The sequence below is a fragment of the Macaca fascicularis genome, chromosome 11 (genome assembly GCF_037993035.2).
Source record: "Macaca fascicularis isolate 582-1 chromosome 11, T2T-MFA8v1.1".
Lineage (NCBI taxonomy): Eukaryota > Metazoa > Chordata > Mammalia > Primates > Cercopithecidae > Macaca > Macaca fascicularis.
In genome coordinates, this window is record NC_088385.1 from 121,286,204 (window position 1) to 121,394,383 (window position 108,180).

Below are 108,180 nucleotides of genomic sequence, written 5' to 3' on the forward strand. Positions count from 1 at the left end.
GACACTGAGACCCAGAGAAGTTAAATATCTTGACTGGGTTCACAGAGCTAATCAGAAGTGTTGGGTAGGATTAGGACTTGGACTTCTCTAAATTCCAAAACTGGTGGGGTGTGGTGGCTCACACCTGTAATCCCAGCACTTTGGGAGGCTGAGGCTGGTGCATCACTGGAGGTCAGGAGTTTGAGACCAGCCTGGCCAACATGGCAAAAACCCGTCTCTACTAAAAACAGAAAAAATTAGCCAGGCATGGTGGCAGGCACCTATCATCCCAGCTACTTGGGAGACTGAGGCAGGAGAATCGCTTGAACCAGGAAGGCAGAGGTTGCAGTGAGTCGAGATCGCACCACTGCACCACTCCAGCCTGGGTGACGAAGCGAGAATCTGCCTCAAAAAAATGAAAATAAAAATAAAATAAATTCCAAAGCTGACTTCTGGCCTCTAACAAGGATATTTCTTGCATCTCCTCTGTGATGAGAAATCATGCCGTGAATGATTGCTCTGAAGTGATGTTTACAAAGATCATTGGCTTGACCAGACTTTTAGTCGGTTTCTGAATCTTTTCCTGGGCCCATCTGTGTACTTCCTTGTAAAATCCAACCTTAGCAAGAGCCCTGCTAAGTCAGGTTAGCCTGTATCTTCAAACTCCATATCTGATCACTCTCCATATCTGATCCTGCTCCATTTGTGACCAGGTTCGTCACCCTCCACCACTCCCCAGGCGATGTCTGACCACCCTGGCCTGTCTTCAGCAAGACTCCTGTTAGGTCAGTTTAGCCAGAATTGCCCTGAGCCCTAATGCTTCCTTTCAGTAATATTCTATCCACTGACCCCCAACCCCGCTTCCTGGCTATAAATTCCCACTTGCTTGTGCTTTATTCAGAGTTGAGCCCAATCTCTCTCCCCCACTGCAAAATTCCATCTCACTGGTCCCTGCACCTATTGTGACCATTCCCCCACCTTGAACAGGCTGCCTTGCCATCTTGAACAATCATCATGAATGATTTTTTTAAATTTCAACTTCTGTTTTAGATATGGGGTACATGTTCAAGATTGTTACATGAGAATATTGCATGATGCTGATGGTACGGATCCCGTCACACAGGTAGTAAGCACAGCACCCAGTAGGTAGTTTTTCAACCCATGCTTCCCTCCCTCCTTCCCTCCCCTCTCTAGTAGTCCACTGTGCCTATTATTCCCATGTTTATATCCATGTATGCTCAATGTTTAGCCCCCTCTTAAAAGTTAGACATGTGGTATTTGGTTTTCTGTTGCTGTATTAATTCATTTGGGATTATGGCCCCCAACAGCATCCATGTTACTGCAAAGGACATGATTTTATTCTTTTCATGGCTGCATAGTATTCCATGGTGTATATGCACTGCATTTTCTTGATCCTATCTACCACTGATGGACACCTGGGTTAATACCATGTCTTTGCTATGGTGAATAGCTCTGTGATGAAAATGAGTGCAGGAGTCTTTTGGTAAAATGATTTATTTTCCTTTAGGTATTTACCCAGTAATGGCATTGCTGGGTCAAATGGTAACTCTATTTTAAGCTCTTTGAGAAATCTCCAGACAGCTTTCCACAGTGGCTGGACTAATCTACATTCCCACCAACAGTGTATAAGCGTTCCCTTTTTCCACAGCCTCATCAGCATCTGTTGCTTTTTGACTTTTTAATAGTAGCTATTCTGACTGGTGTGAGATAGTATCTCATTGTGGTTTTGACTTTCATTCCTCTGATGATGAGAGATGATGAGCATGTTTTCATATGTTTGCTGGCCGTGTGTATGTCTTCTTTTGAGAAGTGTCTGTTCATGTCCTTTGCCCATTTTTTAATGGGGTCGTTTTTTGCTTATTGATTTAAGTTTCTTATAGATTCTGGATATTAGGCCTTTGTCAGATGCATACTTTGTGAATATTTTCTCCCATTCTGTAGGCTATCTGTGTGCTCTATTGATAGTTTCTTTTGCTGTGCAGAAGCTCTTTAGTTTAATGAGGTCCTATTTGTCAATTTTTGTTTCTACTGCAATTGCTTTTGGAGGACATGGCCAAAAATTACTGGCCAAGGTCAGTGTCAAGAAGAGCATTTCCTAGGTTGTCTTCTGGGATTTTTATAGTTTGAGGTCTTACCTTCAAATCTTTAATCCATCATGAGTTAATTTTTGTATACAGTGAAAGGTAGTGGTCCAGCTTCAATCTTCTGCACGTGGGTAGCCAGTTATCCCAGCACCATTTATTGAATAAGAAGTCCTTTTTCCATTGCTCGTTTTTTTGCTTTTTTCTTTGTTTGTTTGTTTTATTTTTTTTGAGATGGAGTCTTGCTCTGTCACCCAGGCTGGAGTATAGTGGCAGGATCTGAGCTCACTGCAACCTCCACCTCCCAGGTTCAAGCAATTCTCCTGCCTCAGCCTCCTGAGTAACTGAGATTACAGGTGCCCACCACCGCACCTGGCTAATTTTTGTATTTTTAGTAGAGAGGGGATTTTGCCATGTTGGCCAGGATAGTCTCGAACTCCTGAACTTAGGTGATTTGCCCACCTTGGCCTCCCAAAGTGCTGGGATTACAGGTATGAGCCACTGCACCCAGCCCCATTGCTTGTTTTTTTTGTTGTTGTTTTTGTTGTTGTTGTTGTTGTTGTTTTGCCTTGTCAAAGATCAAATGGCTGTAGGTATGCCACTTTATTTCTGGGTTTCCTCTTCTATTCCATTGATGAATGATTTTTTTCTTTAATGACGTTTAGCCATTCATTCTTTATTCATTCAACAAACATTGCTTGCAAATCACCTTTGTGACAGGCTCTTCTCTGAGTACAGGTGATAAAGGCCTGGACTCAATTGCTGATCAATTTCTATTAATGCTCGCCTAGATTAAAAGACCTGCAGGCCAGGCGTGGTGGCTCACACCTATAATCCCAACACTTCAGGAGGCCGAGGTGGGTAGATCATGAGGTCAGGAATCGAGACCATCCTGGCCAACACGGTAAGACCCTGTCTCTACTAAAAATACAAAAAATTAGCTGGGCATGGCAGCACATGCCTGTAATCCCACCTACTCAGGAGGCTGAGGCAGGAGAATTGCTTGAACCTGGGAGGTGGAGGTTGCAGTGAGCTGAGATCATGCAGCTGAACTCCAGCCTGGCTGTAGAGCTAGACTCCATTAAAAAAAAAACAACCCCTGCGGAAAGAGCAGAAAACCAAATACCAAATACCACATGCTGTTCCTTATAAGTGGGAGCTAAAAGATGAGAACTCATGGCCACAAAGAGGGGAACAACAGACACTGGGGCAGTGGAAGGTAGAAGGAGAAGGAGAGGAGAAGAAAAAAATAACTATTGGACACTAAGAGCTTGGTACCTGGGTGACAAAATAATCTGTACAACAAAGCCCCATGATACGAGTTTACCTATATAACAAACTTGTACATGTGCCCCTAAACCTAAAAGTTAAAAATTAATTTTAAAAATGTTTTAATCAATAAAAATAATTTAAGCCTTATAAAAAAGACCTGCAGAGACCTTGTATATTAATCAGGGTTCTCTAGAGAGACCAAACTAATAGGATAGATGTAAATATGAAAAGGAGTTTATTAAGGAGTACTGACTCACATGATCACAAGGTGAAGTCCCACAATAGGCCATCTGCAAGCTGAGGAACAAGAAAGCCAGCCCAAGTCACAAAACCTGAAAAGCAGGGAAGCCAACAGTGTAGCCTTCAGTTTGTGGCCAAAGGCCCAAGAGCTCCTGGCAAACCACTGGTGTAAGTCCAAGAGTCCAAAAGCTGAGGAACTCAGAGTCTGATGTTCAAGGGCAGGAAGCGTCCAGCACGGGAGAAAGATGAAGATCAGAAGACTTAGCCAGTCTAGTCTCTCCACGTTCCTCTGCCTCCTTTCATCCTAGCCACATGGGCAGCTGATTAGATGGTGCCCACCCAGATTGAGGTTCGGCTTACCCCTCCCAGTACACTGTCTCAAATGTCAGTCTCCTTTGGCAACACCTCACAGACACACCCAGGAACAAAACTTTGCATTCTTCAATCCAATCAAGTTGACATTCAGTATTAACCATCACACCTTGATAGCCAGCCCTTATCATTTTGTCCTCCAAAACACTACATGTCCCCAAATTCTGTCTTGGGATTTTGTAGCACATCTAGGGAACCCAGGAGAAACAGTCCTATAATATTTGCCATTGGGTTTACCATGATGGTGTCATGAAGAACATCATCAAAAAATTATGCAGCACTGCAACATCTTTACAAGAACCCAAGGGAGACCTTGCTCCTGGTTTTTTGCAAACATCTCAATTTGTTTGTCTTTTACGAACTCACGAGCTCTTATAGCTGACTATAATTCTCAACTTGTTTTGGCAGCTAGGAAGCTCAGAGCCAAATATATTTCTGTTAACTACACAGAATGTTCCAGTTCTGAAGGCTAAGAAGTAAAATACCCTAAAACTTCGTGGTGTAAAATGACCATTTATTATGCCTTTGGATTCTGAGGTTGGCGATTTAGACAGGGCATAGCAGGGGCTACTTGTCTCTGGACCATGATGCTGAGAGTTGAGGGTGGAATAATCGGAAGGCTTTTCACTCACATGGCTGATGGTGGATGCTGGGTTTAGGCTGGGGGTTTCAAATCCTTGCCACGTAGGCCTCTCCTGTGGTCTCTCCCTGTGGGCTAGTTTGGGCTTCCTCATAGCATGGTGGCTGGGTTTCCAAGAGCAAGTGTTCCAATGGGGGAAATTAGGTGGAAGTTGTACCACCTTTTTATGACTTAGCTTCAGAAGGGTTGCAGACTGAGGAGGTAACCCCCATTTTCCCCAACCTAGTGCCTGGTCTATTTTTATCTCAGTTCTTAGTGCTGGGTAACATTAACCCCCTGGTACATCCTATCTGTCAGAAGTAAGCTGCTGGATCCAACCCATAATAAAGTGAAGAATCACATTCCACCCCTTGATAGACACATCGAGGTTCTGAAGGAGAAGGAGTGTAAAAATATTGCTGTGGCCCTTTTGAAAAATAATGCCACACAAGACCAAATGGAACTCAGTGATAGGTGCTCGTTACTCTTGGCTTTATCACTATTTTGTACATTGTTGTCTTTGTGGGTGGCATGTAGTTTTGCAAGCAGCCTCAAATTCTTTATGGAAACAGGCAAAAGGTAGACAACAGCTGTGACCAGTGCCATTTTCTGAGTATTTGTAATGTGCTTGGCACTGAACAAATAGTTCCTTCCTGGTGCCTTCACTCATTTAATTCACAAACAGCCTCTTATCACTATTTTGCAAGTGAAGAAAGTGGAGCACAGGAAATTGAAGTTTACCAGATCTGACATCACTGAATAGTGGCAGAGGTGGGGTTCAATTCCAGGCCGTCTGATTAGCTCTGCCCAGGTAGTCACCTCATACACCTTCATTCTTATCCTTTGAGCCTTACTTCACACCAAGGGCCTGACCTGGTGTTGTAACATGAAGGCTACTCCAGATTTGCCCCTCTCCTCTGCAGAACATCTCCCCTGACCACCAAGTGTTCTGAAACGCCACTTTTGCCAGAAAATAAAAGAGTATTCAGCAACCCCTTCATATTCATCAAAATTAGCATTCTCTCCAACTTAGATCAGCCAGCCTGAGAGAAACGAGGCAGAACGTTTCTGAGCACCCACTTCTGGCCCAGCACTGAGCTAATGCTCATGAATGCAAGAACAAAGCAGTCCATGTCACACTGGACTGAGATCTCCTCGAGGGCAGGGATTGGGGTTGTTTGGCTTTGTAGTTCGGCACATTACAAAATGCACCTAGCATGGTGGATGAAGAAAGTGGAAGTGTTTGTCTATCCCAGGAATGAGACCTTAGGTAAGTGACAACCCTCTAAGCTTCCATTTCCTCATCCATAAAACAGGGATAAGAATATTTTCCTGCACACCTCACGGGGCTATATTGGGAATCCTTTAACTCAGTAGGTCTCCCTTCTGGCTCTGACTTCCAAAAAGCTCAAGGGCAATTTTGAGACCTATGCATGATAATCTTATAAAATGCTTAGCACGTAATCAGCCCGCAATAAACAGGGCTTTGGGAGCACTCTGGGTCTTCTGCTCTGCACCCCATTGTAGTTGATGGCAAAGGGAAGGAAAGATTGAATGAAGTCATTGGTCTTCTCCCTTCCCCACCTCTGAAAGGGGCAGCCTCAGTGCAATGGGATGGAAACTCGGGCTTTGGTGTTTCAAGAACTAATGGAAATCTCCTAAAAACCTATTTTTGTAAGGCTTTGATCCTTCAAGCCAAGATCTTTGGGCCAAATGTCTGAGTTAGTAGATCTAACCAAATACAGTCAATGATGCCCAGAGGTTTCAGCCTCTTTGGGGTGTGCCTAGTGGAGGGGTGTTGAGTGAGCAGGTGGGAGTAGCAACCTGTTTGCAGAACACAAGAAGTTAGCTCCAATGGCCAGGTCTTGCTTTGTCTCTCTTGGCCCAATTAGCACTGACTGCTATTTTTATTTTTGATGTAGGATGTGGCTGGTGAGTCAGGAAGAAAAGGGTGCCTCATTATTTGTTCCTTGCTTGCTCTTGGAAATATCAAGAATACTTGGCCCTCAAGACAAACCCCAGCTCTGGGCCTGAAAGCTAAGTCCAGATATGTTATATATTTATTCAAGGCAGCAATTGGCCAGGAAACGACTATAAAACACACATTTTGAATAAAAGAGGGAGATTTATGGTGCAATGGCGAATCTGAGTCATATCTCTCTGCCTCCCCCAGGCCAGGATCCCTTAATCACTAACATACCCCCAGCTTGTACACTTGGTGGGCACAGAATTGCTTCCTTCTGGTCCTGTCCCTGCTAAAGATGTGATGGGGATTGTGCTACTTTATCTGACAGTCAGTAAATGAATTGCCAATTCATTCTGAGCTTAGATGGGGGCTGGTTTTTTCCTTGGGAAGAAAAAAAAAGTGGGGTTCTTTCATATGTATCTTTGATCAGTCGGGACTTGACAAATTATTTTCCTAGGAATTTCTCTATCCGTAATGCCGCTGGGAAAAAATGGATTTGCTCTAGAAGAATAGCTTTTATGTTTCAGAAATTAGAGCAATGTAAAAGCTTTCATTGAGTTCCTTTATCTCTCTCTCTCTCTTTTCTCTCTTCAATTGTATTTTTCTCTAGAGCAAGGAGGCAGGTAGCAGAAAGAGCTAGAAAAGTCCACTGATAATAGATAGGTTTCTGGCTGCTTATTTCAAGTGTATAAAAGTAGCAAGAAAATAAGTCTCAACTCCATTATACAATTGGTATTGAGAAAGCAAAGTCAAGTCTTCTACCCCAATTTTTCCTTGCAATAACTGAATTTTTCTCATTAGAACTCTTGTTTTAGGGACAAACTTTCACCTGTAGAATACCTGAATTGTATTTCAGCAGGATGCAACCACGCCACAACTATCTCATGCCCATGGCTTAGACATCAACTTACAAAAGGCAGAGCGCTGGGACAGAAGATCTTGAAGTTATTTTCATATCAAAGTTTTTATCAGCTGTAGTACAACCTGAAAGAAAAAAATGTATTGAAAATATCATCACACAGAACCACACGAACAGTTGGGTGAGTTGTGAACTGCATAACTCCAAGAGGCACCATTGAGATGGAGTATCAATGTGAGTGACTTACCCTTAGGATTGTGCTGTGCACAAGCTGTAAAACTGTGAATGGAAGATTTGAAAGGAAACTCAAAGATAATCATAATAAAGGGCAATCTTGGGGATCTGGATCAAAGGAACTAAAAAGAGTTTTGTTAGGGACTAAATGAGCACCAGTAGTTTTGGTCTGTTTATTTCTCCACTCAAGATTCTCTCTCTGGGAAAGAAAGTCTATAAGTGTCCATGAGTCAACTACTCCCAGCCCCTTGTCTAAGAAGGAGAAAGCTCTTTGGTTAACAGCTTTACTTTCTTAGTAAAGCATACCCTGAGATAAGGATTTGGATGCAGCATTTTATTTGGGTAAGGTGGGTAGGAAACAAGACGAGGAAGGGAAGGGAGCCAATGTGTTAAAGTAGTAATGTGCTAATGCGTAGGTCACCTCTGTGGGCAACTGGGGCTTGCTGGCAACTGATCCCTGCTGGAGATCCTCTGAAAGCGTGTGGAACATGCTCAAAATTGTCCCACCAAGGAGACAGAAGACTTGGATATTTACATACCAACCCCCATCTCTCATTGCTTAGGGGACATTCTAGGAGGCCTTAATTCCCTGGCACTTATAGCTTGACCCACACACAGGCCAACTACACATCTGTGGCCAGAGAAAGACCTCAGGCAGAGAGATACAGATGCGGGAGGTAGGAAGTTGTTGGCCTACATGAGAACTACACACCGAAGCTGCAGGCGACCTGGAGGATGGGCCCAGGAGATAGGGCCAGGCACTGACAACATCTGCATACTTGCCAAGATCAGTCATAAAGAGAGAAAGATAAATGCCTCCCACCAAAAACAATTGGGGTGGCATCTCCAAAAGAAGAAGAAATGGATTCAGGGAGGTCACAAGTCACCTAATGGCAGTCACACAAGGGTTCCAGAACAAGTACAATTTTGCCCAGGATTTTGCCCCATCTCTGCCACTAAACAGCCCTATGACCTTGAGCAAGTCACTGACTCCACTTTGGAGATACTCAGGCTTCAGGTTCCCCTTCTCAAAACTCTGTAGAAGAATAATATCTGACATTTTCAGGGGCCTCAGACCTCGGGGATAAAAACAGGGGCTCCTCTCCCAGTGGTTTCAGAGTTGTAACATAAAGCAAAGGCTAAGTGAATTGTTCTCCAGCATGAGATGTCCACTAAGTGTCTGCCCCACTTCATCAGATGGGGGTTGAGAGTTCACATCACAGCTGAGCTCAGAATTTGCCTGCAACAGGAAGGACCTTAGATGGGAGAGTTTGTGTGGGGTCTTAAAAAGCAGAGCTGAGGCTTCCTTAAAGAGAAAGAAGACATTCTGCCTGTGGACAGCAGCTTCAACCATAACTGAGAATCACAGCCTGCCAGTTACAGAGTGAATTTTGCCCAGCCCCCACTGCCAAAAATTCATATGTTGAAGCCCCAACCCTCAATACGACTGTAGTAGAAGATGGAGCCTTAAGGAGGTAATAAAGGTCAAGTGAGTTCATAAGGGGGTTTCCTAGTCTTATAGAAAGAGGGAGAGACACCAGATCTCTCTCTCTCTCTTTCTCTCTGTCTCTCTCTCCTTCCCACCCTCATGTGCCCACAGAGAAAAGACCATGTGAGGAGACAGCCAGAAGGTACATGTACACCATGGAATACTACTCAGTGATTTTTTAAAAAAGAATGAACTATTAATACACCCAATGCCTTGGATGAATCTAAAGGGAAGTATGCTGAATGAAAAAAAGCCAACTGCCCAAAGCTTATATACTGTATAGTTCTATTTATATAATATTCTTGAAATAGTCCTATTTATATAACCTTCTTGTCATTTATATAACATTCTGTATAGTTCTATTTATATAACATTCTTGGATAAAATTATAGAAATGAAGAACAGATTAATTAGTGGTTGTCTGGGGTTAGAAAAAGGGTTGCAGGGGTTATATGTGGTTATAAAAGAGTAACACGAGAGATCCTTGTGGTGATGGAAATGTTCTGTGTTTTGACTGTGGTAGAAGATACTACATGCATGCTAAAATTGCATGGCACTAAATACACACACCCACAAGTGAGTACAAATAAACTGGAGAAATCTGCATAATATTGGTGGTTGTACCAGCATTAATGTCCTCATTGTGCTATTGTGCTAAAGTGTTGCAAGGTATTAGGATATATGGGTAAAGGGTATAGGGGATTTCTCTGTGTTTTCTTACAACTGCATGTGAATCTACACTTATTTCAAGATAAAAAGTTTGAGAGGCTGGGCACAGTGGCTCACACCTGTAATCCCACCACTTTGGAAGGCAGAGGCAGGTGGATCACTTGAGGCTAGGAGTTTGAGACCAGCCTGGGCAACATGGTGAAATGCCGTCTCTACTAAAAATACCAGAAAAATCAGCCAGGCATGGTGGCGTGTACCTGTAATCCCAGCTACTTGGGAGGCTGAAGCATGAGAATCGCTTGAACCTGGGAGGCAGGGGTTGCAGTGAGCCAGGATAGTGCCACTGCACTCCAGGTTGGGTAACAGAATGAGACTCTGTCTCAGAAAAAAAAAAAAAAAATTTAAGAGTTTAAGAAAAAGGGAGAGAATACAATGAGTCTGGAGAAGGAAGGCCTAGCAAGAGCCGGTCAGGCCCTGACTTAGTTTGGGCTCACCCCAAGGGCAGGATTTGGGAGGATTTGGAAGGTGATCCCAGGGAGGAAGAAGGATGAAAGGAGAAAAAGCCAAGTGATTGACTTATTGAGCTGATTACCGCTGTGGGCAACCAGAGTGCAGGCCTCTGAGGACCCTCTGAGGAATTGTGTAGAATGTACCTCCAAATTGTCCCTCCAAAGGATAGGAGGCTGGGGCCTCCTTCCACCAACTCCCCACCCACTCTACAGAGAGTGTTCCCAGAGTCATTATTTCTGGGTTGTGCCTGCATTCAGGCCAAGGGAGCCTCAGCTTTAGAGACAGTCCTGCTGCAGAAAAGCAGATTTGTGGTGGAGCTCAAGGTGGGATGCTGTCAGCATACACCGAACCTCTGCCCTTAGTATGTCTGAAATTAGAGGTGGGCAGAGAGGATGCAAGACATAGCACAGGAATCCTCTGCTACAGCAACCTGGACAGGTAGAACCCTGTCCTCCAATGAGCACATCTGGTGAATCATTCTTAATCCATTTATTCAGATCATAGTGAACACCTTCCAGGGTGAAAATACAAGCAATTAAGACTGGAGCAATCCTGCCTCTGTGAAGCTCTCTTGGTCCCAGGAAAAAATCTACAGTTAGAGAAACGAGAAGATCCCAGTGCTTTGAGAGGCCGAGGTGGGAGGATCACTTGAGCTCACGAGTTCAAGACCAGAGTGGGCAAAATGATGATACTCCTTCTCTACAAAAAAAAGAAAGGAAGGAAGGAAGGAAGGAAGGAAGGAAGGAAGGAAGGAAGGAAGGAAGGAAGGAAGGAAGGAAGGAAGGAAGGAAGGAAGGAAGGAAGGAAGGTTAACTGTGATTCATCTTTTTAAAAAAAAAAAAGAAAGAGAAGATTCTCCTAACTCGTTATGTTATGAGGTTGTGTCATGAGGACGGCAAAGTCCTCCTGAGGGAAGTTATGGTTTTTGAGGCTCTGTTATTAAATGTGTAGAGAGGGCCAGATGCCCTGCTGATTGCTTTACATGAACTCTCTCCCTTTATCACTACCTCAGGTCTGCAAAATAGATCTTATCACTTCCACTTTGCAGAGATGGAAACCGAGGCTTGGGGCAAGTTAATAATTTGCTCACACGCTAGAGGGCTAGCTGGGCTTCCAAGACCAGGAGGCCAGTCTTTAGCTACAAGATTACAAATCCTCCTTTACTTGTCCTGAGGTTGACATCTCCAAGGACATGCCACCCAAAAGCACTGCTCTGTCACACTCCAGCCACCATCTCCCTCTGTCCCTCCCTCTCTTCTTTTAGGCACATGGGAAAGGAGAGCGATGACATGAATCATTCCATCCCCTAAAGGAGTCTGGACAGCGTGGAGTGGAAGACAAGCCACCACGAGCTGGGGAACACTGGACATTCACCATGTTGCTTGGTATAGGGACTAGCACACGGTACATAAATGAAAGCTATTATTGCTATTGCCACTACTATTATCAACACTGGAGGGACATCAGTCAAATATCAAAACTCTGCCAGGAACAACCTTCAACTTGCAGACCAGGCTGTCTCCTCCACCCCAACACTCACAGTTCTAGGAACTGGAACCAAGTATGCCTAAACCAACATATTCACTAGGATTAACACGCATGACTTCTTTCTAAGTGGAATCAAAATGAATTCTGGCCAGGTGAGTGGGCTTCTGCCTGTAATCACAGTGACTCAGGAGGCTGAGGCAGGAAGACTGCTTGAGGCCAGGAGATGAAGACCAGCCTAGGCAACATAGTGAGAACTCATCTCTTAAAAAAAAAAAAAGCCAGGTATGGTAGTGTGCACCTATAGTCTCAGCTACACAAGAGGCTAAAGCGAGAGGATCACTTGAGCCCAGGAGGTTGAGGCTGCGGTGAGTTGGCACTGCACTGCAGCAGCATGGACAACAAAGAAAGATCCCATCTCTTAAAAAAAAAAAAAAAAAGAAAAAGAAAAAGAAAAAAGCGTTCTGAAGTCAGAAAAGAAAAGGTGAGGTGCTGATAATCAGTCTTTAGAGGTATAAAAACTACTCTTCCTTCTTTGTTGCCACAAAGGTCCAAAGTCGACAGTCACTTACAAAACCAGCTATTTATTTTATTATATTATTTTTAGAGAGAAACAGTCTCCCTCTGTCACTCAGGCTGGAGTGCAGTGGCTCAATCATGGCTCCCTGGAACTTCCAACTCTTGGACTCAAGCAATCCTCCTGCCTCAGCCTTCCAAATAGCTAGGACTACAGGTGCATTCCACCATGCCTGGCTAATTTTAAAAATTTTTATAGAGATGAGGTTTCACTATGTTGCCCAGGCTGGCCTTGAACTCCTGGCCTCAAAGCTATCCTCTTGCCTCAGCCTCCCAAAGTGCAGAGATTATAGGTGTGAGCCATTAGCCACTGCACCCGGCCCAAAGTCAGATATTTAAATAAGATTTAAGATGATGCCTGTGGGAAAGCTGTGTTTTAATTATTGTTGAAAGTGATGATACTGATGACGGTAGTGGTGGTGGCAGTGGTGGTAAGGATGATGATAGTGATGTTTTCTAACCTCTGCTGAGCTTAGGTCTATTATAAAAATAGTCGAAGATTATAGGGGCAAATTTTCCAACAAGAGAAGGAAGAGGAGAAAGACAAGAAGAAGCAGCATTAATAATTATAAATCCAGCCGGGCGTGGTAGCTCATGCCTGTAATCCCAGGATTTTGAGAGGCCAAGGCTGGTGGATCACCTGAATTCGGGAGTTCGAGACCAGCCTGACCAACATGGAGAAACTCCATCTCTACTAAAAAGACAAAATTAACTGGGCATGGTGGCACATGCCTATAATCCCAACTACTCGGGAGGCTGAGGCAGGAGAATCGCTTGAACATGGGAGGCGGAGGTTTTGGTGAGCCGAGATCGCACCATTGCACTCCAGCCTGGGCAAGAAGAGCAAAACTCCATCTCAAAAAAAAAAAAAAAATTATAAATCCTAGTTAATCTTTTCATGAGCTAACAGCTATTGAGCATTTTCTCTATACCAGGTGATATGGTTTGGCTGTGTCCCCACCCAAATCTCATCTTAAATTGTAGCTCCCATAATCCCCACGTGTCCTGGGAGGGACCTGGTGGGAGATAATTGAATCATGGGGGCGGGTCTTTCCCGTGCTGTTCTCGTGGTAGTGAATAAGTCTCACAAGATCTGATGGTTTTATAAAGGGCAGTTCCCCTACACAAGCTCTCTTGCCTGTCACCATGTAAGACGTGCTTTTGCTCCTCCTTTGTCTTCCACCATAATTGTGAGGCCTCCCCAGCCATGTGGAACTGTGAGTCCATCAAACCTCTTTTTCTTTACACATTACCCAGTCTTGGGTATGTCTTTATTAGCAGCTGAGAACAGACTAATACACCAGGCTCTGTGCTAAGCATTTTATGCTCATTGTCTCATTGAATCCTCAGACAAACGAGGAATCTCTGGGATAAATACTCATAGTAACCCCATTTCACATATGATCAAATGGAAGGTTAAAGAGGTTCAGTGACTTGCCCAAGGTCACAAAGGCAGTAAGTGACAGAGTGAATTTTATAACCCAGTTCAATTAGAGAACAAAGGTGAGATAAATGAGTACCTGATTCGACATGTGTGTTGTGTTTATTAAAAGGGAATAATAGCTCATCCCACGCCATAGTCTAACCTCCCAAGAGGACCAAGAAAGCACACAAATAGCACCCTCAGAAAGGGAAGACAAAGAGAAATATCCAGGTGTCACCTTGTCTTTTAGTTGAATACATTGGAACATTCCATGATGAGCAGTCGGCTGGTCGGTACCAGTACCCAGCTCTGTCACTGATGGGGCCAGTGGCTCTCATTATGGAAGCTTTATCCCTTCCTCCTCAAGGTAGACAGGAGTGTCCCATCTTCCTCACAGACTCATTTCAATGAACAAACAAGCTAGATTTTATTTACTAATTCTACTTCTAGTTACAAAGATAATTCATCTCCATCACGAGGAAAACTGGGACATCCCCAAAAGAACAAAGAAAATTTGAACACCCAGAGTCCCACCACTGTTATTGTTATATATCCTAAGAGTGCTTTTGTTTCAAGTGTGAATGTGTGCTGGTGTGTTTAATAAAATTGGAAGCTGCTGTGCAAGCTACTTGAAGCTTCTTTTGCTTGCAGTGAATCTTAAACATCTCCACAAATGTGTTTCTTTTCTTTTCTTTTCTTTTCTTTTTTTTTTTTTTTGAGACGGAGTCTCTCTCTCTTTCATCCCAGCTGGACTGTAGTAGCGCCATCTCGGCTCACTGCAACCTCTGCCTCCCAGGTTCAAGTGATTCTCCTGCATCAGCCTCCCGAGTAGCTGGAATTACATGCATGCACCACCAGGCCCAGCTAATTATTGTGTTTTTAGTAGAGATGGAGTTTTACCATGTTGGCCAGGCTGGTCTTGGACTCCTGACCTCAGGTGATCTGTCTTGGCCTTGCAAAGTGCTGGGATTGCAGGCGTGAGCCACCACACCTGGCCCACAAATGTGTTTCTTAATGGCCATGTGGTATTTCATCATGCACTAATTTATTTAACCAACTCCATATTATTGGATATTAAGGCTGTTTCCTATTTTGCATGATTTTAAAAAATCATGATAGACTTCCTAGAAAATAAATTTTATATACATCTCTGATTATTTCCTTCAGACCAATTCCTCAAAGCGGAATTATCAGATTAAATGATTTGCACATTAAGACTTTTGATACATTTTGCAAACTCTTCTTGCAAAGGTTTATCTAATTTGTATTCCCAACCATTAGTTTATGCGATTTCCTACTTTCTCATTAGCGATTGGTAATATTATTTTTTAAATATACATTTGCCAAGTCAATGATTTAAAAAATTATATTTAACTTGCATTTCATTGATTAAAGTCTTTCAAGCATTTGTTGAACATCTACTTGTTAAATACTTCACTGGAAACTTTCACAGATATTATCTCACTTAAATGCACAACAGTTTTTTGAAGCATGTAGAATATCTTCTTTTTTTTTTTTTTTTTTTTTTTTTTTGTAGAGACAGAGGTCTTGCTATATTGCTCAGACTTATTCCTGGGCTTAAGCAATCCTCCATCCTTGGCCTCCCAAAGTGTTGAAATCACAGGCATGAGCTACCAAATCCAGCCAATTATCTCCTTTTTATAGAGGAGGAAACTTAAGGCTTGGGCTAACTTAGGTTTCACGGTAAACCCTGCCACACACCAGCTGTGTAATCTGGGGGGAATTTTCAACCTCTCTGAGCTCAAGAATACTAACGAGCTGACCCTCTTGAAAGTTCTTGTGTTTCTTCTACCCTATAAGCTTGGGTCCCAAACTGTAGAGGACCAGAAGCCAGGCAGATGCTGTAATACTCCTCTCCTGAACGCAAAAAAAAAAAACCCTACCATCTCACATATCCAGAGTCTGTCCTCTGCGACTTTAGAAATTACCTGGAAAAGAGCCTATCACAATTAGTAGGTCCTGTATGAGTAAAGATATCGACCGCACATAGTGGAATGTTCCTACATGTTACTGAATGAAGGAATGTGAACTCGGTGATCGACAAACCTACATGTCATTCCTCCATCACAATTTCTGCCTCAGGACATTTGCACACGTTATTCCCTCTGTCTGCAATCCTTTTCCTCCCAACCTTTTACCTGATTAATTCCTACTCATCACTAGGGCTATGCTCAAGAGTCACCTCCCCCAGATGGCGTTAGGACCCCTTGCCTTATCCCTTTATGCCATCGTGCAGTCTGTCTTTGTAGTAATTTCCACTGCCGCAATCCACTGAGGATGCACATAATTTCCTAAAGGCTGTTTCTCTCACTAAATGGTAAGTTCCAAAGGAGACAGCCCCTCTCTTTTTGTTCACTGCTGTGTCCCCGGTACTTACCACACGTCCAGTCTAAAGCAAGCACCCACCAAATATATTATCGGAATGTAACAATGTGCGTTGTGCCTTACCATGGTTTTATCAACACCATGATGAAACGACATTAACTCTTGGACATTGTATCCTTAATCCTACTGATTCAGTGAAAAGATCCACTATAACAATCGTTTGGAACCCAAAGAGGTTAACCTGTATTGGTTATGAAACGACAGTGTCCCTTGTCTGATTTGTGAAACTTGCTGTGAACATGTTTTTAACGATTTTCCAATGGTGGCAATTGTTTGAGCTGTGGGGTGGGGACGCTGATTCCTAATTTGGATGATGTTCCTCTGAAAGGATAAGACTGACTGTCGTATAGAGTTGATAAAATTAGTTTCAAAGGCAATTTTTTCAAAGGCAACTCTTTAAAAAAAAAAAAAAAAACTGAACCCATCAGAATAAATATCTATTTGGAGCACAGTCAGAACCTGTTCAGTGGAACTTTACTAATGCAGTCCTTTGGGGGAACAGGAAAGCCACTGACCTAGTTTCTCCATTGCACTTGAAATAAGCTGAATTGTCATTTCTTTATAATTAATTCACACTTCTCAGGGCTTCTTTGCCTGGGAAAGGTCCCAGGAGACCTGATTAAATGAATAATTTGTAATCAACAAGCCAATTGTTTCTTTTTCAAGGGGATGTGGCATATTTGATAGCTCTTGATAATTTGAGGGGTGTGGGCATCAAAATTACAAAAACAGAACAAATCTGCAGCACAAATGTACTCACCAATTTGCTGCTCTCTTCTGTCCCATATGTGTTCTAGAGGTCAAGTTCACAAAGCCTAGATCCATGGATTTAAGATAAATATCGGATTCACTAACGGTTCATAAAGTTATTTGCAGTGGAACCTCCAAAATGCCTGGCTCCAACAATTAATTCAGAGAAAGAGACTCTTGAAAAACCCAAACATTAGGTGTTACATATAGTATGACCGACACCGTTTTAAATCAGTCGGAATTCCTAAAGACTTTTCTTCTCCAATGCCTACACAAATTCCATTAAAACAAACAACCTCATTCCAGGGATATAAACCAGTGGGTACATATGTTCAGCTTCATCACACTCAAGGACAATGGATCCCAAATTCCCCTGAGATGGGCATGAGAAATCACGTGGGGTGAGAAATTCACATGCAAGGCAACCCCTTCCTGTTTCCTCCACTTCCTATCCCCTCTATTCAGTCGGTAGAAAGAATATGAAAAAAAAAAAATGGGTGTTCAAGTTCCTTGTACTTGTTTAAGCACATGGTATTTATTAGGCATTAATTGGCACACAAATATAAGGCACGAGTACTTAGTCCTCACCCTCCCCCCTTAGCAACATTAAAAGACATAATCGCATAGGGACACTCACTTACAAACGCACTCGCACTCTCTCACGTACTTAAACACACTCAGCCTCACATCTTACCCTGTTCTGTTTATTAGGGTCTGTTTTTAAAAAAGGAAAAAAACTTCTTTTTAATCAAAAAAAGCAAAGCACATTCGAAAGAGGAAAAAAACAAAAAAACACAAACTTGGTTTTGAGTATCAATAAAATTAAAAGCTCTTGGCCAGCTCGTATGCTGGGTTTCATTTCATGTTATTACTTAATTAGAATTCCTATTTATAAATAAATAGTACCAGTAAAATATTACATCTGAAGAACCCTACCATAACGCTTTACTTACACACTTTTTTTTAATACTGTTTTCGGCTTTCAGTAAACACAGTTTTGGGTCGGCATTGGTGTGGGCGTGGTATCTTTGGAGAGACATCATCGGTGACCGTGTCTTGCCTCTTCTGTAGGAATTATGCATTTTGCTTCACATCCAGTTTGGATTGTTGGTGATGGAGGTTTGGAAGGTTGGGCTGGTCTTGGTTTTTTTTTTCAATTTTTTTTTTTTTAATCAGGAAGAATATTTATTTTGGCTTTCTGTCCACAACTCTTGTCAACACAGACCTTGCACTGTTATCACAGTCCTGCCTGCATGTAAACCGGGGCTTTTTAAGTTTTTCAAAGCAAGCTTTCCGGAAGGGAAGCTATAGGCCGTTTTAGCGACAGACAGCTGGAAAGACAGAGCTGGCAAGACGGTAGGGCTGAATAAGACAGGATGCCAGGGGGCGTCAGCGTTATCCTGACTCCATGGGTAAGTAAAGGCAAAACTGAGCATGTGATACTGGAGAAGGCAGGACAAAACCAAAGCAAATGGGGACATAGGGAGGCTTTTCAGAAACATCGCATGGCAGAGGTAGGTGCTTTTCTTAGTCAAGGGGAAGGGTGAATTTAGGTTTCAGGGGTGGTTTACTTGAAGGGAATCCCGCAAGTACACATTTTGATATATACTTGCCTCAGACCTCCCCCCAAATAAGGGACTGGGTCCCATTAAGAAAATTGAAAGAAAAAAATATATTATCATTTATTATATAACAATGTCAACATTAACACCAAGACAAGGAAAGACTCCAGCTATGCACTAGGGAAAAACACTCAACGAGGCAAGACTTTCTAGAGCCCAGAAGAAGGAATGGGGGAAGAGATCTGGGGAGTAGTGTGAATGTGGCTGGTTGATGAGTGTGGTGGTCGTGGGGGGTGGGACTCAGCTTTTTGTGTTTGTCTTTTTAAGTTTTGAGACAAAACAAGAAAGTCACATTTTTAAAATTGTGGTTTCAAGCTACTGATTAGATCAGCATCCAGCGACCTTGAGTGCAGATGTGAACATTGGGTGAAATGAAAAATCTTGTCCGTGGGGTTCTCTTGGCTACTGTCTCTCTCCTTCTCTCTCTTTCTCCTCTCTCTCTCTCTCTCTCTGTCTCTCTCTAGGAAATGTCTGTTGTGAAGCAGGCCTCGCTTTAGCTATTGTCGCTCCACTCTGGCACCATGCCAACTCCATGCACAGAGTGGTACTGATGTGGGGACAGAGTCCTTGGCATGCCATGCGAGTAGAGGAACTCGGGGGGCTGAAGGGTGCCAGGGGACTGCAGGCCAGTCTGAGGCCCACACTGCCTGACCACAGGCTGGTGGGCCACGGAGGTCTGGTGCTGGAACATTCCCTCTCCCAGCTGTGGGGAGCCATGGTTGGCCATGCCTGCCAGCCGGGGGACCAGGGGCCCCGAGGTGAAGTGAGCAGAGAAGTGCTGGTAGGGTAGCCTGTCCATGGGCTGCACGGTGGTGACAGTGCAGCTGCTGTAGGAAGGCATGCTTGGCCACGTGTTGCAGCTGATGTCCTCCAGGCTGGGCACAGGCTCACTGGGGGGCGCAGAGCTGGCATACATGCAGGCCTGCCGCTGTGCCGACTCTGTCCTGTAGGAGGCACCCAGGCCCTGCTGCTGTGGGTAGCCTGAGCGGTAGAAGGAATCTTCTTCACTGGGTGATGTCTCCATGTAGGGCTTCTTATAGGGATGGTCTGTGGTGGAACATTCTTCCTCTGTGAAGACAGGAGAGACAGCAGTGAGGCCAGGAGCAGGCACCAAGCAGCTAAAAGTGGAGACAGTTATTTGGCCAAAGTACTGAAGAATAAAGCCTGAGAGATGGTTAGCCCTAACTACCATTCTGAAAACAAAAGAAGGGGGTGGACTGTAATGGTTAAGACCTTAGGCTATGGAGTTCTATGCAAATAGTTTCACCTTTCTGGGTTCAGCTTCTTCATCTACAAGATGGAAAGGGTAATAATAGCATTTCCTACAAAGGGCAGTGTTAAGAATTAAAGGGAAAATACATGAAGCACTTAGTCCAGAGCCCAGAAACACTCAATAAATAGCAACTAACCAGGTGCAGCGGTGCATGCCCATAGTTCCAGCTGCTTGGGAGGCCAAGAAAAGAGGATCACTTGAGCCCAGGAGTTTGAGACCAGCCTGGGCAACATAGTGAGAACTTCCATCTCAAAAATAAATAAATAGCAATTATTATTATCTTTCCTCTTCTCCAGCATGTAAATTTCACAAAAGCAGGACATTGTCTGCCTTATCCGTCACTTTATTCCCAGAACCTGGTAAATACCTACTATTAACAAGAGCATCAACAATAAGTCAAGACAAACACATATAGTGTGTACTCTGCGTAGCACGATTCTAAGCACTCTCCATAAAGTAACACATTTAATCCTCACAACAACCCTACCAGGTGGGTTTTATTATTATCCTTATCTTACAGATGAGAAAAAAAAAAGGACTCATGGAGGTTAAGAAACTTGCCCAAGGTTTTACATGGCTGATAAACAGTAGATCCAGGATTAGAATCCAAGTAGTCTGACTACAAAGTCCTTGTTTTCCACTGTCTTGATACATAGAGAAGGCATGCAATAAATATTTGTATGATGGATGGATGGATGGATGGATGCATGGATGAGTGGGAGGGAGCTTGAATGAATGTTCAAATGCTTTCCTGATTCTTTATGTGAGCAGGTGCCTAGTTAATACTTGTTAAGTTGGTACAAGTTAATGTGTTGCTGTTTCCTGCTGAGCAAGTCACTTCCCTTCCCTGTGCACTAGTTATTTCCTAGTGTAGGGCAGTGGAGATAGTTGTGTCTCTGAAAGGGGGTCTCGTTTCACCACTTTGGGGCCACTGGCCCCTTTGAAAACAAGCAAAAGTGCTGGGCTCTTTCCTAGAAAACTACATTGAAACACAGTGTTTTGAAAACTGCATGTGCATACAAGGTTTTGCATACAATTTCAGGGAGTTCAAAAACTCCCTAAAACGCAGACGCCAGGTTAAGAAGCCTAGACGTGTCTGGATTTGAATCAGGCTCCTTTACTTAATAACTGTGTGATACTAGCAGGGCATCTATCATCTCATCTCTGAATCAAAGTGAGTAATACTTACCTTACTGGGTAGCTAAGAACTAAGTAAGATTGAACATATAAGTCTCCTGATTTCTGTCAACATGAACAGCTCTTGTTGCAGGGGTAACACCACCAGTCAAGCTCATGGCAAACATAATTCACAATAATACCCTCAAGGTATTCCCTTCAGGGGAAGCAATGCTTGGGGATATCTACCAAGGTGTAAACCTCAACACAGACTCATTACTTATCTGAAATTTTACCTTCCAAACTGAAAATTCTCTTTCCTCATCTTTCTGTCTCTTTCTAGTCAATAAATGTTAAGGAGTTATGTCTGTCTTTGGAGAAGTGAAGAAAAATGAAACACTGGGGCATCCATGCAACTCACTGTGATGGCTGATGGCCATGAAAACAGAATGCTGAACTAAATAACAAGAGGAAATGATCAGAGCTATTATTTATTGAGTACCTACTATGTGACCTTACTCTTCATCTCACAGTAATTCCTCAATTACAGTGTCTGCTGTAATGCCTGTCTCATAAAGGAAGAACTAAGGCTCAGAGAAGTGACTTGCCCAAGGTCACATGGCTGAGAAGGAACAGAGGCTGGAATCCAAGCCAGGTTGGATTGACCTTGCCTACACGCCTTGCTTCCAACTCTCTAGATTTCTAATATCCAGTGCCACTCATGCAATCATATAACAGATAATTACCGAGCTGCTCCAAAGTGCTAGGTATTGTGCCAGGTGCTGGAGATAGAGTGGTGAACAGGGTAGACATGATCCTGTTTTTGGTGCATGTCCTCAATCCCAGTCCATCCTACCATGAGCAGTAAGTGAGGGAGGCTGACACTCTGTGACTGAGAGGTGGTCCTCAGATATAAAGACACTAGTAAGCCATTGACTCAAGAGTAAATCCTTTGACTTTGGACTGGCTTGTAAAACAGTTCCCCAACCCAGGTACAGTAGATTGCGTTTGGGTTCCACCAACCAGCTCCATTTGTATCAATGTCCAAGTGACACCCACAGATAAGCCAAAAGTGTCCACAAACAAAACATATCTGTGTTAGGGTTGTGCCCACTTAACGGCAAGCAAACTTATTTTCAGCTAGACTCCTTCTGGGCCACATCTGGGATCTATAGGATGCCCAAAAAGTTTGTACCAAAAAAAAACTATGAAAAACACATTCTTCCAGGTGTTCTATCTACATCATGCCAATCATGCAGATGTTTGAAAACATCCAGATGAGTGAACGGCCACATTTTTCACATTTTAACTGTGCGGTTGTGTGTGTGTCTGTGTGTGTGTGTGTGTGTGTGTGTGTGTGTGTGTGTGTTTGGAGTCTTGAAGACATTGCTATACTCAGCTTCGTTTTGTCCTCACCACCTCCTCCCTTGATTCCTTTCCTTCCATTCTTCCTTCCAACCCCCAGATTCATAAACCTGAGTGTTTCCATTGTTGCTGGAATCATAACTTTTGGGCTTTCCATTTAACCAGGCTGTTCCCCTTTTCAATAATAGAAAGTACAGCTGCAGGGCATCCTTGGCAAGAGAAAAAAAAAAACAAGGCAAACTAACTATTCTCAAGTTTCTGATCCCCTTCCAGATTTGTTACAAGTAAAAAAGGAAGAATAATAAGAAAACGGCCGGAACACATTTTGGAAAATCGTAAAATTATACATTCCAGTCTTTAATACCCCAAAGATCTAATGCAGAGCACTAAGAAAAACTCAATCTTGGTTTATTGATAAAAGCAAGTACTGAATATTCTCAAATTCCTCTCAGGCCTCATCACATTGTGAAGAAATTCCAACTCAAGGATCCACATTTCAGGTCAGTCATGATAAATGCTCTGGATGTAATCTCTGTGTTTATTTTGGTTATGGCTCAGTTTGTTTCCGTTTTTCTTTTTTCTTTTTGAGAGCCCAGTAACTGTTCAACAGCAAAGACCTATCTCCAGCCAAGTCATGATTAGCTTTCAGGGTTGGTAAATGGGCTAGAGTTAAGTATCAAGTCTTCTGATGAGATGAGTCCACAACTCGGCTTCAGAAAGTTGCATATTAAGAGTGGTCAATTACATTGCAACTATCCTAAACCCAAATGAGTCTCTTAGGTAACAGTAAAGTTCCTCCTGATTCTGACCATTCATGACATCATGGTGCTGTAGAAAACCCTAGTACTTTGGACTTTTCTAGATGTTTTTGATTCTAGATAAAGTGACTTTAGTATTGTATCCAGGGCACACATATTAAGGCACAGAGTTATGGCTCCAGTGCTCACTGGCCATGTGACTGTGGATGAATCACTCGGTCATTCCAATCTTAGTTCTTGATTGTAAGTGGAGATAATACCTGAGCTTTTTATGACATTTAATTTGAGGTAATACTAAGTGCAGTGGAGTTTTTATCTTCCTTGCACATAAGGCATTCAAATCTTGTCTGTCCAAATGACCTGGGTCCATTCTCTTTTCCCTCTTTCTCTTTTGGAAGACTGGACAGATAGCATTCTGAAAGCTGTCCCATACTTAGAAATATTTGGGTAGATTACAGAGCTGGAAAGCTCACAGAGTGCTTTCAAATACTAATCCTATTGAGTAAATATTGTCACTATTCTCAAATGGGTCATTTCTCTTGCCAATTCAGTTCATTCAGGTGAAGAACCATTGTCGAGTCTTCCCAGACAGAGACCCTGAAACTCAGAGTAGTAATCTTTCTAGCTGAGTGACCTTCAGCAAGTTGGGAAGGTGGCTATAATTCAGGCCTTCTGACTCACAAAGCGGTGCTCATTCTGACAGATGGTCCCTGGCTTTCTATTTCATGCAACCCTACATGCTCAGCCAACATGAAAAGGTAGCAAACCTTGACTCTTATGGATGAGTAGATAGATGGATGGGTGGGTGAATGCATGGGTAGATGTATGGGTGGGTGGATGGGGGGATGGATGAATTAGTGAGAGGATCGATGGATGAGTGGGTGGATGAGTGAGTGGATGAGTGGGTGGATGGATGGGTGGTTGGATGGGTGAATGGATGCGTGGATGGGTGGGTGGGTAGATGGGTGAATGGATAGATGGGTGAATGGATGAGTGAGTGGATGGATGAGTGGGTGGATGGGTAGGTAGACAGATGGGTTGATAGATGGGTGGGGGGATGGATAAGTGGGTGGATAGGTGAGTGGATGGGTTGGGGGATGGGTGGATGGATGAGTGGGTGGATGGATGAGTGAGTGGATGGATGAGTGGGTGGATGGATGAGTGAGTGGATAGATAGATGATTGATGAATGGGTGGATGGAGGAATGAGTGAGTGGGTGGATGGGTGGGTGGACGCGTGAATGGTGGGTGGATGGATGGGTGGGTGGGCGGATGAGTGGGTGGATGACTGGTTTTTTGTTTTTGTTGTTGTTATTTGTTTTTGATGTCCCCATGCTCTTAGCTCTTAGCATAAAGTAGGAAGAGTTGGAATGGTATTGTGGGAAGATTCTCAACTAGAAATCAAAAGAGTCAGTTCCAAATATCAGCTAGTCACTACCTGAAATCATTATATTTACTTACTGGCTTATTATATGTCCCATCCAGTAAGAATACAAGTTTCTTGAGGGCAGGAGCCTTTTCCACCGTGTCCTCCACTTATCCCAAGCACCTAGCACAGTGTCCATTATACATTAAGTGCTCAATAAATGAAGATTAACCTGATGCATCCATCCCAGTTCTGCCACTCATCAGCCACATAAGCTTAGAATCTAACCCTGTCTCTTGGTTCTCCATTAGACCCCTGCAAAATAGAGATGGGTGGCATCTCCCCTGGTTCAAAGACTGCTGCAGGGAGCTGGAGAATCAGCAAAGGAATGGATGTGAAATCTCATTTTAAAACACACAGCACTGAGAAAATGCACCCTGCAAAGCCCTTTTCCATATCTAATTCCCCGTCCCCTCTCAATCTCTAACTTTCCTTTGAATATCTGATTCAGTTCCTGGCTATGCTAGAATCTTTATTTGGGTTGCTTTTGCTTTATAATGTGAGTTGGGGTGAGAGTCAGGGGTGGGAGGGAGAAAGACAGACAAGTGCTCTCCCAGGCCCTGGGGACCTGGATTTGATTGAGTGGCATTGATAAAAGACCTTCCCAGCTTTTTTGGCTCAATCCATTGGGAGAGATAGTTTGGAGACAGCCGGTTCCAAACACAAGGAGCCCTCTGGCCTGCCTGCCTGAGCCTGACTCCTGGGCTCATTGGAAAGGAGACAGACAATGAGGGGAAGTCAGATAGTGGGGCAGGCAGGGGCCGGGGGAAAACCACCCATGGAGTTATCACTTAACGAGAATCCCAACTGGAAGGAAACCTCAGCTGATTCCTTATCACTTTACAATGTGGAGGCTGATGATGAATTGCTATTTGTTGTCTCCTAGGCAGGACAGAGAGCCCTTGGCTGGAATGTTCCCTGTCACTGGGAGCTCCCTTTTGGGGGTGGAGGGAGGTGAGAAGGGCAGAGGTTTCTGGAAAGGTGAAAGGATTTCTCCAGGGTGCACACCCCATTCACCCCAAGCCCACAGGCCTCAGTGTACATCTCAAGCCAGGCCACTCATGAGCTGGGTGACTTTGGGTAAGTTCCCCAATGTTGGTTTCCAAATCCACAAAGAAGGGGCAATTCTTCACCTTGTTATCGCCAACCCGCCACTAAGACCTGATTCCACCCACATCTCCAGCTTCTCCCCACACCCTGGTCGGAGCCACCATCTCCTGTTTCAGACCGCATGACGGCCTTTCAATGGGTCTCTGGTGCCAACTAAATAGTCCTGTGCTATCATAGCAAAGTGACGGCTTCCAAATAAAGAACTTAGGCATGTTACTCACAAATCTAAATCCCTCCAATGGATGTGCACTGGTGGTAGGATAAAATTGGACGTCCTTCATTAAAATGGCTTATACAGGTTGCCATCTCGCTGGTCCCTGCCTTTCTCTCTAGCCCTCATCCCCCACCACTTTGCCCTCGCCCTGAGTGCCAACATCCCAGCCTTCTGTTCAGTCCCAGGGGGCGGGCTCTCCCTCAGCCAAGGGGCTTCATGCATGCTTTCCTCTATGTGTGGATACCCTCACACCTCCCACTTCTCCTATCCAACACTCACTCTCCTCCGATCTCAGTCTCAATGCTTCCCTGATCTCCCACCCTAGACTGACATTCCAGTTTGATATTCCTTAACACTTTGCATATCTTCTTTATAGCATTCAATCATTTATTTTATTTTATTTTTTTCTTTGAGACAGGGTCTCACTATGTCACCCAAGTTGGAGTGCAGTGGTGCAATCACAGCTCACTGCAGCCTCGAACTCCTGGGCTCAAGTAATCCTCCCATCTCAGCCTCCTGGGTTAGCTAGTACCACAGGCATGTGCCAACACACCAGGCTAATTTTTTATTTTTTGTAGAGATGGAGTCTCACTATGTTGCCCAGGCTAGTCTCAACTCTTGGGCTCAAGCAATCCTCCAACCTTAGCCTCTCAAAATGCTGAGATTACAGGTGGGAGTCACATGCCAGGCTTCACAATTTCAATTAAGCAATTTATAATTACTTGTGTAATGTCTGACCTGCTTGCAACAGTGTGAGCTTCATAAGGGCAGGCCTGAGGCAAGCACGTGTTTATTGAGCACTCACAGGTGCCAGGCACTGTTCTAGGTGCTTTCTGTGGATGATCTCATGTCCTCTCATCACAACCACATCAAACAGGTGCTATTGTTATTCTCACTTTGCACAAAAGATAGTTGAGGCCCAGGAAGGTAAAACAACTCGCCCATGGGCACACAGCTGCAAAGTGTCGGCAACTGTGAGTATTTCTACAATGGATCAGCCCCCAACTCCATCTCCCGCAGTGGCCCCTCCAAGTTGACTTTAAGTTCATCCGAGGATCCATTAAACGCTCCAAGAAAGTCAAGTCATAACCTAAGAGGTTTGTGAACCTTGCATTCAAAGCCTCCCCGCCGCATCCTTCAGGAATGCATTTATAAGGATGCTGCTGTAAATATTGAACCTAAAAAGCACCATGATCCTTTTTAACTTCTTCCTGCCCGTCTTTTGGTCTGGCATTAATTTAATCGATTAGAGCTCCCTAATTCAAACCTGGTGAGCTCTTAATCAGCATGTCTGACCCAGTCTCAAAGACAGATCTTCAGTGGAAAATGAAATTTTGAGATTGTAGCAGATGAGCAAAGGTAACCAAGACAGTATAGAGTGGTGGTGAAACGCACAGGTTTAGAATCTGCAGACCAGGCTGGGGTTCAAGAACCACTGGCAGTTTTTGTTTGGAACCTTTCTGAGCCTCAGTTTCCCCATTGGTAAAGTGGGCTAATAATAGCATCTACTCCATAGTGTTGTCGAAAAAGCTTGATCTGGGACTTAGGAAGGGCACCCTTAAATATAATGTAAAATAGAATCTCTATTCAGGGACCTGTAACCCATGGGACATTCTTAACCTCCTGCTCGTGCCTAAAGAGGCAGACATATTTGCAGGCATCTGGTCTCCAGTCCATCTGGCAGCAGATGTGCCGGGAGTCATGCCAGGGGGCCTGTTGGAGTGATATTGCTCAGGCCTTTGAGATTCAAGGAGTTTGGACTGGCTTCAGGTAAGTCTGGAAGTTAGGCCTCACCCAGGTCAGCTCCCAGCCCCATGTAAATACCAATGACAGCTCTTCCCTCCTTTAAAACACAAGATTGGTAAGTGTCAAATAGTCAAACTGTGTTACTTTCCTCATGTAACCCCAGCTCCAGAAAAAGCTACCAAAGCATCCATTCCCATTGGTTGTTAGCGAGTTGTTTTCTCCTAAAGGTCTAGGCACTGGGCACTGGATTCACAAAGGCTTGTGTTGACCACTGAGGCTGTGAGATTCAACAGGCCACTTTGTAGATTAACATTGGTGTCGTTTAGAGCAAAACAGTTACTACTTTCTGAGTCAACCCTGAGATAACATATGATGTGTATGATTTTTTGACATCTTTGCACCAAGCCTATGAGATGAGTCGTACCCTGAGGCCAAATTTACAGATTTTTTTTTTAAATGAGTCTTGGAAAGGTTAAGTAACTTGTCACTATTTATAAAAATTTTTAAATTGCAAAGGTGAACTTCATCCTGATTTATTCTGCAGACCATAAATGTAAGCTTTAGCCTACACCATCCCCTCTGCATCTGTCTTCCCAAGCTTTCACCTAGAGAGGCAGTCTTCTCTGGGCAGACTGATTAAATCAATGCCAGACCAAAAGACAAGAGGCAGATTCCTCCTGGGAATCACCTTCTGGAGTGATACCTGCCACATACCCAATCATAGCTACCACCTACTGGGTACTTGCTAACTATCAGATGCTTTAGGGAACATCATCATTTACAAAGTGAGAAACCAAGGCTAGGAGAGGCTAGACCTGAGTGAGGTCACACAAGAAGCAGGGAACAGAGATGAGATTTGAACCCCCATCTCTCTGTCCCCAAAGCCTGCAGTCTCCCCACCATGCCATCTACAGCTCACGCCAAGCAATGGTTCTAGCGAGCTGAACTCCACCACACCACCTGTGCCACACACTTCTATTCTGGCTCACAAGAAGGGCCACCAGGAAATTATTTCTTTAGCATAGCCCCTTTAGATTTGAATGACTTAGGAAAAAAAGCCATTCATTTCTCATGTGGCAAAAAAAAAAAAAAAAAAAAAAAAAAAAAAAAAAAAAAAAAAACCAACCACGGAATGCCTCAGCTTAGTAGATTTAAATGGGGGATGAGATGGGAAAATCATTTGTGATTTGTGTGTGTGTGTGTGTGTGTGTGTGTGTGTGTGTGTGTTGGTTTTTATCAGAAAAAAAAAGAGTTCAAAATCCACTTGGGAGAAACACTGACACATATGCCAGAGAAACATTCACAGTCACAAGGGGTTTTCCTACATCATGTCTTGTAATACAATCAGGGACCACTCAAGCAACCTCCCTGCCTACCAGAGGGGGTTGCAAAATAAACTCCGTTTTCAGCTTTCCAGTCAATTCTTCCTCCTTAGTGGTTAAAAATAAAATGATGCAGTCTAGGTTCATAAAAAGATATCCAAAACACATTCTAAAGTTTCAAAGGAAAAAAAAAAAGCAAGTTGCAAAATACATACAGTGTGATTTCATCCATATTAAAAGGTTTTTTAAGTGTTGGGTGTGGTGGCTTATGCTTGTAATCCCAGTACTTTGGGAAGCAAAGGCAGGTGGTCACTTGAGCCCAGGAGGTTGAGACCAGTCTGAGCAACATAGTGAGACCCTGTCTCTACAATAACAAAAAGAAATTTAGTAGAGTATGTGATTGCATGCCTGTAGTCCCAGCTACTAGGGAGGCTGATGTGAAAGGATCACTTAAGCCCAGGTGGCTGAGGCTGCAGTGAGCCATGATTGCACCACTGCACTCCAGCCTGGGTGATAGAGTGAGACTCTGTCTCAAAAAAAAAAAAAAAGTAAAAATAAATCTAGTTCAGTCTCTGCACTCTCCATGTGTGTGTGTGTGTGTGTGTGTGTGTGTGTGTGTGTGTGTGTGCATGTGTGTATAAATGAATACAATAGGCCTGAATATTTCAAATAAGTTTTCTCCAAAGAAGGGGCTGGAACTGGAGGTAGGAACATGTCAAGGGAACTTTTAGTTTTAGCTGTATGGTTTAAATTTCTTATCTCCATGTATTTTTGTGTTGTTTACATTTTTAAATAAATAAAGTAAATAAATGCATACTCCTTCCCCCGAACCCCAACCCAAGGAAAGGAAAAGGTAAGAAAGCAAGCAAATTGACCAGGGGTGATCACACTCACCTTTCCTCTTGGTGCAATGGTAAATTTGGCTATGCTCCTGGGGCAGTGGGTATGGGTTGGGTGGAGGCAGGAGGTCCTGGGAGGGGCCAGAAACACCATTCTCACACTGGTATTGGGACCCCAAATTGGATGAGGTGGAGAGAGCTCGAGACTCGCTGCTGAAAGGACTGTGGTTGGAGGCCACTTTTTGCCTCACGGTGCTCCTGGGGACCACGGGATATTCTTTACTGAAAGAGAAAAGATGGGAGATAATGCTTATCAGTGCCCTGATACAGATTTCCTGAGTGGCTGAACCAGGCATGAGAGAATCACCAGAAAAGTCACAGAATAAGGGAAAAAAGGGGTCTTTAATGAATAAAATGATCCAGTTATATTCATGTCCATCACATTTCACAAATGTATATTTGGGTACTAATTTTTCATGCCTTATACATCAAGCAAGTAGATTTACCAACAGTTCTATACCTAAGCAGAAAAGTAAATAAACACCCCCAGTTAAGAACCGCTTTGAACAATCAATAAACACACATGGTATTTTGAAATATGTCAATTTAGTCTACGTATGTCTTTAAATTCTCTAATTTGAAAGCTAGTTAATCTGAGTATTTATTTAGACTTAAACTGTGGGTGTCCATCTTTAAGGTGGGGCTCAGGTCATTGCCCAAAGTTAGTAAAAACTGGTAGTTGACCACCTAGGAAGGTCAGGTATAATCCTAGGTTACTCTCATCTGGATAGATTGCTGCTAGTGTCTTAGAATTTCCTGCTGAGTTTCTGTCCTTGTGACCACTGATGAACTTAACTTCTCCACACCTTAGTTTTCCCATCTATAAAGCAGGGATAATGAATGTCCCCAGTTGAAAGGGCTGTTGATAGAAGAAATGGGTTAACGAGTTAATCATGAAAAGACTCAGAAAGGTACATGGCACACAGTAAATGCTCAACAAATGGCAACCATCATCATTACTGTTATTCTTTTGGGCAGAGAGAATAGAGGGAGGGAAAGAAAATGAGAAAGAAGGAGGAACAAGGACATAGAAGATTAAAAAATAAAAAGAGAAAAACAGCATGGGATCTAAGATTACGCAGCTCCCAATTCAGGCCCCATCCCTATCCCTTACGGGCTGTGTGTCCATCTGACTCGCAACCCTCCCCTGAGCTTCAGGGCCCACACAGGCAAAGTGAGCATAATAAAAATTCCATGACATCATAGGTATAGCCTCCCTCAATGTGCTCAAAATCTGACCCCTCACACTCTTAGGATTGGTCCTCCACATTCCCTTACCTTCAGATTTCATACCAGGTGTTCCCATTTCTTTTCCTTAGAAGGACTCAGTAGAAACCTCTCCTGGGAAGAGGGAAAGTCGTGCTGTGCAGCACGAGGAGGCTCAAAGGAAATGAGAGAGGTGGGGAATGGATCAGATGTGGGAGGTTGCAGAGGAGTAGAGAGAAGTGGGGGCGGGGGGGTGCTTCAAGATAAAAGGGACAAAGAGAGAAATAGCCAAGTATGTGAAACAAGAAGAGCTTGACCCCTAACATCCCATATCCAGCATTTAGGATGGGGATAGGGAATCTTGGGCATGGCATTTACAAACTGCATATATTGCTATACAGCATTTATAAAATATTTTGGTAACTATATTTCAAACATAACTGGCTTCCCTTGTAACCTATGTATTCTATTTCATGCATTTAATCATATTATTCTTAGAGATGATTCATAGACTTCAACACACTGCCAGAGAAACCCATGGCATCAAACAGGTTAAGAACCCTAGAAGGAGCATGTGTCAGTAAATTCCAAACTTCAGTCGGACACAATATTCACCATGACATAGAACCATCCATTCTTTAACTTATGACATTTTAAAAATTAACCATTTATCCAAATAAGTTAAGCTTCACTATAAGTGATCATATCTGTGAAATTACAGGCTTGTGGTGCTAATTATAGTTCTTTTAATGCAATTAAGACAAATGTTTATGTGCCTATGGTCATAGCAACTCAGGAGGCTGAGGCAAGAGGATTACCTGAATCCAGTAATTTGAGGCTGCAGGGTGCTATGACTGCACCATTGCACTCCAGCCTGGGTGACAGAGCGAGACCCTGTCTCAATCAATCGATCAATCAATCAATCAATGCTTGACTATTAAAATTAAAGAGTATACCTGGAATAATCTCATGTGCAAAGAGCTACACATAATGCATTTTGAAGGATCTTGAATTTGTCCATTTCATCCTTTCTGTGACTCTATGTGGTAGGTATTATTTTTGATCCCATTTTACAGACAAGGAAGTTGAGGCCCAGGGAGATGAAGCAACTTGTTCAAGATCACAGAGTTAGAAAGAGACACAACTAGAATTCTAATCCAATCATTTCCTCATAACTTTTGCATTGTCTTGCAATGACGTCTTTCAATTTTTACAACACAATATGCTTTTAGGGGAGCAGGGTTTTGGGGCACAAGACTCTTTCCACTTCTACCCCCTCAAGTGTGTGAACATCTCCACCCTATATCCCTGCCTTTGTTTGTCATGTGAAAGTACACCAGAGTGGCCAGGCAGGGACACCGAGCATCTGCCAAGTTTCCATGAGGCTATAGACACCCTCAGGACACCCAGGGGTCTCCTAGCCCAGCTTCCCTGTGCCATCTCAGAACCAAAGCTGGAGCCATCTGAGTGGCCGCACCAGTCAGAATCACCCCCTGGGGCCAGGAGGCTGAAGGGAATGGGATTAGATTTATGGCTCTTGCTTTGTGGTTCGAGCTACGTAATGGAAAAAAAAAAGAAAGAAAGAAAGAAAGAAAGAAAAAGAAAAAGAAAAAGAAAAATTATAATAACAATAAAACATTATAAAAGTTGTCAAAACTCACTGGCAACTCTATTTAGATCTATTTAGTTCCAATATTTCGCTGTCAGAGCTCCAAGAGGAAGGGGGAAATCTCTTTTGGTTTTATATTTTTAATAGGAAAGGTTTTGCTTTTTAATTAAAGAAAATAACCTCCAAAAAATGTTGGCTGAGAGAATTTACAAGAAAATATATCAATGGACTCCGTGGAATTCTCTGTTCCAGTACAGCCAAATTGCAAAATTGCTCTCTGGAAAGGCCAAGTCCTGCTTTTGATTACCAACACAGAAGTTGGAAAAGCAATATTATCCCAATAACCACTTGTCCCTCACAGCTTGTTTCCCTCTAAGGAGCCTGAAACATCATCTCTATCACCGATCATGAACATCTCTGTTAATGCCTGAAGTACAATGTCCCCAAACCCCTCTGACAGGTGTCAAAATACGGGTGTGGAAAGGGGAAGTAACTTCTCAATCATTATACAATTACACAGGCAAAGGAAAGAAAACGTTAGAATCAAACAACAGCAGGGCAATTTTCACAGAGCCCGTCCATGGATCAAAGGAATGATCAATCAAAGAAACGTGGTTAGTATCATTATGGCAGAAATCTCTAAAGTCCTCCAGATGAGAAGATAAAACTATTTTCTTGTACAGCTTAAGAACATCCATGAAGAAGCAAGGACACAAGAGAATTAAAGTGAAAGCTGAAAAGCCCTTGTGTCTCTGGAAATACAGGCAGCAAAAAAAGTTTGCTCTTTTTTTAATCGTCATTATTATCATTCTCATCTACATTGTTCTTCAAGTGCCTCCTAATGTTCCAGCCGCTGTACTGCTTGACTTATATGCTTATCCTGATTTGATCCTGGCAAGAACCTCGTTTCACAGGTATAGTTAGATTTACATTAGAGATGAGAAAATGCAGACAAGCCAGGCACAGTGACTCACGCCTATAATTCCAGCACTTTGCGGGGTCGAGGCAGGCAGATTACTTGAGGTCAGGAGTTCAAGACCAGTCTAGTCAACATGAAAAACCCCGTCTCTTCTGAAAATACAAAAATTAGCTGGGTGTGGTGGCAGGCGCCTGTAATCTCAGCTACTTGGGGGGCTGAGGCAGAACAATCACTTGAACTTGGGAGGTGGAAGTTGCAATGAGCCAAGATCATGCCATTGCACTCCCACCTGGGCAACAAGAGTGAACCTCTGTCTCAAGAAAAGAAAAGAAAAAAAAAAGAGAAGAAGAGAGGAGAGGAGAGGAGAGGAGACAAGAAAAGAGAGAAGAAAAGAAAAGAGACAAGAAAAGAAAGAAAAGTAAAAGCAGGTGCAGAGAGGTTAAGTGACTTGTCCCAGACCACACAGCTAAGAGGCTGTGTCTCACCCAGGGTCAGTCCTATTCCAAATCTCATGCCACCTAATACTTTTTAAAAAGCACATACACAGAAATGTATTTTCTCATAGTTCTGGAGATGCGGGTGCTAGCGTAGTCAGTTTCTGGTGATGCCTGTCTTCCTCGCTTGTAATGGCCCCCTTCCCTCAGTGTCCTCACATGCTAGGCAGGGAGGGTTAGAGTGGGGAACTATCTCTCTCTCTCTCTCTCTCTCTCTCTCTTCCTCTTTTCTATAAGGCCACCATCCTGTGAGATTCAAGCCTCACACTTAGGACCTCATTTAACCATTTTTTTTCCTATCAGTTATCCTGTTTATTATTTTCACATAACATTTTTAAAATTTTTTGTTTTGGGGGAATAGGTAGTGTTTGGTTACATGGATTAGTTCTTCAATGGTGACTTCGGAGATTCTGATACACCCATCACCCGAGCAGTGTACACTGTACCCAATATGTAGCCTTTTATCCCTCATCCCCCTCCTGCCCTTCCCTCCAAGTCCCTATATCAAGGGGAATAGTGGAATGGGGGTGAGTGATAAAAGGCCCTATAAGCCCAATATTTCAGCCACCTAATACCTAATAATAAGCAATTGTCACCTCCATACCAACTAATTAGCAAATCTCACTTTAGAAAGCATGCCGGCAATGAGAGAATTGAACATTGGCTCCACCCGGGCAATAGCAAGATCTACTGATCAATTCTACTGTTTGCAGAAACTTTAGTTTGCAACAGTCAAATCTCACTGCTCTCTCTGTATCAAGCAGCTATACCTGCATCCCACGGACAAGCTCTGACAAGAGTCTGGGGCCCCCCCACCCCAACACGAGGGTATCCTGAGTACCTCGGCTGGCCTTGGGTATCAGCACCCACAGACCAGCTTTTCCCCAGCTCTGCCCTTCTCTCACATTCTGTTCCACGTGAGTGAGTGCAATGAATGACGCCATTGTCGCCGGGTCTGGGTTGTAAAACGTTACAAGGGAATATTGAAATCCATGGCCAAACTGCATCCTCAGCCTCCCTCTAGCTAATGAACACCCCGGAGAACGCTTTCCACCACAGCTGACTGAATTGGCCTTTTCACGGGAGCAGGTGGTAGGGGCGCTGGCATGTTCGGATTTTTGTGTTTGCTTGTTTTCCCCTGGTGATCCTTACCCAATTTCTGGCAGCCTTTTTCAAACAACTAAAGCAGTGCACTGGGGCAAGGCAAGGGACTGTTAAATCTCTCTTCTCTTGGAGCAAATTCCTCTTCTCAATAGTATTTTAATCTGTGATTAAAATTAAAAAGGGGGCCACATCACCCCTTGAGAGCTTTCTTGATTTATTAACATTCTAATAAACTTGAGGAAGTTGTTCTGATCTAACATGCGTGAACACAGTAGGGACTGCGGAGGGCACACCCAAGGCTGGATTTAGCCTAATGCAAATAGTAAATAATCACTGGCCTCTTCAAGTCTGCCAAGTGCTTTCTCAGTTTACACTACACCAGCAAGCTGGAGAAGGGCGCTGGGTACCATGTTGCTGATGAGAATAAGGGGACACAATGTTCTCACTTATAAGTGGAGCTAAAGAATGTGTATAGTGTGGGCGTAGAGTGCGGAATAACAGACATTGGAGGCTTGGAAGGGTGGGAGGCGGCTGAGGGATGAGAAATTATTTAATGGATACAATGTATACTATTAAAGTGATAGTTACACTAAAAGCCCGACTTCACCACAATGCAGTAGGTCCATGTATAAAAGCTACCCTTGTACTCTCTAAATTTATACAAATCTCAAAAAAGAATGCGGGTGAGGGCACAAAGAGGTTATAAAACTTCCCCATTGCCGGTTTTTTCTTTTGTTTGTTTTTAAGACAAACTCTCACTCTGTTGTCCAGGTTGGAGTGTGGCGGCGTGAACATAGCTCACAGTGACTCCAAGCTCCCGGGCTCAAGGGGTCCTCCCGCTTCAGCCTCCCAAGTAGCTGGAACTGTAGGCATGTGCCACCACACCCAGCCAACAGTTGTATTTTTTTTCTAGAGATGGGGTCTTGCTATGTTACCCAGGTTGGTTTTGATCCGGCCTCAAGTGATACTCCCCTCTGCCTCCCAAAGCACTGGGATAATAGGCATGAGCCACATTGTAAGGCCTAAATTTCCCATTGTTGACTCAACCAGGGCTATATGACTTGAGAGATATCAAGAAACTCAAAGGCACTTCTCTTTCTGGCCTTAAGTACCCACCACTTATAAAAATTTTGGTTTGGGGCCTTGGGTCCCCCCTGTTAAATCTGTAGATAATATAGTATCAGAGTGGTAGCATCAAGCTCAGGCTCCAAAGTCAGGCCACGTGAATGTGCCTGCCTTCAGTATCCAGCCACGAACTTGACCACTACGTTGCTGGCTAGGTTCTCCCTTTTCCCAAGCCTCAGTCTTCTGTCTGTAAAATGTGGATAATAAAATAGCCACCTCTTCGGGGTTATAAAATGAAATGATGCATGGAAAAGCTTAGCATATATATATATATATATATATATATATGCGTGCACACACACACACACACACTGGGGACACATTGCTCAATAAACACTATTTTGTATACATTAATATATTTTGGAGAAGAGGTTCTTAACCAGCAAGGGCTTCCAATGGGTATAAATACCCAAAAATATCAAATATTTAGAGCTGGTCACTTTTTCTAGGAAGAGGTTCACATTTGCATTGGCTACTCAAAAAGGGTCTGTGATTCAAAAAATGATTTTGACTCAAACTATAGAGATGGTTTGGAAATCATGGGGAAGATTCTTGGACAATTCATGACATCACCCTTTGTCTCAGTTTCCCTGTTTGCATAACAGAGAACAAAAGGCCTATCTCACAGGGTAGGTGTGGATCCTGTGGGTAAAAGCTAGATGTAAAACTACAGACATAAAAGGACAATTCAAGCTAAACTTTGTAAAACTACAGACATAAAAGGACAATTCAAGCTAAAGTTTGTTTGTTTGTTTGTTTTTGAGATGGAATCTCGCTCTGTCACCCAGGCTGGAATGCAATGGTGCAGTCTCAGCTCACTGCAACCTACGCCTCTCAGGTTCAAGCGATTCTCCTGCCTCAGCCTCCCAAGTAGCTGGGACTACAAGCGCCCACCACCACGCCCGGCTAATTTTTGTATTTTTAGTGGAGATGGGGTTTCACCCATATTGGCCAGGCTGGTCTTGAACTCCTGACCTTGTGATCTGCCCCCCCCCCCCTCGGCCTCCCAAAGTGCTAGGATTATAGGCATGAACCACTGCACCTGGCCTCAAGCTAAACTTTTAATGAATTTATGGTAATCATTCATCAAATAGTCTAGTACTGAATTGAACAGCTCAATATTTTCGTCCAGTCTTGTAAAACTAACCATTTAAACCAGCTTAACTGTGACTTAGGTTTAGCCTTTTCTTTTACATGATTTTGGAACCAGGGTAGGGTGGTAAGACGGAGTCTTCTGAGGCCTCCGTCCTTCTGGAAGCTGGAAGGCTACAGCTTTCTCAAACTGCTTTCTGTACCAAAGGGATTGTCTTGAGGCATCTTTTGTCCCAGGGAAAATCATGTGAAGGCCACTGGTCATTCAGAAGTAAGCCAAGGACTTTCTGGTGACCTTTGCTTCTGACGGTGACCTTGGCAAAGTCACCCAAAGCAACTATTTCTGAAGGAATGCTGAATGTTTTGTGTGCTAATAGAAAAGTCTGCCTCCTTCCCTGTTCCAAACAACTACCAGGTAGCGCATCTCTTGGAAAAGAAAATCTTAATGTGAGGATATTGATTAGTGGAGTTGGGTGGTTGGGGGACATGGCTTAGGGTGGGGATGGACAAAGACGAGGAACTTCCTCTAAGGGAGTTGGTTTCAAGCGTGGCTGCATACCATCGTCACCTGGGGAATTAAAAATACATGTACTGACACCTAAACTCACCCCCAGAGAATTTGATGTTATTGTTCTAGGGAACAGCATGGACATTGGGAGTTTTTAAAAGCTTCCCAAGAGAAAGAAGTATTCCACGAAAGGTATACACTGGACGATCCTATTTATAACAAAATTCTATAACAGACAAAACTAATCTATAGTGAAAAAAGGTCAGGACATTGATTGCCTCTGGTGAAGAGAAGGAGGCAGGGAGTGACTAAGGAGATGGGAAATGAGAGAATTTTCTGGGGTGATGGAAATGTTCTATGTTTTGGTAGGGGCTTAGGTTCCACAGGTATGTGCATGTGCCAAAAAGTGAGAGGTGTACTTAAGATTTGTGCATTTCACCCGGTATAAATTCAACCTAAAGTAAAGGAGTGTGAACAAAAATTGAGTCCTAGTTAATGATGTGCACACTGAAGTGTTTGGGGTAAAATGTACCCATGTCTGCAATTTAATTTGAAATACATCAATAAAAAGAAGGAGGGAGGGAGGGAAGGATGGAAGCATGGATAGATGAATGGATGGATAGATGAATGAATGGAGGGATATGTGGTAGGTCAAATATATAGCAAAATTCTAACTGTAGACTCTAAGCAGTGAGTATATGGGCACTCATCGTACAAGTCGTCAATGTTTCTCACACACCTTCGATTTTTCATAATAGAACACTGAGGGGAGAACTACAGGTAATTCTAATGTTCAGTGTGAGTTGAGTACTAAGTAGAGAAAAGGGTTGCCTTTTATGTAAAACAGCCCATACATGGGCTTTGTTTGCAGAAATACAATCACGTGTTCATCTGCATTCTCTAGTGGTCACTCATTCTCTAGAACCAAGGGATTACCCGGGTGTGACTAGGGGACACCTCCATCAGAGCCACTGGAAAAAATTGTTGAAGGGCAGTTTCTGATCCATCCCTGGAGCCACTGACTCAAATCTCTGAGAGTGAGACCTAGAAATCTTTTTTAACAAGCCCCTCAGATAATTATGATGTCTACCAAAAGTTTGAGAAACACTGCTCAATTGTGGATGAATGAAACATACAATTCAATAGTGGTGAAAAATATCCCATTAAAAAATGGGCAAAAGACCTGAATAGACATTTCTCAAAAGAAGACATAAAATAGACAAGAGTTATATTAAAAATGTACAACTTCACTACTCATTGAGGAAATGCAAATCAAAGCCACATGAGATATAGCACCTTATACCTGTTAGGATGGCTATTATCAAAAAGACAAAAGATAGCAAATGTTGGCAAGGGTATGGAGAAAAAGGAATCCTTGCACACTGCTGGTGGGAATGTAAGTTGGTGAAGCCACTATGGAACACAGTATGGAGGTTCCCCAAAAAATTTAAAATAGAACTATCATCCAGGTGCAGTGGCCCACGTTCTGTCATCCCAGCACTTTGGGAGGCCAAGGCAGGAGAATAACTTGAGCTCAGGAGTTGAAGACTAGCCTGAGCAACATAGCAAGGTCTTGTCTCTACTGAAATTGAAAAACATTAGTAAGGCATGGTGGCACGTGCCTATAGTCCCAGCTACTTAGAGGGCTGAGGTGGGAGGATTGCTTGAGCCCAGGAAGTGGAAGCTGTAATGAGCCCCGATCATGCCACACACTCCAGCCTGGGCAACAGCATAAGACCTTGTCTCAAAACAAAACAAGAAATAAATAACCAAAAAATAGAACTATTATATGACCCAGGGATATACGTATATTCCTCTTCTAGATATACACCCAAAGGAAATGAAATCAGTATCTTAAAGAAACACCTACACTCCTATGATCATTGCAGCATGATTCAAAAGAGCTAAGATATGGAATCAGCCTGAGTATCCATGATACTCAGGATCCATGAGTGGATGATTCATCCATGAGTGGATGAATAGATGAAGAAAATGTGGTGTGTGTATATATATATAAACACACTCTAGAATACTATTCAGCCTTAAAAATAAAGAAGGAAATTCTCTCATTTGAGACAACACAAATGAACCTGGAAGACATTATGTTAAGTGAAATAAGCCAGACACACAAAGATCAACATGACATGACTCACTTATAGGTGTAATCTAAAATAGTCAAACCTGTAGCAGTGGAGAGGAGAATGGTGGGTGCCAGGAGCTGGGGAGAGGGGAAGTGGGGAGATGTTGGTCAAAGGGTACAAAGTTTCAGTTATGCAAGAGATGTAATTCCTGGAGAGCTAATGTACAGCAATGTGAATACAGTTAACAGCACAGTATTGTGTACTTAAAATTAACTAAGAGGGTACATCTTAAATATTCTCTCATATATATGTATATACACACACACACACACACGAAAATAAAATAGTAACTATATGAGGTGCTGAATATGTTAATTAGCTTGATCATGGTAATTATCTCATATTTACATATATTAAACTATTCCAAGTTGTATAACCTAAGTATACACACTTTTTGTCAATTATACCTCATTAAAGATGAGGAAAAACATGGATGAGTGAGTGAGTTGCTCCCAGCCCTGTTCCTGAATAGCAGATATGCTGGGGATGGGTTGGGTGGGGGTGGGGGTACCTGAGTGGGAAAGCGGGAATGTGGGAGGGGGTGGGTTCTAAGCATCCATGCCTTGATAAATAGCCATGATCCAAGATGAGATCCTTTCAGAAAAACAACTCAATTTTACAGCTTCACTTAGGCTGGCTCAGCTCCCCAGACACAACCCCTCTCTTGTTTTACATAAAGGCACTGCTTCCCTGGAGGAAGCCGTGTGGGTAGGTAAATTACAACCCTAAGAGGAGAGTTAATGCCATCTCCAGAAGGTTGTCTAACATTGTCTGGAAAACCACTTCTCATTAATTGGGCATTCAGAGTACCTTTAACCACAAGCAGGAGAACACAAAAGTGCTAAGCCTTCAGTTTGAAAAATGATCATTTGAGGTTAAGAGCTGAAAATTAATTTAAAATCAGGAAGGAAGGAATAGAAGAGGGAAGGTTCAAATAGAAGAATTTTAAACTTAGGAGATCCAGGCTTCATACATCCCTTGAAATTGTTTGAATTTTTTTAATTGAGACAGCATCTTGCTCTGTTGCTCAGGCTGGAATGCAGTGGCATAATCATAGCTCACTGCAGCCTCAGACTCCTGGACTCAAGCAATCCTCTTGTCTCAACCTCCAGAGTAACTGGAACTACAGAAACATGCTATCACGTCCAGTTAATCTTTTTTTTTTTTTTTTTTAATCTTTATCTTTTCTTTTCTTTTTCTTTTTTTTTTTTTTTTTTTTTTTTTTTTTTTTTAAGAGACAGGATCTTCCTATGTTGCTCTGGCTGGTCTGAAACTCCTGATCTCAAGCAATCCTCCTCCTGTCTCAGCCTCCCAAAGTGCTGAGATTACACACATGAGCCACCATACCTAGCCTGAATTTTTTTTCTCTATTCATATATTGTGAGTCTTTCAGAGGGTCTCTTGCTTTAATTAGATTTTCAGAAGGAGTCTTGCACCTATTTTCAGAAGCCCTACCCTAGAGGAACAAGGTAGAGAGGGTGAAAATAAGCACCCATAGTGGCAGGTGAGGTTGGTCAGTTCCCAATGTGGCTGTGTAGAGTCCTCTCAATAATCAAACTGGAGCTGAGTAATGGGTGGGCTTCAGTCTGACTGAGACATCCTGGACTCCAAGCTTTCCCATCCACTCTCTGGTTGGGTGACTCAGATCCCAGTCACCCAAAGCAGAGCCTCAAAATACCCCTTACGTTCAGGGTCCATGCCCCCTGATGCCGTCTGCAGCACACTAAGAGAGCAAGGAAGTAAAGGGAGCTTTATTTCTTCCATGAAGAACTCTGAGGCCAACCAAGCCCCCCAATCCATCATCTACTAACCCCCCTGAAAATGCTCCATAAATACTTCTTATGGTGAAAAGACCAGTCATTGATCATGGCCATTCTGTGTGAGGTGAGGTGAGGTAATAAATACCGAGATGAAGGACTTCGCTATTGCTTGTTCATATTCTGGGGTTTACGGTTACAAGAAGATGAGCAGCAGCCCAGTTTAGTGGAAAGGGGGTCCTCTCCATCCTGAAGAAAGCAAGCCTGCAGCCAGGCAGGCCCCTTCATCCACACTAACTGTGTGACCTTGGGCAAGTCAACCTGGCATCTGGTTTCACCAGATCATGGACCGTATCTTAACACCTACCGGCGACTGAGCATCCCTCTGGACCAGACACTGTGCTATGTGCTTCCGTGCCTGCTGAGGCAGTTTTAAAACGCGTGGAGACATTCCTTGACACTCCTTCCAGGTAGAGGACAGAGCTTGTCCTGCCTCCTTGAATCTGTTTTCTATTTGTTTGGGGTTTTTTTCGAGATGGAGTTTCACTCTTGTTGCCCAGGCTGGAGTGCAATGGCACGATCTGGGCTCACCGCAACCTCTACCTCCTGGGTTCAAGTAATCCTCCCACCTCAGACTCCCAAGTAGCTAGAATTACAGGTGCGTGCCACCACACCCTGCTAATTTTTTGTATTTTTAGTAGAGACGGGGTTTCACCATGTTGTCCAGGCTGGTCTCAAACTCCCTGGATCTGAACCCCCCTGAGTGAGTCACATTCAACCAAAAGAATGCAGCAGAAGTGATACTACCCGTCCTCCAAGGTGCAGTCAGCAAGAACCAGGCGGCTTCCACTTCCACTTTCCATGAGAAAGTCTGAACACCCTGAGTCTGCCATGCTGGAGAGGCCACATTCTGATTTTTCAGTGGACAACAACGGAGGTCCCATCCAAAAGCAGCATCAACTGTGGGTCACAGGAGTATGCCAAGCTGGACATCCTGCCTGATCTGCCTTCCGACACCTGCAGCCCAGCCACCATCTGATGGCCAGCAAGAACTGCACAGCTGAGTCCTTCCAAAAAGAATGGCCCACCAATCGCAGACTAAATAAAAGTGTCTCCCTGATGCTTCCTGCTTCCCCTTTCACACAGTAGCGACCAGCAAGGCCTGGTCTTTTCACCATGAGCAGCATTTATAGAACATCACTGGGGGCTAGCAGATTGCAACTGGAGGGAACTTGGGGACTTTGATGGTCTGGGCGCTCTTTGTGGAAGCGCTGTGGTTGCCTATACTGCTTTCCTCTGTTAGAAGACTCCCAATGTGCTGTGGGGGAAAGTTGCCTCAGGTGGGACACTTTGGCTGGCCTGGTAGCATCACACACAGAGAACAGATGGGATAGTTTGGAAGCCAGGGTATCCCAGCCAGCCCAGCTCAAGCTTGGGAGTCATTTGTTATGCAGCAATAATAATCAGTACACATGCGTTACTCATTTCATCCCTGCAACAGGCCTGGAGGTAGGCTCTGTAGTGACTTCCTTTTTACAGATGAGGAAACAGACACTCGGTGGAGTGGAAAAGCCCCGGAGCAGCTCAGTGCAGTAGTCTGGACCCCAGCTCCTGAGCCTGTTTCCGTCCATGGACCCTGGTCCCCTGTGTGTTGATTCATCCTCGTATGCCTAGTGCTTGGCATACATCAAACACTTAACAAACGTTTTAGTTGCATAAACAAATCAGATCAGAAACTGAATAAGTAAATGAGTCTCTGGGCCTCAGTTTCCCATTCTGCAAAAGGGAGCAGGTGGATCAGATGCTGTCTCCTGGAGTCCCTTCTAGCTCTACAATTCCACGCTTCTAGGAGCAGCTCTCCTCATACCTGTCATAGAGCCACTCCAGCTGGCTTTCAGAGATCTTCAGAATCTGATCCCTACTCCAGCCCCCTAGACTTCCAGGCCCCTGCCCACTTCTTCCTTGTTCCAACCCAGAAAACCCTTCTTCCCAACAGATTCAGGTCCCATTCTCTCTACGAGGCCTACTTCTACCCTCTCCATAAAGCCTACTCTGCCCCAGTCCCAGCTCTAGCCCCTTTGGCTCCTAGGAAGTTTAGAACTTGTTTGAATACATCTTGAAGACGGAAGCAAAGTCCAAAGAAAGAGTTGTTCTATGAAAAACCAGGGCCCAGATGGTTTCAAACAGTAATGGCACTCTCAAGCCTTTCTTTGTAGGTGGTTGAGCTTTTATGTATGTTTCTCAAATTTCTGTGGTTTGCATACTATCTTGACGGCGTTCCCCAAACCTTGATACCAGCCATTCTGTTATTCAGTTAATATTTCCTCTTTAATCAGCCTTAATTCCCCTCCCTTCATAGCTTCCTTCTTTTCTTCCTTTCCTATAACTCAGTCTCATTCTGAGCAATAACATCTATGAAATCACAGGCCTGATGTGTCCATGGGTCTGTGCACCATCTAAAACCTGTAATTCCCGTGCTTTAGAAGGCCAAGACATGAGGACTGCTTGAGACGAGGAGTTTGAAACCAACCTGGGCAACATAGTGAGATTCCATCGCTGGACATGGTTGTATGCACCTGTAGTCCAGCTACTTCTGACACTAAGGCAGGAGGATTGCTGGAGCTCAGGAGTTCGAGGCTGCAGTGAGCTATGATTGTGCCACTGAATGCCAGCCTGGGTAATAGGGAAAGACCCTGTCCTACATAAATAAATAAATAGTTTTTATTTTAAAAAATCCTTTGTCACCAATCTAAGGGTACTGAAATTTGGGGAAATATTAGTTCTTAGGATTATATATTTTTTTAAGCCACAGATTGATTAACCTGTCTAAATAACACTGGCACACCCTTTAATTGGTCTGCTTGAGACAGGATGTTTCAAAGACTTTATGCCTTGTGCTTTCCCATAGCTCCCAAATTTTTATAATAAGCAGTGATTGCTCCTGTAACTAGAAACCATTAAAAAATGTTGGAAAATAATGAAGACATCATCTGCGTTTTCCAAACACGGGGAATTGGGCCAAGAGCTAGAGGCGGGAACGGCCAGACATTTGCCAAGCGAATCCAAAAGTTATTTCTGTGGAATAACTGCAAGGTAATGCTTAACTATCTGTAACCCCACCTCACTCCCTTCTTCCAATTGTTGGAATTAGAGGAAATTTCATCCCTCCTGCTTTTCTCCCATAGCCAGCTGTCACCGGGTGTGTAGGGGACAGGAAACAGGATTACAAGATTAGCAGTGAGCCTGCCATTCCTGCCTGGCTGTTATCAAGGCTGACTCTGGAGAATCATATTCCCCACTTGCCACTACTGACTACAACTTGGGGGGTGGGAAAATGACCCAAAATAAATTCTGAACAAGGGCAAAATTGGGAGCAGTGGGGAGTTTTCCCCCAAATTAGTTAAATTTTACTGAATATTAGACTAGGAATCAAGCACTCTGTAGGCCTTTGCTCATATAATTTTTACAGGAACCCTAGAAAGTAGAGGCTATACTTATCTATGCCCCTTCTGCAGATGAGAATACTGAGGTTCCATGAGGTTAAATCACGTACTCCAGGGCACATACTGATAAATGCAGAGCAAGAATTGACCCCAGGTTTGTCTGACTCCAAAGCCCTCTGTTGGAACCACTCTTCTTCACTCTTTCTCCTTCCCCAAGGACATGTCCAGAGACGTTGGCCAATGACCTTGTCTACTCCCCCAACCCATCAGTGGTTAGTTCAGCCCTATGGTTTCTGGGGCAACTCCTAACATGGCCACAAAGACATACATGGCTCTTAGGCTGAGTGGTTTGACTCAACGCGTCAATTACTGGCTTTCTACTGATGACTAGCCAAACCTTCCCTCCATTCCATCTGCAAAGTTCCTACCCATTAAGGACACCTAGTCCAGGCCTCAAGCGACCTGCAATACCTTGACGGATGGTTAGGACAGCCAATGCAGGCCAAAGAGGAGTCATCTGCCTAAATATATAAACAGCTGTGTGACCAGCCTGGGCAACCTGGGGAGATCCTACCTCTACAAAAAATACAAAAATTAGCTGGATGTGGTGGCATGTGCCTGGACACCCAGCTCCTTGGGAGGCTGAAGTCAGAGGATCACTTAAGCCTAGAAGGTTGAGGCTGCAGTGAGCCGTGATCGAACCGCTGCCCTCCAGCCTGGGCAACAGAGCGAGGCCCTGTCTCAATATCAATCAATCAATCAATCAAGAAGTAAGTAAACAAACAAAATGAACATGTGTTTAGAACTTTAGGAGAGTTGGCCAGGGGCTGTGGATAATGTCTGTAATCCCAGCACTTTGGGAGGCTGAGGCAGGAAGATCACTTGAGTCCAGGGGTTCTAGGCCAGCCTGGGCAGCGTGGTGAAACCTTGTCTCTACAAAAAATACAAATTTAGGCCAGACATGGTGGCTCATGCCTGTAATTCCAGCACTTTAGGAGGCCGAGGTGGGTGGATTGCCTGAGGTCTGGAGTTCGAGACCAGCCTGGCCAACACGGTGAAACCCCGTCTCTACTAAAACACAAAAATTAGCCAGGCATGGTGGTAAACGCCTGTAATCCCAGCTATTCAGGAGGCTGAGGGAGGAGAATCGCTTGAACCCGGAGGCCAAGGTTGCAGTGAGGGGAGATCATGCCACTGCACTCCAGCCTGGGTGACAGAGGGAGACTCCGTCGCACAAAACTAATAATAATAAAATAAAAACAAACAAATTTAGCTGGGCACGGCAGCGCATGCCTGCAGTCCTAGGTTCTTGGGAGGTGGAAGGATCACCTGAGCCTGTGGATGTCGGGGCTGCAGTGAGCTGAGATCATGCCACTGCACTCGAGCCCGAGCAACAGAGTGAGATCCTATCTCAAAAAAAAAAAAAAAAAAAAGCTTTAGGAAAGACTCCCTTAATGACTGACATCTGAGCTCTCACATACCTACACGTGACCACCTGTCTCTCCTTTCATGGCCGGCTGTCATCCGTCCAATCAGCTTCCAAAGTTCCAGGCCTGAGTTGGACACAGAAAAGCCTGGAGGGCAACTGGTAAAGTTTGAGTGGCTGATTCCCAGGAGGGGTCCTGGTGGGAGACATGGGCTGACCACACAGTCTGTGGCCAGGGAAAGCTTCTTGGAGGAAGGAAAAGCTACAAGGAGACCCAGTGATGGTTCTACAAGGAGACCCAGAGATGGCCTGGTGAGAAGGAGGGGAAAGGGTTTGACGCAGACCAAATGTGTGTTCGAAGGGCCAAAAATAAAGGAAAGAACACAAGTTTGAAGCCTTTCCTTTAGCATGATTGACACATATTAGGGGGACACTGGTGAAGGACAAACCTAGGAGGGGTGGCCAGGCCACATGGGAAGGGCATGGCCAACCAGGCAAGAGTCCAAACCTTATACCAAGGGCAACAGGGGGCTTGGACATGTTCTCCACTGCAAAGAGACCTTGCCTGATTTGTGTTTTACAAAGATCTCTATGGTGGCTGCCTAAAGAAAGTCCCTGGAGGAGACAAGGACTGAATTTAGGTCTCAATCAGTTAGGAGGCTGGTGGCGGCTAGAGTTAGCAAACTGGCAGAAGAGGGCTGAATTCTGAGTTATGCTAGAAGGTATGATCAGTAGGACATGGTAACTGGTAAAGTTTGAAGGGATGATTCAAGACACCTTAAATCTATTATTCACCCCCTGCTCTTGACCTTGTAAAAAGGAGGGAAGCAGTGAGAGATGATGAAACCCTTTGATTGCAGGCTGGAAAGGCGATTTCCCTTCAGCTCCCACCTGCACAGCAGGAACTTGGCCTGTAGGTCTGAGAGGTGACTCTGTTTGGCAATGACCAAGCTATCTTAATGGCAAATCACCATTAGAATGGGATAGGAACAAAAAGTTGGCACTCTGAGCCCAGGGTCATGAATAATTGAACCTCTCTCAGCTAAAACACAATATTTGTTGTCATCTTTTCCACTGACCCTGTGACCCAATTTCAAAATGTAGATGCTTAAAACCAAAAATAAATTTTAAATAGCAAACTCAGAACTTGCCTATTTTAGCCACAAAAAGTACCTTGTGAGTCCACGATCTTGAAGGAAACCAATTTATACAAACAGGAATCCATAGGAAACCAATTTATGAAAACAGGAACATGTGCACACATGTACCACACTTCTTGTTTTCTTTAATGTTTGGAAACACGGTCATTGTCTTGTTTTTTTTTTTTTTTTTAATATTTGGAGACAGGGTCTTGCTATGTTGTCCTGACTGCAGTGCAGTAGTGTGATCATAGCTCACTGCAGCCTCGAATTCCTGGGTTCAAGAGATCCTCCTGCCTCAGCCTTCTGAGTAGCTGGGGCTACAGGAACATGCCACGTGGGCTAGCATTATTTTTTAAAAAGCATGCAAAATTTGACCTGATAAGCCCACTATCTAAAAACAATTTTTCCATTGCATGTATTTCTAAACCTAATATTAAAACCGTAGATCTAAGGTCTTTCTCCCTTTCTGTTCTTATAGGTCTCTTATCTTTCTTTGAAAGAATATATCTATCTGCCTGACTCTCCCTTTCCATGTCTTCCAGAAACGATAAGGAAAACATCCGAAATGATCTCATTTTGTTTTGAAACACTAAACCCACCAAACAGAAAAAAGAGAAAACACTATACACACACACACACACACACACACACAAAACACACACACAAACCTTCCTGGTCAGAGGGATCAAGATGTATTTCTAGTTTGCTTGCCATATGGTAAGTTATTTTGGAAGCACATCAAGAGGTAGAGAGAATGTTCCACAAAATTGGCAATGCTTGTACAATCCTTTCAAATCAGACCAAATTCCCACTATGTACATTTGCTACAGCCCGTTCTATTCATCATATCAGCAACTATGACCACAGGATATGTAAAAATACCGAGCAATTTTTAGCACCAGCTTCCAATCCTCCAGTGCCCTGGACACCACATGGTGTCAAGTTTGTCTGTATTTCACCCTCAGGAAATCAAGTCATTAACTTCTCTTTCATTTACCAAGAGCTGTTGCCAAAAAAAAAAAAAAGCATTCATCGGCTGTGACTTATGGGAAGAAAAAGAGAAAGGGTTTCCCTACAGGGAGAGAGACAGCAGAGAAAGAAGAGAAAGCTGTACCTTCTGTTCCCTGGGAGAATGGAGAATGCCAAACTCTTTGTACCTTCTCTCCACTAGAAAATGTATTCTCCAGGTTGCCCAATGGTGCCAACCACATGTGAGGGTTAGCAAAAAATGGGACAGAGGGGGCTCATTCTCCCCATTTCTCTGTGCCTGGCATTCTGTGGGCAGGAAGGCTGGTGGAGGGAGGTGCTGGGTTGCTGCTGGCTTACCTGGGTAATTTGAGGGGTATGTGTGGAGGAGAAAGTTGAGGAATCCACTTTCCTACCTTTGCATTCTTGACATTCTGTGCAGCTCCATGTCATCACTGCCCCGAAATCCTTTGGCAAAGGGATTATTCTCGATCTTTAACTGCGTGATCTGAAGGAAAGAGGGAGAGAGAGCAAGCTGGTTTTCACTTGATTGTTGCAAGACCACCTCGGGACATGAGCTAATAATAAATGTCATGGAAATGCAGCCTCTGGCAACCGAAAGAAGCAAATTAAGCCAGTCACGTCAACGGGACCCACCACTTCATTCAAGTGGAGGCTTTGAAAAATGTCCTCCATTGGACAGCTTTTAAAAGGGGAAAAACACCTGGATTTGGTTTGCCCATTAATTGGAGTCATACTCTGCATCATTCCAGCCGGGTTCTTTTTTTTTTTTTTCCAATCTTGCATTTTGTGTTTTAAACACCATCTAGGCCTCAATACTCAGTACCCCCTCCCCTTTGGAAAGCTGTGCATACTGACATGACTGTTGCACATCCGGCAGCGTGGTAACCTCCATTTGGAAGGGTTGACTCCATCGTGTGTTTCTGCAGAAAACATGTCTTGATTATTGCATTCAAAAATTCTATTATGCCTCTTTTCATGTTCATTTCATAGTTTTGCAGATAGCGTTTGCTAGCTCTGGTGGAAAATGGTGTCTAATGAAATAAGCACCAATATGTATAATGATAACATATATAATAGCTACTGAACAGCACCAAAGCTCTTTAATGTCCAAAGCAAAGAAGAGAGGGTTCTATCTTGGAAATCTGTGTTGCAACATACAAGGCGTAGTTACAGAACAGGGTCTTTTTACACATTTTGGTTCCAGGCCCAGAACTTTAATTTAATCCATCAACACATTATATTAGTGTGAATGTACAGTAGCAGACCCAGGTGACAGAATGCATCCATATGGAGTTTGCTAGAAGTATTTCCTAAAAAATTGCATGTGAACTGAATTTTCATAGAGAGCATAGAGAATCATGCTATATACATGAGAGCAGCATGACTCAAACTTCGGTCATTCAGAGTTTTCTTTCACTATCATTGCCATATCTATACAGTGTCTGTACACTGGCTTAATATTTTTATTTAAGTCAAACCACTTTTAATTGACATTTATTTCACACAAATATGATGTCAGTTCTTTGTATGACAAACTAGAATCACTTGCTATTCAATAAGAAGAAAACAAACATATGAAATTGTCTCTACTCATACCCAAAGCTTGCCTTCTCTTTGTTGCAAGTGGGAATTAGACACTTTCAGAGTAGTTAACACAAACCAGTACTGAACTGAGACTCCCTCTCTAATAGAATACTAGAAAGATAATTTTAAAAAGAACAACTTTCAGCCAGGCATGGTGGCTCATGCCTGTAATCCCAGCACTTTGGGAAGCCAAGGTGGGTGGATAACTTGAGGTCAGAAGTTCAAGACCAGCCTGGCCAACATGGTGAAACCCCATCTCTACAAAAAATACAAACAAAAAAATAAATAGCTAGGCATTGTGGCAGGCTCCTGTAATCCCAACTACTCCAGAGGCTAAGGCAGGTGAATCACTGGAACCCAGGAGGCAGAGGTTGCAGTGAGCCGAGATCACACCACTGTACTCCAGCTTAGGCAACAGAGCAAAACGCCATCTCAAAAAAAGAAAGAAAGAAAGAAAGAAAGAAAGAAAGAAAGAAAGAAAGAAAGAAAGAAAGAAAGAAAGAAAGAAAGAAAGAAAGAAAGAAAGGAAGAAAGGAAGGAAGGAAGGAAGGAAGGAAGGAAGGAAGGAAGGAAGGAAGGAAGGAAGGAAGGAAGGAAAGAAAGAAAGAAAGAAAGAAAGAAAGAAAGAAAGAAAGAAAGAAAGAAAGAAAGAAAGAAAGAAAGAAAAGAAAAGAAAAGAAAAGAAAAGAAAAGAAAAGAAAAGAAAAGAAAAAGAAAGAAAGAAAGAAAGTTTCTCTGTGATTTCATCATATTCAAGTATCCCTAAAAGTCATCTAGAGTCTATCCGAGTAGTATAGTTACAGATTTAAGAAACTATGCTTGATAAATCAACGTACCCTCTAATTTCTTCATTTGAAGAGAGGAGGAATTCTTGTCTGTTCTGCTTTCTGGAAGAGATGACCTACAAGGTTTACCTCTAACCCCAAGACTCTATATTGAAAGTAAAATTATTGTATGTATGTGTACCCATGTGTATTCACCATAAACACAAACATACAATTAATATTTTAAGATATATGATTCCAACTATACAACATTCTAGAAAAGGCAAAACTGTGGAGTCAGTTAAAAGGTCAGTGGTTGCCACAGGTTGGAAAGAGGGAGGGATGAATAGGCAGAGCCCAGAGGATTTTTAGGGTTGTGAAACTACTCCCTATAATACTATAAAGGAGGATACACATCATTATGCATTTGTCCAAACCCATGGAAGGTACAACATCAAGAGTGGGCTCTAATGTGCACTATGCACTCTGGGTGATGATGATGTGTCAATGTAGGCTCATCAACTGCAACAAATGTTCCACTCTGATGCAGGATGTCCATGGTGGGGGAGGCCGTGCATGTGGTGGGGAGAAGCTATAGGGGAAATCTTGGTATGTTCTGCACAACTTTGCTATGAACCTGAAACTGCTCTAAAAAATGAAGCATTTTTGTTTTGCTGTTTTGTTTGGATATGGGGCCTCAATCTAACACCCAGGCTGGAGTGCTGGAGTGCAAACATAGCTCACTGCAGCCTCAAACTCCTGGGCTCATGCAATCTTCCTGCCTCAGTATCCCAAGCAGCTGGGACCACAGGCATGCACCACCATGCTGGGCTAATTGTTTTTATTTTTATTTTTAGTTTCAGTTGAGATGAGGTTTTGCCATGTTGTCCAGGCTGGTCTGGAACTCCTGAGCTCAAGCAATCCTCCCGCCTCGGCCTCCCAAAGTACAGGGATTACAGGCCGAGCCACTGTGCCCAGCCAGGTTTTCTTTGTTTTTTTGTTTGTTTGTTTGTTTGTTTTTTGCTTGTTTTTGTTTTTGTTTTTTTTTAAATGGAGTCTCACTCTGTCACTCAGGCTGGAGTACAGTGGCACAATCTCGGCTCACTGAGACCTCCGCCTCCTGGATTCAAGCGATTCTCTTGTCTCAGCCTCCCAAGTAGTTGGGATTACGTGTGCCTACCACCACGCCTGACTAATTTTGTATTTTTAGTAGAGAAGGGGTTTCACCATGTTGGCCAGGATGGTCTCAAACTCCTGATCTCAGGTGATCTGCCTGCCTCGGCCTCCGAAACTGTTGGGATTACAGGCAGGAGCTACCATGCCCAGCTGAGCCAAGTATTTATTTATTTATTTATTTATTTAGAGACAGGGTCTCACTCTGTTACCCAGACTGGAGTGCAGCGGAGTGATCGTAGCTCACTACAGCACTGACCTCCCAAGCTCGAGTGATCCTCCCGCCTTGGCCTTCCAAAGTGCTGAGATTATAGGCATGAGCTGCTATGGCTACCCTAAAGTCTATTTTAAAATATTTTTAAAGTAACCGTGTGTGTGTGTGTGTGTGTGTGTGTGTGTGTGTACACATTCTCCCTCCCCCAACCTTTTTTTTTTATTTGGGTTTTCAGAAAGACAGAGTCTCACTATGTTGCCCAGGCTGGTCTTGAACTCCTGGGCTCAAGCAATCCTCTAGCCTTGGCCTCCCAAATTGTTAGGATTACAGGTGTGAGCCACCACACCCAGCCCATTTTTGTTTAACTGTGTCTATTCCTTTAGCTTTCAGATTATTTATTTATTTATTCTTTATTTTTTGAAACAGAGTCTCACTCTGTCGCCCAGGCTGGAGTGCAGTGGTGCGATCTAGGCTCACTGCAACCTCTGCCTCCTGGGTTCAAGTGATTCTCCTGCCTCAGCCTTCCCAGTAGCTGAGATTACAGGCGCACACCAGCACACCTGGCTAATTTTTGTATTTCAGTACAGACAGGGTTTCACCATGTTGGCCAGGCTGCTCTTGAACTCCTGGCCTCAAATGAGCCACCCGCCTTGACCTGCCAAAATGCTGGGATTACAGGTGTGAGCAGATTGGCCTCAGATTTTTTCTTGACTCTTCTGAATGAGTAGAAAAATCTATAAAATCCTTTTGGAAAGTCATCTTAAGATGTGTACTCCTGCATTCACTTGTATTTTAAGAGTCTAAACACCCAACACCTAATGGGATTTTCTTTCTCACGCAGGCTTTATCACAATGAAATTTCACCCAGTTGACCATAAATCATCTTTTAATGGACTTGCAAAAAGTTAAGGAGAAATAGGTCATTTAAAAGTGGATGAAGGACATCTTTTCCTCTCACCCCCCACCCTGCCCCATCCCAGTCTCAGAAGTAAATGTCAAAGATGGTGAGGCTGTGACACCAGCATTTAGCGAGGATCTGAGCATCAGAATTAGTGCTCAGTCCATGATGTCCACCGAGAACTCAGAACAAAAAATTGCCCCAAGGAAAGAAGAAAAGGGGGAATTTTATGTTATCAGCAAAAACCTTTTGCTCAAATCCATTCCTTACACCTCAAACAGATTGGCTATTCCTAATCTTGTGCTTACCATCATAGCTTGCAAAAATATGATTGCACAGGACAAGCACATTTCTTATATATTCACTTAGGTATGTTGATCTTTACGTGTAACTTCTTTTGGAAACTGATTATAGATGCCTATATGACCTAAGAATTACCCTTGAGAAATGTCAACATACAACATACATTATCTGCAGGTCAAAATATCTGTCCACTCACATACTACAGCCATGTTTATTAAATTCCCTTCCTAATATGCTGTGTGTTAGATCGTGGACACACAAACTGATACACCTGGATTTTCCAGTTCCACCAAAAGACTTCAGTAAAACTTTCTTCTATTCACCATGCAAATGTACTCCCTTCAAAATCAACATAAAACCGGATATCCGGGAGAGATTTGGGAGTGGGGGAAAAACAAACATAAATACCAGCTCCAACTGAGACAGAGGTTGTAAAAATTAATGAGAATAATTGTTGTGAATTCTTGCTTTTGAAAAAAATTTTTAAAACCCTCACGAGGACCAAAAATCTTAATTATGTCTCTCTATTAAGGGTTCATTTCCTGGTCCCGACCAGAAAGCTCATACCTCATAAATATAGACTCCTTACACAATGATTTAAGCAGGAGGAAAATGCAAAGTTAAGTTAATATCTGGGGATAGACATTGCTTGCATACACAGCCATTGTTGCAAGAACAGGGAAATGAAATGCCCACGTGACGTTTTTTAACACCTAAATATTTCTAGGGATTGCTCTGGGAGCTGCTGACAACTGCAGTGAAAACTTTACAAAAACGTGTTTCACAGAATGAACGTCGCTGGGGAAGATTTGAGTTTTTAAATATCTTTTTCAAGCTGTCAACCACCTGGGGAAATAAGTCCCAAATCCAGTCCGAGATCACAGCTGGGCTGAGGAAATGTGTCTCGTCATTAGGGGCCCTGTGGTATATGGGTATGTGATTGCAGCCTAAGAAATGAACCCTGTAGCATACCTATCTCCACCTGGTACCTACATCCAAGGAGAGAAAGATCATTCTGAAGGCAATGTGCCCTTTGACCGTAAAAACGGTGGCCCTTAGTTTTCCAAATTGTCTTGGCAATTTAATCACATGCATTGCTTTTCTTTCCCTGCTCATTTATCCAAGGCAAAACGCTAGACAAATAGTCCTTGAATTGATGACATGATCAGGGAATGAGCCAACTAAACCACAAAGACTAATATTTGCAGTTGTTTTTCAACCACAGGAATAAGAACTTATTTAAATTCCCAGTCTTTCAGATTCTAAACTAGCCAGGAAGTTAGAATGAGTAAGCAAAGAGTTTTCTGAAGTCTGTGTTTCGGATGGAATCGCCCTGTTAATAAACTGATCAGCTAACTAGTTAATCAAGGGTCTCATCAATCATTACTAATGCTCTGCGCTAGCTCTCTGCCAGGTCCCGCATGACACGCTTGCCGGGAATTATCTCATTGAATCCTCACAACAACCCTATGAGGTGAGTTCTCTTATTATCCCCATTTTACAGGTGCGGAAATGGAGTTAAATCATTTGCCCAAAGTCAAATAGGTTTGAACCAAAGCAGTCAGCCTCCACAGTCATCCACCTTAACCCTATGCGATGGTGAGCTCAGCTGGCTTCTACCCATGAAGTCAGAAGTCTCAACACCCGGTCCAGGTGGGACAATAAAGTAGCAAGACTGAGTCCACAAATCACATGCAACCCTGGCCCGCTTATTTAAATCACACATCATATATCCATGTGGGAAATGTTTGCAGGGGCCCTGCACTTGACTGGGAAAGTGCACAGTTTTGGATTTGCTCCTGAAAAAGAAAATAGGTGTCTTTGGTGCTCTAAAGTAAGAAGTGGGGGAGGGAAACAGAAGGTTGTCTTCCATGAAATTTCTCTCCCGGATGTCAAGGAATCTGTCAGGCTGGCTAAACAGACCTTTATGCACAGCTCAACTGGGCTCCCTGACTCAATCAATACAGAAAAGAAAAGCAATTATTGTGTGTGAACCCTTAGTGTGGCCATCAAATACACATATATCCAAATGCATATTTGAAGACACACATTCTTAGACACATGATTCCCTACATTGTGCTAAAAAAAAAATTCACACATACATACCCCATTGGGCAGGCAGGCATTCATGCACATCAATCACTAAATATGTGCATTGGGAAGACATTTTTTAAATAGAAATGTAAAGGGTATTGGGCATATTCACAAATGGTTGCAGTGACAGTTTCACAGGTATACATATATATATATACACACAAGAAGCTTATCTAATTGTCTATTTCAAATATGGCAGTTTATTGGATGACAATTATGCCTCAATAAGCCTGTCAACAGAGAGAAGGAGAGAGGGAGCGAGTTTTCCCACATCTATCCACACCTGATGAGTCTTAAGACCATAAGCATAAGCACACAGAATTTAAGGTGTTTCTTCCAAAGGACCTGAGCACTCAGATGGCTTTTTAAGCAAGTCATTTTAATATGTCTACCCCTTCCTGTTCTCCTGTATGAACCTGAGCTTTCTTGGGGTAGACAGGGGAAAGATATGATATATTTTTGGACCCCTGTCTGGTTTGAGAGCATGTAAGTATATACATATATAGGAAGAATTGAGTTTCCTTATTGCTATTTTTTTTTCCTGGGACCATCACCACAAAGCTAAACACAGGTTTACAGCAACCATTGAGGGAAACAGGTTTCAAGCAGCCAGATTCAGATTGGCCTGAAATAGTTTTACATCTTTCAGGGCATTCGACCCTCAGTTTTGCTCTTGCTGGTTCAACAAGTGGAAGGATACTCAGAAAAATCCTCCTACTCATTTAAAAAGGAATGGTGTGTTGAGGGGAATGAGTTTTCTTTGCAAGGGCGGGAAACTCTCTCTCGACCTGGGTTCCCAGACAGGCCTTGTGGCCTGGAAAGACTGTCTATCACAGCTTGACCAGTTCACAGACAATCTGGATTTGGACATTACCCACAGCATTTTGGAACAGTCCCAGCCTCAGTTGGGGCATTCTCTGCCAAGCCAGCCTGCACTGGAATGAACTTCGAGGGGTGATGGGAGGATTTGGGGTGCTAAACCTACCTCTCACCCTTTTCTGGCCTCTCCTGTCCGGTTCCCAGCTCCTGCAGTTCCCCCTCCACTCCAGCCTTGCTGGTGGGGACAGGAACTATGAAGGAGGTATTGGGGGGTGGGGGCGCACCATCCCCAAATCCATCTAGGTGACCTGCCCTCAAAGATCCCATATGGACCCCCCTCCCACCTTGCCCTCCCACAGCCTTCTAAGCCCAAATCACTGCTTAATACTCCTAACAGTCTACAACCCCATGAGGGCAGGTGCCCCTCCCCCAGCACCTATTGTTTGCCTCTCCAGATTTTAGATATTTTCATAACAAGGCTTAGGAAACATTAAATCCCTCCTGCCACCCGCAATAAAACGAATCCACAAGCACTTGGGTATCTAAGGAACAGAGGTGAATCCTGACAAGCGGAGACAAGCTTTCTCCTAAGGAAAAAGAGAAGATCCTCCCCCTACCCTCCAACCTGCCGCTATAGGCAGCCTGCTCCAAAGTTGTTGTCAAGCTTTGAAATGCCGAAACCAGTGCCTGGATTTTGAACCTCACTGGGTCTGACTTTCACACAATCCATCCGGCAGCATCCCGCCCCCAAACCAAACTGCAGCCACCTTCTCCCAAGCAATTCAGGTGTGCCTTCCCCTCACCAAGCTGTGGTTCTGCAGGCTCTTGTCTAAGTCCTGGGAATGTTATCCCAAGCTGCTGGCGGTGCAGGTTGCTCTGTTTTCTTTTTAACAAGGCAAACCTTGCTCAAGAATGTGGTCTGGAGTCAGTGATTTCTGAAACAATTAGGGAAGCATCAGGAAAGTCCAATCCTAAGGATCCCAGCAACTTTGCCACCTGCACTGTTGCCAGTTGAGTGGCAAAGTTGGGTGCAGTGGCTCATGCCTGTAATACCAACAATTTGGAAGACCAATGTGGGAGGATCGCGTGAGACCAGGAGTTCAAGACCAGTCCTGGCAACCTAGCGAGACCCTGTCTTTACAAAAAACAAAAGTTAAAAATTGACTGGGCATAATGATGGTGTGTGCCTATAGTCCCAGTTACTCTGGAGGCTGAGCAGGAGGATCTCTTGAGCCTGGGAAGTCAAGGCTGCAGTGAGCCATAATTGTGCCACTGCACTCCAGTCTGGGCGACAGAGTGAGACCTTGTCTTGGAGGGAAAAAGATTAAAAAGGCGGAGAGGAGAAAACTGACCCCAGCAGAAATGATGGCCCCAGAAATGAAACGGCAGCTCCAGAGCCATGCAATAAGCAACCTTTCTTCCCACTAGGCATTTCATAAGGTCAGTGGGATGCCTTCTTGTGGCATTTGAGTGTGTGGCCCATCTATGGTTTGACAAGTTTGTTTCTAACAGGTGTGGGTGCATACATGTGGTTGTGACTGTCATGCCAAGCCCGTGGATATACTAAAAACAGCTGAAACTCTTAGGCTGCAGCTTTGTCCCCACGCCAGCATCCTGGGGTCGAAGTTGGTGACTGCTGCCATTCAGAGGAGCAAAGTTCCAGCAGGAAACCCTTGCAGATTCATGCAAAAGAAAGAGCAGATGGCCCCAGGCACCGGTTCCCGGGCTTCGGGCTTACCTTGTGGTTCTGGTAGGAAGTCACTGCTATAAACGCTGTCTCAGGAAAGACGTGAGTGCAGAACGCTGTATTTTTTGAGCCAAATCCATTATTTTCATCCGCTTTCACGATGTGTAATCTGGGCTGGTATTTGTGCATGGAATTTAGAATAATCTAAAAATAATAAAGAAAATGAGACTGTAAGAAAATCAAAACTCCCTTTGTCTCCAGATAAAACCCTGCTCCCCACCCTCTAAATTCGCCGTGTTATATCGGCTCTCGAAAAATAGGTATTTTTCTTCTGTTTTGAAAAGGGGCCAGGGATTTCATTAAAAAGAAACATTTCAAAAATAACAATTTCCAACTGAAAAAGCCAGGGTAATATTCCAGGAATCTACCCAAGGCACACAGAGCAGTAAATCAGAATTCTTAATAAAGTTTGCTTAATAAATTAACTCCCTGCATAGGGCACTTCCCACCCCCAACGGGAGCTGAGCAAGTCTGGATCGAGGAATCCACGTCTGGAGGGAAGCCTGAACGGCACTTTTGGATTGACGGGTGGTGTGAGGGCACGGGGACAAACAAACAACAAACCTGCAAATAACCCCCACTCCCCAAATCTCTAAGGGATGCAAGAGAAGATACCAAGTGTTTGGAAAACTGAAATGTATAAAACAAAAAAGTCACCAGTTCGCGGCACAGCCTTTTTCTGAGGCTTAGGGTGGGTGATCAGACCTCAAATCTGAGGCCTTTGTTTGGAGAACAAGCAAAGCAGAGTTAGTGAAAAGAGAAGATATTTGGGGGGGCGCAGGTGATCTGCCCTCCAAGGACGTCAGCTCATAAGGTGTGGGGAGGAAGCACCCCCAACACCCCTCAAAGAAGGGGCTTGAAAACTCCCTTTCTCCAGCTTTATCACGTTTCAGGATCCATAACCAGAATTATCTCCACTCTTGACCCCAAACAGAACGGCTACATCTGCTTTTTCAGGAATATTCTCTTTCTACTTCCTATCTTCCCCATATTTAGGGGTGCTCCCAGGGACAAGAGGGGTCCTAACTGCTGTAGTTGTGCTGTTATTTTTACAACCACCGTTATCGTTAGGAAGAGAAGGAGGAGGAGGACTTCCAGGCTGCGTGTTCTTGCTGGAGCCAGGGCTAGTCACAGATGAGCATCCTCACCAATAAAACCGGGTTTGTTGTTCTGATGAACTGGATTTTGATGCTCCCGGGAGGCTCTTAACGCTAATATTTACCAAAACGCTCTGATACATCCCCACCGAACGTGCGAATTGCCGCGTTTAACAGCCTGAAAATCTAGCCTGCCTTTTCCCGGGAGCTGCGGAGGTTGTCTCGGTGACTTTGATTATTTGCATTGATGACCCTGGGGCAGGATTCTTGGACCAACCCCGGAGCCCGGCCCCAATCGGGTGGAGGTAGTTGGGGGAGGGTAGCCGCGGCCCGGGCGGGGGAGGGACGAGGAACTCTCAGGCCCCGCGGCTGCCCGACCCCGGGCCGCGCGGCTCTAATCTCCGGCCGCCGTGGCCCGGCCGCCTCCCCGGCCGATAGCGACGCCGACCGGGGCGGCGTGGCGACAGAGAGGCTCAGCAGGGCCCCGCTGGCCGCCACAGTCCCCGGCCGGCGGGGCCATCGGCCCGGCTTAGCCAAATTGCTTTGACGGCTGGGGACAGTGTGGAGACAGCAGCGCGAGGGCGATCTAATGGCTCCTAATTTCATTAGGGCGGCTCTGAATTAAAAGTCCGGAGTTTGGGGTGGGAATGCCTGGCTTCTAGGCAGTTCTGAGCAGCTCCGAGTCCCTCTCCCCAGCTGGGAAGGGGACTGAAGCTGGCAGGGATGCCAGGAATTTGGTGGTGGGGTTGTGCACCTTCCGCAGGCATCCGCCCCAGAGAGACCCCAAAGGCACTCCAGAGGAGGAGAGAAAAAGCTAGGAGCTGAAATGAGTGGGAAACGTCCCACTTCCCAGCGTCAAGGACCACGCAGGACCCCACCCAAGGCTCCCATCCTCCAGAAGGAGCCAGCCCAGAGATGCAAGTGGAACCTTTAGAAATGGCGCTGGTTTTCCCTAGTGCTGGTAAGGTATCCGCTGGGGACTGGCAGATACACAGTCAGAGCGGGTCAGCCAACGCCCACGCAAGCTGAATTTACAGAGCACCTCCTGGGAAGTCCAGCAAGAAGAACTCGTGGGCAAAACACCAGAGTTTAACAGAGCGCCTCTGCATTTGCCTGAAAATGCCTTCGGTGCCCTCCCAGCAGGCTCCACAGAAAGGGAATGGTTCTTTCTCCTCTCCACCCACGTGCTGAGAGCTGCATTTACCCATCAGTGGGGACCCCGAGGATCCTCTTCCCATTCCAGATCCTGGGGGCTTCAGTGCTTCATCCCCAAGGCCTCAAAGGAGCAGATTTCTCGTTCGGACCTTCATAAACCATCCTCCCCGCCCTCTTGACAAAATTCATTCCCTCCCAGGCCCCTCCTTTCCCTGAAATTGGCGACCATGGGCCTATCTGTTGCTCCTCTTTGAAACTACAACCTTACAGGACAGGGAACCCCTTTTGTAACTAGAGAGACCTAGCCGCAAATCTCTGCTCCCAAATATAGGCTGTAGGACCTTGGCAAGTCACCCCCTGTCCCCTGGACTCTTCCTGTACAAAAGTTATGCCTCTCCGTCCTCCCCCTAGGCTGCAGTGAGAATCAAATGCCCTAAGATGAATGTACACACTTGTATGGCAGAATCATCCAACTACAAGTTCTAAACGTGAATTCAGAATACGTATTCTGTTCTAGTTATTAATTATCTCCTACGATGAGATCTGGGGACATTTTTTCAAAAATCAGCGTTTTGTGTTCTGTTTTTCTTTGGGGAAGGGGGGTGATGACCCTACTAAGAATCCACTAAAACCTACACATTCTTTTGGGTGGTGGGCAGGCTGCACATTCAATACCCTGCATTCAGTTTCAGGAAATTCACCAGTCCCCTCTCTTGGGTCCAATCCAGACTCCAAGTTTAGGACGCCGGTTTAGGATAGCCTGCTCTGGGCACAGTGTGGAAAGGGAGAAAGCTGGATGTTGAAAAAAACAGATCTCCCCAAGAGTATCAAGCTAAAAAGTGGCACTGGCACCATAGTTTGCCTCTTATGAGTTCGTTTCCCATCTGGAAAAGAGGGGGCAGGTGAGCTAGGCTCTCCCTCTCCCCTGGAACATCCCAAAATTAAGGCAGGATTGGGAAGTGGGGAGCGAAGGTATATGGCTTTCATTGTGGTCCAGCCTCTGTGCAGTCTATACTGGGTATCCACTGGGCTAGAATGTCCATATTTTCTGCAAGACTGAAACACAGCCCTCCACTCCTAACCACAGATCGAATTCACAGACTCTCCAGGCCTGGAATGAGCAGCTTTAGTCATTCCTCCATCTCTAGGCAAAGGGAGAGGGGTTGGGCCCTAGCGGCAAGGATGCAGTCTCAGACCAGGTGAGCTGGGGGCCATATCTCCAGCTGCCAAGGAGCTACAGACCCAGACTTGGGGAGTGTGGATCACAGGGAGGACTGCGGAGGGGCACATATCTGCCTAGGAGAGTAGTGGAGACAGAGGATGAAGTAGTAGGAAGAAAAAGAAAGTAAAGGGAAAGCGAGTGAGAAGGTGAAAGAAGTTAACAGAAATAAATGAGAGAAGAAATGAGACAGAGGGGAGGAAAAGGAAGAGGAAGGAAGTCCAGATCAAGAAGGTAGAGGCAGAAAGTGATGAAAGTGGGGGAAAATGGAGGAAAGAAAAGGGGAAGTGTGGGCACACAGAACCAAGAAGAGAGAGAAACCCAGTGAGAAGAAGGGAGAGAGGACAAGAGGCAGACAAAGCGTGGAATCCAGGCCACAGTACTCACATGCCCAAATGGGTCCAGGTGGTTGTTGGTGAGTTTGAGTTTCTGGAAGGAGACGAGCTGCCTCATCCAATGCGCCCCGGTGGCGGGAGAGTCCGGGTGCACGTAGAGGCGGCCGGGCATGGCAGGCTCAGCTTTGCCGGTCACAGACCTAGATGAAGGAAAGGTGTGACTACAGGCCTGGCTCAGAGTCTGGAGGTAGCGCACTGCACCGAAGCGTGCTTCAGTTCACGCACCAGGTGAAGGTTCTTGAGTAGTAGCTGGAAATAAACTGGAGGCCCTCCCGTCTCCCTTAGGTATCTGCAATCCCAGGTGCCCCAGCGTACTTGGTGCCTGGGTCCAGGCAAGCCCCTGGCCCAGCCTTTTCTTCTTACAGCCTCTCGCATCCCACAAATAAGTGGCGGGTTCTGGAGGTCTGGACGTGCAAAAAGCCTTGAAAATTCCTTGAAGGCTTTCAACGGGGACTTCATCGTCAGGCCCCTGCACTGCTGGCAGCCATGGGAACAATTCTACCCAAGAAATGGGCCTCTCCTCTCTTAACTGTTTAACTTGAATACCACGAGCCGATTTTGCAATTTCATAAAAATGCATGTTCAAAGCAGGTAACTCATAAAAAATAACTGTAAATGGTTTTATGCCCCAGAAATACCTCCAGCACTTGGTAACAATACCCTTTGTAAAAATCCACAACCTATGGGTGCAGCGATAGATACTTCCTCTGAGCCTCCGTTTTCTCATCTGGAAAACCGGAGCTAATGGTTGCAGTTTCTTCGTCTGAGAATGGTTAGTAAAAAGCAATGGGATAGGCGGACAGACGCCTTTAGCACACAGTAGGAACAACAACAACAAAATGTTCACTGATTCAACTTCTCGGGAGAAGATTCCACTTTTCTCTCTCCCCGCTCCACCTGCCAACCCAGTGCCTACCATTTATTATCTGCGAATTTGTATCTGTGATCGTCGGCAGGTACAATGTCCATGAGAAGAATGTACTTCGTTTTGGGATTAAGGCCCGTCACCTTCACTTTGTAACTGGGAAACATCCGCCTAAGAGAGAGGGACGGGGGGAGAGAGAGGGGCGGGAATTAATGCCAATACTTGAAGGCAGCCTCCATCCATTTTAATGGAAAAAGCGATTCCTGGAGAAACTTGGAAGCGGAAAATAGCCCCGTTCCGCTCACCGCAAGATCCATCCCGGGTTTCCCTTGAAGTTATAAGGAGGAGAAAGGCGAAGGGAGGAGAAAACAGCAGGCGGGCAACTGTAGGTATCCTAACAGGAAAACAAACCAGGACGCATGCGCCTTTAGAGAACGGGTTTTGAAGATGCTTCAAAGGGACCTCCATTTCAGCTCTTGCTAACTGCCTTTTTCAGAGCCAGACACCTACTATTAATATTTGTGGAGAGAGGAGGTTTATTAGGTACAAAGCTAGGCGCCGATCCTAGAGGATCGGTCTAGCCTGGTGCTTCCGCCGATCCTCGCGGCGCTAAGGTGTCACGTGTACGCAAGGTGTGTGCGCCCCAGAGACGCACACACGTGGGTGCGCACAGGCTTCCCGACCTGGCTTTGGTCCTCTGCCCCTGGAGGAGGGGATAAGCCTCGGTTCCCACTATAGCTCGGTTGATGACCTCTGATACTGGTCTCTAGCAGTTTATTCCTGAATACCCCCACAATTTCTCCAAGGGGCCTGACACTCTTCTTTGGAGAGTCGAAATTCCATGGCCTTCAGCAAAGAAATTCCAGACCCTTCCAGATTTGGTTTCAGAAAAAGCTGAGGCCTGAACTAAGATCGAGTCGTTAGCAAGCCGATGGCCCGGAACTGTGCCGTCTCTGCTACCTTTCTGCCCCCCGGCGCACTCCAAATTTCCCTCCACCTTCTAAAGAGCATATCCGAGAAAGCAAAGATTCTCAAGGCTGGCCTGGGGGGAAAAGACAAGTTGGCAGATCTGGGCTCACTCAGCGATGACGGGAAGGGTCGAATGGAGGCCTCTCCCTCCGAGCCCCGCAGCCAAAGCCTCGCGGTGTTTATCAGCCTGAGCGAGTGCGCCCGGAGGCGGAGGCGCAGCAGACTTCGCAGGCCTTTTATAGTTAAACCCTCACGACTCCGGCTGGGGGAAAGAGGGACTCGGCCGTGTCTTTCCTTCCTGGGGGACTAGGAAGAGGACTGCAGTTAGTTGATATAAACAGTACGCGCCTCCTAGTTCACTCAGGGCTTGGGCCGAGTGGGGAGCAGACTTTGTTTAATTTTAAATAATAATAAATGTCACTGTTGTCAGTTTATTGAGGGAGGCTTCGGCTGGAGAGCGGGGCGGGGAGGGGGGGCGTCTGGAAAGGCGGCTCCACCCTCCGCCTTCACACACTCGGTGGCTTGGGCCTACCGGTCGCCTACTCCACACGCCTGCTCGGGACATTCTCTGGCTTTTTGCTTTGCGGGACGCGGAAGACCAGTCCAGCATGAAAAGGGATGTGGCCAGGACGTCCCCAGACCTGAGCGCGCGCGTACACACACACACTCACACACTCACACACTCACACTGACATATAGAGCTGCACCACTCTCCCTCCTTCTTCCCCAGAAGTCTAGCATTTCTAGCTAAAACTCTGCGAGCTTTTAAGGGGAACTCCGGGGCGAGTGTCTTGGCGAAGCTGCTGTGTTTATCGGTGTCTGTATATAGAGCCCGGCCGAGCCCCGGTTCAGTTTCAAAGGCTTCGCCAGCTTTCTATAAACAATGGAAGAGGTAGCGAATACATTCAACGATTCAGAGTTTGACAGTCGGGTGGGACCCTGGAACCACTCCATGGTCAGGGAGGGTGGGAATGAGTGTGGAAGTAAAGAAAAAGTCCAAGACCCCTGAAACCTAAAGACCTTCTAGACTCACTTCTTTGGGCCTCTGTTTTCTGTTTTTTCCTTTCCCTCTTCTCTCTTTCCTTCATTACGAATCCAGATAGCACGGCCTCCCAAGCTCTTTATTCTTTTTATATGTGAGGTGGGAGAAATGCCCAGTTTCCGGACTTGAACTTTTGGAGTATTTCCTCCATCCCAGGAGAGATCAATGGAGGAATCTCCCTGTGCCTCTCTAACCAGGATCTGTCTTTCTCTCTTTCTCTCTATCTCTCCCGGCCTCCTCCTCTATTCTCTTCTTTCTCTGTGTTCCCTCTCCTATTGCCCCTTTCCTTCCCTCTTCTCTTCCAAGCCACCTTTTCTTCTTCACCTCTCCCGCAATTTCTCCTCGTCCCTCTCCTACACAACTAACCCTCTCACCTTCCAGCCTTGGTTATGATCATTTCCGTGCCCACTTCGTGGAATTTCAGCCACAGTTCTCTTTCATGGAGAAACACTTTGATTCCCTCCATGCCCTGCAAGAAGGAGAAAAAAGTCACACTGACAAGCCCTGGCGGTAGTGGGCATTCCTTCCCCAAACTCCCCCAAAACACAGAGACTCCTCCTCCTTCCCACTGGAGCCTGTGGTCTCAGAGGGTAAAAAGTGGCCTCAACCTACTGCAGAATTATCTGGAGCACCCAATAGCCTCTGCCCAGGGATCCCTATGTAGGCTGAGTCCCTGAGGTTTGCACCAACCACTTGAACCCACAGTGCTGTATTGTCTCCTTCTAGTGACACCAGCACAAGGCTATGGAATGATCACCCACCATCAGGGTGCTTCGGAATGTCACTGAGGAGGACCAGAATAAGCAAAAACCAACCAAACAAACCAAGAAAAACTAGAGCCAATTTCAATCCACTTCACCTGAGATACAGGGAAACGAAAACAAAAACAAAAACAAACAAACAAAAAACCTAACCTAGAAAAACTAGAAACCTAATCTAGAAAACCACTCAGAATATTCTTATGTAGATGCTCAGATGCCCACACACCAAACATACAGATATACAAATACTTGCTTATTCTCGGCCATGGGGGTACAAAAATGAAGATATATGAATTTTTAAACTTAAAAATGCTTATATTATCATATGGTCTCACAGTCCAGAACGAAAATTAATCCTAAATATCTATATTAACAAACCCTCCAGGCTCTCCCTGCAAGTAGCTCTATCCACATCCAGCTATTTTGATTATAGGGCAGGCCTGATGCCATTTCACATTTTGGTTTTCGGCTAAAACTACATTTATAGAACCGATGCAAATATAAACATATATACACATATATACATATGTGCACACACACATACACACACAAACTCTTCATTTTGGAATAATTTGCAACAGTCTAAAAAGTGGGTTTGCTTTTCCTTAAAAGAAAAAAAAAAATCTGTAAGTTTCCTAAACTGTGTTCACGCTCTGCTTCTCTACAAATATACACACGTTTTCCTGAAACTTAAAGGCCAAAGAAAGAAGCCGGGAAAACCCAGGAAGGACATCGAAATCCCAAGCAGGGTTTTAGCTATGTGCAAGTGTCTCTTCTGGTCGTCACCCCGTTTCACACCCCCGTGACACCTTATTTAAAAATCACTGGGATCTACTGAGGGGCCTACTTGAGCGCCCAGTGCGTCCCGGGTTTGGGGCGCAGAGCGCAAGGTGAGGCTCCTCCCTCTGCCCAGGCCCAGCTGGTAGCCTGGCGAACCCGAGGCTCCTGGTGCCCTCCGGGCGGAGCCCTGTGCGCTCCCAGCGGCGGGTGATGGCGCGCCAGCCAGCCAGGCCCCGACCGCAAGACAAATGGTGGGGCGCGCGGGTCTAGGCGGCGGCGCGGAGGAGGCAGGAGGAGGCAGGAGGAGGCAGGAGGAGGCAGGAGGAGGCGAAGGCTACGGGAGATCAGAAGAGGGGTCAAGCCATCGCTCATTGCGGCCTGAAGCGGCCGCTGACCTGGCCCTTATTAAGATGCTGAGGGCCGACTCTACACGTAGTGCTGCGGGAAAGGAATTATCTAGGCCATTGTTAGCTGACCCCAAACAGCCGGATAATTGAGATTTGTCGAACAATTTAAGTAGATTTCAAAAATCCTTTGTAAAGATAACCGTCACAATAAAGTGAATGACAATACTCTAGTATTTGAGGAGACAGGGCAGAGAAAGGTGGAACTGAGTGGGAATAAAAAGGAAAGGGGATGATTACAGTCGATGGGTTTGTTTTGCTTTTTATTTTTGTTTTTGTTCTGTCCCTGCAAGAGGAGCCGAGCAGGGAAGCCAGACTCTGACTTCGATCTCTGCAAAGGGACCCGAAGCGCGAGGTCTCCTTACCTGCTGGGTGAAGGCGGCCTGTGGGGACGACGGAGACTTGCTGGGGGCCCCGAGCGCGCTCTCGGGTTTCGAATCGCAGGGCAGGTCTTTTGCATCAGGCTCCAGAGGCGTGTGCGCCAGGCCAAAGCCCTCGTCTGCGTCGGCCATGGTGCGCCCGGGGCCCTGTGCCCGCGCAAGGTTCTGCTCTGAGGACAAGAAGCAGGGGAAGATGGGGGTGGGGAGGAGAGAGAGAGAACGAGAGAAAGGTTGGAGAGCACAGTTCTAGTGACAGGAGAGAGCAGTTTGGCCCCCAGTTTCCAGCTACCAGCACCTCCGTTCCCAGCTAAAGGAGACTGCAGAAGGCCCTAGAATTATTACTATTCCTAGTATTCCTAGTATTATTACTATTACTTTATGACCAGGCACAACCTCTTGCAAAAGACCCGCGTCAGACCCGGAGGAGGCAGGCCCGCATCTCCCCTGCGCAGGCTCTCCGTGATAAGCAAGCTGCCCGTCAAATTTGTCTGGACTTCTGGAAGAGCCAATAAAGATAAGGCGTGGGTATTTTTGGAAGCCACTGGGTAGGAACCAAAAACAAAACAAAACAAAAACCCAGTGTCCTTTAGAGAATTTCTTTCTTCGCCAAATTACAAGATGCCGTCGGAACACTTTTTATTAAACCTCACAAGAGGAATAGTTTCCTGCAGCAGGCAAATATGTGTGAAATAACCCGCCTCTTGCAAAAACAAAAACACAGGAGAGGGGAACGTTATGCAGATTGAGACTAGGTTCAAAAGAGAATTCACATACATCTTTTATCAGTTACAGGCCTAACATTAAAAGTCCTTTAAAATTAAAAGTCCTTTTCTTTACCCCAACCTTAAATTAAGTAAGATTCGTTGAAAGATAAAAAGTAGCCAAACAGAAGACTGAATGAAGAAAGCCACCGTGCAGCGGTTCTGAGGGAGGCTCGTCACTGGGTGCCCGCCACCAGAGCTCTGCAGCCGGGCCGGGGATGGCGGGCATTTTGTGGAGTGACCAGGCTGAAGGGGGTTTCTCTGAACTTCAGCCAGGCCTGGCTTGCTAAAACTGCAGGCCCAGGCTCGGGATTGGCGAGGACAAAGTCATTATCGGATAAGTCCTAGGCTGGAGGCATTGAATCTGCGGCCCCGGTCCCCGCAATGAACAGAACGGCCAGGGTTTGCAGGCGTATGAGGTTGGAACACACAAAATAACAGCCGCAGAGCTGTTCAAGCCCAAAGAGCCTGTCTCCTGCTCTCTGATCTCCTTCCAATCTCCTCTATACTCAAGTAGGAATTCCCCCCAAAACGGAAAGACTTTCGGAAGCGGGCACAAGCGATGGTCCCCCAAAACCTTAGCAGCTGCTTAAGCAAGGGACCAGATCCCACCCTGATCTGCAGTGGCCAGAGATCTAGAAATGGGGCCGAGGAGAAGGACAGCTTCTGAGGCCTGACTCGCAAGCAGCTTTCTTCGCCTCGTTCTCCGGGCTTCAGGGAGGCGGCGACTGGAGCTCCGCAGCCTACTCACAACAAAAGAAAGCAGGGCTGGCGCTCCCACACGCGCTCCCATTCACTGCCGGCCGCGGGGAGAATCCTACCCCGCGCCCTCGCCAGGGTCCCGGGGAGCTCCGGGCTGGCGGAGACGAACAAGATGCGGTTTGACAGAACCAGGCCGTGCTTCCTGCAAACCTCAATGCCGCTCCGCCAGCCGCGGCGGCCTCCCGGACTCCATTCTCCGCGGAGCTCCGAGTCGCGCAAAATCTCTGCAAGCTGCGCTCTGCAGAATGCAAAGCCAGGCTTGAATCCGCCATTCCCGCCGCCCCAGCCGACTCGGCCGACTAGCTCCCTCCTGAGCCTCCTGGGCCATCTGCCGGGACGGTTACCTCTCTCGGTGAAGCCGGTGCATTCACAACATCCTCTGTTGCTCCTAGCAGGGAAGCCGGCGGCGAGGCGGGGGTGCAGGCATGGTGGCTCCGGGGTTTATGCGGAGTTTACTGCGTACCCAGAATAGCGGCTACTGCTGCTTACTAGGGCGCACCTACCGCTGGAGCCTCCGCGGCGACTGCCCCCCTCCAACACACACCTCCTCCGCTGTGCGCTTGCTCTCGCTAAATACTTCCAAGTTGCCAAGTGCCAAAGAACACAAAATAGCCTCCAAGAGCACCGGCAACCATATAATCTCAGTGCCCCGCTCCTCCCTTACACCCCCAGGGAGGGAAAGTTGGGAGCCCAGTGAATGGTCGAAGTCCTTTCTGGGCGCAGCTTTCAGGATTAAAATTCCCGAATTCGAGGTAAGAGGCAGTCTCTCTCTCTCTCTCTCTCTCTCTCTCTCTCTCTCTCTCTCTCTCTGAAATACAAGCCAACTCAGCTGAGCACAGTGACGTTGGGTTGCCTCGATGCTCACAAAGTACTGAAATCGCCTATCCAACTAGATCCCACTGCACTCTGCCGCCCTCCCCCTTCTCCCTCCCACCCTCCGGTCCTCCCTTCCCCCCCACAACTTTTCCACTAGATTTCCCGAACACTCAAATCACAAACGACTCACAACCCAGACCTGCAATAACTCCCTCCTCTCTACCCCTTTCCCAACCTCCATCCATCTCTGCTTCTCTGAGCAAGCAGTGGCTGCAAAAACTCCTGCACAAATCATTTCAAACTCGGTCGGCTTCTAACCGGGAAGTAATCTCAATGACGCTGGCGGTGCAGAGAACCGAGTCTGGAAGCACACACACGAACACACCCCGGGCCTCCGCAGCCTTGCAGACGTTCTCTCCAACGCTGACCTCGAGAAGGAGAGCTGCCTGACCCCGCCTGGCCGGCGCTCGCCTTTCTGACATCTCTCCTCCACCCCCTACTCATCACCCCTACTCTCAACGACTCTAGGGTGAAGGCAGGGTGAAGGTGCATTGGGATGGGGGCCGAGATCAAAGATGCCAAGAAATCGCTGCGGGCCCCCACCCCCACCCAGTGGGGCCACCAGACCTCCCCTGCTCCAGGTGTACACAAGGCAGTGCCCAGTTTTATTAAAATAATCAAACAGTCACTGCAGACTGGGGAGGGTTTTCATCTCTGCTGTTCTCCTCTCCTTGCCCTTCCCCTCTCTGAAATGTATTTTTTTTTTTTTAGGGTGAGTTGAAGAGGTCAATAAAAGCATAAACACAGTCAGTAGGTCTCAGTCTGAGCAGACCCAGATTGGGACACCGAATATGGGTGCTTGGAGTAAATGTCAGGAGTCCTGCTCTGTTTCCCATCCTTACCTCCTGTACCCCCATCGTCCTGATTTTTCTAGGGTTCTGATAAGAGACTTGGGCCTGCAAGTCAAGGTCTGGAGAAAGGGATGGAGGGAGGAGAAATGCCCGAGATCAGCAGTTGTGTAACCCTCTGTGGCTGCTCTGCTAAAATCCCAGGCCAGGCCACTGCTGCAAAATGCCAAAGTGGAGAATCTCCAACCCTAAATGTGGGGCAACCAGGGAGAAAACCAACCCTCCTTTGCTATGGTGCTCACTCCACCTTCCAGGTTTGTTTGCAAACAGATCTTTGCCCAGGCGTTTTATTTATTTGTGAAAACACCCTCACCCTCCAAGTCAGCTTGGAGGCCTTTGGGCTTGCTAATAAGGCGACGCTAGGGCGAAGACACAAAAAACAAACATGGTATCGGAAGGAGGCTGAACCGCTACATCTCCGGTAGAGGGAAAGGGAAATCCAGAAAGACCTCCCCAATCCCTTTAAGTTCTCAGAGATTTGGGGATAAAATTGATTCCCATAAATAATCTTCAGGCCCCTCCAGAGAGGAAAAATCTGGACTCTCCCAGGTAATAGCCTAGCCAGATTTGCTTAGTTCATTGAGCACAGATGGTCTGGGCCACCAAGCAAAATAGGGATTTTCAAACCTTTCGAGAGAATCCATTCTTGCCAGGTGACACACGAAGCCATTCTTATTTTGTTCATGAAAAGTAGCAGCACAGCGAGGGAAGGTTCAGCTAGATCAAGACGGGGTGAAAAGCCAAGGAGGGCCAAGTGCAAAGAGAAACCTATTTCCCCCCTTAGTCCTCCAGGGCGAAACTCACCTCCAACTATCCCACCTCTTCTTCGTAGCGCAAAAGCCAGGAGCGCGCCTCGCTGGAGAGGAGGGCTCAGGTGAAGACTTCGAAAAGGACCCCCCAAAAGAGACCTCTTTAGGCCAGGTCTTCTTCCAACGTCTGTCAAGAAGAGCACGTACCTCCCAGCTCAAAGTTGGTTTTGTGGTCTCCGACAAATTAAATATTACTGTTTATTACCAGGCATACCCCAATAAAATAAAGAGGCAACCAGGCGATAGCGACTATCTCACCAGCCGCTGCACCTATAGGACTTGGAGACGTCACGAGTCACGCAACCGGCCCGCGCTCTGTCACGCTTGGCTGGGGGGCAGCGGCGGGAGGTTAATTTCTCTCCGTCTTCGCATATCAGTGCCGGGTCTGCGCAGCCACAAGTCCCGGACGTCTTGGCCCCGGGAATAAATAAAGACATAAACCAACCCGGCTTTCTCCGGAGAAATGAGGGTGATGAACCTAAGACACAAACAGAGCCAAGATCGACTTTCTTAGGAAGGGGGAGAGGAGGGAACTCTTCACGAAGGGAGGTGGGAGTCCACCTCAGACCTCTATTGGAAGGAAATCGAGTTGTTCCGGGAGACTGAGATCTCTTGCATAAGGCATGGGATCCTTATTATTAAAAAAAAAAAAAAAAAAAAAAAAAAACCCGCGGAGGAGCTCTTGGCAAATGAATATCGAGGCGCCGCTCTAGCTGGTTAGGCTTGGGATAACTGAGTGCCCTCCTGCAGACTTGCATAGAAATAATTACTGGGTTGTCGTGGAGGGGACACGAGACAGAGGGAGTTCTCCGTAAATGTGTCTTGCTGAGAGAAAGGTCCAAGAATGCAATTCGTCCCACAGTGGCCCGGCAGGGGCGGGGTGCGAGTGGGTGGTGGAGTAGGGGTGGGAGTGGAGAGAGGTGATTTCTGTAGAGGATAATTATAGCACCAGGGCCCGCCGAGGCACGAGGCACTCTATTTTGTTTTGTAATCACGACGACTATTATTTTTAGTCCGATCAATGAGCATAATTTCTATGTAGTCCAGCGGTGGATGCGCGCAAACTTCTGCGCACCGCTGGAAACCCACTAGATTCAGTTGCAGAACGTACCGCGTAGACGCCCCTGGTGGCGCTGAGAGAAGAGCTAGGCCTGCCCAGCACAGAGCCGGAGAGCGTCGGGCCTTCCGGAAGGGTAAGTTCCCCGTCAAGGGGTCCTGAGGGAGCCGGACGTCTGAATCTGGGCTTGCCCCCAGCTTCGGGGTTCGATCCTGGTTTTTGCGCATCCCTAACCCCCAGGGCTTTCCAAAGCATGGCCTGGCTCCAGGCCCGTTCCGCTCGGGACTGGAACGGCAGCAAAATGTGCAGGGAGGCAGTCGGCCGGCAGAGCTGCTGCGGGAGCCAAGGTCAGGCCCGTGGGGAGAGCGGGCAGCTTCCAGCGCTGGCCACGAGCTCCCAGGCCAGCTGGGCTGCAGACCCCTTTGCTTCCAGAGAGCACAACCCGCGTCCTTTCTCTCGGCCAGGCTGCAGTGGCTGCCCCGGGCTTCGCTTTCGTTTCCCAAGTTGTTAATAACGATATTTTCCCAAATCCGAGGCTCGTTCGGTGCAGCGTTTTCTCCCAGATGCCAAGAACGCAACTTGAAATCCTTCTCCCAAACCCTAGTTCGATGAGATGAGTTCCTATTTGACCTCTGAGCCGAGGCGGGCCGGAAACCGAGGCCTAGGCCCCGCCGGGGCTGCAAGGGAAAGGCGAAACTCCGAGCGTAGCGACTTTTCCATGTGATTCCTTTCTCTGGCATCCCGGACCGCGGGCCTTGCAGCCACCTGGACCGGCATTCAAAGGTTTCTACAAGTCCAGCTTCACAGACTGGCTCTCCCAGACGCTCCGGAGCCCGCACCACGAACAGAATAAAGAAGAGACGAGAGATCGCAACTAGGTTTGAGAATCCTGGTTCTTTTGCCTAATCGTTTGGGCAGTAAACTCCGGAGCCGGCTACAGCGCGCATCCTCCCTTCCTCCTTTCGGAGAACTGTCGCTTTCCCGAACCTGCTCCCAGCTGGGTTTTCTCCCAAAGTTTATTTTTCTCGTTTTGCAAAATTCCTGCCCTGATTTTAATATTGCAACAGGACAGCAGAGGTTCCTCTTTAAAAAGTCAAAACCCAAACCAAAGGGGCCGATTGCTGTTGATAATTTTTTTCTTCACTTGCTCCTTCCGTTTTTAAGAAAGACACATCCAAAACTACCCACTGTTTTTCTCTCAAAAGAGAACTCACTTTCAAATGCATCATCATCTATTTCTCTCCCGATATGTCCCCACCTGACCCGGTGGCAACTTGGGGGTGTGGGGTGGTGAAAAATAGAAGTGTGGACGGGGCTGGGAAAATGAATAAGAATTATAACAAGAGAAATGATGACAAAAGTAAACTTTGACCAACTCAATTTGCAAAAGAAAGGGTTGGTCTGAGGGTGAGACATTCCCTGGTTTCTCAAGGGGGTCACTTTCCCTTTTACCCAGTTCAATCTGGCTCTGTTATATTTTTTCCAGGAACACAGTATGTCTCTTCCCAATGTTTTATTCGGTTGCTGGTTTCCCCACTTCTGACCAGAGGTATGCGGGAAGAACACTGGCTGTTATTATTATGATTATTGAGTATCCAATACTCTCCTCCAATATTTCCACCAAGAATTATTATTGCTACTCTCCTCATTCATGTTAGTGTTGCTTCGTGTGCTTTAGATAATAATTGTCCTCGTTACTCTCCAAGTTTTTTGTTGTTGTTGTCGCTGTTGGGTTTTGCTTTGTTTTTGCTTTTTGTTTTTCCTGTTCAGGGTAATGAAATGAGAACTGGAAGAGGCGATATCATTTCGAGGCCCAGCTGAGAAGGATCCCAATGCTAAAAATGTACACACTTCGAAGAGCAGAAAGGTGGAAGCGAGTGGTGCTTGGACACAAGGATGCCACTGTCCTATCTCCTCCAATTTGGGAAGTGACCAGCCTAGAAAGGTGAGGGTCCCAGCTGGGAGACCATGGAGTCCCTCCAGGGTCACACTGAGCCTGAGAACTCCAACCATCCTGCAGGTCAAAACCCACTGATAGGTCTCCCAAAATGTTTGGGGTAGGGGAAGAAACAGACGGCATTCCAGGTCTGTAACCCTGTAAGAGAGAGACTCGGACTGATATGTCCAGGTCTAGGGTGAAGGTGGGGGGCCTGTCTGGACACCTTCTACCTCAATTGAAGGACTCCTTGGAAACCTGGGAGCCCATTGCTCTCTGGGACTCAGGAAAGACAAATTTTCTTTGGCAAAGGGAACAGTGTCGCGCTGTCGACAGAGCAGACTATTTTTCTTGTTCCCTCACAAGGTGGGGGTGGGGGGAAAGAAAAGGAAGCAAGAAAGAAAGGGAAATTAAATCCACACGTGTTAAGCTCGCTCAAAGGGCCAGAGTTAAAACCAGAGATGAAACTTCAACTCCAGCTCTGGCTGTCTGCGGGCCTCTTTCCAGCCAGCCAGGCCTCACAGAGCAAGGCATCCCCACCGGAGAGAATTCGATCTGATGTTTCATAAAGTGCTTTATTTAAGGAGAATGGGTGTGGGTCTGTCTCCAAGTCTATGCTGCAGAAATCCAGAATTTGCAGCGGCAAAGAAAACAAAGGAGATAGCAATTGTAATAATAATGACCCTCTTTACGAAAACTCATCCTGATATCCTCCAAATCAACACAACAATTCAGGCAATATTCAATCAATGACCATTAAATCATCCAGGTCATTGATTTACAAAATTCCTAAGGTCTGATCAGGCTTTCGGACTTGGGCCTAGCTGGGTCAAGAGAACCTGAAATGCTGTTGTGTTGATTCTGAAATCACCAGTTTAATCAGGACAGTGAATCTCTACATCCTTCATGCCTCTCTTATGGGGAGAGATTTTCTTGAGAGAAGACACGACAGGTCTCAGCTACAGAGCTCTGGTATACATGGGAGGGAGTGGAGGCGGCCACCCCGCCTGGAACTGTGAGTGAAAACTCTAGTAATGACCTTGAGGAGGTGAAGGGAGGTGGGTGGTGGTGTGGGTGATGAGGGAGGCCAAACCCCAATCTGGAAGGATCTGTCACTGAAACAATTGCTTGGTCGAGACCTCTAATTTTTCTTCCTCTCCAGCTAGTCTCCTATGGCTCCCTGGTGCTGGGTTTCTGGCCTTTGGGACATCCTAACAGAAGGGTCCAGAAACAGGGACCCCAGACACCTTGCTCCCTCTCCCAAATCACACCCAAAACATACTGGGGTGAAACAACTGACAGAGGCTCTCTGTGGCGAACAACTGACTGAAGTCGCCAGTGGAAAAGTTCCTGATAATTATTTCCGCAAGGACCCTGAATTTCCTGGTCACCATGGCAACCTGGAAGTCCCACCGAATGCTCTCAACAATGGGGTACCCCGAGGACATTCGCGCAATTGGCTGCACAGTCTGAGGCCTGAAAAGCGTTTCTGCCTACCGTTCTTGACTTTCTGGAGCCTCCTTAGTGGGTTCAACAGAGCAGAGATTTTTTAAACTGCCCCCTTTCTTAAACAGGAGAGAAAATTGAGGTTTAGTACCAGGTGGTTCAGGTCTTGAGCAAAATCCCTGTCTTTGAATTCAGAATGCTTACCCCAGAGCCGATCGTGTAAAGCCTATGGTGTATCTTAATCGAAACCCGTGGCCCAAACATCTCAGCCAGGAACCCGGGACTTTAGGTGTCACTTAATCTCTTCACATCTGTTAACTACACCTATCTGCATAGGAGGCCCCCCACATCAGTCCAGGCAACATTTTTATTTGCCTGGGGCCATTTCTCCTAAATGGAAGGAGAAAAGCCTGAGCATTAGAAATTGTGGCATTAATGTCTGCAAGGGCTAATGGAGTGAAAAGAATACATTATTCTTTTCTTTTTAGAAAAAAATTTCTATTGTGGATGTAATTGAAATAACATTAAAATAATATTTCTGATTGCACTGCTTTCTTCTTGAATGTGTATCGGGGCGGGGGAAGTGGCTCTTTTCATTTTGGGGTGGACAGTGGATAATACAGGCTGATTTTCTTGTGCCCAGCTCGGAGGCACTGAGCCTGCAGGGTTTGTGAGCAATGCAGGCAACCAGGAGAGAAAGGGTGACAAAGAGAAGGCGTCCAGGCCTCGGAGGTCTTTGGCGGTGGGATGGGAGCAACTCCTCCTCTGGGTCCTCTCTCAGCTTTGTTCCATTCTGCTGCCAACCCCATCTTTCTCCCAACTACTCAGGAAAGACAAAATTTAACTTCTCTCCCCCTATTTCCGACGGGACATCTAATGTCCCTCAAAGCCGCTGGCTGGCTCTGTAGTGCCTCCACCCATTCCTTTCCCTTCTGAGAGCCCAGGCAGCCTACAGAGGTTCTCATTTCTATCCGAAGGCCTCCTGTTTCCTTCCCTCCCCAGCATTTTGCATTAATATTTTCAGAAGAGTCCTACTTGTGTCTACACAGCCACCAAGAGAGCAATGTGGGTATTTTAGGCTCACAAATCTGTTAGCATTTGAGGTGCAATAATAGCTAACATTTATGGCAGGCCAGGAAAGAGCCATTGTAACCTGGTTTTGCTCACACAGTTAGCTCTGAATCGCTCTATAAGAAGGGGGATCAATTCTCTTCAACCTTACAGAAGAGGTTTCTGGCGGTCTGGCCACCACCCCACTCTGGTGGGATTCCAACCCATCAGAAGGAAGGGTTCCTCTGTCAAGGCAGGACCGGGAACAGGGAGTGGTCTGCTGGATTGGGGGAGTGCAAAGGGCACTTTTTCAGCATCGAAAAGCACATTTAGTTGAAAACGGGGCGGGGGAGGGGCTGTGGAATTGCTCCTTCTGTCACGGAGTGAAGGCTCAAATCATTTCTGATGTCTCCGTCTTTTCTCCCCACTCCCACTGAGGAAGCAGGGGCCCCAGAAGAGAGCCTGGGGGCAAACAGCCCAGATTCACTGGCATTAAGCAAGATGGGAGGGAGGACGGAAAGATGCTGATGTTCTCCTTTCCAAACCTCACTGTTCTATTCCCAAGTCCTGGCCCACATTCATCACAGCCTCAAGGCCAGTACACACTGTCTCCTGGCTTTAAGGGAGGAAGATGGGTGGGTGGGATGGAGCCGGGGAGAGATGTGCCCGGCTCCAATTTTTTTTTTTTTTTTAAACAAATAATTAGGCTCTGAAAGGGTGAGGACTTGCTTGAAGTCACACAGCCCATGCTGGAAATGCTCCTTCCCTTTCCCTATTCTCCCGTGCCTTCAGGTAGGGCGTTTAAGGGATTCCCAGCAGTTCCCGAGTATATGTGGAGGCTGCGCACCGGCGTGCTCAAGCGGCTGTGGGCTCAGTCGGCGGAGGACGCCCCGGTGAAGTGTGGAGTTCGCAGCTCGACGCGGCCACCCGGCCTCCCTGTTCCAGACCTTCCCCTCCCAGGCACTGCGTTCTCCGGCCAGGGACAGCACGCGCCAGGCGCAGCCCTTCTCCTATCTTTGCTCTGCGGCTCTCCCTGGGGCCGGAGGAGTCCTGCCGCCTCAAGGCCCCAGTGGTGACAAGAAGGTCCCAGACCTCATAGGAACACCCGAAGGGACCTGCCGCTGGCACTGCTCCTGCAGCCTCCCCAGGCGCTCCCTTCGCTTCCCGGTGTTTCAGGCTCTTTCCACCGCCTGTGTGATCTGGGCGCAGCGCTGGCTGCCACACTTGCAAGTTAGGAAGAAAATGACTTCTTTAGAAGGTGGGGGACTCTGAGATCCAAACCCCTCCAGTAGCGCCTCAAAGGGAGGTGCAAGGGATCCCCACTCTCTCACTTCCCTCCCTTGGGTTCCCTCCACCTTCCTTCGCCTGTGTCCTCCCTGCTTCGGAGTCATTCCTCTAGTGCCTGAGTCTTTCCTCCTCCACGCAGAAAACATCCCCTCCGAGGCACACTCAGGTGATCCTGCCTCATCTCCAGGATCCTCGGCTACCCCCCAGCCCAGGCCACCCCTATTCTAGCAGACACCAGGCTCAACTTTTGGGGTTCCTCCCAGATTTCTCAGCCTGCCCTGCTCACTAGCAACGGCTCCCACAAGAGCCCCGCGTCCTGGTTCCTGGTCCCCATGGGTGAGTCTTGATGAGTGCCCAGGACCCAGGAGACTGAATTTTAAAGACAAGGGCCAGTCCTATAGCAATTCCTGCCCATGCGGAATGTTTTTTTTCCATCTCCATCTTCTAACAAAACCAGAGGGTCCAGGCTGCCCGGCTGGAGAGGTGGGCTTGTGTGTCTGCTTTCTGTGTGGCTGAATATGGCATTGTCCTGGAGTCTTTCTATAGGACTGTGTCATTTGAGGGGGAGCTGTATGTGTCTCTGTGATGTTGTGTTGTTGTGTGTGTCTGTGTCATTACATGTGCTGCCTTGAGAGGGGACATTTCGAAAATAGTTACCTATGTACTTTTTCTGTGGACCTCCTTATGTGAAAACACCTGTGAGCCTGTGGAACGTGGGGTCTTGTGCACGTGTGTGGTGGGAGTTTGTGTGAGCCTGTGTGTCATTGTGGAAAGCAGTGTGTGTGAGTGTGTGTGAGTGTGTGTGTGTGTGTTTAGAGGGTGGGGCAGCCACCGCCCAAACATCACCTCGGGTCAGATGGTTTTCTGGGCTCATAACTTAATGCTCAGTGCCCCCCCCCTCTTTTATTGGCCACTTTTATGATTATTATTTTTACCGGCAGCTCCAAGCAAGGCCTGTGGGCCTGGGCCTCCTGGAAGGCAATCACTGTTCTGCCATTCAGCCTGGGAGGCCAAAGGGGCTGTCTGCAGCAGCCTGGGCCACCCGAGTCTATATTTGGAAGCAAATTCCACAGCCACTTCCTGGGAACTGGGAAAAAGGTGCCTGGGAATTGGAGAGGACAGTGTTGTCAGTGCAACTCTGTCCCCGTCCCTGAGCGTTCAGGGGATGCCCCCACACCCTTGGCAGGCTGGAAATATCAGGTGCAAGATCCATGCTGGGCATGATCACGGGGCAGAAATGCACCACTTTGCAGTATTGGAGGCACAGTTACTTCCTCTATAGGGGGAGTGAAAGGCATGAGTAGGCGATATACAGGCACAACCCACCTACTGACATGCAGAGCACCTGTACCACAGCTGTGCACATGCTCCCCCTGCACACGACTCCTGGGCCTTCCCCAGTCCCAGAAGGACAGGCGAGTTGACTCTAAACCCTGATTATGTGTACTTCTTGGAAGTTGATTCCAGGAGATCAGATGAACCAGTCTGGCAGCCCACAAGTCCTTTGCCCAAAGCAGCCTTTGACCTTGTCCCCAAGGGTTCGCAGACCTGGTGGACTCCAGGGAGGGTTTGCTTCTGCTGCTCTATAGATACCAGGGTGACAGCTCCAGGGCTGGCATGATTAGAGACAGCTGCTTGCAGCATATCTTTCCTGGGCTAGGTAAAGACCGGGGTTGCTGAGCCGATCCCTCTGCCAGTCACCAGCCACGCGCTGAAAGCAGCAGCAATGCTCTGGCCTCCGCCACCTGTGACACCACGGGGCTGGGAGAAAGCTGGTTCACCTGTTCAGGGTGGCCCAGCCCCTCACTGACACCACCACCTCAGCCCTCTGTTCCCAAGGGGTCAAGCAGAGAGATGCCACAGACCCGGCCACTTGGGAGTCACTTATAGCACACACAGCCATGCACAGCCACCCACTTTATATACGGGTGCAGCATTTCTATCTCACACACACAAGCATGCCAGGCAGCCACCCACCACGTGTCTAGGTTCAGCAATTTTGTCACATAGCTGCCACCATATTCATCACACATTCATACAGACATACATAGTATATATATACACAAATACATGTATATATTAATATATGAATTCACACATGCATAGACACAGTCACGTGCACATTCCAGTATTCGAAGTCACACACAGCCACACACGCACATACCCACATACACACACGGCCTGATCACAAACCCACTGCTGCTTTCATGGTCACATTCAACAACACATCACAGACACACACTGAAGCTTTGATATGCACAAACACACATGTATACTCACATGCTCAGCCTCACACAATAGGCACATACCCACAAACATACACCTCTTTGGCCACATACACATACTGTCACAGGCATCCTCACACAAAGGCACACACCCACAGATACACACCAATTCAGACACACAATCCTGGTCACTCACAACTACCCACAGGCTCACAGCTGTGCATAAATGCACATCAGTTCAGTCACACACACACTCACAGTCACACTTACACTCCCTGTTGTCCACCCTCACACACAACCACACACTGCCCCCCACCCCCAATATAAGTCCCCCTTCAGTGTCAGGCACACACATCGCAACCAAGGCCATGCATACATACACATTAAATTGCTCATACATGGAGTAGCTCACATGCACTCACAGCTGTGTGCACGGTGCAGTCACACACACTCACACACTGTGCATGTGCAGTCACGCACACTCTCACACACTCAGTCCCAAACCAGCCACACTCACAGTTACAGGTCTTCCCCCTGAGTCAGAGACATTAGCCCAGGCATACACTTGGATCCACGCATACCCTCACTGTCACATTCAGATCCATTCACTCAGGATTCACACGGTCACTGCGTCATCCCAGGGTCCCCCACACATCAGCCTCAGACCCTCATGTATCCTCTTATGTGGCCACACACACGGGTACACTTGGAGACAGGCTGCCCCTGCCCAGTCAGGCGGAAGGAATTGTGTGGTCACGATTAGAGATTGTTCCCCATTGGCATGGTAAGGTTAGCCTGGAGAGAACCCCTTGATTCCACAGGTCCCACTCAGACTAGAAACCACCAATTCAGGAGGAAAAAAGACATGTGGGTTTGGAGCAGGCAAAAGAAAAGCCCATCTCCAGCCGTATCCTCAGTCCTCAGCCCACCCCTTCAGGTCCCAGGGTTTCGACACAGCCCCATTGCGTGGGCTATAACTACTCAGGGTGGGACCTGAATAGTCCCTTAACAATAACTAGTCCAACTTTTTAATTTTATGTATGGGGAAACTGAGATCTAGAGGTGCAGAGAGTGAAGGGAGTTGCTAAAGTTCTCCAGGAGTTCGAAGCAAGCTGAGAATGGGACCCTTTTCTTCTGCCTCCAGTGCAAACCACACTACAGTGACCTCTGGGAGATTCCTGGACCCCATTAACCCCTCTCCTCACAGCACCACCACTGCCATCACTATCCTTCCACCCAGTGGTCCCATCTAGCCCCCAAGGATGCGTGAGCTACCTGATACTGAGCAAAAATGAAGCATCAGCTCATGTCCTGATCCTGTTCACAACCCTCCAAAGGTCAGGCACCATGGCTCATGCCTGAGATCTTAACACTTTGGGAGACCAAGGTGGGAAGGTTACTTGAGGCCAGGAGCTCAAGGCTGCAGGGAACTATGATTGCACCACTGCACTTAAGCCTGGGTGGCAGAGTGAGACCCTGTCTCAAAACGAACAAACAAAAAGTCTTAGAATAAAACCCAAACTCTTTCCCGTATCATTAAGGCCTTGCAGGAGCTGGCCCCTGCCTGCCCTCCTACCTCATCCTGCCCCCCTTTCTGCATCTCCATTCCACCCAGCTCCTTCTCTGATCCTCATTTGTACCAGCCTTTACACCTACCCCAGGGCCTTTGCACATGCCATTCCCTCTACTCCCAGCTCCCTTCACAACTGCCTCCTCTGTGGCCAACTCCTCCGTGAGGCCAGCCCTGACCAGTGGCCACTGAAATTCCCTCTCTCCATCTCATCACTCTGTTTTATTTCACAGCACTGACCACTATCAGAAGCTATTTTATTATCCTTAGCAAACTAACGCAGGAACACAAAACCAAACACTGCGTGTTCTCACTTATAAGTGGGAGCTGTACAATTAGAACACATGGACACAGGGAGGGGAATAATACATACTGGGGCCTGTCAGGGGAGGGTCGGGGGTGGGAGAGAGCATTAGAGAAAAGAGCTAATGCATGTGGGGCTTAATACCTAAGTGATGGGTTGATAGGTACAGCAAACCACCATGGCACACATTTACCTTATGTAACAAACCTGCAAATTCTTCATATGTACCCCGGAACTTAAAAAAATAATGATTTTTTAAAAACTATTTTGCTTGTGTATTCGTTTCTTATCTGTAAAGTGGTACTCCCTTCTGTTAGGGCTTTTGTGAGGATTAAGTGAATTTCTAGAGGTAAAGCTTTTAGAAAACACTCGGTGTCTAATAAGCAACCTGTATTGCTGTCATTTTTTGTTATGTGCTTAGTTATTACGTTTCCACCTCAGACTCTAAGCTGCTAAAAACAGAGGTCACGACTGTCTCATTCAACACCGCATCCCAAGTATCCAGGATTATGCCCTTCCTGTAATTGACACTAGTTAAACCTGTGTTAAACAAAATATATGATGGTGTCATAACAGATGGACTTGAACCCAGGGAGACATATGCAAAACATATACAGATGCTCCTCGACTTAAGATGGGGTCACGTTCCAATAAGCTCATCGTACGATGAAAATATTGTTAAGTCAAAAGTGCACTTAATACCTGGATAAACCCATTCTGAAGTTGGAAAATTGTAAATCGAACCATTGTAAGTCAGGGACCATCGGCATAAAGAATCAATAAAGCGTATAGGACCAGGGAGCGCTCCTCCCACTGGGCAATAAAAATAAGAAGATAATTCTGAATGGCGATCAATTTGCAGGGGGAAATACCCCCCTACCCAGCAGCATGTTTTTTGGCTTTCTGAGCCTCGCTTCCCTGAGAAAATTCCTCTCCTTCTGCCCCAAGTGGCCCCCATCACTGATTACCCCTCCCTTATCCCCTGGGCCTTTCTTTTGCCTACCTTTCCATCTCTTCCCAGGAGCCTGGAGAAGGAGCCAGTAGATAAGTGAAAGTGGTATTTTTTATAGGCTGATAAAACCCATGCTTATCTAGAAAGCTCTGTCCCATCTCCCAGTGTCCCTAATTGATCATTTGCCCAATGCCCTCTCCACCAGGGCTACAGACACCAGGGAAACGTGACTCAGGCCACCTCCTTGGCCCTCTTGCCTCTCTGTTTAACTTCCCCGCCCTTTGCCGCTGTGAGAGAGGGGCTGCCCCTATGCAGTGTTTGCCAGGAGAATTTGAGGAATCAGGAGGGAGGTGAGAAGAGATGGGGAGAGGGATAGTGGGGTCCAGACTTCCCCAAGTGGGTTTGCTGTGCCACTATTTAATGATGCTAACTATATTAAATTCTATACTCTAGCAGCCTCTTAAATCCGTTTATGGCCCATGCTAGACCCTGAGCTGTAATAATAATAAAAATAAAATAAAGGATTTATGCATCCAGGGTGTGGACCCGTCACTGGCTGAAAAGAAAGAGCTGTTTCTAGCTGATTTTGCTGGCCTGTTGCCCACACTCTGACCTCCTGTTTTCCCTGGGTGGAGGCTCCCAGGAGCAGGGAGAAGAACTGGATTCCTGGCAGAAAAGGAGATTTAGGGAAGCAAGAAAAAGCCAACTTAAAAGGAGCATTGGCTGGGCTCTTCTCAAACCAGTTTTTCTAAACTCCAGTCTCTCCACTTCCTTCTCTTGGGCTCATATAGAAGAATTTGTTTGTATTGTAGCTTGAGCAGACCTAAACCCAAATTGTGACTAGGAATTGAAGAGAGAGCAGACAAATGGAGTGGATGTTGCTTAGAGAGGAAGCCGGATATTGTGGTCAAGCCTTAGGCATTGCCATGTGTCCAAATCCTGGCTCTGTCACTTCCTAATTGTATGAACTAGAACTAGGAATTACAAACTAGGGAACATAAGTCTCTTCACCTTTCTCAGCCCCAGTTTCTCAATCTGTATAATGGGTTTCATGAGAATATCAGCTTCAGGTTGTTGTTGAGAGGAAAAATAATATAACATAGAACAGTCATATGCCATATAAAGACATTTAGGTCAATGATGGACCACATATACAACAGTGGTCTCATAAGATTATAATGCTGTATTTTTACTGTACTTTTTCTATGTTTAGATGAACAAATACCACTGTGTTACAATTGTTTATAGTATTCGGTACAGAAGCATGCTGTTCAAGTTGGTAGCCCAGTAGCAATAGGCTATACCATACAGCCTAGGTGTGTAGTAGGCTGTACCATGTAGGAGTTCACACTTGAACCAAATTGCCTAGCAATGCATTTCTCACAACATATCCCTGTTGTCAAGGGACATATGACTGTATATGTAAAACATCTGGCACAGGTTTAGAGTAGGTCTTGAGTGCAATGTGCTGAAGAATGCCAGTCCTCTCGAGATAAGCAGAGGCAGGCTTCACCTGAGTCCCAGTCCACGGTGGGGAAAGGAGGCAGGAGAAGGATTCAGCAGTCGTATGTGTAATTGATCTCCTGGAAAACATTAATACCAACTGATCAGTATCTGGAAGGAGAAGCTAAGCCTCCTCTGAGCAAGGTTTCTAAGAAACAGGAGGCAGGGTGAGGACAGAAGGAGGAGGGAAGAAATGCTCATAGCCTGGTCTGATGGGTCTGGAGATCCCTGGCCCCCATCGGGGGCAGGGGTAGGAAACATGGCTGTTCTGCAAATTCATAATTATGGAGCAATGGCCTCTCTGGGCTTCTGTTGCCGTGCACCCCCATCTCTGCTCGGCACTTAAGAACCTGAGTTGTAACCGTTGACTTCCAGGCCTGTCTTCCCATAGGACACAGCTCTTTGGGGGCAGGAACTCTGCGATTGTTGTCTCCTAGCTCCCAGATCATCAAGAAGCACTCATTAAGTGAATGGTCAAACAGGAGGACGGGGGCCTCTGGCTTTCTATTCCTGGCATTTGGTATTGATGAGGCCAGAGTCAGGGACAAGGAGTGAATGTGTTCAGTTTTTGTGCTAGTTGTGGCATAATTCTCACTATCTGATTACCTCCTATCAGGAAACTAAAGGAATACATTTGGATCCCCAAAAGAAAGGAAAACAGTATATCAAAGAGATATTTGCACTCCCATGCTTGTTGCAGCACTGTTTACAATAGCTAAGATTTGGAAGCAACCTAAATGTCCATCAAGAGATGAATGGATAAAGAAAATATGGTACATATACATAATGGAGTACTATTCAGCTGTAAAAAAGAAGGAGATCCTGTCATTTGCAACAACATGGATCCACCCATGCTGGAGGTCTGTATGTTAAATGAAATAGGCCGGGCACAGACAGACAAACTTCACATGCTCTCACTTCTTTGTGGGAGCTAAAAACTAAAACGATCGAACTGACAGAGATAGAGAATAGAATGATGGTTATCGGAGACTGAGAAGGGTAGTGGTGGGGGTATGGTGAGTAGGGGGGTGGGCATGGTTTATGGGTACAAAAAATAGTTAGAAAAAAGGACTAAGATGGAATAAGATCTAGCCTTTGATAGCACAACTGGGTGACTATAGTCAAGAATAATTCAATGGTATATTTTCAGATAACTAAAAGAGTATAATTGGATTGTTTATAACTCAAAGAATAAATACTTGTGGAAATGGATATCCCATTTGCCCTGATGCAATTATTAGGCATTGCATGGCTGTATCAAAATATCTCATGTACCTCATGAATATATACACCTACGATGTACCCACAAAAATTAACAATTTTAAAGAAGAATCCATTTGGAGCCTATGGAAGATTGATTGCATCTAGTGACCCCATTTTCCATGCTACCTTCTACCCATGCTGACTCTAGACTTGGCCTCCGTGACTCGCTTTCGGCAATGGGATAGTAGCAAACTCAACCCCTTGTATGCTTCTACACTCTCATCTCTCTGATTTCTTTATGTGAGCAATTCTGGGCTATCCTCCCGGAGGATGAGACACATGGCTGAGTCTGCCCAGTTGTCTCAGCCAAGGCCCTAGATAAGTAAGAAAGTCCAGCTAAGATCAACAAAGACACCTTGTTAACTGCAGCTGACCACAAATACCTAAGCAAACTCCATCCGGCAGACCTGTCCAGCTAACCCATAGATTCATAAGCAAAAATAAATGTTTATTGTTGTCAGCCACTGGTGGTTGTAGTAATTTGTTATGTAGCATTATTGCAGCAATATGGCTAACCAATAGAGCCTTGAGCTATATCTAGCCCTAACTGGCTCCACATTCGAGTTTTTGGCAAGGAAAGAAATTTTGAGGTTCCAGTTGCAAACATTCAGCCTTACTTTAATGTCAAGGGTTGGCTATTTAAAGCATCAGAAATAGAGTGGTGCTTCTGGCTTCAAAATTATGGAAACTGGAGCTGACAAGAATTCCAATAAGGCTAGGTTTACACGGAAGCAATTTCCCGGTTCATCTAAATCACACAGACCTGGGTTTAGTGAGGCCAAGTGAGTGGAAGCCCCTTCTGAAATCTATGGCGGGTTTTTCTGTAGTACAAGTCATGCAATAGTGGACAGCATCCATTTCCTTCTCTGATGACAGCATCCTGAGTTTCCCTTCCTAGCCCTCATTACCCAGTAGATGGCCAATTAGCATATTCTATCCTCCAGATGCAATGATTGGTCCAACTGTAGGCATGTGTTTAAATTCTATCTAATCAGAGGTTATTGTGGGATATCTGCCAGAAATACTGGGAAGAGAAGGCCTCTCTACTGGCCTTAGAATGTGAAGGATGGAAAGCTTAGTGATACTGGCCACCATCTTGTTACCAGGAGGGGAGAGCTTGCCCAAACAGGCAAGTGATGTGACGTCCCTAAGGTTTAGTATTTTTCATCTGTAAAAGGAGGATAATAACTATGTCCCCTCAGTATTGTTTTGAGGGTTTGAGGAGATAATAAATAAAAAGTACCAGGCAAGTAATCCATAAATGTAAGCTATTGTAATTAATTTGGTGCAATTATTGACCTAGATTAGTATCTGATATTTAACTTGTAACTAAAAATGAGCGTGTGTGTGTGTATGTGTGTCTGATATTTTCCATGTTTACATGGATGTTAATAAACGTATCTATAGTATCCAATAATCTGGGCTCAAGACCCAGCATTGACAATTACATACTGTGTAGTTTTTGTAGATTAACAAGCTTTCTGAACCTCAGTTTCTCTATGTCCGAAATCAGGAAAATTACAGGACTCGTAATCAGTTAGAAAAGTAGATAAATGATAACAATATATATCAGGTACTGTGCCTGGCACAGAGTGAGGACTCAATAAATGTTCCTAGTTTTTCCCTCATTTTTTCCCTTGATACTTGTTTAAATCTCAATTTTAAAGAATAGGTAAGTACATATATACTACAGTGTACAACCTCGAAGCCGAGACCTAGTGAGCAAGACAAATCACCCCAAATTTCTGCTGTGGATAACTCAAGTATCTGGGACATGGTGGGACATGGTTTTTGGAAAGAGGAAGCTATGAGACCTCAGTTCATAATGTATTCCCAAGGAAGAATCTACAAGCTCATAATGCATTCCCAAGGAAGCATCTACAAAGTGTCAGTGAAAGAAGTTGAGATTGTAAAATGTCTTCAGCAGGTCAAAGCCCAATAGCAAGGATGTGGGTTTAAACACCTGGAGGTAGCTCAGGCACCGTTTTATGGCAATGCAGCTGTAGGCTGTCCTGGTCCAGTTTTCCCCCAACCCCCAAAACTCATAAAGTAGCCATGCCTTGATGTACGCGAAGAAACAATGAATGAATGTACTTTGACCCATCTGCTATAAGAGCTCAGAAATTTACCAGAAACAACGTACATTCCAAACAAAGAAGATATTGGTGCTGACCACATGGATCCTGGGGACAACATCCTCTTCTCCCAGGACTGTCAGTCTCCATTTATTTATGTCAAAGCCTGATTTCCCCTTCCATACCCCTACAAAGGAAATCAAACAGTACAGGGGTACAGTATACCAAGAGACCTCTGGAGGGATATTAAGCAATAATGAAAGACAGTCTTGCTCAGAGCTGACCTATAGTTTCTCTTCTGCTGGATTATGAAAGGAGTTCAAAGGATGGCCCTAAAGCCAAGGTGACTGGCTAAAGCGTTGACATTGAAAAAGGGCCTTTCATCTTTGTGTCTACATTCTGGTTGAAAGTCATTATCATCTCTAGAGCTGAGTGGTTGCAGGGTGGAGCTGGTGGTCACTCATCCCAGCTGCAGCTCGGTTTCCACATCTCAGTAGCCCTGAGCAAAGTTGCCTGGAAGGATTCATTCACATGACTGCTCAAGCATTCAGTGAATATTTGTTTAGAATCCAGTATTGCAACACTTCCTGGCCCATCCACTGTCTAATGTCTCATTTCATCAACATGGAGAAAAAGGAATGGTGAAGCTTTCAGTGAGCTCTGGTATGATGTAAGAACAACCTAATTCCTCTTGGTCTTTTGGGACTTTGGGAGAGTGTAGGCGGTAGGGAAGGGATCCCCAGTCCAAAAGCACACATTGAATCAAGCTTTGTAGATAGATCCCCCTGTGTAGGGTATTTTTTGGTCATGGTTTCAAGCATAGACAGGCAGATATGGGTGACCACAGGTAAGTTATTAAAACTGTCTGACCCTCAGTTTTCTCTTCTGTAAAATGGCCACAATACTACCTACCTTTTAGAATTGTTGAGAGGATTAAATAGATTCTTATGTAAAACATGTAATGTATCCCAAACAGAAGGTTACCAAATCTAGTAGAATTGCTATTCTCTTTTCATATGCCCAATGTGTAGAACTAAGAAAATTTAACCCCCCCAAAAAGTCTTTCAGCCTTTTAAGAGGGAAAAAGCCAACTCCAATTAGGTTGTTTCTCAGCCTTCCTGACTGTATCTGAAAAAGTGAAGCTGTGAACACCCACCACGTAAGGATATTACAAAGATTGGGGGTTACATTTGCAAAAAGTCTGCCACACCGGAGAAACACAATAACCTGGCGTCACGTGTAACTGCCATCGTAAGTGACAAGTCAGATCAAGGAGCCCATGGGACAGAATTTGCCAGGGTTTAGTTCACTGCTATTCTCTTAACACTCACTTTTCAGCTCAAATATGAGAACTTAGTTAATGTGCCACTGGTCTACCACTGAGAGCATCTTTTCCACGCTGTTTCTCTGGACCAGCTGAAATAAATGTATCAGAAGTAGATTTGAGCTATACTTGGAATTAACTGAATGCTCCAACCTTACCTAATTCTAAAATCAACCTCCAGGGTTACCAAGTAGGGGCTTGTAATTTAAATAAACATTGACTGTCTACCACCTGCTTGAAAACTATTCTGGGTGCTAAAGTTACAACAGTCACCAAAACAGACAAATATTTCTCCCCTTAAGAAGCTCATATTCTAGTATCATACCAATCACCAATGCATAAGAGGCCTACACAACTGGATATCAACTGCATCATGCATTCTCTCAAGTGTCATTTTGGAAAGAACCATACATAAAGATCTTTGCAATGGAAAGGGTAGAATTTACCCATATTGAGAAACAGATAGAGATACATATAGGTCTATATAAATACGTAGCTCGAGATACAGAAAATGATTTGAGTACTGGTCCTGTATTAGGGATTGTACTAAATGCTCGACTTAATTTTAATTCAAATTTGGTCCTCACAACAAGCTTCGAAATAGGAACTCTTCTTGTATCCTGTTTACAGATGAGAACATTTGAGGCTCATAATATAAGTAATTTGATTTAATAAAGAATTGCTCCAGAACTCCAACCACAATTAGTGTAAATAAGTGCAGCTTGTGAATAAAAGCTGGGTTCCTGGAACGAATTAGAGGGCATGAAATAAATTCAGACCAGTTAGAATATGGGGCAGTGGAAATGGTTTTCATGTGCACGTTGAGATGAAGGAAACCAGAGGCCTTTACGTGTTTGCAGGAAGGCAACCTTCCTGAACAAATCTTGAAAAAGTGACCCCAAGAAAGAAGACTGATGGAGACACACCTTGCTGAAGATGACTTAAAATGGATTGTGGTTTGAAGGTAGGTCTGAAGAGTCACATGGCCTTGAAAACCCAGCACCCATAAAGTCTTGGCCAATAAACCTCACAGAACTATGAGCTAGTAGACACAGGAAGCTAAATAGACTTTTTCCAAAGACCACTTCAGTGGAGTTCATGGAAGGCAAAGGCTTAGAGCAATCTCATATTAAGTGTCTAGTGAAAAAGCTGTCACCTTCCAAAGGATTAAATGTTACACTTGCAAAAATGCATGCAGAAACATTAGACAAACTCAAATAGAGGGATGTTTTCCAAAACAACTGGTTTGTACTCTTCAAACACGTCAAGATCAAGAAAGACAAAGAAAAACAGAGAAACACTTCCAAATTATAGAACAACCTATCAAGTAAATATAATGCATGATTCTGGATTGGTGGAAGTGGCGTAGCCACAAAAGCCATTATTGGGACAATTGATGGAAATGAAATGTAACCTGGATTTGATAATAGCATTGAATTTTCTGATTTTGGTTATTGTGCTGTGATTATGTAAGATAACGTCCTTGTTTTTAGCAAATGCTTTGTGTTGTATTTAAAGAGGCACAATGTCTCTAACTTGCTCAGATGGTTCATTAATAATTATTTACATAGTGAGAGAGAAAAAGAGAGACTACTATCTGGAATGATTCTGTCTGGTGAGGAATTAAACGGAGAAAAAAGCAGAACCAAAAGATGAAGAGACATTGCTGGGGTCCTTTGATCTAAATATACCTGAAGCTGACATGTCCATAAGCTTCCACATTTCATAAGCCAATAATTTCTCCCCTTTAAAATTTTATTTTTGCATAAGCCAGTGTGAGTTGTGTTTCTCTGAGTTAAGTGAAGTCAGCTGAGAATCCATGAGTCTTGCTGATTATTGTGATGTAATATATGAGCACCACATTGTGGGCACTATGCTAGGCAACAGGTGTAAAAAGATGAATAAGACCCACTCGTCTTAAAGGTTTCACAATGCTCCAATAAGGAGATGAATGTACAAGCAAATCATTGTAATACTGGTAATGCCTCTAACTGAAAAATCTAAATTCTAAAGGGCTCCAAAATCCAGAACTTTTTGAGTGCCAGCATGATGCCACAAGTGGAAAATTCCACGCCTGACCTCATGTGACGGGTCACAGTCAACACAGTCAAAACTTTGTTTCGGCCGGGCGCGGTGGCTCAAGCCTGTAATCCCAGCACTTTGGGAGGCCGAGACGGGCGGATCACGAGGTCGGGAGATCGAGACCATCCTGGCTAACACGGTGAAACCCCGTCTCTACTAAAAAGTACAAAAAACTAGCCGGGCGAGGTGGCGGGCGCCTGTAGTCCCAGCTACTCGGGAGGCTGAGGCAGGAGAATGGCGTGAACCCGGGAGGCGGAGCTTGCAGTGAGCTGAGATCCGGCCACTGCACTCCAGCCTGGGTGACAGAGTGAGACTCCGTCTCAAAAAAAAAAAAAAAAAAAAAAAAAAAACTTTGTTTCATGCACAAAATTATTTTAAAATATTGTATAAAATTACCTCCAGGCTAGGTGTACAAGGTGTATATGAAACAAATGAATTTCATGTTCAGACTTGGGTCCCTTTCCTAAGATATCTCATTAGGTATTTGCATATATTCCAAAATTTGAAAAAATCTGAAATCCAAAACTCTGCTGGCCTCACGTATTTCTGATAAGGGATACTCAACCAACACAATACCATCTGATTTTGCTCAATGTCTCCTCATTGCTTCAAATAGTCTCTCCTCTTTTTTTCTTTTTTTTTTTTCCAGACAGAATCTCACTATGTTGCCCAGGCTGGAGTGCAGTGGTACAATCTCAGCTCACTGCAAACTTTGCCTCCCAGGTTCAAGTGATTCTTCTACTTCAGCCTCCCAAATAGCTGGGATTACAGGCATGCACCACCACACTTGGCTAATTTTTGTATTTTTAGTAGAGAGGTTTTGTTGGCCAGGCTGGTCTTAGACTCCTGACCTCAAGTGATTCGCCTGCCTCAGTCTCCCAAAGTGCTTGAATTATAGGTGTGAGCCACCACACCTGGTCCTCTTTTTTCTATCTATCCAAATTATCATCCTTTAGAAGGCAGCCCACGTTATCCCTCCTTCATGAGCCTATGAACCACTGTTTTCACAGTGATTAAACCATCAAGCATCACTTTATGTGAAAAATGGTAAGTAACACCACATGCCCTACCATGCCAACTGCATGCATAGCTCCTTGGGAATAAAGTATATAGAGATGGGTATATAACAATAACTACAAAATGTTTTTGAAATTCACAAAACCTTATAAATAATCTAATTGGTAGTTGGATGAAAGGTGTGAAGGGGTATGAGGTAGTGAGGTGGGAAGGTTAATGACGATTTCCAAGAGAAGAAACTGAGAGAAATTCTGAGGTGAACGTTTTCTCAAGCCTGATAAGCCATTTGAAACATTGGAAAACATTAACTGGATCTTTTTTTTTTTTTTTTTTTTTTTTGAGACAGAGTCTCGCTCTGTCGCCCAGGCTGGAGTGCAGTGGCACAATCTCGGCTCACTGCAACCTCCACCTCCTGGGTTCACGGCATTCTCCTGCCTCAGCCTCCCGAGTAGCTGGGACTACAGGCGCCCGCCACCATGCCCGGCTAATTTTTTGTATTTTTATAGAGACGGGGTTTCACCGTGTGAGCCAGGATGGTCTCGATTTCCTGACCTCGTCATCTGCCTGCCTCCGCCTCCTAAAGTGCTGGGATTACACGCATGAGCCTCCACGCCCTGCCCATTAACTGCATCTTGAAGCATGAATCTGGGTCAGAAGCTCTGCAGAATTCATTGCTCAGTACAAAAGTGAGAGAACCATCGGTACCCCAAACCTTAGCCTCGTGCAATATACCAAGGTAACAAGCTTACATATGTACTCCCTGAATCTAAAATAAAAGTTGAATTGAGTACATATGGACACAAAAAGGGGAACAATAGACACCAGGGTTTACTTGAGGGTGGAGGGCCAGAGGAGAGTGAGGATTGAAAAACTGCCTGGTGGGGACAATACTACTACCTGGCTGAGGAAATCATTTGTACCCCAAACCCCAGCAGCATGCAATTTACCCATATTGCAAACCTGCACAGGTACCTTCTGAATCTAAAATAAAAACTTGGGGAAAAAATTTAAAAAATAAAAAAGTTTAAAAATAAAATAAGGCCAGGCATGGTGGCTCGTGCCTGTAATCCCACAGCACTTTGGGAGGTCGAAGCAGGTGGATCTCCTGAGGTCAGGAGTTCGAGACCACCCTGGCCAACATGGTGAAACCCCGTCTCTACTAAAAATACAAAAATTAGCTGGACATGGCAGCAGGCACCTGTAATCCTAGCTACTCGGGAGGCTGAGGCAGGAGAATCGTTTGAACTTGGGAGATGGCAGTTGCAGTGAGCCAGAATGGTGCCACTGCACTCCAACCTGGGTGACACAGTGTGACTCTGTCTCAAAAACAAAACAAAAAATAAATAAATAAATTTGAAAAAGAATAAAGAGAATAAAACAAATGTCCTGAAGCATTTGTTCTTATGATGCGCCAAAATCTGAAAGAGTTCGATATTAAAATCAAAATTGCCTTTGAGTTGTAAAAGCATGTAAATATACAACTTTATTTCAAAGACTTATATTTCCTTTCCATCTAAAATGAAATTGCAGGCTTAAATTTCATTTGGTAAAATATAAAGCTTCTAGATTAGAAGTGTTTTTAACAAAAAAAAATGACTGAGTTTCACAGAATCCTAGAATTCTTACCTAAAAATTAAACTGGGTCAGAATCATTGGGGATTAGTCACTCTTCCCACATAATAACCACATTTCTTACATGACAACATTGCTGTGAATTTGCCAAGAAGGCAATAAGGAGGACCTGCTTCAATGCAGGATCCACTATTAATTTTTGTGGTCTGTGCCATCATCTGAAACTTGGATCTAAGTAGAGTCTGAGCCCATGTCTGCATATGGCTAACTACCAAGGGTGTAAACAAGAGTCTCTCTGGATATACACTCTACATGCATGGTATTAGTTTGCTAGGACTGCCATAACTAAATAACACAGACTGGGTGGATTAAACAATAGAAATGTATTTTCTCATGATTCTGGAGGCTGGAAGTCTCCAGAGCGAGGTGTTGGTGGGGTCGATTAAGTACTGGGGTCTCCTTCCTTGGTGTGCAGATGGCTGCCTTTCCCCTGTCTTTACATTGTCTTGCCTCTGTCTGCATTTTTGTGTGCTGATCTCCTCTTCTTAAAAGGACACCAGTCATATGGATGAGGACTCACCCGAATGACCTCATTTTATTTTCATTATCTCTTTAAAGGCATTGCCTCTAATTACAGCCACATTCTGAGGTACTAGGGATCAGAACTTGAGAACATGAATTTTGGTGGGACACAATGCATCCAATATCTTAGGTGCCAGGCACAAACACTTTACGTACCTGATCTTATTTAATGCTCACAACAACTCCATGAAGATGGCAATATCATCCCCATTTTACTGGTGGGTAAGCTGAGGCTCAAAAGCCTAAGTAACTTGAATGTAGTTATACAGCTGCTAAATATTAGTGCTGAAACTTAAGTCTGACTGACACCAAACCCTATACTCTTAACCATCACCCTAAAGTGTCCCACACCCTTGGCCATCCATAAGATGATTTTAAGTTTGTGACCAGATGAACTTCAGAAGAAATGTTAATATGTATCTGTTTATTGTAATGTATGCTATTTAAAAAGATGAACCCAACAAACCCATAATGGCTTCAGATGAAGCCGAAGTAGACATTTAGCTTTAGAGAAGTAAATAAAAGAGAAAATAGAATAGACGGTGCTTGAATATGGCAAAAGTCATTAAGTAAATTTAACAGTAACTAAATTCAAAAAACAGTGATTTCTGTAATATACAAATTCATACAACCACATTACAAAGTCATCAGTTTGCCTTTTGTCAGCTTAACACCCAGACTCATCTCTTTCAACAGTATTTAACCTCTAACTGAAGACGATCATGAAGTCGTACTTCTGCCTAACATGACACAACTACCCCACATACAACTGAAACTGTGCTGATGCCTTCCCACGAGAGAAAATAAACTGTCTTTGTCTTTGCGTAGTGCCTATTCTTCTCCTAGCTGATTTAAACAATTATAAAACATCTATTTCATCATGCACCTTGCCTTCTCTCTCTCTCTCTCTCTCTCTCTGTGTGTGTGTGTATGTGTGTGTATACGTGTGTGTGTGTGTGTTTGTGTTTCTGTCTTTCTCTGTCTCCAGCCCTTTTATTCCCATACCCCTAGCCTTTGGAAAAATAAGCCAGCCATTACACCATTAAGACTTGGCTGGAAGAACAGGTTTCAACCACTGGTTAAGTTTTCCTTCTAATTTCTTCCCTTCCCCCTGGTGCTGCATTCTTTCCCTGCCACCAACAGCAGCCAGCATCTTTCATCAGTTATTCACCATGGATGCTGGGGCTTTATTAGCAAATGAAAATGGCCCAACTCCAGCTGACATCAATGGGGTCTCAGCTAGGAACAGGACCAGAGCATTTCCTGTGGCCCCAGCCTCAGACAAGCCAGTTTGAAGAAGAGCCAGTTGGCTTCATCCAAGCTACCAGTGAGCTATTTTTGACATAAAAGATGCTGAATTTAGCTGATAACTGATTAAAGAAATTTTAAACACAGCTAGTTTGGGTTTTAATATCTTGGCAGTGGTGGCAGATAGACAAAGGAAAGATACCAAATTTGTTTGGGCAAGTTATTTTTGAAAACAATTAATCAAATCCCATCAAGTAACCAATTGCTTGCAAAACAACTGTTTGATTGAGTTGCATCTGTGTATTTTCCTCTGTCTCCCATCTTTCCACTACCTAAATCAGTTTATGTAGGAAAACAAAGCCTTAATATTTTCATGAACCTGAAGTTGGCACAGCAATGAGAAAAATTCCATGAACACACCAATATGATATGTTCCTTTCCTCTTCTAAGACAAACTAATTTCAAAAGTTAAGATAAAATTTTCTGAAATGTTTTGAGTATGTATGCAATAGTAAAATACTTTCTGGTATCCAGCCAGAAAATAATATCTTTAAATCTACTTCAGATCTTTTATTTTCCATAATTCAAAAAAAAAAAAAAAAGGATTCACTCAGTTCTTTCATCTGCTTCTTTATAACAACTTTATCTTGCAAGGCAAGAAAGTATCATTGTTTTTCCTTAAGACCTGGAGAACAAGACACCCAGAAAGTCCAAGGGACCTACCCAGGCTCCACAGTCATCAATTAGTCCAGAATTGTTCAGTTGTGTAGTTTAACTCTTGGCTTCATTTTCCCTCCTCTGGGTTGTTCGGTATGGTTTGACATAAAATTTTATCAGAAATTCCTTTTGCTTATTTTCAAGCCTATAAAAATGAGACAACGACTAAGAAGAACTGTCCAATTCAGTCCTAACAATCATTTTTGAACTTTGAAATACTTATCCTTAATTAGAGTCTGGTCAGCACTATCACAGTGTAATGCAACAGTATATTCTTATGAGGATGTATAATAGCTACTCATTATTGCTGGTTTACCACATACAGCTTTTTAAATCTCTACCTCAACCTTTATGAGCCAGCCCTCATATTCCCATTTTACAAAGAAAGAAACTGAGGCTCAGTAAAGTGAAGGCTGCCCCAAACCACACATGCAGATGTTGACACTGAAAATATTTAGCAAAGTTAGCCGTGTGCATACTCAAAGTCCCAGCAATTGTACTCAAAAGAAACTCTTTCACATATAAAAACAAATGGCATATATGAAGAAGCAGATACAAAGACGTTCGCTGTATCGTCTGTAATGGTTATAAAAAACTCTAAAAATCCACCAGCTGAGAAAGTGACCTTGGGCTACTTACTTAACAGTATGTTTCTTATCTGGAAAATGAGGATAGCAATAGCAACTATTTCATAGGGGTGAGGATTAGGTGAGTTCGTTACATAAAATGGTTAGAACAGTGCTTGGCACGTAGGAAGTATTATGCAAGTATTCGCTACAATTATTATTCAATCAAAGGTTACTATGTTGCAATTAAAATGAATGAAATATATTTATATAATATAATATTAATATTTACAACTATATATTATCTAAAAATATGTATCAAACTCAGAAATATAATATTGAATAAAAAGCAAATTATAGACCTGTATATATAAGATTTATGCAAATTAAAAAACACAAACCAAAATTTTTAATTGCTAACGGACAACTGTATATTTTATGAAAGTATAAGAAATTAGACTGCAAATAATTTGCCAAAATTAGGACAGTGGTTTCTCTAAGAAGAGGAAGAGAAAGGAGGACAAGTTTATAAAAGGAAAAAGCACTTGAACTTTATAGTATTTTGCTTCTGTTATTAAAAAAAAAGATTTGAAGTGAATATGACCACTTGTTAATATGTGTTTCTTCTAGGTGTGAGTACATAGGTATTTGACATATTAATCTATGTACTTTTCTGTATTTAAACAGCTTTTTAAGTATAAAGAAAAAAACCCACAAAGTTTATGTTTATGTTGCTATGAGAAGCTCACACTCAACAGATTTGAGATCTTGCTATCCTTCTGTTTTTTTGGCTTCATTCCTGGCAGGGAGAAGGGGTAGATTGTACTTGCGAATGACAACCCTCCCCCGCCAAAAAACGCATCATTTAGTATCCAACTGTGCAATGATCTTTGCAAAGAACTGTGAAGTCATTTTCAAAATCCATCTACAGGGAAGAGCCCAGCATTTGTCATTGTACCATAAAGTACAGAAACCTACACCCACACCCTGAGCATCAGAGACCACTCTATCACCAAGGGGACCAGAAAAAGATGCAGGGGAAATATCATCTTCTAGGGCCCCCCCAGTATTTTACACAAAGTGAGGATTCAACTCAAGAAAATAAGTGAACACACTTCTAAAAGGGAATAAAGTTTTATCCAGACAAATTCATTTTAAAAGTTGATAGTTTGTGCATAACCTTCCATTTGTAAATGCCACCCTACTTTTTAATATGACCACAAACATTTTCAAGTTTAATGCAAATTTCCTTTCTTATTGAGGTCTATTCATATACAATGTGGCCAGGTTCTGGGTTCAGGCATTTGCCTCAACTGCCTATGTAACACACAAATACAGGTGTATGCATACACACACACACACACACATGCCAGAGTAGTAACATAGTAACAGTAATGCTAGTTCTATTTTGTACAGAACCACCGAATACAACATCTTTCTATTTGGAAGAAACCAGTATTGGAAAATTTTAACATCCTTCCCCTTTTTAGACATTGGAAGTTATAAGATACTTTCACTGATGGTAGAATCTTAATTCCTCACTTGTTTTTCTAGTTTTGGCCTAAGATACTGTCACCTATGCTGCATCAGGAAGAAATTTGATGGGGCAGAATACACGGTGACACACAGAGAATAGAACACAACTATGTATTAAGATAATAAAGCACTAATTATCTTAGCTCCTCTCATAAATAAAGAAGTGTTTGTGCCAGGCACAACTCTAGATGCTTTACATTGCTTTGTCACATTTAATCCACAGAGGAAACCTTTCAGGCAGGTGTTGGTATCATCCCCTTTTTCAGATGAGAAAACCAAAGCACAGCACTTGAGGAACCAGGCCAAGTACGTAGACCTAAAAAGTCATGGACCAGCGTGTGGATCCAGGCATCTGGGCTCTTACACACTACGCCATGGCTCTATGTTGGGTCTAAAAGGTAATGATTCAAATAAGAAAAAAATCAATCATGCTTAGATGATATCCAGAAAATATACAAGGAAGAGGTCACAGTTGGAATGGCCTCAGAAAAGCAAACTAGAGAACTGGAGAAAGGAACTGAGACAGAAATGTATTTTCACTGTATAACTTCTTAAAAAATAAAATTCAAATTTGATTTTTGTAATAATTTGAATTTAATTTTTATAATATGCAAGTATATATGAAACTGACATACATTTTGATACCTTGACTGTACAGTGCCTTGGACATCCTAAGTGTTCCAGAGTTATATGCTGACTTGGCAACGAGTGAGTTCCATGTGCCAAAAAATACGATTCCTGGTATCTTTCTGGGGCCTCGCTGTGGTAGCAGAGGAATGCATTTGAAGTTTGGAGGCCTCACCTGCAGAAGCCCAATCCTCAGATAAGAGGAAACTTGGTTAACAGCCCCAGCTCCTATGTTTAAGGGCTCCCCGCAGGAATCTTGGCCCCACATCCGGATCTTAACCGAGAATTTTTCCAAAGCCAAATTCTCACACCCCATTACCTTTCAGGGCTTAGTGCTGGCTCCAAGAATGAAGACCTGCTAGGATTTATGGGAACTGCTAGAGAAAGAAACAGGACTTGTGAGTCCACGGGTGGGTTTCCTATGAACAGCCGAGGGACTGACTGATTTCTGTCTCCATCAAGTCTACCTTTCCATGCTGTCTGCCACCATGTAGTTCAGCAAATTGTCTTTGAATTTGCCTTAGAACCAGTTGGCCTGCTTTGGCGTGGACTTAGCTGTTCTCCTTCCAGCATTTTATTTTCATTTATTCAATTGTGAGTGGTGGAAGATGGCGTGGAAATTAAGGGATGGGGAAGTGGCTAGAAGACTTGGGAGAATAAATGGAGGAAAGAAAGAGGATATGGAAGTAGGGGTCAGTTAGATTGTAATCATTTGCTTTCCAAAACAGATTGTCTGAGCTGGAAAGCATCTTATCAGGTATGTGAGTTTGGGCAGGAGATTTGTCACTAAGAGCCTCAGTTTATACACCTGTAAAATAGGACTAAGAATGCCTCTCTTGCAGAGCTGATGTGAGAATGAAGTGAGGTATTTTCAAGCAGTTGCCACAACTTCTGCATGGGGTGAGTGTTCATCAGGTGGTGAATATTATTCTGAAAGGGAGAGGAGAATGAGAGAAAGCAATAAGAAGGCTGCAGAGAAAAAGAAAAGACCATGAGGACAGCAACCATTTTCTATTATTTTTTCAATTCCTTTAAAAATTACGTATAGCATAAGTAGGACATGTGAAATGCAAAAATAAAAAAAACTGAAAAAGTATAAAACAATACACAGTGAAAAGCAGATTTTCCTTCTTCTTCTTTAATAATTTAGTTGGCTCTGCCTGGAGGTAACCATGGTGACAGGATGGCAATGTCTTTTATGCCCCTCTGGGGAGTCACTACACACACACACACACACACGGTTGCATGCTATACAAACCATTCTGCCTGTTGCTTTTAGTTTCATTGTCCTTTGCTTATATCCTAGAGATGCTTTCATATTTGTCCATACAGAAAGCCCTTGATCTGTTCTATAGCTGCATAATATGTCACTGCTCCTTTTACTATAATCAGTTTAACCAGTTCCCCATTCATGACCAACAAGTCATTTTCAAGCTTTGGCTATTACAGCAGTGCTGCATTGAACATCCTCATACATATGCAAATGCATGACCACATCTGTAGGACAAACACCTAGGAAAAAAACTGCCGTGTCAAAAGGTTGTGCTGTTATCATTTTGGTGGCACACCAAATTGCCACCCCCCATAGGAGTTGTAAGTGCCCATGTTTGAGTGCTTATTACCCACATCCTCAACAACACGATATGCTAATTTAACATTTTTCATCTACACCAACCTTACTAAGCTTTAAAAGAGCCAGGCAATCAATGTCTAGGAGAAGGGCTCTGCAGCTTGCTGCTTGGGTCATTCCAGAAAGCCAGACTTAAAGGGCATGCGCTTGTGAAAATGAACTGTGATGGAGCCAGGATTTCTTTCCTGAAGGCACTCCCTTGATCTCCACACAGGAGCGCCTGTTTCTCCGGTCTCTAGAAGCACAGGTCCCCAGCATGGTTCCCTAGGAAGCCTCTTCCCTTCCCTTCATGAGGATAGGATCGCCCTGGTATTGCCTCTGGCTCAGGTATGTCAACATTTTCTCCCTGTCTGGTCTGAATTGCAGGCTGAGCTTAAGGCCTGGAAGGAAGTGACCTCTTATTAATAAGGAAGCTTTGGAAAGGTGGATAGGGGTAGAGGCTACTCCTGGGGGCAGAGTGGTCAGATGTTAATGTTCTCATCACTTGGGAAAAGGAGCAGAAGTATAGAATTCCTACACTCTTAGTCAAACCAAAGAAGTGAAATGGTTGGAAGATGAATGTTGTTGGCTCTGAACAGCATATTATGGAACACGAAGCTTTTCATTCATGTGTATTTATGGGTTTATATTTACCCAATAAATATAACAATGGATGAACAGCTGTTGAGAAGGGGAGACCTGGGCTCCCAGGGAGGAAAAGTAGAAATCTGTCATCCAGGAAAGGAGCTGGTGGTCTCAAAAGGATTTTTATCTTGGGTAGTTTATTTGTCTTCTTGAAATTCATGCTAACTCTTAGCAAGATTTTCTCGGGTGCTCCCAGAACAAAGATGGAAATCAAATGGGCAGCTGATATGCACAGACCCTGGTATGCTCACATGCATGATAACGCACGGGTGTCCTGCTGATAACTGGATAGTTCACCCCTTCCAAATGGACAATCTCATTGGCCATGGAAAGTCTGAGTTCTTACTAATCTTTCAGCCCCCTCACCTTTCCAATGTACCCAACCCTAGAGAGGCTAGTGCTAACTGAATGCAGGACTTCTTGATGTTGCTATCAAAGTGTTCTCCTCCACTTTCTAATTCTCTCCAGGCCAGTGTGACCTGTTTTTAGTTAAATTTGCCATAATCAAGGAAGTTTAAGTTCAATTGCACCATTCTGGGCCAAGACATGAAGAGTTAATCATAGAATGAGAAAAGAAAGAGAAGAAAAAAAGAAAAGAAAAGAAAGAAAAGGAGGAAATAGATGGGGGAATTGCAAAACAGAATGAACAAAGAGGAAAAAAAAAAAAGACACCAGAAAGGAGGGACTTTGAAATATGGCAAATGTGGGGAGAACAACCAGAAACTTGGGCATGAAATGAGAAAGGATGAGGCAAGGAGAAAAGGGGGAAGAAGACAAGAAAAAAAGAAAGGAAATTAGGAAGAAAGTTGTGAGGGAGGGATAGAGGGAGAGAGAAAAGGCGGAGGAGGGAAGAAGGAAAAGGAAACCGAGGAAAGAAAAAAAGGAAAAAGGGGAAAAGAGGACGTAACAAGAAAGACTATGGAGGGAAAAGAAGAAAACAAATGGGACCCAGAAAACGCTAAATAATGAAAAATGAAGTCAAGAGAGCTTTCTGGACTGTAAGGCTTCTGAAATTCTTTCCAAGGAACCTCTGCGACGCGCTTCTGTGGCAGCACATGCATCCTAACCTCTTAAACTAGCTTTAGCTCTTGGCTAGGCGTATAAAGGCATTTTCGATTAGCAAGCCCGAGCTAAAAGGCCGTCACAGCGGCGGGGCCCGGGGAGAAAAAGCAGCATTCCCAATTCCCATGCTCCCAGCTCCAGGTTGTCGGTCTTTTGGCATCCCCCAAGCCAGGGTGCTCAACCTGGCCCCCTTTCCTGCTGGTGCGGCCACCCGCTCTGGGACAGAACTCTGGGCCTGCGTCTCAGCTCTCCCTCTTAGCGCCCCGGCTGCCCAAGCCTGGGGACGGAGCCCGCAGACGCCCATGGCGCATTGGCGCGCGCCCGGCTGGGAGTCAGTTTGGAAACCCACAACTCGCCTTTCTTGAGCGGCCAGCCTTGGGATTCTTTACGATACTAACCTATAATTTACACATTAAATTATATTATATATTTTATATATAATTATATTATTATATATTATACTGGAATTTACACATTTTGATTCCGCCTGTAATTTGCCCTTGGAGCTCCGATGCCATAAAATCCATGGGGTCTGGCAGAGGAACCCCCACCCCACCCCCTAAGGCCCCAGCTCTCCCTGAACTTCCTTAAGCTACTACAAATAATCGCGTGGAAGGCGGCCAAGAATAACTAGAAAATAAACACAGCTCCCCCGGTCCTCTGAGCTCAGGCCGCGGGTCCCTCCAGGCCCCACCTGGCTCTTCTCCGGCCTGGGGGAGGCGAGGAGGCTGCGCCACGATCTCTGTACTCATTGTTCCCACGGCGCTGCCCTTAACCCCAGAAGGACTGCTCCCCGACCTCGATTCCTAGCAGGGTGACTCTCTGGCGTTTGTCCCCGCTGTCTTTCCTAGCAGGAAAACTGACGGCATTCAACCTCTGTCAAAAAACAAAAACAAAAAACAAGAACAAACATCCCAAACCCCAACAACAAAGAGAGAAGGCGGACTCCAGAGAGTTTTCTCCTTTCAACTCCAGAACTTTCCCCGAAACATAAGACGCCCAGTGCTCATCTTTACACCCTGAGGTCTGCGCCTGCGGGTGGGGACCACGGGCTGTGCCGGAGCGCATAGCCGCGGGTATGCCCTTAATTTTCGTGTATATAATGAAGTGTGTGCGCGCTAACGCGCCTGCAAATAATGTGTGTGCACAAAGTCGTTTCTGTCTACAGATAATTACGCCTAAATTATCCGTGGCAAACAACATATGCAAACGACATATGCAAACAACATATGCAAACGATTATCTATGTGCAGATAATTCCATGCCCACGAGCCGACGATTTGCAATTCTCAAGTACTTCTATGTGCGTTTAATTCTGCGGGCAAATTGTTCCGGATACAGGTGATTTGGTGTGTGTGTCAGTGATTCCACCACTGAAAACAATTCTGTAGATGTGTCGATGCCTTTAGAAGAAAGGGCTCCAAAGAATCGTTGGTCAGCGCGCGCAACTGCGGCATTGGCTAAATCCCGGAAAGCAGCGCGGAAAAACAAAATGTGCTTTGCTTCCAACCGTACCTTCTCTCTGCGGAAACCGCCTGCTCCCTGCACTGCACAGAAAGCAGAGGGCAGAAGGGTGAGTAGGTGTTCTGGGTTCTCTGTTTTGCCTCCTCCAAGCTTCATGCTCCGTGAGGTACGGCGCGTTCAGGTTGCTGCATCAGTTTGCACAGCGCTGTGCCGCGCTCAGTCGGGAATTGTCCCAGACGCCCGATTTCCTCTGTGCCATGTGGGCTCCTAGCTGCCGCCACAGAGCGCCCGGACCCTATCAGGGTTTCCCAGTGCCCGGGTACCTGCAAGAATCTTCCCAGGATTCCAGGATGGGAGCAGTGGGCCCTGAGCAGCGCTGCCGGTAGCAAGATGTTGCGTTTTGCCAAGCTCTCACTCGCTCTTCGAAACCCCAGTCGGTAAGACCTTGCGTCCCCCACGGGCACTAAAATGGAGAAGCACGTCCTGGCTAACGCAGTCTGTCTCTCCCAGCACGCTCACGTGTGCCCAGAATTATAATACAATATAACACATCGTAATATCGGATATTATACCACGTTTACTTTCCATTAGGATGTGTATATTGTGTTAGGCTGTGCTTATGTGTTTGTTACCACGTGCTGTGATACTGTATCTCTCAATCCCACTACCACGTGCCACGCACCTACTCGTTTATTTCATTCGCACAATTACCCTGCAGGTAGGAGTCATTTCCAGCACTGCCTACTCCAGGCGCAGAGAGGGGAAGACACTTACACAGAGTCACCCAGCAAGAAAGGGGCAGGGCTCCGACTGGAACCCACAGTCTGAGGACTGGCCTAGGAGTGAAAAGCAGACATCCACCCACAGGAAGCTTTCCTACACCACACATTGCTGTTTCTGGAATAGCCCAACAATATATATTTATTTTATTACATTCTCACCATCTGGCTGAGAGAAGCTGCTGCCAGCCTGCATGCTGCAACCTGCTGGCTGAGGACCCAGTATGGACAGGCCTCCAGTTCTACTACAGACCAGATAAATCTTGATCTAGCCATTCCCTCCTCCTGCCTCCTTCACTGGCTCCTCCTAACAACCCTAAGAGCAGAGTACTGTTATCATGGTTCCCAGATGAGAGCCAGGTTCAGAGAGGTTAAATTGCTTTCCCAACATCACTTAGCAAGTGAGGGAAGAGGTTCAGCTTCGGCATTCGGACTCCAGAGCCTTTGATTCCGAAAGCTACATTTACAGATCCAGACCCGCTCCAAAGTGTCCCCAGTTTAATTCCAGTTGAAGCATTGATAGAGGACTGCCAGTGGGAAACAGGTTCTAGCGAGGATATTCTTAATGTTTGGGAGTTGGGAACATCCTTGGGATGCAGCAGAATCTCTGGATCTTCTTCCTTACCCCCATGGGGAGGTGTTCCTGAACTCCAGTTAAAGTCTTTAGAACCAGGATCGTGGTCCAGGACCTCACTGTAAATTAGCTGGAGATCTGCAGGCTGCCTCCCTGATGACAGGGCTGAGGATTGATCCTTCATGTATTCCAACCTTTCCTCCTCTTTGTATGCTGCGGGAGGAGGAAGAGGGTGTGCACACGCTTGTGTTTAATCCCCTCTCCAGCTGCAAAAGTCAGGGGTCTCTGTGCCCTCAAAAATATCCCCAACAACTGGAAGACCATAACCAACCACAGCTCTTAAGGAGCTCCCAGAGCAGGGACTTCTGGATCTTCTCTCAGACTTCCCTGTCTCTAGGCAGAGGTCTACACTGGTGAAATTAAGGGAAAGGAAAGGAATCAAGATCCAGTCCAGCTGGATTATGTGGACTCCTGCCCCAGGCAGCCATACATTTCCCACCACCACCACCCCCCATACCAAAGTTGTTGGGGACACTTTGTGGACAGATCCACTGGACTTTGTTAGTGTAGAACAGGCTCTATCCTTGAGTTCTGTCCTAGGTTACAAGATGCAGGAGCCTGAAGAAACAAAAGTGTTAGAAATTGGTGCTTTCTGGGGAAAATGGGATCCACTGGGATTGAGATCCAGCAGACATTTCCTAAATAGAAAATGTCGACACAGTTGTACCAAACCCTAGCCCTGTTCCTCTGCTGCCCAGTGACCTCAGCTCAGCACACACAAACAAACACATAGCCTCTAAATGCAGGAAGAGAGTTTCAAACAAACAAATACAGATTTGTTTTGTTTGCCTTTTTTGCTTGCTTTCTTGCTTTCTCTCTCCTTTCTAGGTAAAAGTGGTGTATTTACACTTCTCATGACATAATGGAGATGAAAGAAAATTAGAAAATTATCTGGAAATTTTGGCCTGTCTTCTACTCTCCCTTATATACTTAATTATCTGAAAATTTGGGAAAAATTGAGAGATGTAGTGTCTGACCAGGGAGATTGCTTTAATTCTCTAATTTGGGAAACCGAGCGGGGCAGCCTCTGAAGCTCTTCTTTCAGCCATGAACATACCCAGAAGCCCATGAAGCACAGAGAAGACGCCAAGGTAACCACCACCCTCATCACCACAGCCATCACCACACCCATCTCTCCCTCCCTTCTCCATCACAGCCTTGGGAGCATCGTGGAATTTGCCAGGGAAACATAAATCCAGAAATACTGTATCAGAAAAAATCAAGAGAGTGAGCAGGGATTCAGCCACAGCTGGAGAGCGGAACACTGTGCTAATACAATCTGGACGGTTGTCCCTGTAACAGCAGATGTTGACTACCTGGCAAATCCAGGAAATTCTGGGAAATTCAATATAACATTTGGATAATTGACAGTTTTGCCTAGATAATTCAAGGGACTTATGATGGAGGAATCTGTAATTAGGCAGCGAATTCAAACCTCTCTAAACGAGTTTAGGTGAATTGTGTTTTGTTTTAATTCAGAATGCGCAGTTTTCACTGGAATTTCCACCTGGGCCACACTCAAGGAGGCAGAGAACAGCCCATCCCGGTGGCCACTTTTCTTGGCCAAGCCCCCAGAGCAAATCCCTGGGGGCCCTGCAGGGCTGGAGTGGAGGCCACTGGGAGGGGAGGGTCGCTGGGAGCGCGCGCGGAGCAAATTTGCCCGCGCGCACCCAGAAACGATGACATAAGTGGCGCTGATGAGCGCTGCGCGACTGAAACGCGACTACATAAAGGGTCCGCCGGCAGCGTGGGCCGGAGGGATTGCTTCACACTCCGGAATTGGGCCCAGACACATTTAGAAATGTTTTGCTGGACGTGTGCCCCGCAAGGGCGACAGCGGCAGCCGGCAGCCGGGTTGAAGCTGCGCCGCTGGTCACAGGCTGGCGCGCGGCGGCGGCCACAGAGGCGTCCTAGGTAGAGAATTCCTCTGCCCTTGCCTGTTCTCCCCCAACCCCCACGTTTGTGTGCCTTCTGGGGGCAGGGGTCTGTCTGCAGCCTGCAGCGCCCCAGCTGTGACCAGAGAAGCATTAAGGAGCGGCGCGGGCAAGAATTTGGCATCAAAGGAAGTACTGTAGGTTTGGCATCGGTCTCTCCCGCTGATCGTCGGGCTCCGCGGGGCAGAGGACCATCCTGGTCACAGCTGGGCCTCCAGAGCTCAGCACCGAGCCTGAAACTAATGGGATGTTTATCAAATCAATGAATGAACCCAGAAATCAGGCTTTCAACCCTAACATTCTCGTTCACACGGAATGCCTCATTCTCCTTATTCACATGGAATGCCTCTTTCTGGCTTTGTCTCCTCTGTAGAGTAACAGGGCAGTCTTTCGGCTTCTGCCCACGCTCTTACAACTCAGTCATAAGAAGGGATAACCACAGAAACATCTGACACCGATTGACCACCTACACTTTTCTACGAGCTTTTCAGTCATTTAATCTCCCAACAGTCGTGGAGGTAGACACCGTTCTATCCCCATTTTACAGAGGAGCAAACGGGAGGTCAAACAGGCTGACCCAGGCCGCCTAGTTCCTTCGTGGATTTGACGACTGTGGGAATCCCGTGCTAGGAAGGCGG

The 108,180-nt window shown here is 45.1% G+C and overlaps 1 protein-coding gene and 1 long non-coding RNA gene across 6 annotated transcripts; one reads left to right on the forward strand and one right to left on the reverse strand.

Moving 5' to 3' along the window:
- Nucleotides 1-18,608: 18,608 nt before the first annotated feature.
- On the reverse strand, nt 18,609-71,672 carry TBX5 (T-box transcription factor 5). Of its 2 annotated transcripts, none has more exons than XM_005572335.5 (9): nt 71,472-71,672; nt 67,406-67,590; nt 65,470-65,564; nt 63,136-63,255; nt 62,212-62,359; nt 58,345-58,497; nt 49,150-49,241; nt 29,797-30,023; nt 18,609-19,641 (listed from the first exon to the last, which is right to left on the reverse strand). In XM_005572335.5, exons 2-9 carry the CDS (start codon nt 67,550-67,552, stop codon nt 19,067-19,069), a joined length of 1,557 nt encoding a protein of 518 aa, XP_005572392.1. In that variant the 5' UTR covers nt 67,553-67,590; nt 71,472-71,672; the 3' UTR covers nt 18,609-19,066. The 2 variants fall into 2 exon arrangements, with proteins under 2 accessions (XP_005572392.1, XP_005572391.1); XM_005572334.5 differs by lacking the exon at nt 71,472-71,672 and adding an exon at nt 69,288-69,816.
- Nucleotides 71,673-72,592: 920 nt separating this feature from the next.
- Nucleotides 72,593-76,462, forward strand: LOC135966335 (uncharacterized). Of its 4 annotated transcripts, XR_012419773.1 has the most exons (6): nt 72,593-72,669; nt 73,138-73,411; nt 74,020-74,082; nt 74,304-74,478; nt 75,344-75,484; nt 75,632-76,462. It is a non-coding gene; the product is annotated as an uncharacterized lncRNA (long non-coding RNA). The 4 variants fall into 4 exon arrangements; XR_012419774.1 differs by lacking the exon at nt 75,344-75,484; XR_012419776.1 differs by lacking the exon at nt 73,138-73,411.
- Nucleotides 76,463-108,180: the final 31,718 nt, after the last annotated feature.

Coding starts and splice junctions, on each gene's coding strand:
- TBX5 (XM_005572335.5), bottom strand. CDS start 67,552: ATGGCCGACGCAGACGAGGGCTTTGGCCTGGCGCACACGCCTCTGGAG. Junction 65,565..67,405: donor AGGCCGCCTTCACCCAGCAG/GTAAGGAGACCT, acceptor TCCTTCTTGCAG/GGCATGGAGGGAATCAAAGT. Junction 19,642..29,796: donor CCATTGCACCAAGAGGAAAG/GTGAGTGTGATC, acceptor CTGTCTTCACAG/AGGAAGAATGTTCCACCACA.